The sequence below is a fragment of the Podarcis muralis genome, chromosome 5, assembly GCF_964188315.1.
Source record: "Podarcis muralis chromosome 5, rPodMur119.hap1.1, whole genome shotgun sequence".
Lineage (NCBI taxonomy): Eukaryota > Metazoa > Chordata > Lepidosauria > Squamata > Lacertidae > Podarcis > Podarcis muralis.
This window is the reverse complement of record NC_135659.1, coordinates 45,123,033-45,263,463: the sequence shown is the minus strand read 5'-3', so window position 1 is coordinate 45,263,463 and position 140,431 is coordinate 45,123,033. Positions and strand designations below refer to the sequence as shown.

Genomic DNA, 140,431 nt, shown 5'->3' with positions numbered 1-140,431 from the left:
CTGTGTCATGTGATTAAACAGGGCGGGGCTTATCTGGGCCCCCACAATATTTCATTCAAGTTGGCAGCCTGGTCTGTGAGGAGGATTGAGAGCAGGAAGGCCTCTCCCAAAGATCTAAGAGCCTGGGCAGGTTCATACAGTCCTTCAAATAGCCTGGGCCTAAGCTGTGTAGACTCAGCTTCATAGGTCATAACCAGAACTTCAAATTGTGCCCAGAAAAAAGACTGGCAACCAGTGGAGTTGTTGTAACAAGGAAGTAATATGCTCCCTATAACCATCCCCGGTCAACAGACTGGTTGTAGCTCTTTGGTCAACTAAAATTCCCAAGCACTTTTAAAAGGCAGCCCTACATGCAGTAATTCAAATGGGATATAACTAAGGTATGTGTTCCTGTGGCCAGATCAGACATCTCTTGGAACTGATGAAGCTAGCACACTAGCTTTAACTGTGCAAATGCACTCCTGACCACCACAGAAACCTGGACATCCCTTGCTCAGGCACACACCCTAACTGCAAACATGCATCTTCAGGGGAAGTATATCCCCATCCAGTACAGACTGAATCCCTATTCTTGTTCTACTTTCTGCCTATTCAAGAGCACCTCTGTCTTGTCTGGATTAGGTTTGTTCACCCTCTGTTCACCCTCATCCAGTCCATCACTGATGGTAGACACTGCTTTAGAACCAGTTATTTACAGAGGGATTTATAACAGCCACTGAAATTGGGAGGCATAAACTAGGTCCCCTCCTGTCTCCTTGGCCACCACTCAGTGACTTGTAGCATATTGTGCAGCACCATTGAGAAATCACTGTTTTCCAAGTCTTTGTCTAGATATATAGACTGCAAAATCCAATGGATGTGGATGGAACAGTAGACCTTCCATAAGAGGTAGAGATGGATGGACAAAAGGAACAAGCACTGTTATATCAGCACTGTTATATCAGTGAGGCCATGAAGACTGACAGCTAGAACAAGGTGTTTACAGTATGTTGGATGCTAAAGGGGACAGGGACCTTCTGGAAGGCTCTGAGGACTACCACAATGCAGCCCAACCTATTCTTCTTTCCACTTAAAAACCTTGCTTACTGACCTATACCCAAGTTAAGCAAAATGAAGTGGACCTTTAAAAAAAAAAAGAAATACAAAAGGAAAGGAAATGCCACAATTCTTCATCTTTAAGTATTCTTGAGACACTCTCCTTGGCACAAATGATACAAGCCGGCTCTGCAGCAAGGAGAATTGCTTGTTTAGAGTCTAATCAGAATTTGTTTTTCTGACTAAACAGATTATGACATGGGAATAAACAAAATACAGTTAATTTTGGGCTCTGCTCCTTTGACTAGACAGGTCTCCCAGGGCTTGGATCCCTCAGTGATGCTCTTTGACCTCAACGCTTTGTTTTGCCTCAGACCGCACATCTGTTCCCTTTCTTTTCCTCCCAACAGGACCATTCAAGAACAGGACGTGCTGCCTGCCTCTGTGTCTCACGCATCTCTTTCCAAATTCACAGATTAGAGGGTGAAGGAGGCAGAGAAAGGAAGAACTTACAAGGCTGGTGCCTGGTTCAGCCTTCCCAATTCATTCCGACTTTTAGTGATACCTCATGCCTTTTCTTAGCATATCTCTTTGCATCAGTGTAGAAATTTTAATGTGTTTCTCTTACCTGACTGCTCCAGATCACGTTGGGAAGCATCCTAAATTCCAGTTTAAGTCATAAACTCTTCAACAGCTACCTGGCATGATGGCTGACTACTGCTTCCATGATTGGAGGCAGCATGCCTCTCCATATGTTGTTGGGGAACAACAGTGTGCGGCAATTATTGCACCAAGGTCCTGCTTCTAAGCTTCCCTTAGGCATCTGATTGGTCACTGTGGTAAGCAGGATGCAGGTCTAGATAGGTTTTTAGCCTGGTACATTAGGTCTCAAAAAGAGACCTAGAATCATAGAATCATAGAGTTGGAAGAGACCACAAGGGCCATCGAGTCCAACCCCCTGCCAAGCAGGAAACACCATCAGAGCACTCCTGACATATGGTTGTCAAGCCTCTGCTTAAAGACCTCCAAAGACAGAGACTCCACCACACTCCTTGGCAGCAAATTCCACTGTCGAACAGCTCTTACTGTCAGGAAGTTCTTCCTAATGTTTAGGTGGAATCTTCTTTCTTGTAGTTTGGGTCCATTGCTCCGTGTCCGCTTCTCTGGAGCAGCAGAAAACAACCTTTCTCCCTCCTCTATGTGACATCCTTTTATATATTTGAACATGGCTATCATATCACCCCTTAACCTCCTCTTCTCCAGGCTAAACATGCCCAGCTCCCTTAGCCGTTCCTCATAAGGCATCGTTTCCAGGCCTTTGACCATTTTGGTTGCCCTTCTCTGGACACGTTCCAGTTTGTCAGTGTCCTTCTTGAACTGTGGTGCCCAGAACTGGACACAGTACTCCAGGTGAGGTCTGACCAGAGCAGAATACAGTGGCACTATTACTTCCCTTGATACCTGTTGTATTACTCTATTGGTATATATTGGTGATTTTCTAGTGGGTTTCTAATTGTTTTTATTTTTACATATGCAAACAGACCTTTTTCTTATGATCTATCTTGCTGGCTGTGGCTGTTAGGAATCTGAATCCAACAACAACTGGACCATACAAGGTTGGCCACCCCATTGTGATTTTAAACTTCACTCATATCCCAGTCTAAATTGCCCCCCTGGAAGTGGCTATTAGATTGCAGCAGGCCAGGGGAGTATCACATCCGTCTTTTTTCTGTAATAGGAAGCAGCTTCAGGTCTATTTTGATGAATACCCTCCCTCAACTAGTTCTGCTCCAAGTTTTTTTTTTTAAGCAGCTGTTGTACTATTTAATGGTACTATTACACTGATGTGGTGGTGGTGGTGGAAGAATAGTTGGGAGATTCAACTGCAGATCCTCCCTGTTGTGTCTCTTTGTGCCCTCAGTTGGGACTCACTGGGCAATGACAGCACTATACAGGGACAACATACAAAGTTTGTTCACTTATTATAGACACAGTAAGGGCAATCACAAAACTTTTGTAAAACACTGACATGAGACTTTACTGTGATCACTAGCATGTAACTCTTAGAGTAGCTTCCAGCCTCAGAGATCTTTTGATCAGAAAAAAAATGTGTATTTCTAAAATCTTTGACTCAAACTCCCCTGTAAATCTAATTCACAAATAGATTTATAATTTATAATTGAATTTTATCATCAAGGTCCTTTACCAAGAGTTCAATTGACAAGCCTCTGCATGCCTATGGATCTCAGTCTTCCAAGATTAATCCATCACACCCTGAAGAAAAAAATGTAGAAAGGAAGAAACCAGTAACAAAGTGGCTTCATGGAGAGAAAAGGAAGACTTACCACCACACAGCAAAGGCAACAGATATCCTTTGTGAGGTGCAGTCATACACCAAGATAAGATCCGCTTTAGTGATAAAAGACAGTAAAGCCTAGAAGACTCCATTAGGGAGTCATTCTTCCAAACAACAGGGGAAGCAATAATTTTCTACATCATGCTTTCTCAAAACCTGCAGACACAACACTGAAAGCCAGTACAGGTCAGCAATAAATCAACTTCACATCATAAGAACTATTTTTAAAAAATTCAAGATGTTCAAAAGTGCTTTCCCACCATTCAGCAGAAATTGAATCAAGATGCATCCAGCACTGAATAAAGATCTTGGAGGAAAAAACCCAATAACATATTTCTAATTGATCCCTATTGGTAGATAGTTTGTGGAGCATTATTTTCACAACAAAAACAGTCTATGACAACCTAACTCAGCCTTCTCCAGGTTAGTGCTCTCCAGATGTTTTGGATTTTAATTCCCATCTGCCCCATCCAGCATGGTCAAGATGGCTGAAGCTGACGGCAGTCATAGTCCAAAACATGGGGAGGGTACCAGGTTGGGGGAAGCTGACCTAAGCAGATAGCCTTGGGTTGTGTGTGGAAATCTCATTGTGCAATTAAAATAAAACCCTCACAATATCTTTAAAGGATCATCCAAAGCTATGTAAGAAGGGTATTTGTTGATTTCACTGTTTGTTTACCAAGAAAATCTGGCAGACTTGAGATGAAAGTGATAGAGAAGCCAGAGGTTAGAATAAATCTGTGAACCAAACACAGAATTAAAAAAACAAAGGCCATTTGCTGCTCATATTTTTAATACCTCCCCTTCATACCTTCCCCAGACTTTTCTTATTTCCCATCATATCATGGTATTCCCAGATGAAATAATAAATCCTTTCAAAATTGTCTCATTCTCTCCTAAAGCCTGTGCTATGGATACCAGTTTTCATTTGCTAAACATTTCATATTCTAAGGCCAGAAATAGACTTGGATTTCTTAAGACATTCTGCAACCGAGACACAGGCCCCTGCCCACTCCATCCTCCTCTAGTGAAAAGCACAGCTGACATGGTATCACTGGCACAGGGATAACCATCCAAACCAGGTGCTACCCTAAACACTACAAGAAATGAAAATGCTGGTCACAACTGATACCTGCTAATTAGATAAAGAGGTTTGTTGCCAGGGAAGGATCAGGAGACAAGTTGTACCAGGTCGCCAACTTTTTTTGGTCTGCGCACACCTTTCCAAACCAGTTAAATTACCATGAGCACTCAATATCCCCCTCCCACCAGAAAAGCATTTTCACTTCCCACCTCCCCAAGCCAAGCCTAACTTTTTGGGAGAGGGAGCTTCCTAAAGAGTACAACTGGAGAAGCAAGAGTCAACCTTCCTTTCCCAGTTGCAAACTCCAAGAAAATAATCATACAGAGAGATCACATCCACACCATACATTCACAACATATTTAAAGTGCATGGCTTCCCCCAAAGAATCCTGGGAAATGTTGTTTGTTAAGGGTGCTGGGAATTATATCTCTGTGAATGGTAAACTATAGTTCCTATGAATCTTTGGGAGCAAACAAACAATGTGCTTTCAATGTACAGTGCAAATGTCACCAAACACAACAATTAAGCTTGCAAAAAAATCTATTGGTTACAGCCAACAACTTCTTTCAAGACTAATTTCAGCAAGGACAGGTGGATGGGACAAGATCTTATGGGCACCATGGAAAACCACCTTGGGCACCTGTGGGCCTGTAGGTGTCTGTCAGCGTCTAACTGCCATATAAGAAAGAAAGAAAGAAAGAAAGAAAGAAAGAAAGAAAGAAAGAAGAAAGAAAGACTTCTCCCTGGCCAAATTAGTCAGTAACTCTGACTGTGACAGTATTTAAACTAGACATAAAGCCACTGATGCAGTTGGCAATAACATGTACAGTGGTGCCCCGCAAGACGAATGCCTCGCAAGACGAAAGTCTTGCGAGTCTCGCCATTTTTTCTTCCCCACTTCCCCCCCCCTTTTTCAAAGCCGCTAAGCTGTTAATAGCCTTTTAACAGCTTAGTCGCTAAGCCCGCTAAGCCGCTAATACAGTGGTGCCTCGCAAGACGAAAAGAATCCGTTCCGCGATTCTTTTCTTCTAGCGGTTTTTTTGTCTTGCGAAGCAACCCCATTGGCGGCTAAGCGGATTAGCGCTATTAGCGATTTAGCGCTATTAGCGGCTTAGCGGGCTTAGCGGCTAAGTTGTTAAAAGGCTATTAACAGCTTAGCGGCTTTGAAAAGGGGGGGAGCGGGGGGGAAATGGCGAGACTCGCAAGACGTTTTCGTCTTGCGAAGCAAGCCCATAGGGAACTTCGTCTTGCGAAGCGCCTCTGCGACGGAAAACCCTTTCGTCTTGCGGGTTTTTCGTCTTGCGGGGCACCACTGTAGCGCTAAATCGCTAATAGCGCTAATCCGCTTAGCCGCCAATGGGGTTGCTTCGCAAGACGAAAAAACCGCTAGAAGAAAAGAATCGCGGAACAGATTCTTTTCGTCTTGCGAGGCACCACTGTATATTTATTTGACAATCAACATAAGGTGTGTAATCCCTAATCCAAACTGGGAACATGTAGGGAATTTTAATTTAGCTTTCTTCCAATGAAACTAGCATGGGCAGGGGGTACAATCCGAATCATAATTGTAACAAGAGATATAAGTCTTACCGTCTGAAGGTCCTTACCACCCACCAAGATCCCTATCTGTATTAGCCCTGTCCCATGTCTCTACTACTTATTTTTATAAATAATTCATGCAATTGTTAATTGGGCAAATGGTATCATGTCTAGTTTGCCCATACTAAGTTAATGAATGTTTGGCTCTGGAACAAAGATGCGCATAAGCTTTAAATATGAACTTGAACCAAAGTCAGTCAGATCTCAAACCCACAAGCATTTAGGTCTGATTCACCAACTCTTTACATTGGATGTTACACAAATACCAAATCCTGGAAGACTACCATGGAGTCATTTCCAGGACACATTTCTAAACCTTATATGTAAGACGGGGGGATGCTTCTACATTGGCTTCAACTTTCATGTGTGCATTACTGTGGATACTTCACAAAACTCTAATTTCACAATACACATAAATTTTACAATTCAGTTTTATACCAATTTAATCTGAAAGAGATCAGTTTAAATTCATTCTTCCATCAATTGCTAATAGCTAAAAAATATTATTATGTAAACAGCTATGCGCTTCAATGAAAAGCCAAATGTGCAGGTGAGAAAAATACACACAAATGGAAGATTTATAGGTTGTCGCCTTGGATTACCTATTAGCCAATAACATCGTAAATTCATCACTAAAATTAGAGATGTTGACAAACTGCCTTGTATGCTGTCAACATACTGCCTCAACAGATCACAATTTTTCACAGTGACAACTTTCCTAGTGAGCAAATGCTACTCATTCCAAATGAGACAAACAACAAGTGGAACTGTCCTGACTTCTGCCCCAAAACACACAAGCAGAGAGAGGCTCTTGTAAGAAAGAGATCTTTATTCAACACAGACTCAGCAGCAGACACAGAGCTGAGGCGTCTCAGTTCAGGAGTTCAAGAGCATAGCAAGAAGTTCAGAACAAAGGAAGTGACAAAGATGTCCCAACAGGTTTCCATACCACATCCACTAAGCTTTTAAAGGCAATACAGGGAAGTTTTTAATGTGTGACATTTTGATGTATTTTTAATCTTTGTTAGAAGCCACCCAGAGTGGCTGGGGAAACCCAGCCAGATAGGCGGGGTACAAATAATTAACTATTATTATATTATTATTACATGGTGTGCTTACTGACAATATTTGCTCATCTTAGGGAATGACAGGATTGCTAGTGCATGATCCATTGAGAAGCTGGGTCTCCTGTTTAGGCTCCTGTTTAGTCACTGACATCTTGGCTACTCAAAGCCCTTGCCAGCCTCCACTAAGTCTTTCCACTCTGCAGGAAGATTCAAGGGCATCCATGCTCCCCATTCTGTAACAACTGAAATTGGGGTGGAAAGGGGATATCCTGTCAATCCAAACCCATTTCAACAGCGCTTTGGGGCTCATGGCTGAGACCTCCAACAAAGTAACGCAGAGCAGAGTGCTTCTGTTCAGGATTCTAGACACCCCAACCCCAAATATGCTGATACCTCGTTCTTGTGCACAGTTGTTGCCATTTTGGCTTCATAAGCAGTGGCACTTGGACAACTAAACTGGAATTAAAGTGCAAGATGATGATGTAATGTGAGGTCTAACTGAATGTTTGCAAACTTACCAGGCATATGTGTAAAATTATTAATACTACATAAAATGAAACATGTTTTAATTAAATATTTGTTTAAAATTCACAAATAAAACTCTATTACACAAGATGTGGTGGCAAATGCACATTTGCCACAGTAGTTAACTGCACCAATGAGCTAGGCAGTGTTTCCTGGTGTATGCAGCTGTGTAACATCCATAGCTGAAAATGAACATTTGTTGTGAATCCATCGAATTTTTATAAGTACATGTAAAAAAAAGAAGAAGCCTGTAACAATATAATCATCTCATTGCCATTTAAGATTTATTTTAGGAATGCATGTTTAGCAAAACACATTGATTTCCCTGTTTGGGTATTCAGAAACTCAGCAAGAGGAACAACAAACAGCTAAACCTACGTTCAGGTTCACCACCTCCTTCTTATGTGTCTCTTGAAATTACATAATGTCTGCTTTTTTCCCCTTTTTGAAAAGAAACATTGTATTTCATAGTTGCTGCGTTATATCACAATATAACAATTGTAAACGATATGTAGGGTAGGACCCGAAGAGATGCTTTAGGCATGCCCAACATGGTTTGGGTACATCCAGTGAGCTGTTTGGAATTTGCATTCAAGAGTATGCCCCTACATCCTGCATCACAAATGACCTTCCTGAGATACAAAAATAGCTGACTATGCAGCATAGGCAGCTGTTGATTGAATAACACAAGCCCCTGTAGGCACATGAAACTAGTCATGCATTTTCTTCAAACTGACCAGTGGTGCCTTCCTCATGCTGGATTACAAATTCCTCTCCATTGGCCATGCTGGCTGAAGATGATGGGAGTTGGAGTCCAATGACATCTTGAGACATTGGCTACACCTGCCATAGTTAGTGGAACCTAATCTAATCCTTTATGAATGATATCCCTGGGGTGGGGGGGACCTTCTATCTTACTACTACACAAGTTTCCCAGTGATCTCACATCCACATTTCTGACCTGTTCCACAGCTACTTAGGTGCAGTAATGCTGCAACATCTGGTACTCTCAAGCCTCCTCCATTAATTATTTGTTGCATGCTAAATCCACTCTACCCTTTCCACTTTACCTACAATGCAGCTAAAACAAACTCACATTCTGGTTTATTTTCACTTATATGTCTTATTCCCAACTTCTCACAAAATTATAGTTAAGTCAGTGGGTAGTATAAAAGGAACAATTTCATTGTGGTGCCTCAACTTGATCTGCCTACCCTTGAAGGGGCTCCCCCAAATGCTCTTCTCGGTTTGTTATAAGATGGAAAAGACCCAAATTGAGGGGCAAAAGAGAGTACAGGTTTCCAATATTAAGATGATCAACACAAGAGTCTGGATGCTATTTCCAGCATGGGATCTGATGCTGTTTAAATCAACTGGAACTCTCATAAGAAATTCATTCACTTTCCATTACATTCATACAGACAGATAAGTTTAGAAGAGTTGATAATGGTATGATAGAACCATCACTGCTTGTGGTGTATACATTCCTTTTGTCTTGCTATCATCTCTGGTCAAACATGTTTTGCAGCTTTTTGAAAGAGTGACAACTGCCCAAATGAGCTGTCTTTGCTGCAGATGTTTCTCAGTTAGGCAAGCAAGGTTACCAGGAGCTGGCTGGGCATACACATCTATAAACAAGTTGTATAATAATCAATTGTTATAATTGTGTGCTGTCATAATTAACAACAGCCTTTCTCTTTTCTATGAACATATTTTAATAATATGTCCAAGCACATGATTTAACAAAATAATGATTTAGAAGCAGTGGTTGTTACACAAATGCTGTTTCAGTTTTGTACATGTCAGATTCTTCTACACAACAGTGTTGAGTTAAAGGTACCACACTGGGCATAGCGCTAAGATTTGCCAGTTTAGATTTTGACTTTTTCTGCCCCAATACTATTTTGACTTGAACAGGACTTTCCTGTTCTGATGTGTATGCTATGTTTATATCCACCCATGTGCATGATTGTCAGGAATTCAGGTCTTTACCCACTAACCCATATAGTACTAAGATCTGCAAAAAAAAATTCTCTTATGTGGAGCCTAAACACCAACTGGCACATGTACAATGAGCTGATCAGTAACATTTTCATGCAATATGACAAGCTGTCACTGCGTAGGGAGCAACATAAAGCAATTGGCTCTTCTAATTTACTGCCGCTTCTCTCAAAACTGAATACACAGCAAGACTTTCATTACACCATGTTTTCTATTCAAACACCTCCACAGGTTTTGCAGAGCCATTCTGCATCCAAAAAAATGTACCAGTGGGGATGCATAAAATACAAAATATGTCTGGGTCTGTATTTTGACTATTTCTAAGAAACATGCTTTAACCGATTAAAATGATAAATAGAAGATGAGGGGTGGGGAATAAACCACTATGCTATTTAAATCCAACATTTCATGCCCTAGTGGTTTTACAGGCTTTATTCTTCAAGCTATCCTTCAATTTTCCTGGATTTTCTCATTTTTCCAAAGGAAATAAACTTTAAGTATAACAAGACAGATGTGTTGTAAATAACAGTGACTATTATTATGGAATAGACACCTCCTGCCAGCTGTAATTTCTTTCTCCAGGCATAGTATATACTTTGATCAGAAACAGGGCAGTGCTGACACGTGAGTATCCCTAGAAAATATTCCAGAGGCAAAATGCTTTGAATGCGGAATACATACCACATGACCACAATGGTAGTTTGAAGCCAATTTGCCCATATATACACTTCTGTCAACATGAAGGAACCTAGCTTAGCCTCCTACCACTACATTTGCCAAACACCTATTGCTTTACTGGCACAACCATGCTGTTGAATTCCACATCATGACAGATACCATGTGAGGATCAACTATCAACCAGATCACTGGTGGTTGCTTCCCACAGCCCAACCAAAGTGTGCTCCTCTCATAGGAAGTAACCACATGATTGTGCAACCTAAGTGACTAGCCCTTGAATATTATGCTATTTAGCTTGACCACAAGAAAGTGTATTTGAGATGCTACAATAGAAGAGCCAAAGAGTGTCCTATTATTTTATTTGTCCCTACTAGCCCCTGTATCAGAAATACAGAAGGCTCTGTCTCAACCAGAGTCATGGAAGTATGAGCCAGAGTCGCATCATCAACATCCACATTCATTTAAGACAACTAGTGTTCTGCTATGACGTTCAACCTATCAGAAAGAAAATGGAAAGACTATAGAATGAAGTGGAGAGCAGGAACAGGAAGATGCCACAGAAGAACTGAGAGCAATATTGTGGCATCCTAGATTACTAATAGCCATTGCATGTCTTAGCTAAGTCAACACTGCCAAATATTTATTAATGGCGTCCTCATATGCAGCTTGTTATTCTCACAAATTAATGCCCACATGATGCTGAGAAATCTAAACAATCGGCGGCAGCATCCTTACTCACTTGTAGTTGATTAAGTGGCATGACAATATACTGATAAAGATTGTTAGTAAATGCTGCACTAACATAGTGGAAACAATGGTGTGTGTCAATGGCAAAAGTTACAAAAAGACCTTAAGCCAACATCACTACTGCAGAAGGGAGTTCCCACCACTTACAACCATTGTGTTTGTTAAGTTACATCACTGTACCTGCTCAGGACAAGTGTTTCTTTTAGCTGGTGCCTAAGTCTCCCCGCAGACACGGGTGGCGCTGTAATCTAAACCACTGAGCCTAGCGCTTGCCGATCGGAAGGTCGGCGGTTTGAATCCCCGCGACGGGGTGAGCTTCCATTGTTCAGTCCCAGCTCCTGCCATCCTAGCAGTTTGAAAGCACGTCAAAGTGCAAGTAGATAAATAGGTACTGCTCCAGCAGGAAGGTAAATGGCATTTCCGTGCGCTGCTCTGGTTTCGCCAGAAGTGGCTTAGTCATGTTAGCCACATGACCCGAAAAAACTGTCTGCGGACAAACGTTGGCTCCCTCAGCCAGTAAAGCAAGATGAGTGCCGCAGCCCCAGAGTCGTTCGTGACTGGACTTAACTGTCAGGGGTCCTTTACCTTTACCTTTTTAAGTCTCCCCACACATCCATCCCAACGCTGTCTTTGTTGATTCAAGGACCAAGTACAAAGTCTGGCTAGCCAGATGGACTACAAAGGGGTAAACGCTGCAGGAATCAAGTCTAAACTATATTTAGCTCACCTTAAAGCAATATTTAGAGCACAGTTCCTGTCTATGGTACAGAACATATGGGGTCCCATGCCCATCAATGCACAAGAAATCATTGCTTCATCTTTAAGAGTTGTTTTGGCAGCAGGATGCGTCTTTTGGAAAGCCTGTGCCAAAATAATCGTCCTTTGTGGAGGAGCGGTGAACACATTTGAGGACTTGTTACATTACAAATTAAAAGAGAAGCTTGATTTTTTAAAAATCACATTCAGCACAGTACAGCTGGCTGGCATGGATATTGGATGGCATGGATGGTAGAGACAAAAATGAAAGCATCAAAGGATAGGAAGCAAGGCCAAACTTACACTCCACAGCTCAAGCAAACAATAAAAGTATTCATAGGAAATAGTTTGCTTTAATTTGAAAATACACAGAAAAGCAGGGTTGTCCCTGTTGTGGGCACGTTAAGGATCGTTTTTAAAAATTGCATTAATTTACAAAGTTGCTAGGCATACTATTACTTCAGTAATGCAGTAGATCCATCATGAACAACCACTTCCTTTCTAAAACAGATTTAATGTTAGCTCACCTCCAGTCAAGCAGCTCAAGATTGGGGGAAATGGCCTGTGCCGAAGCATCTAGGCTACATTTTCAAAAAGAACTCTTGGATATATGTTTTAAAAGCAGATCAAAGCACGCTGTGATTACCATCTGTCACAGAAAGATAGATGTATGTTAGTAATGTGATGTATTTGTTGTTATATTCTGTACTGGGACATTATAGTTCAACCACCAAAAGTCATGGCCAAAACTAGCTATGAAACCTGCTGCCAATAAGTCAGGACCAAGGGATATGGAAGTTTGATATTTAGTAGGTTGGGGGGGGGGGGAGAATCCTTCATCTGTCTCTGTAGTCCATAGACAGATGTTATGGTATTTCTACCCTTTACAATTATTGTTAACTGACTGTTCTTCATCAGTGTTATACTTTGGTATATTCTTCCATCTGAGATATAGCAATTGCTATACACGGTTTTCAAACCAATGAAATGCAGGTTTACAATGTCTCATATAACAGAGGATCATAGGGAAGGATTGCATCTATCACCAGCATATCTATCACAAGCCACACCCTCCACACAAGCAAGGTGAGACAATGGTGCTGTATTAGTTCATACCAAAAGGATTGCCCTATGACCATGATAGAATTTCAGTTGTGAAACAGTAACACCACCTGGTGTAGTGATATTAGCAGTAGACCATGACATCATAACTAACTGGACGTTCTTTCTCATATGAAAAACTAAATTAAACACACACAAGGTAAGGAAGCATTAAAGGTAAAGGTAAAGGTACCCCTGCCCGTACGGGCCAGTCTTGCCAGACTCTAGGGTTGTGCGCTCATCTCATTCTAGAGGCCGGGAGCCAGCGCTGTCCGCAGACACTTCCGGGTCACGTGGCCAGCGTGACAAGCTGCATCTGGCGAGCCAGCACAGCACACGGAACGCCGTTTACCTTCCCGCTGGTAAGCGGTCCCTATTTATCTACATGCACCCGAAGGTGCTTTCGAACTGCTAGGTTGGCAGGCGCTGGGACCGAATGACGGGAGCGCACCCCGCCGCGGGGATTCGAACCGCCGACCTTTCGATCGGCAAGTCCTAGGCGCTGAGGCTTTAACCCACAGCGCCACCCGCGTCCCTAAGGAAGCATTAGGTCTTGTTAATTACTCACTCTATCTATCTGTGTGTGTGTGTGTGTATAATTATCAAACAAACTTTAAATAATGGTTGTGACAGCACATCAGAGCAGCATAGACTCCACTCAGTTTTCAGTGAGGTAAACGAAGGGACCGTGGGAACCATCTAACTTCTACATCCTCAAAGGTCCAGGGCATGGAGAGTATTGGACTTAATTCAAATCCCAGCTCAGAGTGACTGGGTAGCCTTGGGCTTGTCATAATCTCTCCAGGATTTCAAGTGTGGATAAAATGGGTTATAAAAGCTCTTTGAACAGAAAATGGAATTAATAAAATGATAAATAAGGCTGTAGAGATTTGATGGGATACCCACACGTAGGGTACTTGTGTCTAGTCACAGAAAGCCAGGTAAGAAAGCAACAGGCAAAATATGTTGCTAAACTTGGGAATGAAGAACTGATGGCTAGTTCTAGTGGGGCAAATGTGATAATCTATACTATGTGAAGAGCAAATAGCTACTCTAAGCACCACAGTTAGGCAGAAGAGGTGGAGTATAAATATCAATTAAATTAAAAGATGAACACTGAATTAATGTTGCCCTTTGTATATACAGTGTCTAGTGATATATATAAGATTCACCTGACTCACAAAAATATTTTTTGGCAGTTAAATGTGAGAGTTATGGCAATATCTACACTACAAACTTAAACTCTTTGCCAGTCCATTCCTCTTTCCTGGGAATTATAGTGCATTAAGCACCTGCTAGAAATATTTTTTGTTTGTACAAGCATATTCAGACATGTTGAATGTTGACATGCATTTTAATCTGGTTTTTAACTTATCAATGATTTTAATTAATTTGTTTATGTTTTAAATGCTGTCTTTCACCGAAATCTTGTTTTATTCTTTTTGTAAGCCACTTTGAGGTTTTATTACAATCAAGAAGTATATAAATCTTATGAAACAAAATTAATATATAGGTAAATAACCAGGAAAACTAATGAAAAATTTCCCATGTCTGCATATACCCTTATTGTCCAACGCATTTTTGGACCACTATGGTCCTTCATCAGGGAAATTCAGATATATAGAAGTTCAATATACATGGTACAGTATATAATAGTACAAGGAAGTACATGGCACTTCTGTGTATCTGAATTTCCTTGATGAAAGTGGAGTGGTCCAAAATGTTTTCCCCACGCTGTGCTTTTTGTTTCATTTTCTAAGCAGATCGGATGCAAAATCACATTTCATTATAAATTTAATAGCAGGTGGGGGGAGGATTGAACTAGACACAATGCTAAAAGTATCATTGGATTCCAACCTGAGTATCAGGTATGTGGGGGAGGGGTAAGAGATGAGCTTTAACCCTTCCTTCTCCAGCTGTTCCACCCTATAACTTACTGAAATTAATGAGTAAGTTAATTGTAACAAGTCATGTTGATTGTGAGGGAAATGAAACGGAACTAACTCATTTTGGATTGAGGCCACTGCTTTTAAGACTGCGGCCATAAAAAGAAAAAAGCTTTCAAAGAAAAATTATGGGCAAAAAGACAGATTCGGCCTCAAACCTGTGCCCTCAAAGGCTAGCCACTTTTTTAAAAAAAACTATTTTTCAATAGAAGTGGTTGGCACTTATGCCCTTCCTTGCTTCCAGCTGATTTTCCTCTGCAATCAGTGTTTAATTTTTAGAAAAAGGTATGCCAGGGCTCCGAGACCTGTCTTAAAACATCATCCTCTGACGCAAAGACCTGGTTGTGTGGTGGTGGTTCTGTATTCAGTGGTGAGGGAAATAATCCCTGTGAAGGTACAGAGGGTGTTTTCACTCATTCATATTTCATAATCAGAAAAACACTGTGAAACTCAAATGGCTACTTCACACCTTTGCACACACTGCTTTTAGTAGCAGTTCCAAGAAACATAACTTCATCCCATTCTTGCTACAAAAGTCATTGCCATGACTACAAAAGGGTTTGAGATAAATTTCAGCATGAATCCAACATATTATTTAGTGTTTGCTACATTAATGGAAAAATGCTTGTTCTCAGACCTTTACTAATTGGACATTCACAGGATGAGCTGCAGAGCTAAGAGCCAAAGTTGCAATCCCTGCTTACATGTAAATATTAGCATCAGGAGCAATTAGGCACATGGTTGTTCAAATTCTCTACCACTAACCAAAGAGGAAGCAGGGGAGTGGTGGCCTGCTATGGTATCAAATGTACAGAGTACACAATGATAAACTGTGCATCACTGCCACACCACTTGCAACATGGATGGGGCACCTTTTGCCCTCCAGTTGCCGCCCATCTACACTCCATTGTGGACGCGGGTGGCGCTGTGGGTAAAACCTCAGTGCCTAGGACTTGTATGGTCGGCGGTTCGAATCCCCATGGCGGGGTGAGCTTTCGGTCCCTGCTCCTGCCCACCTAGCAGTTTGAAAGCACCTCTAAGTGCAAGTAGATAAATAGCTACCGCTTTATAGCGGGAAGGTAAACGGCGTTTCCGTGTGCTGCGCTGGTGCTGGCTCACCAGAGCAGCTTCGTCACGCTGGCCACGTGACCTGGAAGTGTCTGCGGACAGCACTGGCTCCCGGCCTCTTAAGTGAGATGAGCGCACAACCCTAGAGTCGGACACGACTGGCCCGTACGGGCAGGGGTACCTTTACCTTTACACTCCATTGTCCTGGGGAGTTGTAGTTCAGCAACATTTGGAGTGTCAAAAGTTCCCCACCCCTGGCCTACAATATAGACCATCCCACTCAGCCACACCATCCTAGTCCATATACCCATTCTGCTAATACGCCATGGTTCTTAAACATTTAGCCATTATGAAATAGTATAAAAGTGGGGTGTGTGTCCTAAAATAAAATAACTAATATCTGAATGGGTTATGCTGTAGAAGGGGGTTGTATGAGCTTATTAACACTGGAAGTAGCTAATGGATAACAAGAAATAATGGAATTCTTTCTCCAAGCAATTATACTGTAATATAAGGCTTTCTAACTTCTTCCTGTCTGGTCCTTTGGGCCCATGAACAAGTCAACATAAGAAATAAAATTAAGTGTTTCACTTATACAGCTTTGAAGCAGACCTTCGTTACTACCGATGAAATACTGCTCAACTCATTAAATGCTAAAATCACTTTTATAGTTTCAAATATCATGTTACCACTCTGCTAATGCTCTATTTTTGGGCTAAGCTTCTTGCATTACTGTTACAATTTAGCACAATTTCAAATGGACAGTTGGCTTTGATAAGTTTGCAGGATGTTATGAAAAGGGTTCCCCTGATCTGCGGCAGTACCTGCAGAAGGGGGGAAATTGTGGGGTGAAGGGAGATAGCTTTTGCACTGCTCAAAAACCTGGTTCATTAGTTTCAAGAAAAGTTTTACCTAATTAATAATTAGTAGGATTGTCCTAAAGTATTTCTTTTCTTCCCAAAGTGAACAAAGAAAAAGAAAGACTTGTTACCTTAAAACAGTGTGTTCCTTGGCACAGGACGTCCCTTCCATGCCCATGAGGGGGGGAAACAGTTCCTTGATGTCAATTTTTCTTCTTACCCTGTCATACTCCTACCCCTCCAATGTGAAACCACAGAGGAAACAGAGTTTAGTATACAGACCCTAAGGCAACAAGTTAATGAAAAATGAAGATTTTATAAAAGTGTTGGCAGCCTTATAAAGTATGTGCCTGAAGTCCTTGTGTATGCAAGAGTGCGTACACAAACTTGGTTAACTTTAAAAAGAACATTTGACATAGTATGACCTTTACATTATTGTGATGGGATGATGAGCTGCTTGTGCGTAAAATCGTAGTCCCTCAGAGTTTGTTCAAGCCCACAAACTTCTGTCTGTGACAGAGCCCCTCAGACATGACTGCTCTAGTCACTTGCAGATTCCGACAGTGGTTGCTTTCGGAATCGTTTCCAGCATAAAAGCTCCTTAACGGAAACACGTCTTCTGGACTCACGGCGTGACAGTTTCCGGCGAGGAGTGGGTCTCCCTATGGGAGCTTCAGATACCTCCCCACTATTCTCGCTGGACGTGTCCCTGAGCCCTCCCTCCTGCTCGCTTTCCCTCAGAGATCCACCTCTCCCTCTGCTGGTTCCTGCTTCAGCTGCTGAGTCTCTCCCAGCCTGCGTGAGCCCCTCCACCAGAGATCCACCTCTCCCTCTGCTGGTTCCTGCTTCAGCTGCTGAGTCTCTCCCAGCCTGCGTGAGCCCTTCCACCACCGGTTCCTCCGATGGCAGTTCCCTGACAATTATTAACAATCACATCTCTTAAAGTGCAGAAAGGTGAAAAAATAGATAGACGAAAAGACATTTTGGGGGAATTATTATTTTTTTATAAACAAAACTCTGAATCTGCGCCATTGGACTCCCAACTCTTCATAAAATTATTTGAATAAAATAAAATGCAAAAATTTAACCAGACTCACCAGGAATCATTTTATAAAAAGTTTTCTGAAATTGTTTCTTGACATACAGAATAGAGGCCAAATTCCTGAAACCTGGAGTAGCTCTGTTATCACAGCTATACCCAAACCACAGAAAGATCTTGAGCAAGTTGAATCATATAGCCCTAATTCACTGATTAATGTGGTTGCTAAATTATTTACAGGCATAGTGATCAGCAGACTTTCAAAAATTTTACCCAACTTTGTCCACCATGACCAAGTCAGATTCATAAGACAAAGATTCACAGCCTTCCCTATTAGAAGGGTTCTCAATGCAATTTTATTTTTAGTCAATCATATCCAGAACCTACTGTTCTCCTGATGCTGAACACAGTCAAGGCAACTGATCATTTAAACTAGCAATATCTACAAGTCTACATTCCTTTGGTGTTAGCACACCCTGGGTTGAGATGCTTTATAATTTAGATTATGTGGCACTGGCCCAAGTTTTGGTGACTGAGGAATGCTGTTCAATATATCCCATTGGCCAGGGCATGAAGCAGGGCTGCCCATTGTCTTTCCTGCTTTTTGGCCTGGCCATGGAACCCCTAGCTTTGGCATTGAAAGCAGAGGGAGGCTGGCAGATGCTGACTCTCCTGCCCACTCCTTCCCCAGAAGCCCCCCAGCCCCCACAATTCATCTCCAGATGAACATGTAAAGCTATGGAAGATGTCTCTACTCAATTTTCATTGATTCCCCACTTCCTCTCAGTCCCCTGTACCACAATCCTTCCCCAATCCTTGGGGAAGGCTTTCAGAAGAGGGCTGTCACAGGGCAGCAAAATCCGCTTTTGCCAAACCTCATCCACACACTTTACTCTCAAGTCCAACCCTGTGACTTTTCCCTTGCATTCAGAGGAAATCCCATAATGTAAAAATTACTATTACAATTTAATGAATATTGAATGCTCTCAAAAACATAACTTACACATATATTTTGACAGGTTCAAGATTAATTTCTTTTGCTTTTTTTAAAACTACCGCCTCTTTCACACAGATTTTTCTTTCCACATTTTCCTATGCATCATGAAAAAGTACAGCTGAATGGGAATGAAACTACTTACTAAAAGGAAATAGCCTACGTTATTCTACAGCAACAAGTTCTCAGTTATGCAGGATTAATTTTGGTTTTTTCTTTTCAGTTCACAAACCTCATCACACAGAACACAGTGACCTATTTACAGGAAACATTTGTCAGGCTGGAGAATGCCTTGAAAAAATATATAAATCCTACTGCCTGGTTTTGTTTTATGAGTTCTGGTCACAGTTCCATCCTCAAAACAGTATTCCTGATGACCTTTAATCTTTCTCCTCACTTGGAACTTGAGTCAGCGTCACTCCAAAAGTCGGAATGAAATCTGTGAAATGTTCTATAAACTGTGAATTACAACTTCATGCCTTAATCTGCAAGAACTCAATAAGTTTAATGACAAATTGTAGTAGAGAAGGGATTTGTCTTGGGACTACAAAGCAGATAGTTTTGGTTACTTTTTCCCAGCAGGCTTCAGACAGCTATGAAGCTAGTCAAACTGTACCAACTTATTAAACAAACCCTCTTTGGATTCATAAAAATGCTTATTTAGCACACTGCATGCTTGGAAAGAACCACAGGAATAAAATTAATTAGCATTGGCCTGAAACAGTTTGCATTTCCAACTGTAATGCAAGCGTGGGTAGAACAGTCATCTCAAAACCTTTATTTACTGCAGTCACCAAGTTTTTTCTTTGATGAAGCAACAGCAAGCTGAAGGTTATTGAAAATTTATTCACCCACGCTAACTGCAGACTCACAAAAATAAAGTGGCCATCTGCTAAAAACACCACCTTGCCCAAGGGCACACATAAAATACAAATGTAAACACAATTTTCAGTCAGCCATGTATACATGTGTGAACCTATCTATAGGGTAAGAAACACTCCAAATTTCACTTAGGAAGCGCCAACTATTTTTCTTGACTATGGGTGGGTGATTATTACTATTTTGGAATATAAGGCTTCAGTAGAAGAGGCACAATTATTACAAACCCAGCAGTACTGTACACACATTCAAAAGTCGTGTGGAAATACAGCAAATTACAGAAAACACAGCTCTGCTCAAACTAGACACTACAAATCAAATCTCTTGTGCCTGGGGAATTCATTTTACTAATGAGGCACTGGATAATATAAAATATTATTGATTACTGATATTGACTTCTCTTTAATATATTTTATGAACTTTTTCATAACCTGCTGAGTATTTTAAGAAAAGTGGAGTATGAATTTCTAAATGAATAGTGCTATTAAAAAGGGGGTTATTATTTGTAGTATAAGGCACATCTATAAGTTGTAAAATATTTCAAAAACGGGTTACTGAAAGATGCTGTCTTAATATGGCAAATAAAAGGCCACAACATTGAATAATGTATATTGAACACCAAAGATACTCTATCTCAAAGTGATCCCATATTCCAGAGATATAGGTGTAGGAATTACAACATAACAGCACTCATTTTGCAACAAGTATATTAAGATTGCACTGTATGATAAAGATACAGAAGAAACAACTTTTTTAAAGAAGATTTTATCTTTAGAGGTTTATCATTTTTGAATGAATATTTCATGAAGCTGCTTAAAATATTGCAAGATACAAATTCATTCAATATAACCTTTTAACATATAGTTACTCATGATAAACAGTATTAGAATCACCAGCACAAAGTAGTAGTAACTCAACCATGCTTTAGTTAAGTTCCTAGTTATGTTGTTTTTCAGTCATCTTAAACAAAACAACAGTTGGGGCCTGCCTGATCTTTACAGGTATAAGGCTATATATCATAATTGTGCAGTTGCTGTTGAGAAGGCCCTGCTAAATTTCCTTGCCAATCTAATCACTTTTACTGGTCTGAGCTAGATGAGGATGATTACGATGGTTTTAATTTATTATCTTCCCTTCACCCTAAGGTCCCAGGATGGGTTACAAGAATTTGAAATACTACATGATAAACAATTTAAAAGATGGAGAAGCTCCTAAAAGTATACACCTCAGGTGTCAAAGGCCACATTGAACACATACAATTTCAGGGTTTACCAAAAACTGTACAGTGAAGTGGCCAGGTACACCTCTGTGGGAATCCTATCATTATTGATTTATGTATTACCTGCCCTGCATCCAAAGATCCTGGGTCAGGTTACAGTATTAAAAACACAAGATTTACACAAGAAAAGTAAAGAAAATTAAATGCAAATAAAGCACAGTAAGAAGAGAGTCCACAGAGATAATAGAAGAGAGAAGAGAGGAAAGATAATCATTTTAAAACTGATTATCTAAGAGTATTTAACTTTTTATCTATGTATCTATCATAAACTAGTAAAATGAGGTCAGTAGTCTAGACTCTCGATAGAGGGATAAACTTTATATATTGGAGGAAGCCCTTGATGAGAACAATGCATATTTTCTGTGCTGTCAAGTTCTGTCCCAGATTTATTTCATGCTCCTGCTGCTTCATTAGAAAATTATTATTTTTAATTTTAAATGTTTTTATACCATCTTTAGAAAAATAACATCACAGTGTAAAGCCGTCAACAATCAAACAAACCTTGGTGTGTAACAATCAAATATTTCAGTTCAAACTTAGGTTAGTGAGTTTGTGAATAAAACCAAGGAATTCTGTTTTACAGGAAGCAATCTGGACTAAAAGAAAAATTTAAGACCATTCTCTTCTGTATTTTTTTAAGTGTTAAATTAAGTGCTACATTACGTGTTACATTAAATGCTACATATTGCCTATTTTTGCCTATTTTTATTTTGTATTTGACTTCTTCTTAAGCTTACAATAAGCACTAATACAAAACAGATAACTTTACCAGAGTTAAACAAACAAACATTCTCTGGATACAAAACAGCCTCCTTGTTCCAGTAAGCTTATAAATCTCTTAAGACTGAGATCTAAAGATTCAATCTCAGCAAATTCAGTTCCATAGGGATAAAGAACTGTGGCTGGCGCTAAAAGTGCAATCTTATACATACCTTCTTGGAAGTAAATTCCATCGAGTTACTGCCAGGTAAGTGGATGCAGCCTAAATTCACTAGGTTATTTGTCTTGAGACCTCTGAATGCACCAAACGTGTGTATCATATAGGATAGTGTAGACAGTGTGGTACCCTCTAGATCAGGGAAGTCCAGCCTTTCATACCAAGTGGGCTGCAAGAGTACTTTGACACAAAACCTCCATCAGCCCCTTTCAGCATGGTCAAGGATGATGGGAGCTATAGTCCACAACACTGGGAAGTGGCACTATTTCTGATACATTCATTCTGGATTGGATTGGTTCTTGACCAATTGGCAGACTCAGGTTTGCTGCTGCCTAATTTTGCTCCACTCGGGAATTGGCTGGATTCTTATGTTTTTTGCCTTGTAACGTATTTTCCTTAAAACTCCATGTTTTTCCCCACCTTAGAAAACTTTCTTGTACAGAGCAATCACAACTTACATGACAACTGTGTTCCTGGGGGCTGCGCATAAAGGCAGAATCATGTAATAATAATAATAATAATAATAATAATAATAAATTTTATTTATATCCCGCCCTCCCCAGCCGAAGCCGGGCTCAGGGCGGCTAACAACAATAAAACAGTACAAAAGTAAAGTCAGAATGACCCCTGGAATCACCCCTGCTGCCTGAAATCTCATGAGATTGGGACCATCCACGGGAACGTCCCAGAGGCCTTGTGCAACTGTCCCAACCTTCCAACCACCAACCTTCTAGTTAACAGCCAGATGCACTGACCCATTGCTCCACCTGGAGAGCCCTTCCACAAAAGGAAAACAACATATTAAGCAAGAGAGCCTCATTAAATCACCGGACAACATTGTTGTACTCATGGTCCAATTTAGATCATCTGCTTCAATTAAAACTTGACTATCAAAAAGGCAATCAATTGATTGTCTAACATTTCATACAAATGCATATTCACCTTCTTGGCTAGAAACAATTCTAATTTTACAAGCAGGTATAGTCCATCAAAAGGCAGTGCCTTTTTCTGTGTAAACTTTCCAATTAAGGCAGTGCAAGTCCTTTTCCATTTACCTGGCCTTTAAAATGTGTTCTTTTATCAGGTTTTAATGTCCAATGCAATTTAATCAGAAACACATGCCTCATAAATATCATCTGTCATGTTCCATTAGTTTCATGCAGAAAAAGTACAAGTCAATAAACAAAGGTTGTGCCATAAATCTGCCTTGAACACATTATACCACAAATAAGAAAATAAAAACACGTGTGTCCTTTGACCTGAAACGTTTTAAAGATGGGAACTCTAGGTATTGTTTTATACCTTCAGAAATGTTTTAAGTGTTCACAATTAAATTGCATACCTAAGCAACCTCGATTTACATAATGTTGATATGTAGATGGTGATTACCCAAGAACCATGCCTGCAAGGTACCTGCTAAATCACATCAATGCTTCTGGGGTTGATACCGATAGCAGGAACTGCACAATGAAAACCAGTTCCCTCCACTAGGCAACTCTGGTATAAAATACCCTTGGAACTCTGAAAACCCCTTACACGTAGCAATTAAGAGAGATGGTGGTTGGGTGGGAGGCAAGTTAATCTTACTGACTTGAAATCTGGTTGAAACTTTTCGCAGCAGTGAATGCATGGCCTGACATACTATACTGCATAAGAAAGAAAGATCTCATAGAGCTGCTTCGGTCTACCCTATCTCCGTTAAACATAACTGAAAGTGCTCCTCCTTTCCTAGTACAAGCAATCAAACCAGGAAGCCTCTAATTACCCATAGTTTCACGTTTCATCCGAACGATGGTTACCAGCTTCAGAACATGCCAGGACCCTAAACCAAATTCAAACAACTTCAAAGAACCACCACCCCAATCAAGAAATGCTTCCATGGGAGCCACAAGAAAATATATCCCTGCCATAGGATTAAATAATATATTTGTTTCCTTCCCAGGCTTGGCACTTCTTGGGTGTAAGCTCACACCCACATCTATATACCATAACTGCAATTTGCTATTGCTAAATGACCTATACAGAATCATAGACTGGACGTGGTCACTGCATTCCACATACATTGGTGGTCATGCATATATTTTCTGCGCACCTGACACTGCTTTATCACATACTGTCATATACTATTTCTGGTATTACGTCTTTCTCTCTTCCCTACCACAATGCATCATGGATCCCTTTCCCTCCTTCACCCTATTGCAGCCAGTTTTCCCTTCAGAGTGAGTCTATTCATATAGTTTTCCCGCACATCCTTTCTGCTCTGCTTTGGTAGAAGAATTGAGATTTTTTTAACTTCTCAGGAAATAAGAAGTACCTCATATCTGTAAAACTGATTTATTTTTCTTTAATGAAACCAACTCTGCATTTTGCCAGGAAAACCAATGTTTCTCTGGTGACCAAAATGTAAAATCAAACCTAAAATAAAAAGTTTCAAACATCTGATTCACTTAGCAGTCAACAGAGCAAGCTCAAATGGAGCTTAGCAGGATTTTTGGAATGTCTTAAAAATGTGTGACTAACTCAACTTCTAAAGAGGTTATTTGTGCGTTAGATTTTTGGTCTCCCCACAGGAAAAAAAAAACCATTGGAGTAAATTGCAGGCTGTGATGTTAGTGGCAAGGTAAAAAGTTGTTGTGACAGGAACATCTTTAGAATTCAAAGAGACAATGGAGGGGGAATCAGCTTTTGTTGACTTTTAAAACATTAGGAAAAGGAATGGAAAGATGATCAGCAACTTCTCACCTAAGAAGCCCAAGCTTTGCTTGTAGTAAAAAGTTCAATATGTCCCTGTCCATGCCCAAGTAGATAGAAGGCTCTTTCTCTTTCTCTTTCTCTCTCCCTGAGGTACATAAGGCCTTGCATAAGTAGCATTGCTGTGACTAATAGAAAAGCCAGGCTTGAGGGAAAAACATCTGATGAGGCCTAACTGAGCATAGAAATGGGAAAACTGCCTGATATGGGACAACCACCACCTGCAGTGCAGCTTCTTAGAAACTGAGTTTTATACGCCATGCCATGGTGATGCCACTAAAAACAAGCATCCCAGTGAAGTTCCACACATCTGTCCCACAGTAAAGTCATGTGTATCATCATACTATTGGTTGTCCTTAGGAAACTCACACTGCCAGCATCAGAAAATGGCTTACTGTGACCACACAAACATGCTGGCTCCTAGGCAGGAACTCATATCCCTTTGCTTCTCCCTGGCCTTTACGTCAACACAGCACAGCACAGCTGCTAAGTCAAAGTTTGTATTAGTGTGCCATCCAACCCAGAGGTCATGGTCTCTCTTCCTTGGCTTCAGATCTTGGTTAAGGAGGAGCAACTTTAATGATTATCCCAGGTTCAACCAAACCTTGACTTAGCTGCCATGGTTACCTAAAAAAACCAGGAAGAGCAAAGCAACTACAATTTCCTCCTTGGGAGCCAGAATATTCACACTAAGCCATGGCCAATGATGTTTTTGTGGGGGGACAAGGAAATCATATCATTTGATGAATTGCTTTCGTGTTAAGGTATTTCCGTCAGATAAAGGGAGGACCGCTACAGAGGTGGCACCCATATAGCAGGTAACTTGGTTGTACAGAGGCTTCAAAGATGCATGGGACTAACTTACCCAACCAATAAATAATAATAGTTATTACCTAAGAAGAATAGGGTGGATCCTAAAAACACACCTCTCGGGTGTCAAAGACCAGGGTAAAAAGGAGTTACCAAAAGTTGTAGATTGAAGAGTCTATGCACACTTCTGTGGGAATTCCACACCAGGGGCAGCCACAGAGAATGCTCTCTCCTAGGCCTGCACCACCCCAAACTTCTGAGGGAGATGGGACTATCAAAACAGCACCCTATGCTGGTCTTAACACCCATTAGGGTCTATAGGGAAGAAGGTAGTCTCTGATATATCCTCTTTGTTAGTAAAAAAAGGGCAAGGATAATGTGGTATCATAGAAGCTACGCAGACTCTTCTCATTGCTCCCTCAATTTTAGCTTTAGTTTGAAACACCAAGAGAAAAAGTGGGTGTGTGGAAATTCTCCAGCTAGAAATCCTTCCTATGAATATCACCCAGTATAATCCACTAACTGGGAGTATATTTCTGAGTTGTCCAAGTAATTTTTTTATTTTTATTTTTTTTTGCTTAACAAGTCCAATCTAAACTAGAGTGGCATATAAAACAGCTTTTGCACTAGCAAAATTTCAAGGACGTTATTAAGCAATATGAAAACAAAGCTGAATGTGAAGAAACCAGTGATGTCCATATTGTTGTCTCACTGACGTCAATGGCAAAGTCACTCTTTATTTCTGTTGTTGTTGTTGTTTAGTCATGTCTGACTCTTCGTGAACCCATGGACAGTAGGAACAAAATAAAGTCATATTTGCTGCCAATGTTCCCCAGTCCATCAGGGGTGAGGATTTCACAAAGTGCTCAGAGCTCAATTCTCCTCTTTGAAGACAACAATAATTCCCTTTGATTTAAAATGGAAGCAGTTGCAGCAACCCTGAGCATGTGTAGAAATACTACTGTAAGAAACTCTCTTGGGGAACCAGTAGGAAATCCATCCATCTCATTCTTCTTTGTAATCCACACAAACCACAAAGTCATCTGCCTGGCACACACAGGACAAACCAAGGTTTCCATAAAAAAGGGTTAAGGAGGTTGGGTGGTCTATTTTAGCAGAAGCTAAGGAACAACTTGCCTTGTTCAAATGCTATTCCAATACCATTTTCTGTTTCCCTTTGGGGTTACTCACCATACATGGGACAATTCCAGGAAAGAGCAAATTCTATCAGGGGTTCACCGATGCCTTGCCCTCAGTGCAGGAGTCAGATTAAATTAAACCCAGCTGCTGCAGCAATAGGATAGAGGAAGAGCCGAAAATCCAAGAACTTTAAAATGTGTACAGAATTGGTCCTATTCTCATGTAAATCACTTTCAAAAGCATTATGTTTTTTGATGTAAGTCAATGTGAGATGTTTATTATTATAATTTTTTTAAAGAAAACTGCACCACCCTGCTCTGCTTCCTTTGGTCCGATAGCTCTGAAGTGTGCCACTCATCCCTCCCAGCAAAATATCCCATTTCATAAACCTGCTCCTAGATATCTGAAACGACACATCATTAAGCGCTTAGCTTTAGGCATCCAACATTCCAAAGAATTTAAACGTATTATAAAGAAACCTGGACCACGTTAAGCATGAAGAACTTAAGTGCACATCCATCTAGAGAAGCGTTTCATTTCTTATTTGGCAGTTATGCCACTGTCAATCTTAAACAAGGAAAAATATATTTGCAACAAAACCAATTGGGATCTTTTACTTGAAGCAACCAAAAGCAACCTAGGCTTTGATAGTGGGTATGATTAAATTTCATTTCACTCTAATTGTTGTTGGGTTGTTGTTGTTTTCCCCCAAGGATTGGCGGCTTTAGTTTTTAAGCTACTTCACTTCCATAAAACATGAAATAGCAGTGAATCACTGGAACACATTGGCAGTAAAGTTTAGGCCTTACGGTATGCGCTGGGAAGTTTCACTGCTTCACTGTTGCACCATATATTAATCCTCTTGTACGTACCATAACTTGTAAAACTGTATGATTACATAAAGATTACTATTTTATGAAAGGTTAGTCATTGATTTACGCATTGGATTCTCTTTGTCTTATCCAGTATGCCTAACTTCTTCAGACCTGGAAGGCAGGCAAAATACATCATCTACTATTATACATATTTCTACTAAGTATTAAAATACCAGATCCCAAGAGTCACATTTCATATAGTTCAGCAATGTTCCAGAATAAACCAAGTCTTCAACCCCTTAAGAGCTTAAAATAACAGCAATTGAAATATGCATTAAAAAGTTAGTTTTATGGTATTTGCTGATGTCTTCTTAGGGCCACTCTCCCTCCCCAAAGTAAAACATGCAAATGCACACAAGAATTACATTATTTTTCTTCTTACATGAGGATTCTTGCTATTATCTGTAAATCCTTCATAATCAGGTATCCCTTTGAATTTTTTTTAAAAAATCATTTGCCTAATCCTTGAAACAAATTTACAAATCAGATTTATTCCACTGCTGTGCTTTTTATTAGGAAATCACGTAAAACTATCAAAGACCTATTCAAGCATAGCAATATAAAAGGTCAGTCGACATCAACCAGCAACATCAAACTTTACAATATTTATTTTAATGTACTGATTGGCCAGATAGAGCTTGGCTCATTACTTTGCAATGGTTTGAATAAGTTCTTGCAATTCGTAAATACACAAAACCACATGAAAATTGAAACAGCATAAGTTGGAGCTGTTTCGTACAGCAGTATTTTTCCCAGTAACTGTCAGTGATGAATCATCATTTAATAAAACACAAATTAAACCACAGAAAAGGGGGGGGGGGAATCCTTTTGCCAGCTTACCAGTGAAGCATGTGTCGTACAAATAAGAAAGCATTCACACATACTGGATGCCTTAAGAGTGTAAGAGAGTGGGCAGAAAACTTGGCAGCTAGTCTTCAAAGGTATTTAAGTCCAAACCTAAAGGCAAAACTGGAATTGAATTTAGATTAAATGGTCTTTGGCTTTTCACATGCCAAAAAGGGTAGTGGGAGAACTCTTGCTATTTCATTACATTAAGGGGGGAAATTGGACGCCTTTAAACCCAATCAATTTTAATGCAATAAATGCATATTTTAAAATAATTTGTGGCACACAATTTTTATACACCATCTTTGGGATTGTGGGAAAGGAATGCATTTTCCCAAATGCAAACTCCATCACAGCATCCATTGCAATTATTAAGTGGTCCATTGGGACCCATAGTAATTTTCAAGAGCTCTGCGGACATAAACATTTGGGAACTGCTGCATTAGTACAAGCAACATTCTCCATGATCCCCAGCTCTCCATCATTTTATGAATGTCTATTATTTAGAAATATGGTAATACCTTTCTGCACAGTCTGTATAGACACACAGGCTAGTAAAACATTTTCACGTGCTAACTTCTGTGAGTTTGTTCATTAGATCGTCTTACAATCAGCAGCTATGATAAGACTAATGATTTTACATCTCTGAGGCTCCCCTCCATGGGTTATACTATGGATTGCTGGCAGGATCCACAAAGCTCAATTACTTGAAATTCAATAAAACAGTATTATTTGCTTAGACTGACAGTCCCAGCAAGCTTTGGATAATGAGAAATTCTGGAAAATCAAATTCAGGTTTGAAGAAAGAGGAAGATTATGATGTGGTTGGCTGCAGCCCACGACCTAGAGTTTATTGTCAGTTAGACGGTTGGTAGATTATGCCCATTTCTGAGCAAGTCGTCCAGTAACTGCAAGTGTAGAGGGAATTTGATCCAAGAGGAACACTTGAATCAACCCCCTACCTAGCTGGTCCTGTTTTTGAAATAGCACCTGGTGTGGCACAGCTGGTTAAAAAACAGACTGCCAACTGGCCAGCAACATTATTGAAATGGAGCTTCAGAAACTAACACTGAGAAATCAAATGTAACAAGTTGCAGAAAGGATGGAGCAATCTATGAAGGAACACTCTCAGTTTACACCACCTTTCTGAGTACAGTGGTACCTCAGGTTACATATGCTTCAGGTTACAGACTTCGCTATACCCAGAAATAGTACTTCGGGTTAAGAACTTTGCTTCAGGATGAGAACAGAAATCGTGCTCTGGCGGCGTGGCGGCAGCAGGAGGCCCCATTAGCTAAAGTGGTGCTTCAGGTTAAGAACAGTTTCAGGTTAAGAATGGACCTCTAGAACGAATTAAGTACTTAACCCAAGGTACCACTGTACTGGAGAAATCACACACATACACACCCCTACCTTAAAATGGTATCAGTCTCCCTCCACCAAGGCTGTGTGAGATTAGTCGAAGGATGAGTGGACTATCTGCAAATGACACCAGTCTGCTCCAGGAGTCCCATTTCTATTTGTAAAATATCTCTCTCCATCCATGTCATTGTACTCAGTGTCTTCACTAAGTTTAGACAATGAAAGGACAGTGGACAGGTGTGATGGAGGTCTATGTACTGTATGAGCACAGAGGGCATATACTTCTGATTATCTATTCTAATCAGAAAACACCATAATAGGATAAATTTCAACAACAGCCCGTACGAAAGGTAGATTATCTCCTACAAATGACAGGAGTTGCTTCTTCTAATTAATGTGTCTATATCTTTATTTTCGTAAACACTATTATGAAGAAATTGTATAAGACAATTGAAAGAAGGCATATTCTCTGATGCTACAAGGTGGCACACCTACACAGGTGAAGAGAAAAGGTAGGCAGCCTATATGCTGAGTAAGTCTGACATCAAGAACAGCCAGGCTGTTTTTTTGTTTTCGTTTTAGAAAGTTCAGAATCTTCTTTTCCACAGTGAATAGCATTTCTGAGCAAGTCCTCATAAATACCCAAATACTCAGAAATGAGAAAGCTTAGCAGACCAAATGCTTTTATTATTAACATATAACTTCAAATATTTACAGGCACGCCAAGCAAAATATTGTGACTCCCAGGATTTGCCCAAAATGTTTTAGCTCCAACAAGCTTGAGGTATCAGCAAACCTTTGCTGTGAATTTTCCAGGACAATCTGTACCTCGGCAGTAAATGTCCGTGTGAGCCACAACTGGATTTCAGCAGTCATAGCTGAACTTCAGCTTGCTGAAACGAGCTTGTTAATTTAATGTGTAGATATTTATTTTATTTTTAATTTTAGAAGGTGAGAAGCTGCTTGCATATCACCCTAATCACCTTGATTTCATAGCACAAAGCTCATACTGTATAGTGTAGTAGCTGAGAGTGAGAGAGTCAGAATATCACAGGGCAGTGACCGGAAAACAATAATTTTTTGCTACTATCCCTGCACTGTGTAATGCCCTTCCCTCTGCCATATGTGAGCAGGAGCCAACAACTGCTTCACATATCTTTTCCTGACCCATAAGATTGGACCCTGCCTTACACATCTGAATCCTCTGGACTGCTGTTTTATTCACTTTAATATGTTTTATGTGGGTTAGTATTATATTATTATTATTTGATTTATTACCCACCCTTTACCCTAAGGTGCCAAGACAGCTTACAATATTAAAACAGAACATTACAACACAATATTAAGAACAGTTTATAATTTTAATGTTTTAATCATATTTTGTTTTTACACTGTACACTGCTTAGAATTTTTGAAATATTCAGTTCATCAATGCTTTTAAATGAATAAATAATATTTAGCTTTACAAGCTACTGTAATGGTTATTGAGCTAGAATATGCAAAATGGTGTGAATACCCACCTGAAATAATTCTATCCATAAACATTCACTGGCTCACACATTATTTTAGGACCATTAATAGCCATATTCACACAAGCACTAAGTCAAACCACATTCACATAAGCACTAAGCAATTACACTAAGGTTTGGGCTTAGTGTTATCGCCAAACACAGGATCATGCTTAAGCTCTCTCCCCTCCTTAACTATGATCTGTAGCCAAGGCTTGTTCTTGATTGTTCAGCTGCAGATTAAAGGTAAAGGTACCCCTGCCCGTACGGGCCAGTCTTGACAGACTCTAGGGTTGTGCGCCCATCTCACTCAAGAGGCCGAGGGCCAGCGCTGTCCGGAGACACTTCCAGGTCACGTGGCCAGCGTGACAAAGCTGCATCTGGTGAGCCAGCGCAGCACACGGAAACGCTGTTTACCTTCCCGCCAGCAAGCGGTCCCTATTTATCTACTTGCACCCGGAGGTGCTTTCGAACTGCTAGGTTGGCAGGCGCTGGGACCGAGCAACGGGAGCGCACCCCGCCGTGGGGATTCGAACCGCCGACCTTTCGATCGGCAAGCCCTAGGCGCTGAGGCTTTTACCCACAGCGCCACCCGCGTTAGGTGTGAATTTACTTAATTTCATGGCAAGTCATTTAGGTACCTACTTCTCTTCCTCTGGGACCTAGATGCTATACTCTGAGCAAAACATTCAAAGGGAAGTTGATGGATTTAGATTTATATAGTGTACCAGAAAGAAAGAAAATGTATACAATGACAGCATCCTTTAGAATTTTTCTGGCTAGTGCACCGATTCTTGAAACACCTGTCGTAAACCCACTGCAGAAGTTAAGCCTTCTGCCCAGAAAGACAGCTGAAAACCTCCTGAGCCAAGCAATTGTAAATCACCAGTTCAAAGCCACCACATGAATACTTTGAGGCTCCTACTCCAGATCCTTTACACCTCTGTCCCAACTCTCCTCTCACTCAAGCAGTCCTTTATGAAGAACATTGCCATTGCGCTTTTTGAAGAAGAAAAAACAGGATACCCGTGTGAAGACGTTAGATGCTATCATCTCTGCTACGTTTTGCTGCATCACTTCAATAACATCACTTCTTAGAGGACAGATATTATCTCCCACCAAACAGTTTCATTTTTGATAAGTCTGTGTGCGCCAGCAGATAAACCTGAGACCTGACATATAATTAAATTTTTAGAAATTTTTATTTCAGCAGGCACTTGAAGGGGACAAAACTGACGTCTTGTTTTTCTTGCTGCTTTTTAAGGATCATTCTGGAAGGTTTTTAATTGTGTTTCATTTTTCTAATACTTTATCCTGAATTGTATACTATTGGCCATCTCTTTTGAGATGAAACAAAGAGTTCTCACACTTCAGTTTCAGCCGTTTTAGTACGAAAAAGGAAGGAAGCACTGACAAATGCTACCACTCTGGGTACTACTGTTTTCCATTGCAAATTATGTACAGTACTCCCCATTCTTGCTATGAAGATTTCCATGGGATAAATCAGACTGCTTTCTTTCATCCTAGATTTCAGAGTTGGTACACACTGAATTAGCATATTAGAGTCAGCCCATGTACACATTTGAAAAGCCCCAAAGCATTTACATGTTATCAGACCTCCTACTGGAAAATCTTTCTTTCAAATCCCATTGTACTATAGTCCTCATCACTCAGATTCACTTCCACATTTGTAGAATGAAAAAATTGCTCATCTACTCACAAGATTTAAACAATAACTTATAATAATAAGTATGTTCAGCACCTTGCAACGAAGGATGACACAAAATTATTATTAATGAAGCTTAAGTGAGGCATTTTGAAAGCAGAAACTTTACAAGCCAAATAGGAAATAAGTTTGCATGGCCATATTTGTCTCTCAAGTAAACAATACTGCCTATAACATGCTTAGTTTTCAAACACCAAAAACCCTACCAGACACTTAAGATGGCGACGGTTTCATTTTCTCTTGAAATCAAGAGAGAGGGCAATAACGAACTAAACTAACCTTACTACACCCACAAATATGGAACAAAAAAGAAATAAGAGTGTTTTCTCTCTTTTCTGACACGGTGCCTATACAGCACTGTCTGCACATATTTTTCAGAACTTGGTCTTGCTATTTCTTTCAAGTATCGATGACTAACTAGGCCATCTACAAGGGAAGTCTGGTTTAAATTGTCTTGTGGTGAGAAGGTGAAGGAAAGCTGCCAAGCTAACAAATAAATTAAGTGAATAAAAAAAGCAAATAGCATCCTGAGAAACAAGGAAGGAAAAGGAGACCACAGATAAAATGTTTTACAGTTCATGCACTTTATTACTCACCCTTTTGCTGGAAATACTCTCTGCCAGTTTTAGGGCATCGTGTCTCTTGTGTCCTTTGCAGAATAGGAAGTCTCTCAAATATGCTAGGTCTTTTGGGAAAGAGATCTAGCAGAGGCACTGGCAGTTCAGGTGGGATCTGCTGAGCTTCAGGGCTGTCACCACCATTGCTGACAGTTATTTTAAAGGACATCTGGGAATTCAAAAAAGCTCGACTGCTATTTGAACAGCTACCTTGGGGCAGCTCCTTCATAGGCATGACTTGGCGTTTGTCAAGGACTTCAAAGAATGCTGCACTGCTGCTGCTGCTGGACTTCGGATAATCTGCCACTTCATAGTGCATATTGATGTCCCTCTACTGGAGGGGCTCCCTTCCACGTCTCCTACATCAAGTGGAGCAAGAAATGTTGAAGTCTGTCAACAAATTAAATGTTGATTAGCATTCTTTATTTACTTCAGATATGGAAACAGACACAATTGCCTATAGCAAGCAACAAATCACCTCTAGATGATCAGGAAGTACAAGTTTTCTAATCTAGAAGACAGCTGACTGGTTGATTTCAATTTTGGACCATCAGTCTAGCATAAATGACTAGCAGACTAGAATGCAAGTAAGCAAACTGACAGTAGCACTTCTGTGGGCAGTAAAATGTGTGGGCTTCCAGAGGAGTATGCATATGAGGCTGCAATCCTGCACCTACTCTGAGGAACACACCGTACTCAATAGGATTTAATTATGAGTAGACATCTATGGGATTACAGTGTCAGCCATTCTGTAGTCAAAATATTCTCCACAATAGATGTGTAATGTATTGTGGCATCAGCTTTTATAGGGTAGAGCCCACTACAAGATACAGATTTATAAACAAGAGCAAACCCTATTTTCTAACTAATTTAAATAAAGAAATAAGATGTCTGTTTCCAAAATATTTCATTTATTCATTTTTAACCTTTTACCATAATTCTGTCACTCAGTACCAGAAAAAATATTGATCATGCATGGCATAAGTTTATCAAGAGGTGTCACTGAAAGACTGACCATTTAGACCATAGGATGATCCTTATCCTCAACTAGGCAAACTCAGATTTGCATAGATTGTGGCTAGCAAAGTCTCACCAATAGCCATTCTTTGGAGATGGGAATTCCAAAATCAAATTAATCCTTTGAACCCCAATAGAACGTGGCAATTAAATATTTACAGCCATGGAAAGCATCATTTAGCAGCATGTGCCCTTCTTGATCTCACACCCCAGTACACATTCCAGTCAAACATTCCAAAAGAAGAATTCCTTTATAAATCTTAAAATCCATGGGGATCCATAAATAACATCTATGCAACGTATTGACTTGTGCATTGGCTAGTGCATTCAGCCTATTGTCCAATGAAGTGTAAATCAGATGCTTATTTTTTTTAAAGAGAACAATAAATACCAGGCAGGAAAGTATTTTGTTGTGGCTAGAAGCTTGGAAGCAATGGGAAGTTTGAGGATTTGTTAGGTTTTGCTAATAGATGAATGTAAGTTTCCCTACAACGCTACCCTTGGTCTTCTCATGGGGGGAAGGGGAGAGGGACTCTTAATGTTTTGCTCCTGCTGATTCTTTCACTTCTGCCTGACAAAGCGCAATGGCCAAGACTGCAGCAGAACTTCGTTTGTTTAAAAAAAAAAAAAAGCAAGTTGCATTTCTGAATTTGTTGAAACAGCACGATTAGCGAACAACGCATCACTCTCTCAGAATGCAGAACTGCCTTCCCGCTGCCTTTGGGCGCTTTTAACTTTTGCGGGGAATCCTAAGCGCCTGAACTGCTGAACGAGGAGTTCTGCTGCAGCCGAAAACTTGCTACCTGCATTTTAGAGCGATATAACAAAATTTAGCCTCGCTAAAGTGGGGGCGGGGGGGGGGGATGCCGGCAGGCAATAATCACTGCACGGGTCCGCATGTTTCCAGGGCAGCCTCGCCGTAGGTACTTCAGGGAGCTCTTAACGCCCAACTCCTCCAAGCAGCCAAGGGCAGAAAGAGAGGCTCCCCGCCGGGAATTAGCTAAAGAGACCAGAACTCTGCCTTTGCAACCCACGCCAGGTGGAACGCATCTCAGTTAGGCAGGCATACACACTCCCCTGCAGGTGAAAAGCCGGACCCTCCCCATGCCCCCTACCTGCCGGAGTCTGTCGCGGGAGACGATGCTGCCGTCTCAACAACTGCATCGCTGGAAGAGCTCCGACGGCGATCGCTCCTCTCCGCTTTGCGCGGTCGTAGCTTCTCCAGCCGCTCGGCGTTGCCTCTAACGCCGGGCGCCTGATTGAAGGCAGCCGCGGTCATTGCCCTTCCAAGGCGCCGGTGGCTGAGGAAGCCCAGCCCCTGAGTCAGATCGGGCGGAGAGGAACCGCCCCTTCGGGGCTGGGATGGGCGGCGAGCGTGCAAGGGCCAGCGAAGGGACACGCGTGTGCAAAGGAGCGCGCGCCGGCACGTGGCGGCGCAAAACTATCCTCGCTCGCTCCTTCTTGCCCGGGTTTGTGAGTGCATCAGTGGACATCTTAAGTGCCGGTCCAACTGAGCTATCCTGACATGCCCATCAAGGTGATCTGCAGGATATCGGAATTACGCCCCTAAAATGCAGCTGTAATTCTTTCTCTTTCTTTCGTTTCTGCTCTCTTTTTACGGAAGAAATTGAGCATCTGTATCACACTTGTTTTTATTCACGTTGCAGCGGTATCGCCTTTTCCAACTACAGTACCTGCATTTTGTTCCACTGGAAAATGCGACTCGTCATTTCCCAAATAGCCTTTGTAATTATAGTAGCACAGATCGCAGCTACACACACAATGGGATTGGTATTTTGTGGGCAGAGTTGGCATAAATATACATAAACTTTAAAATAGCAGAGGACTGAATTTTGCTGAAACAGAGTAACAAGCTACTTCTCTGGAATTTCTCACTACACTGAACAAAACACTCACGCGCTGTTCCTGAACACCAGCAGAGTTTGCCACAATGTTTATGGAAAACAGCGTATATTGCAAAAGAAGCTTATGTAGATCACAGACTACTTTGATGCATGAAGCAGAACAAAATCATCATATATGGATTTTGTAGCCCCACGGGGAGTATATCCTGGACCTAGGCAAAATGAGGTGGTATTCAGTGCCAGTCCTACTCCAAGTAGACCCATTGAAGTTACTAAACATGACTAGTTTAGGCTCATTAATTTCAGTGGGACTACTCTGGGGAGCACTTGGGTTGTTTACAACCCATTGTTCCATTCATTGTCTTTCAAGAAAGACTGGAAAGCTCACATTTTGTACTCTTAGTAAAGCACCATGCTGATTTCTTCGTTAAGGGTTGCATTATGTAGTTTGCATTATGGAGACAAGTATTAAGACCTTTTCAATAAATAACTGATTACAATATTCTTAAGGATCCTTTTAAAACTTGCTTTACTTGGGAAAGGTAGAGAACATGCTTTGCATGGCAGGGAAGGGGCACCAGCGAGATCTCAGCTGAAATTGGTAGTGGGGTGGGGAGCCCAGGTTGGAAACACCTTGTGAGCTTCCCCCACCTGAGATGACTGCTTCACCTTGCTCATGGGTAGGCTGGCACTGACCCCTTTGTCAATTCACTGTAAAGAACAGGTCTTCACAAAAGCAGGCTGTATGCATTTTCATCAAGCTTCACTTAAATCTCTGTACAGCTAAGGGAAGCTAACCAAAGCCAATACATAAAGATAACGGCTGGATATAAAAAGGGTTGTGGAGAGAGAGAGAGAGAAATGAGCATATCTAGCATCTATAAATACATTATTTCAAAATCAAAGACACCCAGTCAATAGATAGATGAACCAATGGTTTGACTTAGCAAAAGATAGCTGTTCCTATCTCAGTATTTTATTTACTGATCACAGTGACTATCTAGGGTTTCAGATGTTACATTCCCAGCCCTATCTGGTGATGGCAGGGCTTGAACCTGGGACCTTCTGCACGCAAAGTAGTTGCCCTGCAATGAGCTAGAGCAGGCATAGGCAAACTCGGCCCTCCAGATGTTTTGAGACTGCAATTCCCATCATCCCTGACCACTGGTCCTGTTAGCTAGGGATCATGGGAGTTGTAATCCCAAAACATCTGGAGGGCCGAGTTTGCCTATGCCTGAGCTAGAGCCCTTTCTCAAGGGAGCAGCTATCTCTAAACAGAGGAAGGCAACAATGCAATTGGGAGTGTAGCTTGGGGCTAGATACCATAATGCTATCGATACTGCTTAATAATTAATTTTGGCAGAGTGATCGTGTGAGCATGTTAATCAAATTTAGGTCCAATTTAGTCCAACAAGGAAATGTTGTGGTACATTTTGTGACATATACCACCACTGAGCTTGAGGCAAAACAGTATATGGCTTGGGCCCAGGCTACCCAAATGATTGTATCTCCCTATATTAACCCACCTGGGGGCTAAGAACCTCAAGTGAGCATATTGTCTTGGTCCCATCAACATCATAAGTACAGTTGACATTGACATGAGAGAGAGAGAGAGAGAGCCTTTTCTGTGGCTGCTTCCATATTGTAGAATTCCCTCCCAAGAGAGACTAGATTGGCTATGTTTTCTTTCAGCTAACAGGCTAAGACCTTCCTATTAAAGGCAGGCCTCTGAAAACTAAGGTACAAATGATGCTGATGACTGGGCTGCTGTCAGGGCAAACTGTATTTTAATTGCTGGTTCTAAATGAGTTCTGATGTATTTTAATTATTGCTTTTAACCTGTTTACTTTGTATTTTATAAAGTGGCTTGGGAGAAAGTCAGGATATAAGTACATTAAATAATAACAATAGCCAGGTTATATTAAAGTAATTAAATTAGCTATGGATATCACCTACCCATTCAGCACCCATTATACCAACTTGCCCAATTTTTGCCATTCCCCCCCCCCAATGTTACATACTTTGCCTCCAAGGTCCCCACTGGTTCCCTGGTATAAGAAGTGGCTTTAAGCACCATTCTACATAAAAATTGGGCTAGGAAACAGAAAGAAAAGAGGGTTTTTTAAATTGCTTTAAATAATCTCATCCTCCCAAAAAGAGATGGCTTGTCCAGCAAGGAATCAAAAGAATGCTACCATTTTCTTTTTAGAGACTTACTTTCTGGGCTTGTTCTAGTTGCTTAATAACTATTAACTTAATAAGCTTGGGAGCAATTGTCCTGGAGGAACCACCATAGAGGTTCAAAACACATTAGAACTGGTGAAATCCATTATGCAGCAATTTGACTTTACCTCTAAGTTTCCCCCTATTTGATTAGTATGGTCCTGTTTTACAGCTGGGGACCAAATTGCTCTTCCCCATATCAACAGAACATCTTTCGAAAAGTGTGGACAACCTGTAGCCACTCTTAGTTACACATGCCAACTTATCTTTCCTAGTCATCAGCTATCACACATGTTGCATGATCACTAACAGAAGGAAAGGAGAATATCTACAAAAATAATCTTAATGAGGTAGACTGTCTTTTAAAATTACAATGAAATGCTTAGATGATTAGATGATCGCTTTTCAGAAAGCCTAATTATACATTACAAAAACTCCAGTGCATCTTAAAAAACAAAAAAAAACCCTGAAGCAGTTTAGGGAGCAATGAACTGGGATGAGAAAAGTGGAAAAGGGAAGGATGAGCAACCCTTTACCTGCTGTTATAATATAGCTGTTATAATACTCCAATTCACTCACCGCACTCCATAGGGTTCCAAACAAGTTCAAGTGCTCCACAGACATTAACCCAATAAGCTTTCTTGCCTGATGCATGTTTGCAAGGTCCCGTATAATCAGTGGGATTTGCTCATGAGTAGCATGCCTAACACCATAAACACTACTTACAGTCCCTATAAGATGGGTTGGTATTATTATCACTATGGTACAAACAAAATGAGATTGAGGGAATCATGTTTTACATCAGGCCATGTAGTGAGTGCATGACTTAAGTAGAGGTTTGAGCAGGAGTTTCCTGGCAGCCAGCTAACACTCTTAGGGCTAATGGATTACTGGAAGATGCCACATCCATTAACAATTGTATTATTTTTGTTAAAGTAAATTGCAGGTGCACAAATCCATGCTGGGGACTCTGGTTGAGAGGGGCTTTAATCATTTGCCTCTCAATGCAATGTTTATCTCTTACTTATAACAAAATGGTCTTTAGTTTCTCAGTGATGGCCACTTCACATATTAAATTTTGGGGCATAAAAATTAACCTCTGTGCTAAAATAGCATGTACATGAAAGGTCTAACTATGGAGTTTCTGTCCAGTTGAGTGTACCTGGTTCAGAAAATTGATACATGCGTCTGGCACCTTCACAACTCAGGTTGCTGAAAAATAAGAGACACATAGCCCTTCATTCAAATGTAAATATACACTTTTCTCTCAACACTAGGATTAATTTTCATGTCAAATAGTAATTTGGGAAGTAGCTCTGAAAACGGTACAAATTGCTAAGAGGAGACCACATAATAGGGTCACAGTATTAGCCATGCTCTTAGGGCAGCCAGGGCCAGCCCAAGACATTTTGCTGTCTGAGGTTCAACAGCAAATGGTAATCGCCACCACCATCATCCCCGACTGCATAGCACTCAAAGCCAGCCAAGTAATTCTGGAGCAGACAATTCCAAAAACCATCTCTCCCATTCCTGGCAGTAAAAATACAAGAATAATAAATAACAATTTGCAGCCCTTTAATGACACCCATAGTCACTTGCCTGTGGCAGCCAACTGACTGCCTAACAGTACGCCCTGTCCTGCCTGGCCTTGACAACTTGTGGTTGCCAAATGTAGCTCATCAGCCAAGTATGGTCCAGTGTGTGTGTGTGTGTGTGTGTGTGAGAGAGAGAGAGAGAGAGAGAGAGAGAGAGAGAGAGAGAGAACACACACCTTGGTGCCCGCCTGAGACTGTAAAAATAGATTGTCAAATATCTGGCCAACAACAATCCATGGCTACTGGGCTGCATTTTGTTTTGATGGGGTCACAAGTAGTGCAGGCCTGGTCTGGTGTCACTGTCAAAAATATCTGCACCAGATGGGTTAATAAAACGTTCAAGATAGGAGCACGCGATCTTCCAGATCTTTAGATGTTTCTGGGGCAACCCTTTATAATAAACAAATTGGCCACTTCTTTTAGAGAAGTTCTAGACGGTGATCTTAACATCCCTCTGCTTTTGGCAAAAAACAGTCTAAAGAATGTCTGAAGATTTTTGCTGAGAGGAAGATTCTATGATAAGAGGTATTATATTATGAATAACTGAAAGTAACTGGAGAACTTTCAAACTGAATTCACCCAATGCCATACAAAGGCCAGGCATTCATCAACATCTTTTTTCAAGAGAGAGAGAAACCCACTGGAGATATAGATTAAAGGTTATTCTGACCAGTTCCTTTTAAGCTAAAACCCCTCAATGTGTGTTTTATCCCTAGACAGAATGTAGGTCAAACTGACCATGATAGCTGATGGTGCCATTTTGTGGTTTTCCTATCTCAACCTGCAGTCTACACTGTACTACACTTGTGGCAGGGGAACCTTATGACATACAGTGTATCTGTGACACTGGCAAAGGGGTGGAGATGTTTTGTACATGCTAGAAGAGTTAAGCACAAAAGTTGTCCTTGCTGCCAGTTCTAGGTGGATGTGCTTCGCTTCAGATGTGGAAGAACTGAGGTAGCTTGACTGTCCTAGGCTGTCATTATATGTACACACCCATCAGCAGGAGTACACAATGAGGCAGCAAGTGCACATGGTGTGTGTCGGTGTTTGTACATATAAGAGAATCAGCACTTTTCACCTTCTTTTCTGTGCCAGAAGCTGCAGCAACAATTTGCAGCCAAGTCATAGTTGTCTCTCCCCCCGCCCCGATGGTATTCAACAAAGTTTTACTCAGAGTAGACCCAATTAAATTAACAAACATGCCTAAATTAGGTTCATGCATTTCAACAGGTCTACTTTGAGTAAAACTTAGTTGACTACCACTCACTGTGTTAAATGGGTAAAATAAAGTTCTCCTCTACCAGTGTTAATAGGAAAAATGGATGATGAATGCTCCTTTTTTTTTAGTGGGGGGTTGTTACAAGAAAGTAAATGACAAGTGAAGAGAGGAGCTCTATACCCTCTTAAACTTAAGCACAAGGGATAACCTAAATGCACGTGGTCACTGCTGTGTGAGGGAGAGAACACTGGGGTATATGACAGCCATGTTTCTTCCTCCCAGGCCTTTTCCTGAGGTAAAGTTTTGTTATTGTTAGACATTTTTTATGATGACTTTCAGCTAAATAGCTGCCTGAGACAGCTTACAAAGGTTCACATTAAAATTCATGTCAAATTTTTAGAACAAAAAAAATTAAAAATCCAAACGCTTTAAAATACTGTAGACTAAAAGTCAAACACATCCATGTTTCTGCCAAAAGGCAAATGGCAGTCCCCACAAAAATGGCACTTAGGATGCTAAGAAAATCTCAAACCAACACCATCACCCTCAAACAAGGATCAACATTTAAAAAGTCTTGCTGCATTTTAAGGTACCAGTTCCTCACTTCCATCTATTCAAACCCATCCATTCCCAGTGTTACCTGAGGTAGCCCTTCAACTAAGACTGAAATTTGCCTTCCTCACTTATAAGGGAGTTCTAAACAAAGTTTCATTCAACATGAAGTGAGCCAAAATTTTCTGAAGATAATTTTCAGAGAAATACTGTTTGAGGACTTCACCTCCCCAGTTCACCTGCAAAAAAATATTCAGCAAAATGCCTCCCCTCAGTTTCACCACTCACAAAGAGTGTGCAGAATTTTGGGAGGCCATTTCCCCTCAGCCTTAGACCAATTGGCAGACTGCATCTGGAGGAGCTGAATCTTACATATTTATTGGAATTTGCCAGCCAAGTGTTTGGCTGCTAGCCTTGAGCCTGTTCATAATCATGAATCTAAAGAGACAACACCATACTTGTGAACAATGTAGTCTCTCAGCAAGTAGAAAGCTTTTTTCAGCAGAAAACAACCTAATTAGATGCATTAACCTTTTAGCTTCTGGGGAGGGGATATTAATTTAGCCAGTTTTTCAAAACTATAGTCCATCATTATGGCTAGCTGAATTTTCTCTAAGCTTGGCTGCTTATCCAGAGTATAACTAGGTTAAATTACTGGAGAACTCTTCCTTAGTTCTAGACAGTAAAAATAATGAAATAATATAAAAGTTACAGGAGCCGTTTGTCCTTTTCTCTCCAGTTACCCATGTCAGAGGCACTGTTGAAATAGCAGCCTGAGCTTAGCTTTTATTAGCTAAAACAGAAGTAATACATATGTGGTCCCTCTTGGCCCCTTCTAGACTACACTCTCTAGGTATATGGAGCAGGGCTAATTTCTCATAACAGGCAGAGACACCCAATAATTAAACAATAGAATTATGATTTATTTTTTATTTAATATATTTACATTCCACCTTTCTCCCAAGTTGGGATTCAAGGTAGCTTACGACATTAAAAACATTAATTATTAAAATACATACCGTATTTTTCCGTGTAGGTTTTTAAACAAAAAAATAGGTTTAAAATTGGGGCTCGTCTTACACACGGGTAGTGCTGAGGGGTGTTTTCTTAATTTGGAGTCCCCCAAAATAGGGGGCATCTTATACATGGGGCGTCTTATACACGGAAAAATACAGTAATAATAAAATCAAATTAGTTAAACCAATAATTAAAATATAATGCAACTTATTTTAAACCAGCAATTAAATTATAATTTGCCCTGGTAGCAGCCCAGTGCAATATAACAGCAAATCTCAACATGGACAGAGCTCTCCAGACTGGATGTAGAGAGATTCCAGTCGTCTTCAAGACTGATAAGGGCAACTGTGTATTTGCTTAAGGACAAGCTTTGTTATTTCAAATGCACTGGAATCAGGGAGCTCTCAGAGGAAGTTGTCCTCTGCAATGCTAACCATAGCATATAAAGGAAAATAGGCAGGTGGGTCAAAAAATGTGCATGTGACCATAATTACAGGATCTGATGTGACAGAAATGGCTATGCATACCAAAGGCTACACAAGGAGCCACAAAACCCTCCCTCCCAAACAGTTGTTTTGGGAAAGAATGGCTTTGGATTGAGATAACAGACGAGAGTTGTTTTCCAAATACAGCTTCTCTTTCTTACAGGAAACAGAAAGCTCAAACCCGAAAGTTGTTGAGCTTTTTTATTCCAACCCTAACCCCGGATGTTAATTCCGCCTTTGAAAGCCCTATCACATGCCAAGAGTCATAGGATATTTCCGCAGCAAATCCAGGTACTGCTGTGAAGATCTAGTCCAGTAGTCTAAAAATCTATAGAGTTGTTGCCAGTCAGCAGACAATACTGCGCTAGATAGACCCATGAGATGACTTGGTTTAAGGCAACCTGGGTACAATCTACCCTGAATTGCCCTTGCTTTGCAAAGTGTTACTTTATTTTTCGCAAATGCAATTGTTCCTCAGGGGTCAGACTGTATGGAATACAACCCTTTATCTCCCATGTTTATAAAGCGATTTCATGCTAAAAGCCACAAGAAACTATAATAAAAACTGGCAGATTCTTAAGTCCTGTGTTGTTGTTATCACACAACCCAGCACCACACATTCTTGTTGTTTTAATTGAAGAGGAAATGGATGGTGTTTGAAAGGACACACACACATTCACAGTTGCACAGACAGTAATTTGTGCATAGATTTTAGTGTGCCTTTCCCCCTTTTTCCTCAAAAGCGCACGTCAACCAAAACAATCACAATTAAACTGGCTCTTTCCTTCACAGCTAGTCCCTGTGCACTGGCCTTGTTGCTAGGATTAGGGCTTTTCAGAAACTTCCATGTGTTAACCCTAGTTAGAGAAGGCACTTGGGGATTGAGGCGCAATTCATTTGCCTTCCATCTCTTGTGTTGGTCCCTCAGTGTATCTCAGACTCACATTGAAAATAATGGAATCATGATCTTGCTTTGATCATCTTTTCTTTATGGTTGTTGTTATTGCTTGCTGTGTACAGTGGTACCTCGGGTTAAGAACTTAATTCGTTCCAGAGGTCCGTTCTTAACCTGAAACGGTTCTTAACCTGAGGCGAACTTTCACTAATGGGGCCTCCTGCTGCCGCTGGCGCACGATTTCCGTTCTTATCCTGGGGCAAAGTTCTTAATCTGGAGCAACCACTTCCTGGTTAACGGAGTTTGTAACCCGAAGCGTCTGTAACCCGAGGTACCACTGTATTAGAAATGAAAATTAAAACAATTTCAAAAACGATAAAAGAACAGAGCCATTGTATTTCTGGCCCTTCCTGAAACTACACCCACCATGGAGACATAATTGAAATAAAGTAGCTGGTCCTCCTGAGCTACTAAATCTGGTGAGCCACTTGAGAACAGTCACTCACAGAACCCTAAAGTGGATGAACAAGAATTGATGGGGTGTTCCGACCGATCCGACTGCTAGCCTCAGGATCCCTTTCCTGTCACATCATGCTAAGCCCTCAACAAAGTTTGAGAAACTAGGTTGTATTGCAGATCAGCTTGTCATTAAGAGCAAAGCAAGACTCTGGATGAAAGGAGGCAATACATACTATTTACATGTAGAACAGTGACCTCTGGTGGTGAACCAAAGATATAGCCAGACCTTATTTATTTATTTATTTATAAAAGTTTATATATTTACCACCATTTAGAAACTGCAACTGCAGGATGGTGTGCAGCACAAAAACAATCACTCAAATGTATGTAAATTTCTACTTATTCTCCAATCTGTACAGCAAAGAATAGCATGTTTGTCTGACGTCTTCATTTTCTTCATTGAACATGCCAGCCACAATATAACGTTTTATACTGGATGATTCAGCATTAGAATCCTCTGCATCCGCACAGTGGCTCTTCAAATGATTTATGGGCCCCTCAGCTTAAATACTGAATTCAACCTGCTTTCCCTGGCAGTTCCCTCGCTGCAAGAAGTGAGGTTACAGGGAACCAGGCAGAGGGCCTTCTCGGTAGTGGCGCCTGCCCTGTGGAACGCCCTCCCAGCAGATGTCAAGGCAATAAACAACTATTTTACTTTTAAAAGACAACTGAAGGCGGCCCTGTTTATAAAAGTTTTTAATATCTGATGCTGTATTGTTTTTAAATATTCGGTTGGAAGCCGCCCAGAGTGGCTGGGGAAAGCCACTTATTATGAGAAGAAAAGTGCCATATCAGTAAAGATCATGTAGAAAAACCCATACCCTCCTTCAAATCAGAGCAATCTCATATATCAGGGGTGTGGAACTAATGGCCCTTCAGATGTCGTTGGACTCCAAGTCCCATCAGCCCCAGCCAGCATATCAACAGTCCGGGATGTGTGGAGGTGCTGCCCAAAATGTCTGGAAGGACACAGGTTCCCATTATCTGCCATACATAAATCATAATAGCATTTGTCAGGGGCTCAGGAACTGAGCCACAGGGGAGAGAGGAAATGGAGAGCGAGGGGGAGGAATCTGAAGGTAGCGGAGAACAGAATGACAGTGAATCGAGAGATTCCATAAGGCTCTCCAGTGAATCAGAAGACTCCCAGAAGGGGGCACTGACGGCCAGGGAGAAGGGGGTCCCAGAGGGGACACACCAGAAGCAAGGGGCCAGCGGAGACTCCCAAAGTAGTAGCTGGAGATCAGGACCAGTTTCCCCACCGGAGCGCAGTGGGGGGGAAGAGGAGTCAGGTCTGGCCACGCCCCCGTCGGAGAGTGAGGGAATGGAGGGGAAGTCAGAGCCAGGCAGCACCCCTGGGGAGGAGAGTAGCGACAGGAGCTGTGTAGCAGTGAGGAGGAAGGTGTCGGGCTGCGCGCGCGCGCCAAGTTCAAATGTACAGGCGCGCGGGACTGCTGACAGCCCGGAGTGGGAACCAGGTCCTAAAGCCCGCCGGAGGCTGGGGGAGGACTCGGGAGACTCAGCTTCTGAAGAGTCTAGGAAAGGCGAGTCCTCGACGGGCAAGAGGACCCAGAGGAGGAAAGAACAAAGGAAGAGGTGGAGCAAGGCTAGGGTCTTAAACTGGTGCCTGGGGGGAGGAGACTCAGACGGAGCTTCGGCGGTCTAGGGTTCGAGACGTAGAGCTGCACGCTGGGAATGTAAGAATGAAACAGAACTTAAATAAAGACTATTTCATATAACAACGACCTGGCGTTGGTCCTTTGTGAGCTGGGACCTAGGGCAGCCTCTGACAGCATTCAACTACTGCAGACCTTCATTCATTTAAAAAAACACAATTTATTATACAAAATGTCAAGTAACGTATTCCAAGTGTTTCAAGTACTTCTGTTGACAGTTTAGTCACCCCGCGACTTGCAATTAAAGTACACCTCTGGAAAGTCAGTAGGACAGATCAAATCAGTTTCAATTTCTTTTGATCTGAGGCAGCTGAACTTGCATTATCCTCCTGTTAACAGCACAGGCAGTTTGACTTGAACTATTCCTTGAACTCCAGGAACTGCTGGAGTCTTTTCTTGACTTCTGCAGATACTTGCACGGCACTGGAGAACAGAAAAAACACAAAACATATTTTGCAGACCTGCTCCCCAAACACTTTAATATACAAAGTTTGGAAAGGGTTTGATGACTTTCTTAAAAAAATGTGAAGCCTAAACCACCTGGGCAAATAAATGTAGCTCAACATTATCATCCCTCTGCTATCACTTGGAAATTCAAGGAAATGGAAGGATGGTAATGCTGGGGTCAACTCATGGTCTAGGAGGGTAGTGACATGACAAAAGGCTTTTCAGATGCTATCATGCAGCTCCTGGTTTCTTCAAAGCACCGTTAGGCTGCGTACACATTATACTTTCAGAGCACATTCGAAGCACATTTCCCCCCTACAACACTGTAGTTTACCTCTCACAGAGTTAAAATTCCTAGTAATCCTTAACCAACTACAGTGCCTAGAATTATTTGAGGGGGCAAATGTGCTCTGAATGTGCTTTCAAGGTATAGTGTGTATGTTGCCTTAGAAGCACATTTCTGTACAAAGCTACACAGATTGCTGCGCATAACAATTTGTAAAATCCCTGGCAGAGAGTTATTTTATTTTCTCTACGTAGAGTAGAGCATGGTTCGTGCTAACCTTTTATTTTCATTCATTTGTGAAAAGAGATAGAAGCCTGTGGTACATCTCATTATATTTAAGGCAGCTTTATGAGCCCAAACCTCACTTTAAGTGCTCTCCAAAAGTGGTGATGATCCGATAGATTGCAGTTTTCAGTGACGCTCTTAAGGCAAATCGAAGGGTTTTGTAGGAAGTGTCTGCCAGACTTCCTGAAATCCGGGGGGGTTTGCTGGAAACATGAGGAAGCTTGAACTGCTTGTCTACCACCTAGGATGGAAATAAACCAACAGGAAACTTAAGCACCAATATCCTCCTTACCTTACCTCCTTCTATGGTTAAAATTTGCTTGAAAAAAGTCATGGCAAAACCAAAACCAATCTTTTTTTTTCTAAGTAAATTACCACGTTATGAGTTCATATCACTTTTTTCCCAAATAAGAAAGTAAATCTCCTAACCTCTTGAAGAGTTAGCAATGTATTCAGAACAGAAGGCAGTGTTGTTTGGACAACTCCATATCTGTCTTCGGTAAATGAAGCTGCTATGAGATGCGACAAACCTAAAGAAAAGAATAATTTGTAGTTTGGGTAACTTGCTGCTTAGTCTGGGATTATAACACAGTGGGAAGCAAAGGAGAGGGCAGAGGGTGAAGAAAAAGCTGTGGGTGGAGGAGGGCCCTTTTCCCATCCTTTGGAGCCCCTGGGAACTCTACAAACCAGCTGTACCTGGAACTGGGTGTGGAAAGTGCAGCTGCACAGCTGTAGGCAGCCTGAGGAAGTGCCATCTACCTTGGCCCTGCCCATAAAAAGCAAGTCTAGAGTAAGCGACTAGGGTAATGTCTGATGTTTCCAGAAACCCCTCTGGTTGTGAGGCTTTTGTGGGTGAGCTGAGAGTTTGTTTCAACCCTGGGTGAGAACCCAGAACTGAGAGGGAGGGTGTGCCAAAAGAAAAATGAATCGATATTGCTGAGTGAATCTCACTGCAAGGTTACCACATAAATCAAAGGGAGCAGCATAAACATTCACCTAAGAGCCATTTCCAATATGAAGAAAGTGCTTACCTTCCAAAGCCCAAATATGCATTTGGGTATCAGAAAAGAGAGCCTGAATTGAAGCCTCGGGGTTCTGGAAAAGAGAGAAAGAGAAAGAGAAAGAGAAAGAGAGAGAGAGAGAGAGAGAGAGAGAGAGAGAGAGAGAGGTGTTTTTGCAAACCCTTTAGCCAACCATATATACAGAACGTTTCAAATACAGAAATAAATTGAACTAAACAAAGTTTAGCCATCACGAGCTCTGTATGAAAAGTTAATCTGAAAATAGTTTCAGTGCTCAGTGTGTTAACCCTATGAAGATTAGTATTTTGAAGCTAAATTTTCAGTTTACACAGCATTTGTTTCAAGGATCAATGTACCAAGTCCTAATTCAGGGATGAGGGACCTGTCCCCCTGCAAATGTCCTATCAGCCCCAGCCAGCAGGACCAATAGTCAGGGATGATGAGAGTTGCTTTCAGGGCAACAGGTTCCCCTATCTTGTTTGAGTTCAATAGTTATGAGCATAGGTTTCATAGGAGTAGTTCAAAAGGTAGTAACAACAATAATTCTTTGCTGCCCAGTTAGTTTCAATCACTAAGTCATGTCCTCATCCTTACCTTGCTGAAAAAATACATTATCAGTACTCGTTTTGATAAGAAGCTTTTGATCTGGAAGAAGAAAATATCAATGAAAAGACAACGGAACATATTTAGCAGATCAAAATGATATTTACTCTCTGTTTAAAAGTAATCCAAAACTTTTAAGCTTCACTGGTTGACACCCCAATCCTAAAATGAGTTTGCTGGAACTAATTCCCAACAATTTAAAACAGTAAAAAGGTAAAGGTACCCCTGCCCGTACGGGCCAGTCTTGACAGACTCTGGGGTTGTGCGCCCATCTCACTTAAGAGGCCGGGGGCCAGCGCTGTCCGGAGACACTTCCGGGTCACGTGGCCAGCGTGACAAGCTGCATCTGGCGACCCAGCGCAGCACACGGAACGCCGTTTACCTTCCCGCTGGTAAGCGGTCCCTATTTATCTACTTGCACCCGAAGGTGCTTTCGAACTGCTAGGTTGGCAGGCGCTGGGACCGAACGACGGGAGCGCACCCCGCCGCGGGGATTCGAACCGCCGACCTTTCGATCGGCAAGTCCTAGGCGCTGAGGCTTTAACCCACAGCGCCACCCGCGTCCCATATGCAGGTCCAAATAAATGCATTTCAGGTTTTATCTTAGTCTCTCTCCACGGTCTAGGTATTCTGAACTGCAAGCACTGCATTTGACAGTGGTTTATGTTCTGCAACCCACATTCATTTTAATCAAGATCTTCAGTAGAGTAGAGGCTTTAATCTTTGGAGTTGTGTCAATGATCAGAACAAAAATGTGCTGCTTCATTGCAGGGATAGGAGTTGCTATGAAGTGGTCATTGCTGAAAGTTTACAGATTGCTTTGGGAAATGCACTAAACTACATTACAAAGCACTGGGGAAATGTACAAGAAAATCATGCTGGTGGGAGTTTTGACCCATTAATTGCTTGATTTCGTATACCTGCTCTTTCTTGCTCTGCAGCCACGTATAGATAAAACTTGGTTGTACTGCTACATTTGCACCGCCTGCAACAGCACTCATTGGGTAGGGTTCAGGAGAAGAGGCTGTCCACTGCAGATCTACAAGAGAAATCCAAACTGTTGGTTCCCCCACCCCTTTTAAAAAAAACAAACAAAAAGCCTAACTGGGTGTCCCAGTAATTAAGTAGCCAAGTGCTCAAACTAAGATTGGGAGAGAAGAAATTCTACCTGAACTTGTTGTCCATAATTTTGGTCCTCTCCTCATAATATGGGGACTTTGGACAGATCCATTCCAAGGAGAGTTTAATTCCAGCACGCCAGCCTTGCGACTCAGAGGAGTGAAAGGTGACCCTAAATTGCTTCTGGCGTCAGAAGAAGGGGATGTCTTCAAAGGCAACAGAGATGATTTGACCAGAGAAGGCATTTGGGTTCGAGGAAGCATAATGGACCTTGGAGTGTGAAATGATGTTTCTTCAGCAGCTGCTCCTGGCAAATAATAATATTTTACAAGAAGAACTCAAAATGGTTTATACCAACAAGCAGCATTCACTAAGTCATGCACTTTGCAAACCTAATGTTTTAGTTACTGACAGCGATCCAAATCCCAGCTGGGCAGCAACAGGAGGCGATATATTCCTTAGGGCTGCTTCATACTTTATTATACTTCAATTATATTGGCTGTGGTCTAAACCACTGAGCCTCTTGGGCTTGCCGATCCGAAGGTCGGCGGTTCAAATTCCCACAATGGGGCGAGCTCCCGTTGCTCTGTCTCAGCTCCTGCCAACCTAGCAGTTTGAAAGCATGCCAGTGCAAGTAGACAAATAGGTACCGCTGTGGCGGGAAGGTAAACGGTGTTTCTATGCACTCTGATTAAACAGTGTTTCTGTGTGCTCTGGCTTCGGTCACGGTCCTCCATGCGCCAGTAGCGGTTTAGTCATGCTGGCCACATGACCTGGAAAACTGTCTGTGGACAAACACCGGCTCCCTCGGCCTGAAAGCAAGATGAGCGCCACAACCCCATAGTCGCCTTTGACTGGACTTAACCGTCCGGGGGTCCTTTACCTTTACCTTATAATTGTTTACTGGGGGGTGGGGGGAGACACTGCTGTAACACAAGCAAAGCATGAAGGGCAGATGCATATCTCATGACATAAAATGGACAGAAACCACAGGGAGTTCCCTAGTACATTTTCACTGCAGGCTGAGCAATGTGTGCCTGTTACTGTAAGAAAACACCAGCACAACCATGGCAAGGCAGCATTCCTACATAAAGTCTGAAGCCGCTCTTTACAAACACCCACTGGAATGTGTGTTTTTTAAAGGGGGAAAAAATCAGCAAAAGCTGCAGATGCAACTGAAACAATAAATCAGCTGTCCTACCCCTTTTTGAAATAAGATTCTCCCCAAACACCCATTGGCAGGCCCAGCTGTGATTTGGAGACTCAAGAACTGCAGCATTACAACTGATTCGTCCAGTACCTGGAGGGGGGCTAGAGGGCTGTCTCATGTCCCCCACAGACTGCTGTTTCAGCCTCCCGTTTGCAGCTGCGGCCTCCTGGTGCATTATTAGTCTCTGTGTCAGATCACTTAAAAGTTTCAAGCACTCCTGGGAGATTGAAGTCCAGTTGTGAGGGTGTCCACCTTTTACAGACAAGCAGAATGTCTAGACTTAAAAACTTATTATTAACATTTGTTAGTCACTTTATCTTGCCCAAGGCAACTCAGAGCAACTTCCAACCAAAATAATCTAGCCAATTTACATAGCGTGAAGTAGCCCAAAACAGGGGTCAGGCTATTACGCAAGCCCTTATATCACAGTGAAGTATGTGAAGTAAAAAAAAAAAAAATCAACCCTTTAAATGCCCAAAGCTGTGGTCAAACTGTTAGGCCATGAATATAGCGACATCATATAGCCATCAGAAGCTAGTCAATAAACACTGGAACATCAGGCAGTGGAGTGAGGCATTTCCAACATATTTCACAAAATTGTATTGGGGTCCAAAAAGCCCAAATAAAATATGCATAGCTGCATTACTTTTAATGCATGCGACAAGCACCGTCTGCTTTGCCAATGCAGAGGGGAAATGCTGTTTGTACACAATCCATCTTGGACCTCCTCATACCTTGTTTTGGACACAATGGTGGTCAGCATAAGATGCTCTGTATAAAAACCTACCTTTCCTCACACTAGTATTTGCTAAATACAACATGAAAACAGAACAACTCTCCTCAAAGTCAGCTTCTTACAGAGTACTTCTCACTTTCCCCTTCTGACTTAATGGGTCGTAGATATTTTATTTCCAAATACCTGGCTGGCTAAGGCTGAAGACCTCTTGACGTCGCACAGAAGAATACTGGGAAAGGAACATCAAGTCCTGTAAAGCCAAGAACTGCAGGGGGAAATGTTTAGAAGTATTAACAGCTGTAACGTTTTTACTCGAATTTTATCACTAAAATTTCCTTCACTCTGCCCCCTCAAAATAAATTTAAAATTTAAAAATTGTCCAGTGGCACCTTAGAGACCAACTAAGTTTGTTCTGGGTATAAGCTTTCGTGTGCATGCACACTTCTTGAGATACTTCTTCAGATACAGGTATCTGAAGAACTGTGCATGCACACGAAAAGCTTATACCCAGAACAAACTTAGTTGGTCTCTAAGGTGCTACTGGACAATTTTTAAATTTTAAATTTATTTTGACTGCATCAGACCAACACGGCTATCTACCCGAACCCTCAAAATAAATTATTTTCAAATTATTGCTTTTTTTCCAGACACACCTGAGAACTGCATTTTCATTAAGTGCTAGATAAGGGACAAAGAGCTTCAGCCATTTTAGGTATGCAAGCAAACGTATAAGAAATTACTTTGATACGCAGACAAATTTTTGCACTAAAATGTTGCACTGGTGAAGCATTTGGCAGGATCTGATTGAGCTGCTAGAGTTATGAAAATGGATGGAGAATGGAAGTGGATTTATGGCTGCCATTTGCTAAGCTGATAAGGCAAGCCAGAAAGAATGGCCTAAGGAAGGAGACAATAGAAGCATTAGGGACCTAGGGAAAGAGGGGTTCGGATCCCGAAACAGAAGCACAGCGACTTCAGAAAGGGGAGGGAGAAAGAAATGATCCAGAGGAATGGGGGGTGGGGAGGAATGTGACAGGGGAAGGAAAACCAGGAACATGGGCAAAAGAAACTTATGGCTAGAAGTTACAGAGGTGAGAAAAGATTACATTCCCATAGTGATCTGAAAAACCAGTCAAATCCTTGGCTGCAAGCTTCTAGTGTGAATTTTATTGGTAGATTGAAAAATACCTTGCATGAAACCCCATGCTTTATCACTCAAATTTTACTTGAATTGCTTCTATTATGATAAAGACTAAGCAAGAGGCAATTTGACAAGTTTGTGTATTTAACCAAACTCATACCTTTATAAGAGGTGGGGGGTTGCTGCTTAAAATTTTAGGTAAACACTGGTCAGTTTCTTCTGCAAATGTCGGCTGGACAGGAAAGTGATGTGCCTGAAAATGGAACACACACCGTAGCTGAAGCTTGCCATGAGAAACACCCCTTTGTCAAAATTAATAAGAATATATACTGTGATCATTTGCAAGCCTGGTCAAACCAGCAAAACAGACAGGCTGTCAACCCAACCCAGCCCTGACAAGAAAACAGGGGAAAGGAATGTAAAATTATCCAACTGAAAACCGATTAATCTGATCTCAAGAGTTCCTGCTGTGCTATACAAAAAGTATAAGAGCATTCATGCATTGCTTTAAAAATGGAAGAGATAGTAAGATTGTATGTATCAGACATACAGCACCAACCTCAGTGGCATAGATTCTGAAGAGCAGCCATGCAATGTACCAAGTCATCAGAAGAAACACGCCACATAGCCAGCTGTGGTACAGAAGGGACAAATCCAAGAGACCAGCCATCGTGTCCAGAGGATGAAGTTTACTGGAAGGCCGGGGGGGGGGGGGAGCCAACTCCATTAGATGGTGTTTTTTGCAATGAGCAGTATATAAAAACAAGCTGGTCTATATCAAAAGGGTCGCTTTTGATATACGCTCACACAACACAACAAATGAAATATGCAAGTGGAAATGTGATTCTAATACTTCTGTTGTGAAAGTGTTTCCCATACGATTGCTCAGGGCATAGTGGAAGACAGTTGGGACGTTCTCCACTGACACAGAATCAAACAGACTCGGTGAGTCCACCAAGGATGCCTGAGAAGTCTGTTCTTTGTTACTTCCCACTGCCAGAGAGAATAAGGTCACCATCATTCCCCAATGAGCCTCAAACATCTTTAAAATCTCCCAACACTGTAAGAACTATCCCTGGTGGAAAGCTTTAGTGTTCAGTCTATTTATCCTACTCCATGGAAGAATATTATTCTCCTATGGGCACCATCAGACTGGTGGGGTGGAGCTGGAAAGTCAGTTTTGAAGCTCTGTACGACATCAAAGCTGCATGTGACCTTGAGTGGCCATCAATAGCAGGAAGGACGCCCATACCAGGGTGGTGGGAGGGGCCAGGTTTCTTTTTTACTTAGCACATCTTGTTAGAAAGAAACATCTGTGCTAGACCACCCTCAGTAAGAATCCAGAAACTCCAATTAAATGCATCACTTTTCACCGACAGGAGTAGGTTGCTAGGGGAATTATTATACCACTACTCTAATATTTGCATAAGCATTCCTATTGTATTCTGGGCTCAATTAAAAGTGTTGATTTTAATATCTAACTGGCTAAACTCCATCAGCCTACCTGAAATGTTTCTACCCCAACTGAACGCTAGGAGAACTGCAATTTTTAAAGCATGAAGTCTGAGCTTGTTTCCTCCCCCCTCTTCCTTCCCCATTCCTTCTTCCTTGTGTGTCATATTATACGCCTGAAAGTGGGGACAGTCTTGCTAGCTTGGTGTTGTTTTTTTAGCTGCTCTGGGAGTCTCATTTCCTAAAGCATGGGGTAGGAACCTGACAACCTGCAAAATGTACAAGGAGTTCCTCTATTACAAGATGAAGAGTTAGAAATTCAATTTATTTATTGATTTATTATAGGTACTAACCTATCAGTCTGAAGGTTCATTGTGGTAATTATCCATGCCCTTGGAATATAACCTAAAATCCACAAAAGGGGGGGGAATCAAGCTGTAAAAACACAGGTGTATTAACACTTCCATAGAGGAAATGTATTTCTGGCATAAAAATATATTACCAACAGAACTTTGAAAGTTTTAAGGAAAAGAAATGGTGATAAATTGGGGGGAAACTCCGCTATGCAGAGCATTTCCCCCCTCCCCTATACTGGCTTTTGTAAACCCCACAAGTTGGGCATGACTATGGCAGCCAGCCCTTATGTAAAGCCCCCTCCCACCCCAATTCAGCAACTTGTTATCAGGGAAACGCTGGCTTCCTTCCCACTCACATCATTTACAGAAAAGGGGGCAGGGGGAGAGAAGTAAAATTACCAAAAATTCTTACCAAAGAAATAGTAAGCAGCACAAAAGTTTCTGACCATATAAAGCGACTCCACACAACTATGCTTTGCAAGCAACGGAAGTGATCTCCTGAAGCGCAGATACTTGTATTGCTGAAAAAGATTGGGCAAATGTTTAACAGCAGAATATTCTTATCCACATACTATATATCAGACTTCGGAGTTAAAAATATGTCACATTTTAAAATCAGAAATGATTTCAGATACTGCAAGATCCTGATAGATATTAAGAGCACGTTTTCTTCTATTTTAGAATTACTCTCTTCCCAAATATTGTATTACTATAGGTTACTGGCTTGGATCCAAAGGTGTCCTGCATGAGTGGAAAGGCACTTCTGCGTGTGCATGGCAGCCAAACCAAATTCTTCTAATTTCACCATCCTGCTACAGCTCCACTCTGCCGGATTCTAGGAAATCCCCAAAATCCTCAGGGGCATCCTTTGCATGGAACACAAGGGCTTGTAAAGGGGGAGCAGCCTATGGGAAAAGCAGAGTTCTTTGGATCCAACCCACTGTACTGTGGTAAAATGGCTACAATAAACTGAATTACTATCACACAGCATCAAAGTCCAACTATAACAGGATGACAGACAATCTCAAGAATCATTCGTTTGGATCCTGAGAACTGCAAGTGGATAGAAGAGATCGTTGAAAGAAGGAAGCTCTGCTCATATAAGGGGTTTCTATCTGATTTGGGATAATTTTGCCTACCCACTGCAGACGCCCACATCACAAGCCACACCATCTAGGAGTCCCAACAGAATTGGGAAGTCTCCTTCTTCAAGTTCTGCTTGTATTTCTCGGGTCCCCACGCACTATGCTGCAGCTATGCCCTGCAGGAAAATCCTTCCTGGACCCAGCATGATATGACTTTTCTCCAAATATGTAATAGTCATGATCACGTAAAAGGTAAAAAAGAAAAGAAAAGAAAAGAAAAGAAAAGAAAAAGGTAAAGGACTCCTGGACAGTTAAGTCCAGTCAAAGGTGACTATGGGGTGTGGTGCTCATCTCGCTTTCAGGCCGGGGGAGACAGTGTTTATCCACAGACAGCTTTCCGGGTCATGTGGCCAGTATGACTAAAACGCTTCTGGCACAACAGAACACTGTGACGGAAGCCAGAGTGCACGGAAACGCTGTTTATCTTCCCGCCACAGTGATACCTATTTATCTACTTACACTGGTGTACTTTCGAACTGCTAGGTTGACAGAAGCTGGGACAGAGCAATGGAAGTTCACCCCGTCATGTGGATTCAAACCGCTGTCCTTCATGATCACATAAAAGCAAAAGCACTACAGGTGGCCCAGTGTTTGAATTCTATTCCTGCTGTTACTTGTGCACTTACCTGTATAACTGGAAATGGAAGGTAGTTCAAATTGTTAACAAGATACCGAAGGCTATAGCTGTAACCCATAAAGGCTCCAAGAAGCAAGAGGAAGAGGTGGTACTCATTCAGGCACATGTGCAGATCAGCATCAGCTACACTGAAGCAAAGCAGTAATTTTAGCCTTTAGTTGCACAGGAAGATAATAACTCTATACTTAATTCTACTTTTAGGGAAATGTTATCCAATTTTGCAAAATCAAGGTGGCGGTGGACTCATTCCAAAACACTGTCCAGAAACTATGAAAAAAAGTTTTACCCTTGTTTATCTATTGCATAATAAACAGACTGAAAGACATTCCCCAACTTTATATTCAATTCGGCTTGTAGATGTACATAGGTACTCATATGGTACTGCAAGGAGGTGCTCATTTTTAACTACTAAAAAGTGATAAAATTGCACAAATATTGGGGGGCAGTGGCAGCATCCTGAGCACTATCCAACAGATAACTGCAACCAACTACAGTAGTACCTTGGGTTAAATACTTAATTCGTTCCAGAGGTATGCTCTTAACCTGAAACTGTTCTTAACCTGAAGCACCACTTTAGCCTATGGGGCCTCCCGCTGCCATCGCGCCACCGCCACACAATTTCTGTTCTCATCCTGAAGCAAAGTTCTTAACCCGAGGTAATATTTCTGGGTTAACGGAGTCTGTAACCTGAAGCGTATGTAACCTGAAGCGTATGTAACCTGAGGTACCACTGTATAATCCTTGTGGGATCACTGGCTCGAGTTAGCTGGTGTGAGAATTGCATTTTCTCAGCAACCTTGACTTGCTTCCTAAAAATAGGGAAAAGGCTACAGAAAAAGGTGCAGCCTCTTTGGAGAATTTTAATCCAGGTTTGTAAATAATTACATGTATTCTTTTTAGTCTGCAAAAATGTTACTAACTTCCTATAGAAGCTACAGTATAGGGGAAGCCCTGTCCTCTATGGACTTCATGGAAATGCAAGCTTCTAGCCATTTGGCAGGCTAGTTGTCAACAAAAACCCTTATACTGAGGAGCTTAGAAGAGGAGAGATGGAGCAAACATTCCCTCCTCCACCAAGTCTCTCCTTGCCTCACCTGTCGCTACAAGGCTACTTTTATCTTCTGCACCCAAAGGGTCACAAGTACACAGCAATTTATTTCTCAGGAAACATTTGCTTGCACACATCTTCCTACCAGCTTTCTATACTTGCAGCAAAATGAGAATCACCTAATGTGAACTATCTGGCAGCATTTTATTATTAGCATTCGCAAGAAGTTACATTTTAATAAACCGCTCTTGAACCACCCCCAGGGTTACCTTCCTGTAGCTGTGCAGGGTACAGATAAAAAGAGAAACTTCCCCTTCGTCATAACTGCTGCACACCAAGCTACCAGCATTCCCATTACAGCATGAGCAACGGAGTGGATCACTTGCTGCGGGTGGATAATCTTGCTTATCAGAGCTAACCGGGAGCAAGGAATAGAAGGCACAACTGCAAAGTAAGAAGGCAAATAAGAACGTTTAACCACCTCCTGACTTAAAGGGTATCACATTACGTACATACTTTGTGTCACATTTCAAGACACTACATTCAGGCAATCACTGCTCCACATTTAAGCACTCCTGAGTTCAGTGTAGGATAGTGAGTTCTTTAAAAAAAGCCAAATCAGACCTTCAGGAGTGGAGAATGGTCTTTAAGGATTTAGCACAGCATTTAGAGTTATTCCACATTTATTAATGGAGAGTTTTAAGAGCAAAGGTAGGAAACTAAGTTTCTACTGACACACAAAGAAACAGATTCCAAAGTTTAAAACAAAGCCTAACGTTATGCACAGAGTTAAGCACAAATCAGCAAATCAAACGGCACTTTTTAAGCTGATGCAGCTTTCAACACCAACCTGCATGAAACTCAACGTTGAAGATGCTTATTACCAGTATGACCACAGACATTAGCAGTATGCAGAAAATAACGTAGGAGGTATACAGGTCATTGAATGAGCCTAAGACAGGGGAAAAAATATGAATCAGAAGTACTATACAACAGATCTACTACTAGATCTTAGTGCCTACAAGGTTGGACTGAGACCTAGGGGGTCTTTGGTGTATCTCTCACCTCAGCCATAAACTCAGCGATCACATTCACACATCACGCTAAACCATTGTTGCTGTTGTTACTGTTATTACCCTGCCTTCCTCCCAGTCCAGAAATTGTAATTCCAGAGGTAACTCTGATAATACCTCTGGCATGTCTGCATGGAGGATACAGAGGGGTGTGTGAGTGTGTGCAGCAACCAGCCTACTGTACAAAGGCACCATTTACATTTGTTGCTCTACCTACTTTTGCCTCTGCCCCCCACCCCACCATTGGCATGGGGCCCTCAGGCTGAAGAAAATGATCCCCATCCTTGCTCTACATGTAATATGAGAACACTGGCCTAAATGTTAGGGCTGTTGTAAGGATTGCTGTGATAATATGCCCAAATAATGTTGAATAAAAAACTGCACCAATACTGCTCTGTAACATTTGTCTCAGGCAGGGCACTGACATACTTGTGATCCATTGTACCGGGTGGAAGAAGTCAATGCTGCTGATGCTGATGAAGGCTGCAATACACAGAGGAAGCAGCAGCACCGACCAAGCAAGGCTTGCAGCTGCTCTCCATCCCAAGATCTGGAAAGGAAACAAAAACGTATCCAAACACAGACTCCATAAACCAGGATGTAGATGTAGACAAATTGCCCATTTAAACAGTTACTCAAGATGAACCTCTCTCAAGACTGGTGGAGAGAGAGGTGGGGGAAAGAGAAATAGAACTTTTGGAAAACTTTAAGTCAAAATGAGTTACCGTATTTTTCGCCCCATAGGGCGCACCGGCCCATAGGGCGCACCTAGTTTTTTTTTTGGGGGGTGGCAATAAAGAAAAACATTTTTATTTCCCTCCCAGGCGCAGGGCTGGGGCAAGGCCAAGCTTCCCCCGACCCCAGCCCCCAGAACAGGCTGCTATCCGCAAGCCTAGGGAGCCCGGCGGGAAGTCGCGCCGGTCTCCCCAGGCTTGCGGATATCTGCCCAAAGCCAGCCTCCAAACCAGGTCGGGGAACAGCGGGAAGGCACGCTCCGCCTCCCCGCTGTCCCCAAGCTTGTGGGGCTGGCGGTGGGGAGCAAACAATCCCAGCTCCACTCCCACCTAGAAAACGTTGGTGCCACCTTTTCCTGGCAGCATTCCTCTGCTGTTATAGCAGCATGCATGCAGAGGTTCAACGAAGACAGCCGTTCCCAGGATGGAAAGGGCCGACCGACCTCTTGGGCAGCAACTTCTGCTTCAGTCTAAGGCAGGAACCTTAGGTAGGAGAACTGGCAACCCGATACAGTACTGGAAAGTAATGGCAATTCTACTGGGCTATGTTCTCATAAAAAAACAACACCCTACTCCAGTTTAACTTGCCTGCTGTTCTCTTCAGTTCTCCCCAAAAGATAAAACGGAATGAATCTTGGCAGTTTTACAAGCCTGTGCTTAAAAACTATGGGTTTATTGGAGCCAATCCAAAGCGAGAGTCCCCCGCCCACTTGCCAAAGGGAGGAATTGGGAACCCATTGATACCTCTGAAGCATGAAGTGACGATGCGCAAACACGCATTAGCTTTATTCGGGTGTTCGTGCACACGTGCTTAATGCGCGCGCATTCATACATACATTTAGCTGTTCCCGCGTTGAATGAAACATCATCCCTCGCCCTCCCATGCCGCTCGCGGATAGGAACTGCTTCAGTTCCCGGATGCTATCCCAGGGAGCCCTGCTCCCGTTGCCAAGAGCAGGGAATAGCTTCAGTGACGTTAATTTAGCGCGTCCGTCGTCGGTGTGGCGCTTTAGTCTACCGTTTTCTAAGCGGAAGTTTAGTTTCTTACGGAGTCCCGGTAGAAAAGGGGGAGGAAGTAAGTGAGATGTGCCTGTGTATTCTTTGTGCAGATTTCCTATATATATATATATATATATATATATATATATATATATATATATATATATATATATATATATATATATACACACACAGTATATTTTTTTAAAAAATCATATATATACACACAGTATATTTTTTTTTAAAATCATTAAATATTTAATATATACAATATAGTATTTGAAAATATCCATTATATAATGTTGTTGGCATCCGTCCCTCTCGAGAGAGAATGGAAGAGCGCAAGCCTGGGCACTGCATGGAGGTGCTGGGCTGCCTAGATGACAAGACCCCCCCCCCTCGGCCTCGCTTTCCTTCGTCTCGGGAGACAATGGAGTGCTCCTCCGGTGGTGAAGACAATAGCAGCACCAAAGTGACCTTCCCAGGGCGCAAGTCTGAGGAGCGTTTATGGAAGTCCTGGGCTGCCCAGAAAACACAACCCCCCTCTCGGGCCTCGCTGCATGTGGTCCAGAGGAAAGCAAAACAGCACATTTGACACCAGGGTGGCTGCAGGAGTTGACGGAAGGAGGTCTACAAGGCACCGTCCAACTGTCTTAGGCACTCCACTCCTGATTTGTCCCGCAAGGCAGTGGACAGAGATTATTCCTCAAGGTTTACTCCCAGCAGGAGGAATGCAGTTTGGTTTCAGCACACGGAATATGATAGTAGAGCAAGGCTACTGCCAGATGGATGGAAAAACAATTAAGGTGTATTGGAACTTCTTAGTTTCCCATGTCTCTACTGATTAGCAATAAATCTTTGAGTGAACCATGCCAATGAAAAATAAGCTTTTGAAAAATATGTGATTGCTAATGGTCTTCTCTCTGAACTCTTATTTCTCATTTTAGCACCTCAGAGGATCTCAGGGGCTCAAGGAACAGGTGGAGGAGGGAGTGTGCAGCAGAGATGGTGAACGTGGGGTTGTCTCGCGTGGACGAAGCGGTGGCAGCCAAGCACCCGGGGCTACAAGAATATACTGCCTGCCAGTCTTACGCATTCATGAAGGGCATGGGGACATTTATTACAGTCTCCGGGATGGCTTTTGCTCTTCAAAAATTCATCCGGAAGATTCACTACCCGCTCCAGTGGAACATCCTGCTCTCCTTTGTTGCAGGTTCAGTTGCAAGCTATACAGTGACTCGATGGGAGACACAGAGGTGTTCTGACTTATGGATCTTTCTGGAAAACAAACAACCCAATGTCCCAGATGTAGCCAAAGAGAAAGTGCCCCATTTGGACCCCCAGAAGGAGACAGAGGCCGGTGCAAAAAGGAACAAGTATGGAGATGTCATGGACTAGCCTGAAAATCCTATTGCAGAAATTTAACGCCTTTGGCTCATGGAGTCAACCCATTAAATTGGGGGGGGGGGCAATGGATGGAGGCAGAGCAAATGACACTACACAACTTTTCAAAGACATCTGAAGCAGCCCAGTATCAGGAAGTTTTTAATGTTTGGCGTTTTTATTTGTGCTGGAAACCCAGCCAGATGGGCAGGGTATAAATAATAAAATGATGGTGATGATGATTATGATTTCTTTCACTATAACCCCCCCCCCATTAACTTCCCCACTAGTTCTGATATGGCAAAGATAAGGCTACAGTATTAGCAGTGAATGTCCAATTTCTTGTTTAATACGAGCCCAGTCTGCGACCTTCATGTGCTGGTTCTGTCACCCTTAAAGGTAAAGAGACCCCTGACCATTAGGTCCAGTCGTGGCCGACTCTAGGGTTGCGACGCTCATCTCCCTTTATTGGCCGAGGGAGCCGGCATACAGCTTACAGGTCATGTGGCCAGCATGACTAAGCTGCTTCTGGCGAACCAGAGCAGTGCACAGAAACGCCGTTTACCTTCCCGCCAGAGCGGTACCTATTTATCTACTTGCACTTTTGACGTGCTTTCGAACTGCTAGGTTGACTGTCACCCTTGCAGTCAACAAACAGTGGTTGCTTCACCTGCTCTCATGGGTGGGCTGGCCCTGGTATATATAGTTGCATGCCACCCCAATCTCTGAGCGGTGGAAGATCCCAAGGGTTCCATGCGCTTACCCGGGGTCCATGTTTCCTTTTGGAAATGAGACACAGCAGAGACTGTGGTATCTTTATGATATATGGTTTATTTACACATATATACAACCTGAGCCTACGATGGAAGGGCTCACAGCAGACCCCCCAAAAGGGTCTTCTCTCACAGTCACAGCCTTGGATTCAGACAGACATCAAACATTGCTCTCCCACCCACCTCGCTGTCTCTCCAGCTTACAGCTTTCCTAACTCTTCTTCTCTAAACTCTGGCCTTATCTGTTGAAGGAGGGAAGGCCCGCCTTTTGCCAATCTAGCACAACAAGCACTTTGATCCTTGGTCCTCTTAATGGCCCATCGCCCAGGATGCTAGCCTGGCTTAATTAGCTTTTGACACTTGCTGCATCCAGGAATCAGAAGTGTCTAGCACTCAGCTTAACACACAAGCCTTGATTAAATCTAACACCTGCTGGGTCCAAGGATTATAGAGGGCTGGGACCCACAAACTCATAAAAATATTATGGTTTGTATCCAATGCTAGTCCCACTCAGAGTAGACCTTCTGAAATGAATGAATATGACTAACTTGGGTCCACTAATTTAAATTGGTCTTTTCTGAGCAAAACCTAGTCAGTTATAATTATGTTTGTATGCATATGCTCCCATCCTCCCCACAAAATCCTGTGGATGCTGATGATGTATTATAAATACAGCAAAATATACAGGCTTTTGGGAAGAAATACTTAGAAATGTTGGTGGCATTTTGAGTCATTTTTATTTGATGACAAAACAAGAATTATGCAGAAGATAAAAAATAATAAATTATTAGGGTTTAAATCTACAGCTGAAATTTTTAGGATTCAAATCTCCAGGTGAAATTAATTCCACTGAACTGAACCCTTTTTTATCTTTTGCTTCAACAGAGCAGAATTTCAACTAAGTCCATTACTAGTTGATCATTCAAGTGTCAGGTACTATGAATTTAGATGGTTTTGCTGATGTGTCATTAAGAACTTTTGGCTTTCGCTGATGCTTCTTTTCAGATCTTTTGGGTTTTCTTTTTTTCAATATGGGAAAGCCCCAATAAAGCAATATCCCACAGATGAAGAAATATATATCTGAGGAGGGAAAGACAAGCAAGTTAGTATTATGAATCTAAAATGCAGAATGCTGAAGGCATCAAGTTCTAGAGCTTCTTTGCTACTGTCTACACAATTTGTCCAGAATAAAAAACTTAGAAAGGAGAGCAAAACCTGTAAACTTGCATTTGTCCTTGTTCTGAAGCACTTCTTAGTTTCGTTGCAGTTTTGCAAGGTTTGTTAATGTGTTTTAATTGTACCAGATACGTTGCAAAGGTCCATTTTTATTTTAATAGAACATATTCAGATTTTGGATGTGGGCCCTCATGTATTCCAGTTCTAATTCTAATCTGTAGAAATACTCATCCGGTAACAAAAAATGATCATATCCATGAAATGCACCGAGAAGGATACAGATAAACACTGAAGCAAGCCTGTTAGCTAATTAAACGTGACTGCCTCGGTATGCTATCGTGTAGAGAACTGTCAGGTGTACTTTGTCTAAATGGGAGGGTGGGGAGTGATAAGTGGGTTTACAGCATTTTCTCACACTTCACTGTGACCAAGAATCATCACAAGATACTATGCAGTTGTGAGCAAAATTGATTTTTAAGGTTCAGGGCAACTAGGGTCATTTTGCCTCTATCCTACTAGTGTCTCCAGGCTCATATATTGAGTTTTCCCCGCATAGGTGAGTTGCTGAAATTCATTCATGATGGCGAGGGGAATTAAAAGGCTGCTTAATTTGTCCAGCAGTGCCACACTTGCCTTGTGCAGGGTGTCATCACAGCTGCTGTGGCACAAGAACAGCAAGCAAGGATGTAATTAGAAGACCCACCTGAGAACCCAAGCACACTTAACATAGAATTCGACCCAACAAGCATCACTGCTTAAACTGAAGTGAGTTATAGCAAGACCACCAACATAGGGCGTAACTTTTGAAATGCTTACCTTTGTTACTGTTCCTTTATTGCTCTTATTGTTACATTTTGTGGAAGCGTAGTAGTTGGCATAACAAGATCCAGTTCAGGGGCATCAAAAAAGTATGCCTACATTATTGGGGAAGGTGAGAAGAAGGGACAATAGTATATTACGAATATCACAGGTTAACCTTTATACTGTACTTTTTACATTTGTATTGCTTACGTGGGCAGGGAAGATGTAATACAACCATTAGCTTTACCACTGGATTTTAAAAGATGACTGCAATACCGACTATATTGATTTAGTGAACAAATGAAACAAAAACAGATTATAGCATCAATTAATTATATGAAAAAAAGCCAAAAAAGTTTACACAAGCAAGTAAGTGCTCAAGGCATGGGATTTAAGCATGTTCAACCTACTGGTTTTATACCCTACTCCAATATAGGAACACTTAGCCACTTAAACAGCGTTTAAGCCAGTCACTGATAGGCATTTGTAGACATGACTTGGTACAGAAATCCTATTTTTAAAATCCTACCCATTTCTAGAGTTATTTACAGTAAGTACAACCACATTTATTTGTGAGGATTGCAGATTTTCTCCATGAATAAAGGTCTCCATAGGTGAAGCTTTTAACTGTTCATGAAAACTGACCTAAGAAAAAACTATAAAAGTTAGGAAACAACTGTCATACCAAGCAACCAACAGCAAGCAAGGCATTGAGAAGCACCACCGTCACAATTGTAGCCACTGCAATCCTTCGGTTGTCATCTCTAACAGCAGGCCAAAATGTCATCACTAAGACAGATCCTGAAAGGCACAAAGCAAATACCACCAAAACCCATCTGAGAGCTTTCTGCGGAATAATCCACAATATCTGTAAAGAAAAAGAAAGGAAATGCAGTTCTAGTTTTTGCTGGTTTGAATCAGATAAAATCTTACAGAAAAACAATTTTCTAGATTTTAATGAGAAAATTAGTAAGAGCACCCACAAACGGTTTCTATATATAACCAATGTCTTGAACTCAATACTGAGTAAAGTTATAAACTGGCTGCTCTTCAAGACATAATCTAGAACTGTGGCCCACAATACAGTGCACAATGATGCATATTGGAATACATTACATGTAAATGGCACTTATGTGGCTCTTTGCTGTGTAGTGAACAGTAAGGGTAAAGGTAAAGGGACCCCTGACCATTAGGTCCAGTCATGGCCGACTCTGGGGTTGCGGCACTCATCTCGCTTTATTGGCCGAGGGAGCTGGCGTACAGCTTCCGGGTCACGTGGCCAGCATGACTAAGCGAACCAGAGCAGCACACGGAAACGCCGTTTACCTTCCCACCGGAGTGGTACCTATTTATCTAGTTGCACTTTGAGGTGCTTTCGAACTGCTAGGTTGGTAGGAGCAGGGACCGAGCAACGGGAGCTCACCCCAGCGCGGGGAATCGAATCGGCAAGTCCTAGGCTCTGTGGTTTAATCCACAGTGCCACCCGCATCCCTGTAGTGAACAGTAGGCAATGGCCATTTCCAGGAAAATACTCTGCATTGCTACTATCCAAAATCCATCATCAATCCCTCCCTTCCTTCAACAAGTTAAGATACTGATGATACTCGATACACAATTTTTTTTGTTTCATTTGTCAACTAAAGGGGTCTCAAAAAAAAAAGGATCTGTCAAAAGATTCCAACAGCATCTCAGATGGCACCCATGTTCAAGCAGCAGCCCTACAGAAAAGTATTCCTCAGTGTAGCCACTTGAAACAGCATAGTGCATAGAATACATGCGCATAACAGCTGGAGGGAACAGCAAGAAGTATCCCTTCCTTACTTCAGATTAAATTATGTATGCACATTTCTGCAGTTTAGGGCAAATCTCAGTGAAATTTGTCCAGCATTTCCAAGGTGAATTAAGCAGGCCATGCATGGATTTCTCATCTAAACTTCCCATATAAAATGTCAACAATCTGTATTGATCTGTTTATATTATAAAAAAATCAAAACAATTTATTCAGCACTTCCTCAATACTCTTCATATACTCAGGAATTCTTTATATTGAACTTACCGCTGTTGGAATATAAATGAAAAGTGAATAGCCATAAACGCAGACAATCTCAAGAAATGAGTAGGATACAATGTTCACAACTTTACTGTTTCTCCACATAAGAAATCCCCAGAGAGCTAGAGGAACTAGCCAAGCATATGCATAGATGGCTGTAGCAGCTATGGACACTGTAAAGAGATTTATTTCAGCATTCAGAATCACAGCAAAATAATCAAGGCTATCACATCATAGAAATACTGACCTCAAAGGATGTAAATTAAAACTACATAACAGTTGGCTGCATTACTCTGTGTTTGATTGATAATCATCTGGCAGCAGTTAACCTTTTGAAATCAGGTCTCACAGGCTACACCTTAAAAAATGCCTCTGTTATCTCTGTCACTCAGTAAGAGAAATGGAACACTGAATTAGGCTGCCAAAGTTAAAGGTAAAGGTACCCCTGCCCGTACGGGCCAGTCTTGACAGACTCTGGGGTTGTGCGCCCATCTCACTCAAGAGGCCGGGGGCCAGCGCTGTCCGGAGACACTTCCGGGTCACGTGGCCAGCATGACATCGCTGCTCTTGCGAGCCAGAGCCGCACACGGAAACGCCGTTTACCTTCCCGCTAGTAAGCGGTCCCTATTTATCTACTTGCACCCGGGGGTGCTTTCGAACTGCTAGGTTGGCAGGCGCTGGGACCGAACGATGGGAGCACACCCCGCCGCGGGGATTCGAACCGCTGACCTTTCGATCGGCAAGCCCTAGGCGCTGAGGCTTTTACCCACAGCGCCAAAGTTACTGAGCCTCTATAACACAACACCCATACATAACTAAGAGCAATTACCTGATACATGCTTTCTCCTATGGCTGGCTGCTCCCTAAGCCATTCCTGTCTTCACTTGCCTAAGCTCTCAGTCTAGGTCAGGCAATATTATACACACCATATCCACAGCCTCTTCCTTGGTTCTAGTTTGGTGGGGAACTTAGCATCTTGAACTGCCATGTACTTCGGAACAAAACCTTTTATATGGTGGCTAACTATCTTAAATTTCTTCTTCTGTTATCTTAGCTAGAACAGTGAATCACCAGGAATTCAAATGTATTTGGAATACAGTTTTTAACACAAACCTTTTCGGAATTCAGGCACATAATGGAAATCAGGTTTGCCCAGATGGATGAAAAACTTTGAAAGGTTGCCACTGATAGCAATGGCAAAGACTAACGTGGCACATATCCAAAAGGGACCTTAATGGAAACAAAAGCAAAAGATCGTTTATTCTGACTGACTGACCCAGTGTTGGGGGGGAAATAAGTTCTTTCATGACAATTTTAGCATTTGCACGTACCATAAAGATCTGGATTACTTCGAATATACAGTCTTACAAAGTTTTTCCCTGGTACTGGAAAAACAGAACCTTTGATTCTGTCGAGGACCTAATAAAAGTAATACAAAACATTTGACTGAAGATAAATTATTTTTGTTAAATTATTTAATTAAATTATTGTGACATCTGAACTAGATAATTGCTTTGAGTGTTTGAAATGGCACAGTTGTCTGGATATCCCCTCTGTATTTTCTTCTTGCTTCAGTTGTAAGAATGGTTTGCTTATCCCTCCGCCCCACTTACTTCTTATATTGCTATATTGCTGCATAACACTCGTCCTATTATTTCCATAGTTAGCATCCACAGTTAAGCTGCCATTGAAATTTGATGACTCAGCACACACTAGTAAAGGGTGCAAGCATGCGGCACTTTGAATAACAGGTTGCATTTGTGGACAGAACTCCAGAGACTGAAGTGCACAGCAAACTTTGCTGATAAGTATTATAATAGTGCTACAAAAGTAGTAATCACACATGCATTGATTGGTATTGGCAATTTCAAATGGCAGGGAGAGGCAACAGGCCAGATACATTTTCAAAAAGAATGAATCATTTGTACTTTTTTTGTTTGGAGACCTATGAATATGGAAACAAGATGAACTCTGAACAGTTGCAGATAGTATCCACTACCAGCTCTGCTATGCACAAAAAAGCAAGCTGAAGATCACTTGTGCATGGTGCCTTAATAGAGACATTACTGCAGATTACAAACCTGGTATGTATCGACATCAAAAAATGTTTGGTAATACTCAAATGTCCAGAATGGGGCGCTTTTCTTCTGTCCGGCAAGCAACTGAAATTTTAGAAGAAGAGAAAAAGATTGCTAATTCAGTATTAGCGGGTCATTTTAACAGGCAGGTCTTTTTAACTCATAGGAATTGCAAATATATTTGAGCAAAGTGGGAAAAGACATTTCAACTTGGAAGAAGAATTTTGAGCAAAATGTATGCCAAATATATTATTGTTAGGTAAGGTAAAGGGACCCCTGACCATTAGGTCCAGTCATGACCAACTCTGGGGTTGCAGCGCTCATCTCGCTTTATTGGCCGAAGGAGCCGGAGTATAGCTTCCGGGTCATGTGGCCAGCATGACTAAGCCGCTTCTGGCGAACCAGAGCAGTGCATGGAAACGCCGTTTACCTTCCCGCCGGAGTGATTCCTATTTATCTACTTGCACTTTGATGTGCTTTTGAACTGCTAGGTTGGCAGGAGCAGGGACCGAGCAACGGGAGCTCACCCCATGGCGGAGATTCAAACCGCCGACCTTCCGATCGGCAAGTCCTAGGCTCTGTGGTTTAACCCGCAGCACCACCCGTGTCCCTATATATTATTGTTACCACCCTGCTAATTCTCCAAGCCCATCTTTCTGAAACAGTGTGTGTGGTATTGTCAGGCCACTGGCCACAAGTTCAGACAACCTGGTACCAACAACATGTCCTTCAGTCAACTCTAGCCACTCCACTCAGGAAGTATCTATTTCATCACTGCCTGTTATATGTGTTGTATATAATCTCTTCCAATTTGCAGTCCTGTGGGAAAGCCACACACAGAACTACAGAGGATTCACACACCTCTGGTCAAAGCGGGGAAAGTATTGCCACTGAACAAATATTCCAGTGGCTAGAAAGAAAGAAATTCAATAGAAAGCAATTCAATAAAAGGGTACCAACAAGCCACGTAGAACAGTTTACACAGGGAATATTCTGAAGTTAATTATTTTTCTTCAATATCTGCTTACATATACAAGTGCCCCAAACCATTAATGTAGTGCTTACCACCTGAGATTGTAACAAGTACAAGAGCACTTTCAAAAACCAGCTCAGGGCTAACAGAGAAAACAGCAAGTGAATAATGATAACAAAAAAGCTCTCCTATCCCCATTCCAACCTACACCCCATGAGATATCTTCCAATACTGTGCCTACCCATCGAACACCCTGTCTGGGGTATTAAACTTCTCAGCAATACAATCTTTTTGCTACAGAGCAGCCTGGCCAAGGAGTATCCTATGTTTTCTCCTTCTCACAGATGACTACCTCGAGTGGCTTCTGCTGCTATTTACACACAACATATTCAATTTATTTAAAATAGCTGTTGTACTAATTAAAAGCTTGAGGAGGAAAATCAGTTTGTCAGAAAACATCTTTACATTGTCCTCTAACCTCAGTCTTATCAGAATCATCTGTCCCCAATAGCTCATCGTCCTCCTCTCTCCCAGAATCTTGCAGATGTCCGTGCTTTGTTTTTGGTTTCTCAGCTGGTTCATCAATGCTTATTGTGACAGCATCCGGATTTGCTGCCAACAAATTGGCTGCATCATCAAATTCTGAAAAACAAATCATTCCAATCAAGTTTAGATTTTCACATTGCTAACTGTCAGGGCATGCAACTGTGTGAAATTAGTAGGGCTCTCCCATCAATATGTTGCAAAGCTTGTGTTGGTGCTCAGTTAAAAAGATTTTGTTTTTTCCAAGTAAGATGTGCTGCTGGTCTACCTCCTGCACGCTAGCTGATGGCAGACCTGAATCTACACCCTAGGGTTGAGTTCACTAGACAGAAAGGCTATTTGAACTAGTGCATACTGAAAGGGGAGCAGCACAGAAACATAAATCAATAGGTGCAGGAGACAAATTAATACTACTGGTATAAACCCACACACATTTTAAGTAATTAGAACTGCAGTAGATTGCCAGAACAGAAACAGTTCACATCTACTGCAATTTTCACCAATGGCAAGCTCCAAAAGGAGTCACTCCTCCTACTTGTCTGCTGTAACTGTCGGCTTTCTATACATTTGAACCAGTGGCATACTACCTAACTGTAGGAACTGAACTGTAACTGGGCTTTCAGTCCTAATTAGAATAAGCACCTAGCAAATTGGCAGAACTTTAAGCGATTACTTAATGCACTCTTCATGTGCAAAATGCTCCATCACTTTCCCCATAATATTCCCATTATGCAGAGACAACTGAGCTCAGTTCCATAACTGATAAACGCTGCTTTTAAAACAATCAGCAGTAATGTTGAGCTCGCAAGACTGTGCATTATGAAACATGGTTTAATTATATAAGTGGCATTAATGCAATGGCCTCATGCACATGCTGCAGAATAATTCAGAGACTTTAAGTGTAATTTTATAAGTTACCATGAAACTTTAGGTCATCCACAGTTGCCATTCATGCACCAATGTCCCAACGAAGTGCTCAGAAGTGAAAAATAGCTGGAAAACATGAAGCAGATTAAATACAGTTTCAAATTAAAAATGGAACTCTATTATTCACATATTGACAAAACTGGAATCTATGAAACATCCTGGAAATCTGAAGAAACCTTCAGATAGACTCCCAACAAGATTAGTCCACTTCATCCAGATTACTACAAGCAATAAGGAGAATGATATAAATACAGATATAACGGGCAGAATTATTATTATTTACTAAATTTCTATACCGCCCTTCATCCAAGGATCGCAAATAAACGGCTCAGGCAGAGTATAACAGGGGAAAAGGAAAGCAATCCATGCTTAGTACAGCTTTTTAAATAGAAACATACAAGCCAACTAACCTGGGTGCAACTACCTTTCTGGCAATTAATATAATAAACTAGATTACAAAAAGCAAACTCAAAAGTCTAAGGCCTGAATCACACAAACAAAAAAGCAACCTGATGTCTCCTAGAAATCCAAATGTGATTCCATTTGTTCTTTTTTAATAATATATTAGTCATCTTTGCCTTGTGCAAGGCAACAAAAAGTCACAAACACACAGGATGAAGGCTGCACTGTATCTGTAAGCATGTCAAAATCTGTACCACTGCCAATGATTCTTTTTGGTGATTTACTGTGGTATGGTGAAAAGCTGCCAGATCCATACAGCAGCGGTTGTCCTGGATGGCTGTCTTACTATGTGGTCACAGCCCCAGAGGTACCGTTACAGTAGCATTAGCCCTGGTGCTCTTGCTGCTTCTTACACCACATACACAAAATCTAGGAGCACTTCCTCAGAAGCAGTTTCGTGCGGCTTTATCTTTCAAGTCCTAAGGTTGCTGACGGAATATCCTACTGGAAATCTGTAGTGGTCAAGATATGGGAAAGCAGGCAGGCAAGTATTCTGGCCACTGCAGTCTTCCAGCAGGGAAATAAAAAACTACCCAGTGCCTAACAGCCCCCCCCCCCAAAATACCCAACCCTGAAGTGCTTTTGGGGAACCCATGAAGCTAACTTCCAAGCAAATACGCTTTTATTACATGGAGACTGAAGACGTAGCAAGAGACAAGCCTTGATGTAACCAGCAGCCTTGCGCTCGTCACCTATCTATGTGTCAGCCCAAAATCACTTCCCGGTTCCATGCAAATCACCGCCGCTTCCATATTTAACGCCATAAAGGTGGCTGCGAGGGAGAAAACCCACCCTTGGCACTGCTAAGGCGGTTAAAGGACACGAAGGAGGGACCCATCTGTATTAAGAGATGCCTCTTATGGCGGGAAGAGAGGGGCAGCAGCCATCGCTTCCCTTGCCTGCGGTCCTATTTGGGCGCAATGAATAAGCCCCCGGCTGCATCATTCGAACGTGGGGTCTGCGCACCAGGGAGCCGGCAAGGGGGGTGGTGTTCCACCCGCGCAGACACGGGTCTTTCTCTTTCCTTTCCCCCTAACGTGTGAAGCTTCCCTTTGGGCCAGGCCGCAGGATGGACCTTGTCCCTCCCTCCCACCCACCCACTCCACGAGGCGGCGGCGCGGCCACTACCTCCCGGTGCCAAAAAAGGGACGCTACGTACCGAGGGCCTGTGTTGCCGGAAACGGCAAGGGCTCGGCGGCTGCTTTAACTTCTCTCCTCCTTAAAGAGACAGGGCGCCCTTTAAGAGGCCCGAGCCGACCGGCGCGTCTCTCCGTCGCTCGCCTGTCCCCTCCTTTTAAAGAGAAAGCGAGCAGCGCCTCCAGTTGGCACCGGGCGCCTTATAAAGCCCAGCAGATTTGTCGCGGCAGGTGAGATTAGGGGTGCGGAAGCTTGTGCCGCAATAAATATAACTGTTAACCTTCCAAGCTGCAGCTCTGCCTTTTGCAGAGCTGCTTGTAAAGGACAAACTGCAATCCTATGCATGCTCCCTTGGGAGTAAGCTCCAAGGGCTGCCTGCCTGCAGGTTCTTGAACTGGTTACTCATTCAAACAGCCTCTTTCCCTCCTTCTCGCACCATGATTTCAAGAACCCCGTTCTCTGCTCCGATGGGCAGCGCAGCACCGCCTTCACACGACCCTCCTTAATGATCTCGCTAGGAAGATTTCAGCCCCTGAAGGCGGAACAAACTGTTACATCTTCCCTTAAAGTGAAGAAGAAACACTCCCTCCAAAACAGATGTGTGGGAACTGAGCAGGGCGACGCCGATAAACAGGTTTGTTTTCTTCCCGGCAGCTCCCTTGTCTTTCACAACTGTGTTGTTCAGAGACGCAATAGACCAAACTCTACCTGTTGCTTAATCTTTATGCTTGTTGGATTGCCCAGCTGTTAAAAATAAACAGAAGTCCTCCGCTGCCACACAGCCTCAAGCATTCTGCTTTCATACTGTATGTGAAATGGGAGCAGTGGCTGTTGTGAGAGCAAGTGCAGCAGCGTACATGCACAATACAAATAGCAACAGGACATTAAAGGGAGATGGGAATTATCCATACAGCTGATATGCACAAAGGCCACACTTACTTTTAAAAAGATGTCAAGTGGTGGTGGGGAGGTCAGGAGTTCTGATTTAAAAACAAACAAAAAATTTAATTCCTGTTCATATTCCTCAGTTCAAACAAATTAGATCATTCTAAAAAGTGATCCTGGTTCTGAATCCTCCAGCAGTAATAATTGGTGCACCGAAATACTATTGGAACATGTACAAACCCAACAGCACAGGAGAAGGGATACACCCTTGATTCCTGGAAACTGCAAATTATTTATTCTGATTAACATTTCAGTTACCGTAACCTTTAGAATGGCAGTTGGCAGTTGGTGAGCCAATAGCAGAAGTCTTGCATATGCATGTTCAAAAGCTAAGCTACTTCATCTACTTTCCCCCTCTTTCCTCCTTTCTCTACTTTGCACAACACAGCAGTCTCTCATTCTGGCAAGATGTTCAAAATCAGGACATTGGTGCAAAAGTTCTGGATTCTCTTTGAAGTGTGCTTCTTTACGGCTATTGGTAAAATCTGCTTGATCTTATTCCCAGCTACCGCAAAGAGATACATTTTGAAGCAAGGGGGAAAGAGCAGCATGGCAAGAAACCCCAATTTCGGCTATGAAAACTGGGGTCCAACTTTCTTCAGTTTCCAGTACTTACTCTTCGTCTTGAAAGTCAGATGGCAAAGGCTAGAAGACGAAGTGTCTCAGGGCTGTCCTGCACCCAACACCCCTCTAGTAGATTTTAGAGGGGAAATACGTCACATACTGGACTTCATGCATGGTAAGTTGAATATTTTTAAAGGTCTCCTGGTATTTGTTAACACAAGCTGCCGTTTGGCAACTCATTTCAAAACATGGTTTCTGATTCTGTACTGTTAGCTTATCGTGAACCATGGTTTGACAATTTAGACACCACATTAAACAATAATTAAGTGGGTGGGTGTGCAGCCTGAATTGAGCCAGAACATATTGAGAAAATTGGGGAAGGTTACAAAAGGCACAAAACAACTCAGGCCAGATATAACTATCTGGAATTAACTGTGAACAAATTGGGTGGTGAAATGGCAAGGTCTGTATTTCATGTGCATATTAATGGCTTGAGAAGAACTCCAGTAAGTAAGCAGCAGATCTCAGACTCTCTTCTCCCTGGTCAGATCCAGACCATACATTCAAAGCACATAACTTCCCTCAAAGAATTATGGGGACTGGTAAGGGTGTAAGGAATTGTAGTTCTGGCAAGAGGGAGGAGAGAAAATGACAGTTTCCGGTAACCATGTGCTTTGAAAATGCATTGAATTTGTTTTAAGTACATGATGTGGGTTTAGAAAAGAGACAGTGATTACTAAAGCTCCAGGTTGCCCAAATGTACTGTCAGGAGAAAGAACAAACACACTTTGCTCTCTCTTACAACATACTCTTCAATCATTAAGCTGCACTTTCTAATAAGTAACTGCACTGTCTTTAAAATGCACAGAAAAGTCAAAGCATGCATATGCGCATTCTCAAAACTTACACTGTATGGTCTGTGCATTCTTGGTTGTTGAGTATGACTGAGGCAAAATGTGTTTTGGAATAAGAACCAAAGAAAGATATTTCATAGACTGTCATGAAAGGGTGATACTGTTATGTACAGTGGTACCTCAGGTTAAGTATTTAATTCGTTCTGGAGGTCCGTTCTTAACCTGAAACTATTCTTAACCTGAAGCACCACTTTAGCCTATGGGGCCTCCCACTGCCGCCGCGCCTCCAGAGCACAATTTCTGTTCTCATCCTGAAGCAAAGTTCTTAACCTGAGGTACTATTTCTGGGTTAGCGGAGTCTGTAACCTGAAGCGTATGTAACCCGAAGTACCACTGTACTGAAGTTCTCACCCTGAGCCAGCAGGGGGATACTGTAGATAGTTTTCACTCAGGTCCACATATGCAAATAAGGAATTGAAAGTGACGTTCAGTGATTGGATAGTTACAGAAAGTTGTTACTGTTGCATTGTAGTGGAGCTCTATATAAGCAAGATGGCTGAACCCTTCAGTTCTGGCCTGGCCTGTGAATAAACAAGAGCTGTTTGAAGAATCTCTGTGTTGTCTGATACGTTCACCCAGTGGCGTAGCGTGGGTTGTCAGCACCCGGGGCAAGGCAAGTAATTTGCGCCCCCTAACCCGTGGATTTGCGCCCCCTAACCTGTGGATTTGCCCTAACCCCAGATGTTGCGCCCGGTGCGGCCGGCCCCCCCTGCACCCCCCAAGCTACGCCACTGCGTTCACCCACAACTTAACAGATACCATGAAGATCATAATGGCTAGCTCAGTCAGTAGAGCATGAGACGCTTAATCTCAGGGTCATGGGTTCAAGCCTCACATTGGTGAAAAGATTCCTGCATTTCTGGGGTTGGACTAGATGACCCTTGTGGTCCTTTCCAACTCTTCAGTTATATGATTCTATGAGGTTGTAGGTGGCCCATTTGAGTTGCAGGATAAATGGAAGCACCCTTAGCATACTGGAAAGTGTATGTGTGGAATCCGGCATAGAGCTAAGGAAATTGTTCCATCCCCTTCTCCTCCCCCTCCCCCATTAAATGCATTCTATGGGTTTCCCTAACCCAATGGAACAGATTTGAGGATGGTGCAGGGTGTGCACAGAGGAGCAGAGGAAGTCCCATTGTGCAAGCAGAAATCCTTGCTGTAATGGGATACATTAGTAGAATGCCATCCTGCTTGTCTCCCAAGGTTTGCGTTCTCATAGGATCAAATATTAGATGTCCTGTGTACAAGGAATGTGGAAGAATTCTTGACTGGTACTTTTTAAGGAAAACACTATAATTCTAGTTTCATTACACTTTGAAGACTGCTTATGTCTGTTGCAGAAACGAGGCCTTTGGTCTTGGCATTTGGAAGCTGTACCTGACCTTCATTTATGTTCAAATTTGGCAAATTCAAGAAGCTCATCGAAGACTTCAGATTTGCAGCAGATTTCCTTATAATCTACATTGAAGAAGCTCATGCCTCAGGTAAAGTAAGATTACTATGGGTAATTTTTACACACATTCACACATCCCTCTCTATCCTCTATCCAGTCAAGCAAAAACACTCAAGGAGGTTACAAATCAGGGCTGGTGAGGAGCATGGCTGAGGAGGGCGTATCACTTGGGGATAGTTTTAAGGGTAAGATAGAGAGGCCTGGAAGGCCACTTTTGCCCTCACCCCTGGGCCTCAGGTGCCCCATTACTGTCATAGCACATAGACAGTAACTAAACTACTATAGCATATTTTAAATTCAGGAACAGGGAACAAGTGATCCTCCAGATGTTGTTGGATTCCTACTCCCATCAGCCATGGTCAATGGTCAGGGATGATGGGAGTTGTAGTCCAACAATATCTGGAAGGTCACAGATTTCCCATATCTGTTTTAATTGTTAATTTCTTAAAAGGGATTAGAAGATGCAAGAAAGTGCTTGTATGCCTCTAAATATGTTAACCTTTTGGTCTCAGTATTGAAAATCAAAACAAATGCTTCAAAACTAGGGTGCTTGGTTAGCCACATCAATTTTAAAAATGAGGACTTAAATACTTTGGGTGGTATTCAACTAAGTTTCACTGAGAATGCACCCACTGAAATTAATAAACATGGCAAAGTTAGGTTCAATAATTTTAATAGATCTACTCCGAAGAAAACTTAAGTTGAATACCACCTTTTGCCAAGTTTGCCTCATTTATAAATCAGTAAAAACTGGATTAAAATATAAATTTTATTATCCAACTTAATACTCCGACATACATTTCTACAATTCTGAAGGATATTAATAAATGTTGCTATGTCTAGATGCTATATGATTTGCCTAATCATGCTGTTTGCTTTAGATGGATGGGCTTTTAAGAACAATATTGCCATTAAAAGTCATCAAACCCTCCAAGATCGTATCCAGGCTGCACAGATCCTACTGAAAGAGAATCCCTCGTGTCCAGTGGTTGTAGACACAATGGAGAACCTAAGCAGTTCCAAGTATGCAGCTCTACCAGAAAGGCTTTATGTCCTTCAAAAAGGAAATATTATCTACAAGGTAATAAAAATGTTATTAGTTTGGTAGGACCCACAGCATGTATCACAACATGATAGTTGGTCTGGGTAGCCTGAGTGCCTTAGATCATATTATTAAGAAAAAGTACGGAATAATTCCTACCCTTGTGTAAGTCAACCAAGAACCTTCTCATGAAAGTGGAGACTATGTCCACTGCATTGTCTTCTTTTAGAGTTAACTTGGAATCCACCTTGACTTAGCAGGCCTCCTGAATTTACCAATCTGTTTCTAAATGTCATTAACTTTACCAAGATTTGATCCTATGAGAACTGCAACTTGAATCGCCTTAAAGAGAAAGAGATACAGTAGTCTACTGCAGAGGTAACCAGAGTAGTGCCTTCAAGAAAAGACTCCAGAAGTTTTACTTCAGCAGTTTTAGTCCAATAAAATCTGGAGGGCACCCTGTTAGCTACCCTGGCAACTACACTGTGTTTCTCTCGTGCTTGTATAGTTGCAAAATATGCATTACGTGTAAATAGGTGCAGGAAAATGTGTGGAGGAAATCAGGTTTGGAGGGTTGCCATTCTGAGCTGAGCAGACTAGAGATAAAGGGGTGTTTAACCCTCTTCCAGCTTAAGGTTTCCAAACCTAGTTCCTTTCCCCCTTTCCCTGTGGGATTCCATGTACTTGTTTGTAAGGATGAACAAGCACCTGGGACCTTGTGGGAGAAAAAGCAGTTTGGGAGTGACTTGAACCTGAAGGAAATGCAGGTGGGGTGATGTGTCTGCTTATGTGTTCAGAGCAACAGCTGTCCAAGTCTGCTTTTCTTAACACAAAAAAAAAACACTGCATGCATTTATTTAGTTCCTTGAATTTATTTCTCACCCTTTCTCCCAGTGTAATCACTTGTGTAATTTTGCCTCTCATCTCACAGGAGATGGAAAACAATAACTTAGTTGGGAGATACAGTATTTGTATAATTGCAAACCATTTTGAATTCTATTTTTGACATCTAATTGCTAAATAATTGGCTGATGCCAAATATTGTCTCACTAAATGAAGTGAAGATGAGGAATATCTTTTCATGAAGATGAGGAATATCCGTAATTAATTGCATCACTTTTGTACAACCTGCATCCTCCTCCCTAGAAATTGCTCAGAGACATAATGGTATTTCTTCTTTTACAGGGTGGAGTGGGACCCTGGAATTATCACCCAGAAGAAGTACGTGAAGTCTTGGAAAAACTGCTTTAGAACTATAAAACAGGCCTAATAACAATCTCATATGTGAACAATACAGTAACATCATAGTCTGTTGATTAAAGGTTACATGCAACCCATGAAGTCATCCCACTAGTGCATGGACATCTGCCTTGCAGCTGCTTCCTCTGCTAGAACGGACTATTTCTTCAGGAGATCAGATTATCTTTCTCAGTCAAAACAGAGCAGTGGTATGGGTAGCATGTCTAACGTTTGTAATGTTTATTCGAGGAGGTTATAGAAAATTTCTGAGATATTGTAATGGTTTGTTAGTCTTGTTTCTATTAATATTTGTTTATGATGGTCATAGCTTAAAACAAGGGGCTGTGACTTGATTTACAAAAAAAAAATATTAACAGAAACAATATACTAAATTATTATGATCAATCTGTCTCATACCATCTTTACAGGCTTGTTGTTTTTAAGTGTCATCGTTTGAGAAACACCAACTACAGAATGCTGGATGGTGGTGGTTGCATTGGTGAAAGACGGAGGCTTATTCCATAACAGATCACTCTAAGTTCTCTGTTTTCTAATGCTGTATTGGATAGATAATATGCAGGAGAGATTTTGATGCCAGAAGATTCCTGAATATTCATCCAACTCAGACCATTGCTAGAACAAATGCCTTGGAAGGAATACTGTAATTTTAGGTGGATCTGTCCAGCTAGCAATGTTAGTGTACTAGTTAGTTGCTAGTGTGCAATTATAGCACACTATTTGTTGCTGTTGGTGGGACACGGGTGGCGCTGTGGGTTAAACCACAGAGCCTAGGACTTGCTGATCAGAGGGTCTGTGGTTCGAATCCCCACAACAGGGTGAGCTCCCGTTGCTCGGTCACAGCTCCTGCCAACCTAGCAGTTCAAAAGCATGTCAAAGTGCAAGTAGATAAATAGGTACCGCTCCAGCGGGAAGGTAAACGGCATTTCCATGCGCTGCTCTGGTTCGCCAGAAGCGGCTTAGTCATGCTGGCCACATGACCCGGAAGCTGTACGCCGGCTCCCTCAGCCAATAAAGCGAGATGAGCACCGCAACCCCAGAGTCGGTCACGACTGGACCTAATGGTCAGGGGTCCCTTTACCTTTACCTTTATTTGTTGTTGTTAACACTACCTATGAATCTGTCTTCTTAAGATATTCTAAGCATTCCCAAGTATACAAATGTACCTGTTGCAATTATTTTACATTTGGCTTTAAAAAAGCAAACTGGGAACCCCATGCCATATAGCATGCTTGGTTGAACATGCTGCCTTAGCCTGATAGGACCTGGATTCCAAGAATATGTTGAGGGCTACAGGTTCTCCACCCTTGCCATAATTACCAAAATACACTTGAAATCTCCCCAGTTTCAAAAGCAGTATGGCATGTGAAGTGAAAAGCTACTCTTTGAGAAACTGCAAGCTCAAAGGCCCTTTGTGTATCTGAGATTAGTCATATGGTACTTTTGATCCTAAATATTGCTTATCTGGGTCTTGCTTGGCCTACATGTGCATCACACCCAACCATGACAATATGTTCTGTGCATACAGTAGAACAGCCATGATGGAGTAAAATGGACATTGTACCATGTCTGGCTCTTTCCTATGAAAGCTGCTTGAATCTGAGTGCACATTTTGGCTGTTTTCAATCAAGGCTTCCAGTGACTTGGCATTCTGCAGAGTGGCAGAAAAGCAACCACATCACCTAAACAAAGTGAGAGCCTAACATGTTTTGGCAAACTGATGCTGGTAGTGTGTCAAAGGTCCCTTCATGAAGAACCACTTGTACAACAGGGTCCCGTTTGTTCATCTTTCTTCCTTCTCCCATATGGATTATGGTAATGCATAGTCCATGTTTATGGGAGTCTGTCCATACAAACAGTAAAACTGAAAGAAAAAATAATAATAGAAAGATCCAGCCCCATAGTCCCTTTGCTGATTGATATAAAAGGCATGCTCAGTTCTTCTACATCTTTTATTTGGGGAGGGGAAGGTTGCACGGTTTATGGTTTTATCCTTTCCTGCTGCTTTCCACCTTGCTTCACAGTCTGGTCTACAGGATCAGGTCTACTGCTGTTTGTTTGGGAACTATGAATTTCATTGCTCTAATATGCTAGGAACGTAGAATTATTTACAACAGATCGATTGGAGAGAGATAGCTATTATGTTATTCACTTGGATTGATTGCTTTGTCAGTGCATGCCATTTGTTAATCAATATGCAAATCATATCCAATGCCTAAATATTTAATCATATGTTGTGTTCATTACTATATATTCTATTTTCTGTATGCATTCTGTATCATTTATAATTCTATTTCACATCATCTCCAATTTTTCATCTCTATTATTGTTTATATATCAAATAAACCAAGTAATTACGTTCAGCAGTTTGTGGTTTTTCTTGGGTGTTTGTAATTTATTCCCGGTCCCTCTGGGTTGCTATCCTGAGCAAAATCAAACCTTGACTGGGATCCAATGGATGTAAGTGCATTGGCCAGGGTTTGGCATGGTGTGCTCGGATGTTGATTTGATCTTTCTGTCAAGAAGCTCGAACTTCACATACTCATAAAGGGGGATATCAAAACTGTCAGGGATACCTCTGAAACAGATAGCTAAACATTTTTACACAAGTGGTTCACTCCACTTTGAATGCTCTGACAGTACTGTAAAATTTCTTTGTGTCAGAGGACCTCTTGATGCATAACAGTGGCTAACACTCCAGCATTGAAGTGGCCAAAATGCAGGGAATATTTCAAATAGTTTCAAATTAATGGAGGTTGTCAGAAATGTCTCTCAAATGGGGTCAGGACATGAGTGAATAGGAGCTCTCCATTTATAAACTTAGATTAAGGAAGTGGTGAGTTCTAGTGGAATAGAGGTATCATATTTACTACATATTTTAACAGAATTTAACAACAGAAAAAACGTCTGTGACAAAGATATACAAAAGACACAGTTTAGAAAACATACTTTACTGCTTGGATTACATAATCTATAATACAAATGTCAGTACAATATTTATACAGTTGTGATTGTAGCACATTAAGTTTGGTTTTCACTATCTTGCGTTATTCCTTCTGCTATCACCCTATGAACTGACACAAAAGCATCATAGCCAGACAAAATAATGAATCGCAAGTATGTCGCTTGGATCTCAGGAAACTGCCAAAAAGAAATAATAATAATAATAACAACAACAATAGTTAAAGAACTATGGGCACAATTCAGTGCAAGTGAAGCATTTTTCAATGGCAATAATTTCAATGTGAGAGATTTAAGAGCTTTTTTAATTTACAAAAACTGAAATCAATATGACTTGAAATCACTTAGTTTTAGATGAAATGTATTCTGTAGTTGTTTCATACTCAGCATGGGAATACTTAATTAATTGAAAAATAAACCATTGTATGCTAGAAAGAATCTGAATCTAAATCTTGCTATACTAAAGACATAGTATAAAACTCCCCAAATTATACTCAGGTTACAGGAGTGAGCTGATGACAGGTATGGTCAAGATCAAGCTACTAAGTAAATTTCAGATTGATTTTTTAAAATTTGATCTGAATCAGAGTTCCTCTATATTACTGCTTTTTGCTTAATATTTAAGAGGCTTGGGAATTTAGCAACTATGGTGATAGAAGTTGTATCACGAGAAATTACTACACATTTAGTGTTACGATATAGCTATAGATATAATTATGACTATTCATTTTCACACATATACACATATAATACAGTTAATGTAAAAAATGATGAATATTGACAATCCTACACATTACAGGGGGTGCAATCCTAAATACATTTACTGATGTGTAAGCTCCATTGAGCTTAATGGGACTTACTTCTTAGCAAACATGCTTAGGATTGCACTGCAAATGTGCAAAAATACATAAACCAGCCAGTGTTCATAATCCCTAATGGTAACTGTCATCACTCAAAAGTATAAACTACTTTGGTTCAGATATGGGACTGTAAAAGGCCTCTATGTTTTAGCAGTTAACTGTAACATAGGCATATATATATAATAGTAGGAACATGAAAACATCACTTCAGATTTTATCAAGCTCCTACTAATGTCTACATTACCTTGCTGACTAAAGATTTTCCCACAAATTCATTATGCACTCTTTGCATACACTGCATTAATGCTAGATGGCATATACTTACCGAAAATTCTTCTGTTTGAAGTTCTCCTTCTTTATGTTGCAGCTCTGAATATAAAACAAACAAGCAGCACCTTAATATATAACATGATGCTTGGATTCTGGATCTGAAAATTCACTGGAGCATAAAAACTCACAATCCTAGTAAAGATCTAAATTAACTCCAATAAAGTTAACACACTCCATAGATGGTATGTCCCAAGCTTCATTAGGGCCACTTTAAAATAGTTTAAAATTAGCAACTTTTCCCATAATAATCCACCCAAGGTTATCAAAGACCCTTCAAAATAAACTATATTTTCACTGCGATATTATTTTTAAAAAAATACTCTTAGACCAATTGCAGACATAGACAAAGGAAACATTTAATAGCTTCCCAGAAAAATATTGTCATGGAAGGTAAGAAATTACCATCTGGGTTCCAAATAGTAACAGATATTTATAGATCACTTTTGCTAAGTGCTCCAAGCACTTCATATACAATATCTGAATAATCATAGCAACCAACAACCCTATAAGATGGGGTAATATAAAACGCACTAAATTGTTCAATGAATGGCACAAAACAAATTATAAGCAGGCAACAGCAACAAGTCAGCATCTGGAAGTTGTGGAGAACCAGCCATTGGTTCCTTAGATATCACAGAAGTGTGCTTTGATCCTAGTCCTGCTTCGTATATGCAAACTTATTCCAAATGAGTTCAATAGGACTTCCTTCTAATAAGAGATATAGGATTGCAGCCTTAACTGATTTGTACATCAAATTGCAATCATCCACCTAATTAGAACTGTTACATCAAGTAAAGAATTACCTTTTTCAATGCATTCTTCAAAATCAACTGGATCTTTAGACACGCTTTTTTCAATCCGTAATGTCTGCACTAAGGACAGTGTTAAGAAAAGAAATCCTTGGTTAAGGCTGCCTAGTTTCACACAAAATTCATCAACAAAGTAGTACTTAGCTTTTACATTACAATATTAATGTTCAATCATGCCTAAGATTTCATTAATTATGACAATTCACAGTATGAGATATAGAACTGTTAAAAGACACAGAAAATCTAGGCTGAGTTGCATTTGGGATGTATCTATAACCTTGTGATCAGTTGAATCCCCTCTGCATGTGAAAAAACCCCACAAGTGGTTGTACTTTATCCATTGTACTTTCATACACAAACTAGCACCCACATTCACACAGTTTTCTACACAGCTGCTCTAACCTATATAGAACCACAAGCGCAGAACCCTACACAAAACCTCACTGATCAGTGTTCCTCAGCTTTGCTAGTTGTGCGGGCCCCTGCTAGTTGCCAAATGTGCAGGTGGATAGGGCTGCTGTGAGAACCAATTTCCCACTCCCCATGCCCCCCAAAAATGGGTGGACAGGTGGAGAGCTGCCTTCTGGCAGTAACCTCTGGAAGGCACTGAAAAAGGGCCTTCAAATGGTGGGCTGGGGCAGGGCTAAATCAGCCATAAATCTTATGGATACCAAGCCAGAATCATTGATGTCATGCAACAGCACTGGGACCTGGAGCTGGCACAGTGATCTAGTCCAATTTGGGCCTGATCATCTGCCTCTCCCCACCATCCGCTATGGCCACAAGAAGCAGGAATACAGATCCACTGCTACACAAAAGCCCACCATCAGGAGATAGGGCTTGGATTGTGCCCTAAAGCAAAAATAACACATATTTTTGCAGGAAAAGATGCTAATTCGGAAATGAAAACCTAGCTGTATAACATCAACTTACCACAATAACACTGGATTGTGAGTTTGCTAATGGTTACACATTTATGAAAACAAATAATAAATTCCTGTGGAAACATCCCAGTTGTTGTCCAAAAGGTTTCAGATTTTCTGTTAAGAGAGAGTGAAATAACCTGTATGAATGCAAAATGTTAGAAATATATTGTAGATATATCTGTAACAGAGAAATTTTATTCAATTTACAATAATAAAGACATCCAACATTCCAATACCAATGTTGCATTTTAACATAGTAAACGTTAGCATTAACTGTATTACTGTTTTCACCATATATTTGGAATTCTTCCATGATATTCTATGGAAGGTCCCTAAACAGCGATATCAAGGACCTTAAATGATAGAGGGGGGGGGGAATCATATTATATTTTACATGGTACCAGAACAGGATTATAGATATGTTACACTTTTTGAGACAAGGTACAACTTAATATGAAATGTTTTTATATGTCATAATGACAAGCTAAATATATCTGCCATTGAAATAACATTCATTGTACCCAATCGGGCTTACTATTGAGTAGACACATGGCTTGTCAAAAGGTACACTTCTGACCTTATCTTCATTAAACCTTAGAGTTCAAATTCATCACAGTAGAAAAATAATTTAGATTTACCCGTTAATAAATTAAACAAAAAATCCAACCTTCAAATGACCTAGTCTCTCACCCCCAGCTAAGGGCTGATATTTTCTTACAAGTGAAAAATCCATGAACAATTCCTTCAGCCTATATTCTACAGTATGGCAGCCTATTACAACTATACTGTGCCTTAGGTTATTTGAATGTGTGACACAAATGCTACAAAGAGTGCTTTTTTCCAGGGGGGACACAGGAGTATGCATACCCCTAAACATTTTGTGAATCTAAGTTTGGCCTCATTGAGGGGCAGTATTTCAATATGAGTAGGAAAATGAGAGTACCCCTAAACATTTTTTTAAGGAAAAAAACCACTGGCTACAAATACTATATTCTTCCATGACGCTCAAGTTCATATTTAAAAGCATTTCGAAAACCAAATGGATGGGTTTTACTTCCAACCCAAAGGAAATAATTATGCGAGTTGAGGATGTAAAAAACCATTCATTAACCTGAAAGTAAACCTTTTTATATATATATACTAAAAAGTGAACTTTAGTCCACGAAAGCTCATGATATATAATAGCAATATTCAGGCGCTACAAGGCGAGAGCCTGCTACTTCATCAGGATCAAGATCTCACCCATCCGTGATATTTTCTGGCGGGTATTTTTCATCACTTGATGTTGCTTGAATCACATCGGTTCCTTCGGAGCTAAGGCAGTAGTCCGTGAATTTCATGTTTTCTCCACCTTTGGGAAGATTCGCTTCCTAAAAGGCCTCTTGCATCTACGGAGAAACGTTGCTCGGTTGCCTAGCAGCCCATCCCGACTCGAAGGGAAAACCCAGGAAGAGGCGTGACCAGCCATTTCTACCCCCGCTGCTTCCTGGTTGCTTTTGGCGCCATGTTTTCTCTCCTCTCCGGGGCAAAACGGATGGGTGATCCTAGGAAATAACGGAGAAATCCCTACCTAGGAGGCCGAAAACGGCGGCAGCAGCTGCTGCTGCAACGAGCACCCTGGCCCCTCAAAAGGTATATAGGCAAATAATGGTGGAGCACGTGTTTTCTCTGACTCGGGGGACAGCTCTCGTGGAAAATGCGACTCCCCCCCCCCCCGAGAGGCATCTGAAAATTGTATGCTACAAATGCAGACAACAGTTCGAAGTTGTTGGTTTGGATCCAGACGAACAACGCAGTCCTAATGGTGCCTATGCAGCAGTAAGTCCTAGGGAATCCAATGGGCCTTGCTCCCCAAGTAAGTGGGTTTAGGATTGCACCCATCCTTGCGTTGAAATCAGGGTCTAAAGTTAGCCGCGGCGACTAACTGAAGCCCCACAGATTTCAGCGAAGGCTGCACTCCTAGGCACCCCTTACCTGCTGAGAGCAAATCCTGGGTACGTCCATTGCTGCAGTAAGTCCCGCTGAGTTCTTCTAGGCTTTACTTCTAAGTCGTCGTGCATAATAAGATTGCGCTGTTAAGAGGGACTCGTGTAGTCTGAATCCTACCATTATCCCTGTATTGCAACTTGCAGACGTAGGGCTGTGACAGCGGCATATCACACACACACCTCGCAGTCACAAACCTGAGCTGACTTGAGTGTGCAGCCAAACCAGCTCAAGTTAAATTCGCCAGCCCTTTCTTAAAGCTTCCCCTCGTGCAGCTTTCGTGCAATAGCACCGAGCTTTTTACCGCTCTAACTCTGCAATCCTATTCATATGTCAACTTAGGTGTAAGCCCCCCCACCCCACCCCCGACCTCAGTAGCCTTGATGCCAGGTAAGGTAGGATTGCAGCCCGCCCATACAAAATAATAGGAGACGAGACCCAAAATCACGCAGCAAATGAGAGGGTGTGACTCTCGTCTTCCTTCCTATATTTGTGGTCTTCGGGCGCGTTGCTTCCGAGACTCCTTCGGGCTCTGCGCCTGCATTCAGGGGAAGCCGCGCAGGTGTTGCCTCGTCGCCGAAAGCCCTCGAGGCTCCCAAGGTGCATATTGCCCGCTAGCCTGGAGGACTGAGGCTCCAGTGGCGCAGATTTTCCCCCTCCCCACCTCGGTAGTTTGTCTTTATTATGTCTATGGTCGCGAAACGGTCTGCGCGTTATGCAGCACGAGTTTGCGGAGTGGAGTTGTGGGCATTCTGCATTCAGACGTGCAGGACGAGGCGGGGAAGTCTCCGGTGTCACGTATTTGAATGGCCCCCTCCCCCGCACCCCAAACAAAAACTCGTCGCGTTTAATAGAACTGGGAGAAAGGATTTAGCGCCCTCTCCCCAGTTAACTGAAGTGCAGGGAGCTTTTTAACTTGGAAGAATCTTTAAAAATATTGCCTCACCCTGGCACACACACAGTACGGCGTTTTGGTGGGTGTGTTGTTGTTAGTTTTTAAATGCTTTGATTTTGTTTTTACTTGTGCTGTTTTGTTACTTTGCCGTTTGTGGCCTTGGGCTCCTTTCATGGGGATGGTAGGATAAAAATACATTATCCAGAATGTCTGGAAGGCATTCTTAGGGCATAATGTGGGTAGTAGAGATCCTGCTAGTGATCGTGGGTGTGACTTCCTCAAGCTCAAGATTTGCTGGATTGTAGCTTTTAGAGGCTGGGGGGGGGGGGGTTTGATTTCATTCACTGCTCAGTCATAGATACAATCCTGTCTCTATTTTGGAGGATGCAACTCAAAATTCTGTGCAACCAAGGAGTGAGGAAAGAATGCCCGGCCACTTTGAAACAACGGCCTTTTCATCTCTTCCTATATATTTTTTTTTCAAAGGAAGAGAATTCTGTCTCAAAGTATCCACTATGCCTAACCATATCAGCCACTGAGAACTTGTTTTTTGTTTGTTTGCTTGTTGTTTTGTTTTAAAAAGTGTAAACTCTAGCACATTTGTGACACTGTGGAAATCATAAGGTAAAGGTAAAGGTACCCCTGCCCGTACGGGCCAGTCTTGCCAGACTCTAGGGTTGTGCGCTCATCTCACTCTATAGGCCGGGAGCCAGTGCTGTCTGCAGACACTTCCGGGTCACGTGGCCAGCGTGACATCGCTGCTCTGGCAAGCCAGCGCAGCACACGGAACACCGTTTACCTTCCCGCTAGTAAGCGGTCCCTATTTATCTACTTGCACCCGAAGGTGCTTTCGAACTGCTAGGTTGGTAGGCGCTGGGACCGAACGACAGGAGCGCACCCCGCCGCAGGGATTCGAACCGCTGACCTTTCGATCGGCAAGTCTTAGGTGCTGAGGCTTTAACCCACAGCGCCACCTGCGTCCCTGTGGAAATCATACACGTAGACATTTCCCAGATTAAATCCCTTTTTTGCTTTGTTTTATGCTTTACCTTGTTTGTTTCCTCTCTCAGAAACTTTAAAGAGGAATGTCATGCTATCTCTATGCGGAAAACCTTCCAGATAGAGGATCTGTCTACGTTCGGGAAAATGGACAGCTATATAAGGCAAATCAAGCATCAGGAGGAGTAAACAACAGTGATCCAAAGCCAAGGCCTTCAAGACTCTTTTCCAAAGGATTTTCTGTTGAGCTCTGTGTGAATAGGGAAAATGACAATGGAAGGACAGATCACTTCATCTTCACTTACACAAAGAAGGGAAGTCTTCGCTATTCTGCCAAATCTCTCTTCAGCCTCGTTCTGAGTTACATTGCTGACAACATTCATCATGTTGATTCACTGGTTGACTTTCCAGAACAGATAGCCGAAAAGCTTTTCTATGCAGCAGATGCTAGACAGAAATTTACAGAACCAAGAACAGGACTCTGTGCTTTGCAAAAATTTATTGATGCTTATGGAAGTTTAGTGCTTCAGACTCTATGCTTGAAAAATGGGTAAGCATGCATAACTTGTTTATAGTAGCACATCTGCACCCCCATTAAAGGAGTCCTCAATAAAGTAGCAAATCACACTGAGCTAAATTAAAAGGGTACAAAGTGAATAAGGTAGAATACTGTTGTGTGGCCTGTTCTGGCTGTTCCTAGTGCTTCATAGCATTTGAATTTGGAACATAAACCACTTTACTTAGGTTTGGAAAGGCATCCAACTAAAAACTTTATTTTATCTTTTTTATTGTTTTGGCAGCTTTACCTTTTTCTGTATGGAGTAATGGAGCAATAGCATTGCTTTACACCTTACAAATAAGATTCGGTATTGGCCTTTAAATGTAAATCCTTTTATCTTTCCTAAGTGCAATTAGTTGAAAATAAGCTTTATTGAACATTGCTTCCAAACAACTAAATTTAGACTCAGTGTGGTTCTTTGTACTCTTCACAGCAAATCTAGGAATGAATACTGGCTTCTTCTTCATAGTCTTATCTGCACCAAATATATTTTTCCTAGAAGAGATGCTCTTTTACAAGTTTCTGTTATATCTATGGTTTACTAGGTCTGTTACTGTTTCTCGTATCGGGCTTTCTCATAGCTGATTATTTAGCACAGGGGCAGGGAACCTTAGGCTTGGGGGCCAAATGCACTCTTCCTGTCTGGCCTCTCCCCAGATCACCTCCCTCACCAGTTCTGCTTTGCACTCCCCTCAGATATTTTTTGCTTGAGTGGAATGTGTCCCTGAATTCTGATGATGTTTCTTGCTTGCTTGGATGGGGGATAGAAAGGGATGTGTGAGCATGTGTAGGAACTAGCCTACTGGTTGTTGTTGTTTAGTCGTGTCCGACTCTTCGTGACCCCATGGACCAGAGCACGCCAGGCACTCCTGTCTTCCACTGCCTCCCGCAGTTTGATCAGACTTATGTTTGTAGTTTCGAGAACACTGTCCAACCATCTCGTCCTCTGTCGTCCCCTTCTCCTTGTGCCCTCCATCTTTCCCAACATCAGGGTCTTTTCCAGGGAGTCTTCTCTTCTCATGAGGTGGCCAAAGTATTGGAGCCTCAGCTTCAGGATCTGTCCTTCCAGTGAACATTCAGGGCTGATTTCCTTAAGAATGGATAGGTTTGATCTCCTTGCAGTCCATGGGACTCTCAGGAGTCTCTTCCAGCACCATAATTCAAAAGCATCAATTCTTCGGCGATCAGCCTTCTAGCCTACTGGTACAAAGGCAAAATCCATACTGGGGGCTCTGCCCAGTTTTCCCTCTGGCCCACCCATTCTTAGGAGGCTGCCCATGAGGAATTGTGTCTGTTAGTGCTGATAAAGGTTCCTCACTCCAGGTTTACTGTAGAATAGAGCATAATCAGAAACAGAATATTGGATCAGGGCATTGAGGAGATGCTTGGTTGCTTTGTAAAATACATATATATATCAACTGGACTAAACTAATCTCATAGGTATTTCCCCCATTGACAGAGTTGGTTGGTGGTGCTAAATCTATGGGAATGAAAGAAACTGGACAAGGGTGCAGAATCTTACAGTTGTGTTTGCTCTTTTACAGTTACCTAGTTATTTCTGAAAAACTTGAAGAAATTAAATCTTTCCGGGATCTGACATGCTTGGATTTGTCCTTCTGTAAACTTGGAGATGAGCATGAGCTGCTAGACCATATCACCAACAGGACACTATCTAGGTACCGGTTTGCTGCAGAGGAAGTGAACATTTGGTTTGTTGTTCAAAGAATTGTGGCAATATAAATCAGTCTTAAATGCAGAAGGTCTGAAACTCAGCAAATTTTATTTATTGGATATCTCACAGCTGGCTTAGTTTTAGAACTTTCCTTTTGGCTTTGCAAAACTCCCATCTACTTGCCAAGAGCTTCTGGGTTTTTTTTGTTTTTTTAAAAGAAAAATAATAATCAAACAATATGTAAATTTTATTAAATAAATAAATAAATAAATGTATAATTGTAGCTTTTACTTTTACCTTAGTTTAACTCGGCTTCTCCTGAAAGATAACTGCTTGTCAGATGCTGGTCTTCGCAGAATGACAGCGCCTGTCCGAGTGATGAAAAGGGGCCTTGAAAATCTCTCAGTATTGGATTTGTCTTGTAAGTATAGCTTCAGGTTGGAAACAGGATATATGCATTGTAATCCAGCATTCATCCTTGCCAATATTAGAAGAATTTAATAAATAAAAATTAATCACTATTGAGTACCCATTACAAGAGAGAGATAGAAACCGGAATAGCTGCTGTTCAATGTTGTTGATTAAAACCAGCTGCTGTCTAGTTAACACAAGGGATGGTCAAAATGTGTTGTGTATTCTGCAACAGAAATAGCCAATTTTCTATGGCACATTTTAATATGGAAACCATACATTTTAGTAGCTGTTGTACGCGCTGACCCTGAGGCTGTAATCCTAGATTTTACATCATAGCAAATATCTGATATATGTCATGTCATGCTACCAGAACCCAGCCCTGGACTGGATATAGCTTTGAGCTACTTTGATAAACCAATTGAAACAAAGGTAGTGATTGCATGCGAGGCTCTGTCATGTAGAGCTTAGAAAGGCTGAGCTGTATATGGTTGTGGAAGGGTTAGTTTGTATAGATTGCTTTGCACATCAAAGGGAGGCCCAAAGTAATTTAGAATAACAGAGGGCAAAATGCATAAATTCAACAAAACAATACAAAACATAAAACATTGAGTGTTCATTCAAAGAAAATGTAATTAAAACAACACAAAATAACCACTCCCTTCATACAGGATCACCACCAATTGCCACCAAAGGCTTGGGGGCATAAAACCATTTTCACTTGACACCAGAAAGATGACTTTTTTCTGCCAAGACTTTAAACACAATGAGTCTGTGGTTTGGGAGAGTTTCAGGTGCAAGTTTACTATGTACTATTAGAACTTGGTTTTCATCTAAGTGTGCATAACCCTATTACAGGTAGTGACCATTTTAGGCACATCCAATTGACATGCGACCACCGATGCGCGGGTCCTTATGGACCTGAAAGAAGGCAGAATGGGGGCGGGGTGGAAAGGGGCAAGTTTATATGTGCTCCGCCAATGCACATGGGGACCCGGAAAGGAACCCCAATGTGAAATGATTGCTGCCTGTATTACAAACTAAGGTATTGGATATCATTAACATTGACTTTCCATATTGACTTAACCATTAGTACCTATTTTATATTGTAGGCATTTATGTATTTTTTAATTTTCTTCCAGTCCCTGAGAACTAACAAACCATATCTAGATATTAAGGTAGAGCCGTGTTTACCAGAAAAAACCAATTAACTTTTTACCATCCCTACTCATGTAAAGTATATGCAGATTTATTCTGAATTACTGGGCCGTATCTATACTACAGACAGTCCTTTTGCTTAATCTACTTTATCATTTACGTGCAACTTGAAACAATTTTGCAATTTAGCTTAATTTTAGATTTAATACAATATTCTTGATTTTATATAGGTAATCCAGGAATCACCTGTTTGGGACTCAGGTATCTGCTTCCTTTCAAAAAGCTGAACTGCTTGGATCTTTCTGGAACTTGCCTCAAGGTGAACATATTTTTCTGCTCTGCTGAATATCTGGAGCATTTTTAGCACAGAAATGAAATGCAACTCATGTTATATTTACTTCAGTTTCACAGAAAAGTCAAAAATTTGTCTTTCTATAAAGTCAGACCTTGGTTGACAATTATTTCTTTAAGGGGATTTGTTTTGGTTTTTCTTTTTACCTAGGACACAAATGCTGTTGTTTGTTGGATCCAGACACAAATAGGTCTCGTTCATTCAGAGGTGCCCTTGAAAGAATTTGATCATAATAGCTGCAAAACAGAGGGATGGGCAGAGCAGGTATGTCTTAATGTACCTTCTTGAACTATTTCTAGACTTCATATAGCAAGCATCTTCCTATGTGGTAAAAAGTGATTTTCCTGTGTGGTTAAAAGGGAGGATTGCCTAAATGACTCAGAACCTAGAGAATTACCTCTCTATCTCCCTATCTGCCTTCCTCTCATTAATACTCCATTAGTAGATTAAGGCTTGTATATGCTTTTTAACAGAAGTCTAGTTTTCCTTTTAAGACTGTGTGAGTTGTTATGCAAACTCCATATGGCTCAGTCAACTGTATATCACTCAGCACTGGGATGAATACTGTTGAATCACAGGGGAACTGCCATACATTAACAAACAACACTTGAAAAACTGTAAACTCATATTCACACTGAATGTCAGGTTATAGTGGTGACCTATTAGCTTGAATAAGTGTGCTGCCTACTGAAACTTTTTTGCAATTCTACTTTTCTCAGACCATCTTGCAGTGGGAGCATGCAGTGCAAGAAGCAATTAAACCACAAGAAAGCCTGAAATCTCGAACGGCAGCTCAGCTTTTCTGTAAGCAACTTGCATGAAGATACAAATTTCTAAACTTGGATTAGAGCTAGAGTGCATTTTTGTAAACTGAGGTAAAGATGATTTAAGCACCGCTGGAAAACAGCAAATGCGAGTGGAGCTTTCCACAGAGTCACCCCTGAGCCCTCATAGTAGCTCCAAGAACTGGAGAGGCAAGCTGGTTTTGAAACGTGAGCAGTGGCTTGTGTCTTTGACCGTAGGAGCTTAGAGCTGCAGACAAAGAAAGTAGCATTATCGCCATGCTTCTCTGTGGTCAGAGCAAAGCACTTAGACCTTAGCAATTAATTAGAAATAGGTTAGGAGAGAATTAAAAAGACAGCTGAAAATATCATTCAATTTGTAACATGTAATACTAGATCATTTAAGTATAAAGGTCTAGATTTTGAGATGCAAGTAACATGCAGCTACATTCAGAATTCTGTGTAACGTTCCTCCTGCAAATGTGTTCCTTTGCATAGAAGCTGCAGGTAACCTCCGCCATCGCCACATTTATGTTCTATTTTAAAATGATAAGAGAGGTCACAATAGCAATTCTTGAGAAACTTTGAACCCTTAAAATATTTTGACTACAGTCATACCTTGGTTTTCAAAAAGCTTAGTTCTCAAACATTTTGGCTCCTGAATGCCGCAAACCCAGAAGTGACTGTTCCAGTTTACAAACTATTTTTGGAAGCAGCGCTTTGGTTTCTGAATGTTTTGGAAGTCGAATGGACTTCCAGAACGGATTCCGTTCGACTTCCAAGATACGACTGTATTTGGAAACTGCCTCTAGGTTAACTCTTCTGTTAGTGCAACTGACCCAAACTGAACAGTGCAAAATTAAGCTATATTCAAAATTATGTGAAGTTACTTCATAAAATTTGTCTTGCAGATGGAAAAAGAGCCAGGACAGAAGAACCTCTTGAAATAGAGACTTCTGAGAACCTGCAATTCTACAGGCCAAGAGCAGAAATGTTAAATTTGCCTGTACTAATAGGGAAGAGTGAAGAATTACAGAAGAAGAAAAAGAGAGCTTCAGCTGAGCACAAAGAACAGCGTTTTAAATCAAAGCAGCTGAGCTTTTCAGTGGCAGACTGGGACTTACTAAATTCTTACTGAGTATGAGCAAATAAACACTTTTAAAAGAAAAAAAATGGCACAGCTGAATTTTCTGCTTTCCATCAAAACACAGTGGCCTCAAAAAAAGCAATGACTTGTTCCGGTTCTGAATTAATCAGAGAAAACAAGTGATGACCTTTCAACTAATGCCTAATGTGGGATAGATTAAATTTTGGTGAGCACCCTCCACTGTTTCATTTTCAAAGGGCTCATTTACAAAAGGACAACACATGTTTAGCTATAAACCCTAAGGTTTGAGAAACTGCTTGAGGTGGTGTTAGATATGAGCCTCTTAGTGGTGACTGATCTTGAATGACTTTTTCTCTTTTACAAGCAAGTCATCGCTATGTGTTTGTGCTTGTATTTTGTGTGCCGTAGTCAAAGGAACAGTGTGAGACTTAACCACAGATAATAGGATTTAACAAAATAAACATAGGAGTCGAGGAATTAAACAATAAAAGCCGGTAGTATAAATACATCCACAATATGTTTTAAATATTTTATCCTTTTTGAAGTGGAATATCTGTTTGAACTGATTTTGATTGTTCAGAGCGCACCCAAACCACTGTTGACTCTTGTACATTATAAACAAACTGGGTATTAGTTGTCATGCTTAAACATGTTTCAGTGGTTTCAACTAGTGAACACCAAAGGTACACAAAACGCTACACATTTTCCGGCATAAAGAATTTCAAAATACGGTAATACCATGCGGCTTGACTAATCATAGGTTACGTCTGATTTACAAAGTGGGTGCTTTTTTCTCTCTCCAAGCTGTAGACCTCAGTTGCCATAGCCTATGTTCATCTAGGTGTGCTGTAGCCTTTTGGTTGGACCAGCAGGATCTCTGAATGTCCATTTCATAGGCACACATAGGTATAGGAGTCAGACAATGAGCTTACTGCATGCTAATTTGGAGTGGATTAAAGGGAAGAAATGAACAGAGTAGTCAGCAGTGTGTGAGGGAAAGTTGAGAAAATACAGAAACAAGGCAAAAGGGACTGAACAAGAGAAGCAATTTCCAATGAAGGGTCAGATAGCCCTGCTTGCCAACTGATTCTGCGAAACTCTGCATCAATCTGCCATCATTTTGTGGTTGGCTCTGCCCCTATATCGTGAGTAGTGGGCCTCAGCAATTTTCGGCCCTTAGGTGGGCCCTGCTAAAGAGGAAGTTTGAGAAGCCCTGACTTGGGGACCTAATCATGTTAAAGAAATTATCACAGTTATATCCAGACTTTCCCCCTGCAATCCCAGGCTGATATTTTATCAAGCCTGTGAAGTAGGTTAATCTGTAAGTAGTTAGCTCAAGATCAGCCACGGTGGGGATTTGAGCCTGACTTGTTTCAGTTGGCTTGTAGATCTGAAGGAAGTAAATTTGGAATACTGTACTATACTATATAGGGACACGGGTGGCGCTGTGGGTTAAACCACAGAGCCTAGGACTTGCTGATCAGAAGGTTGGCGGTTCGAATCCCCGTGACGGGGTGAGCTCCCGTTGCTCGGTCCCAGCTCCTGCCAACCTAACAGTTCGAAAGCACTTCAAAGTGCAAGTAGATAAATAGGTACCGCTCTGGCGGGAAGGTAAACGGCGTTTCCGTGAGCTGCTCTGGTTCGCCAGAAGTGACTTAGTCATGCTGGCCACATGACCCGGAAGCTGTACACCGGCTCCCTCAGCCAATAAAGTGAGATGAGCGCCGCAACCCCAGAGTCGGTCACGATTGGACCTAATGGTCAGGGGTCCCTTCACCTTTACTATACTATATAGATCCCTAGATGAATTAAATGAGAGCAAACACGTGGTACTTTTGTATCCTACTGTTTTGTTACATGGTACTGTTCCACTTAATTGCTGTGGATTTTTGTGTGTGTTTCCTTTCAAGCTGAGACTGAGTTTTCAAATTTTGCCAAGGAACACATGCTAGCACAGTGTAATAAAACATACTAAAATCAAGTTTTATTTACTCAAGCAGTAACATATTTAATACAATATGTAAATTAAAGTGACTGTCAAACAAAAAACAGATAAGCATGACTCCTAACCCCATTCATCTGCCATTAGTGTTTAAACACTTACCATTTAATGATGTGCTGTGAAGCGAATAAGATTTAGTTGGGCAACTAACAACTTGTAAATGTTTGTTTATTGCACCATCTATATTGCATGACTTGTCACAATAGGAAATAAGAGTCATTCGTTTTAGTCTGATGGTATATGTTGGTAGAAATCGAATTATCAGATACGAATATTGACTTAAAGGTCTGTTTGTAGTACCTGTTTCATTATATAAGATGATGTCTACTTCTACATAAGAGTATGAAAGTCACACAAACCTCTTCCTCAGAAGACTATTCTGAGGCCACTTTATCCTAGTTATGACTGACAGCTAATGCTCTCACTTTTAAGGGTTCATTCCACTCTAATAGCTGCAGGTCACACCTGGCATGTTAGAGGTATAAAAGGGTGAGGGCTTTGAGATACAATAATATTGTAGACTGAAGTGCAATGTATCAAATACAGCAGCGTGGTTTGAAATCAATGATCTTTTACTCATCCAACACCCAAATGCCCATAGCTAAGGGAAAATAACAGAGAAAAGGAGAGGGGGGAAATAGAGAGTTCACATGGCAGGTAATCACTGACTTCTTAAATGTCATCTAGGAATAAGATACCAATTAGTTTCCATCACTATAAGTGCTTGTGCAATAGCTGGCATTGATCAGTCCGCAATTGTGAGAAGGATTCTGCCTGAACTGAGTTCTACACACATATAAAAATCGTTCTGGAAACCCTTTTTTTTTTTTTTAAGCATTTTACATTGAATTTTCCATAAGGCTCACCATTGCCATCTAGTGTATATTGCACTTAAAACACACTTAAAACATTTTATTTGCAGCTGTATAGCTGAGTCCCTGGTCCTTTACCCTGTTACAAAGCAAGATTTCGCAGCTTCCAGTACGTGTGGAAGTCTGAGCCAGATTTTTTGGTAGCAGGCGTTCTTTTCCTCCTTTCGCTTTTTGTAGCAGTGGGTTTTGAGGAAGCCAAGGGTGTTATACACACACGCAGACACACTTTACTGAGCTCAAAAGGTGAAAGATCCCTGGTCTAGGAGCAGCACATCTAACACTACACAATGTATCCGTCGCAAGCCCCTCTGAGAAATACGTATGGCAATTCCCCAACAGCGGTATTTGATGGATAGCTCCCATTATTTTCTGAAGGTTACAGCCCTGGAGTGCTCATCTTGTGCAGACGTATTCATCAGACCAGTCACTGCAGTGCTGTATTCCATCTCGGCAAAGACGTCTGGGAATGCAGCTACAGTACATATGGAAGACAGCCATGGTGCATCCCCACCATTGAGGCCCACAAGGAGGGCAGCTGGCCCCTGGAATAAAAAAGAAGCATAACAGATGTACTCAGCAGAGATGGGGTCCAGATGCTGGGCTCCAGCTCCCATCAGCCCCAGCCAGCATGGCCACAGTGGTCAGGGGATGTTGGGAACTAGTGCAAAATCCCATGTCCCTAAACTTGAGAATGACACTATGCAAAAGAGGATATCCTGGTAGACTTACAATCCAGCATATTTCACACAAAGTGGTACAGCGTTGGGGAGCTGAGGAGGGTCATGGCCTTGGGCACAGAATTCTGAGGGGGTACAACCTAGCACGCCCATGACAGGCTCCCTTGCCAAGGCCTCATGGCTACTGCCTTACGGAGTTGTGGGGAAGTGAGTTGTGCCCAGGCCAGGCCTTCAGGGCTGTGGCACCACCTCCTCCTCCTCCTAATTTATTACTTATACACCTCCCATCTGGCTGGGCTTCTCCAGCCACTCTGGGCGGCTTCCAACAGGGTATTAAAAACACACAAAAAATGGCCAGTGAAGAGACATCTGCCTCAGGGCGGAAATCCCACCAGCCGGAGCCTGGACTTTTCCCGGCCAGCACCGGTCCTTCCCTCAGGCCTTCCTCCCATGTGTCCTTGGGTGAGGGGCACGGAGAGAAGTGCAGCCAACTTGGCTCTGGCGCTGCAGGGACGCCACCAAGCCCACCAAGGAGCACAAGCCACCACTCACGCAGGGAGTTTGACAAGCTGAGAGGGCAAATGCGGCAACCCGCAGGTAACCTCCATGAGGACCCGTTGCAGCAGAGGCTCAGTGAAGTGTGCCTGCTGTGCTGCCTCATGTGCAACACCCACAAGGAGGTTATGGGGTGCAATCCTTGCCTTGCCTGGGCACTGCTCCCATTTATCCATTAACTACAAGCAGAACTTTGTAAGAAAAGACTTACAAGCTCCTACTTCATCAGAACAGTCACCACAGTCATTGATTCCATTACATCTTTTGTCTGCATAGACCCAAACCTTGCGGTTGCTGCAATAAAATATCAAGTATCCTGGAAGGTTGTTGGGCAAATCATCTACAAAAAAAATAAAGAAAGACGCAGAAGCGGTGAGGGGAGAAAATGCTGTACTGTGCAAAATATATACTGGGTAAAAACAGCAGTGGCTTAAAATGTGGTAATTAGTAATAAATAACAATACAACTAAGGCAATCTTAATACTCTCACTGAACTCAATGGGGCTTACTTCTGAACAGACAAGTACAAGTTTGCATCGTAAACTGCATAGATCCTCAAAGTAAAACAGCATATTTGGGGGGTGGGGGTGGGGTTTAAGTACATTCCAGAAACATGGTATGTGAAGAGAACATCCCTCTCCTTACTTTGCAGGTAGAAAATGAAAGTCATTCAGAAGTTCAGTTACTAAGGCAATATTCACACTATTTCTGTTGAAGCAACTACATTTATTTAGTTACCATCTCTTTCTTTAAAAGGACTTTAAAAAACAATAATAAAGGATGTTGTTAAAGGCTTTGCTTAAATATACAGACTACCAAATAGCAGCTGGAGGAGGAGGAGGAGAGGACAGAGGATGAAGGAGCAGTGTGTGCAGGGGGGCCCTTTTCACATCCACTGGACCCTCTGGGAAACTCAACAAACCTGCTGTACCTGCAACTGAGTATGGAGAGTGCAGTTGAATAGGACACAGCTGTGGGCAACTTTGGGCCTGCTCCTCCAAAACAAAAACAAGTCTAGAGTAAGAGACTAGGTGATGTCTGGTGTTTCTAGAACTCTTATTGTTTTGAGACTTTTCGGCTTGAGCTGAAAGTTTGTTTGGACCCTGGGTGAGAATTCAGAGGCTGAGAGGAAGAGTGTGTCAGAAGGAAAATGAATTGATATATATATATATATATACACAATTTTGTGTTAATGTAACTTTTTATATGTAACTTGTTTAAGTTATCCATTGTTGCTTCAGGTATTTTTTACACTGCTGAGAGATATTTTGATGCCACTTCAGTGCTGCTAACACAGTGGTTTGACTTAACCCCCAGAGGCGCACTCCAGTGTCTCTCAAGACAGACGGATGCCAGCAACAACAACATAGAAATTAAATAATCAAAATCAAATCACATTTTGAGGATTTATTAAAGTAGAAACTGAAATAGTCTTCTTCCAAGTGATGACTGGGCTGCAGGTATATTTTTATTGATATGTGAGAACTCTTGGTAGAGTTCACGACTTGTCTTCAACCTACAACTTCAATTCAGGCTGCATCAGTCCACTTGAAGAGGAGTCGGTCCTGAATCCTGATGCTGCTGTTCTGTTCTCTTACCTATTCACACATGGAAATAATCACTAGATGCTGTATTGACTGATTGCAGAACATGTATGTGTGATCTCATCCTCAGTCTGCTTCTGTTTTCCTCACCACCTAACTTGCTATAGCTTGAAGCTTTATAAAATGGCTGAGGTATGGTGGGAAAAAGCATGTGGCATTAACTGGGCATGGTAAGGGGGAGATTTAAGCAAATATTCTTACCGCATAGTGATCCTTGCTCATCCTCCCCATTTGCACAATTTTGTCTTGCATCACAGACCTGGCTGGGTGGAATGCAGCTAGCTCTGTTGTCACATAAAAAGCCTGTCTGATTACCGGAGGTCACACATAAACGATTTACTGAAAAATAAAATTGAGATGAAACAATGGAGGATGGACAAAAATGGAGGATACTGACAAAGAAATGATCAGACCTAATCAGACCCCAACCCCCAATACACATTCAAATAATTCAGTTTTGACCTATAGCCATGTTGGGATGCACCACACATAAATACCGTATTTTTCGCTCTATAACACGCAGTTTTTTCCTCCTGGAAAGTAAGGGGAAATGTCTGTGCGTGTTATGGAGCGAATGCCTACAGATGGCAGGGGAATCCGCTGCAGTTGTGAGCAGTCCGTGGCTCTCTTTGAAACTGCAAAGCGGGTGTAAGCGGCTCCTGTCAGCGAGCCGAGCCAGGCAGGAGGGAGAGAAGCAGAGCGGGGTTGGTTGCTTTAAAACAACCCCGTGCTCTATGTCCCTCTCTCTTCTCCACTGAGCTGCTAAGTAGCAGCAAAGCTTTTCAGCCAGCCTAGCCGGGAGGAGGGAGAGAAGCAGATCGGGGCTGGTTGCTTTAAAACAACCCCGTGTCCCTGCCTGCAGTTTTTTGCTGTCCGATTTTGGATCAGCCACTGTAGGGGCTGTGTGTGTGTGTGTGTGTGTGTGTGTGTGTGAGTGCTTGAGCTATCGTTCTCCTCCTCCTCCTTCCTGTTCACTCTCACAGCGCCCCAGCGCTCTCCTGCGACTTTAGGAGTGATACTCTGTGTGTCTCTCTGTGTGTGAGGCATCGTTCTCCTTCTCTTGCTTCCCCTTCACTCTCCCAGCGCCCCTGCTACTTCCAGCGCCCCTGCGACTTTAGGATTGATACTCTGTGTGTGTGTGTGTGTGTGTGTGTGTGTGTCTGTGTGTGTGTGAGGCATCGTTCTCCTCTTGCTTCCCCTTCACTCTCCCAGCGCCCCTGCGCTCTCCTGCGACTTTAGGATTGATACTGTGTGTGTGAGAGAGAGAGAGGGGGGGGATCGTTCTCCTTCTCTTGCTTCCCACTCCCAGCGCCCCTGCCTCTCCTGCGACTTTAGGATTGATACTCTGTGTGTGAGGGGGGGGGGATCGTTCTCCTTCTCTTGCTTCCCACTCCCAGCGCCCCTGCGCTCTCCTGCGACTTTAGGATTGATACTCTGTGTGTGTGTGTGTGTGTGTGTGTGTGTGTGTGTGTGGCATCGTTCTCCTCTTGCTTCCCCTTCACTCTCCCAGCGCCCCTGCGCTCTCCTGCGACTTTAGGATTGATACTGTGTGTGTGTGAGAGAGGGGGGGGGGATCGTTCTCCTTCTCTTGCTTCCCACTCCCAGCGCCCCTGCGCTCTCCTGCGACTTTAGGATTGATACTCTGTGTGTGTGTGTGTCTGTGTGTGAGAGGGATTGTTCTCCTCCTCCTGCTTCCTGTTCACTCCCCCAGCGCCCCTGCGACTTTAGGGCGACTTTAGCATGGATCCACATGGATCCTCAGGATTTTTGCATTGGGCTACCCCAAACTCACCGTCAGATCACATGTCTGTGGCCACAGCATGAACCACAAAAATCATACATCCACTGTTTTGTTTAGAATATTTTTTTCTTGTTTTCCTCCTCTAAAAACTACGTGCGTGTTATGGTCTGGTGCGTGTTATAGAGCGAAAAATACGGTAATGGCCATGAATGAGTTTGCAAATACATGGAAGCTTTTGCATTGTTCATGTTGATTGCAATAGAGTTTGCATGTGAGAATTTCTGAATGGGTTGTGTCTTCTGCCTCACCACAGATTCCCAACAAAGCCATGACTGTTTAAGGTGGTATTGTGCACGTGTTGCCTTAGTCTTGCCCATTATTTCCAATGGGTCTACTCTGAGTAGAAGAAACACTGGACACAGCCCCATTGAAAGTATTACTCCAGTTGGCAGTAGTTTGGTCACCATCATAATAACGAAAGCTAGAAATGACTGACCTGGTGCATGTGGAGGGATGCCAATTGTGACCACCAATGCAATGACAGTAACGATGACACCAAGTATACCAAGACCAATGGCAGACACACAGATACATTGTTGGGTGCAAGGGATGCATGCACAGCAATCCTTGCAGCAACCTTGCAGGCCCTGTATAGTACCTGTCACAGAGAGAAGACTTAAAGACCAATTCCAAGTATTACCTCACACTGAATTTGTACGAAAATCCACACTGAGGACATGGGCTTCCTCTACTCCCTACTAATTAACCCATATTGAAATTATCCCATGGGTTTTTAATTCTACCGTAATGTTATATAGAACATAACTGTACAAGACTTTATACACAAAGGTTTCAACTCGTACCACACTTAAAGCACACACCTGTCCCATTTATGCTAAAAAATGTTGGTAACACGTAGGTCATGTCCTAATATTTGCATTTCTTCACATATCTAAAAATATGTTTCTGCACAATAATCAAGAGGCTTCCTGTTGCCTTAAGTGCTAGCAGCTGACCTTCTGCAAAGCTCATCTTGTTGCTCGTCAAGAGCCAATGTATGTTCTAGGCAGAGACGAAGAAAGGTGGGTGCCATCCCTGAGGGGGGTTGACATCGCTGCCCCACCACCAATGCTTGCCGCAGGCTGCACCCCCCCCAGGAGGCTTGTGACGCCCCCCAGGAGACTCATGCCGACTGGTACACCCTCCAGGAGGCTTGTGGTGGCCGGTGCACACACCCCACACCCCTGGGATGCTCGCCCCGCCTCTGTGGGCAGCTAGCCCTGCCCCTGTGTGCACGCCGCTCTGGGAGCTGGAGCAGCTAGCTCCACCTCTGGTTCTAGTACTTTTTTCTGGTCTGAGGGTTGCGTTGCCTTCTGGGGGTGGGGGTCGCATGCCACTGGTGGGCAGGGCCAGAGGAAAAGGCAGGTGGAGCAACAGATACAATGCTTACCTTTGTATAGGTAGTTACTTTCAAGGTAAGCAAAGTCAGAGGCTTCACACACCCACACCTGCCCATCCTCCAGGAAAGGAAGGAAGGAAGGAAGGAAGGAAGGAAGGAAGGAAGGAAGGAAAGAAATAAAGCAAAGACACCAGAGGAGAGTGCAGAGGAGGGACAGTGTAGCCTAAGGAGAGTCTTGAGGGCCAGACCATAGCTGTCAACATTTCCCTTTTTTAAAGGGAAATTCCCTTATTCCGAAAAGGATTCCTTGCAAGTAAAGGGAAAAGTTGACAGCTATGGGCCAGACAGAGTACTGGATGGTCACATTTGGTATCTGGGCCTAAGGTTTCCTATCCCTGTTCAAAGCTAAATTACGTGGTAGCACTTTATGAACATACGAAGCTGCTGTCAGACCATTTATTTATTTGGTCCAGTGTTCTCTACTCTGACTGGCAATGGCTCACCAAAGTGTCTTCTTAATTTGAGATGTCAAAAAGATTGAATCTGGGACAAAGCATGTGCTCTACCAGACCCTCCAAGTGTCCCTATTTTCCAGGGACGTTATGTTTTTATATATGTTGGAAGTTGCCCAGAGTGATTGGGGCAATCCAGCAAGATGTGCAGGGTATAAATAGTAAAAATTAGCTGACTAATGTATTGTGTAATCTCACTCCCAGTGCTCATAACCTGCCTTTAGGTGATTAACTGCCTTCCTTTTACAAGGTACTTAAGAATTAGCTGCAACTGCCTTGAATCATTGCAATGTCTTCCCTCAAAGCTTTTGTCCTAGAATCCACCTAGGGTACAAGACAGAAGTTGAATAGGCAGAAAAGCTAGAAAAGTTGAAACGGAGTGTGTGGGGGATGATCTCCCTCTTCCTGTCCCCCACTGCATATTTGTTTTTATTTTTATTTTTTTGCTTAATCCATCACTCTAGTAAGAAGAAAAGAATGCAGGAAATGCTGCAACTAAAATATTTTAATGTATTTTTTAAAATGCAATTTGTTACCCACTGTTCCAAACTGGGGTATAATGCCAATAAAATGTAATAAAACTATACCAACAATTAAGAAGACTCTTCTTATTGTTATGAAGACATACCTGATGAGTTATACTTGTATGTTTTCTAACAACACTACCTATAGATACTGCATTTGAATGAACTAAATGCATTTTTCATTTTGTAGCCAAATTATATACTACTGAAAATGAAACAAATTTCAAATACTGTAAGCTACAGAAACATCAATTGTCAAGAAGTATATGAGCCAAGAAGTATATAAGCAGAGATTTCCTCTTTTTGAAAGGACAACTTTAGTTCATAAACTAATCAGTTCCCAGCATTTTCGAACTGTCTTTTTGTTAGTAAGAGTACCAATTACCTCTGTTAGCAGTAAAGAGAGATTTTGTTGAACCAAATGAAGCTCCTTCAATATTCTGTAATTAACAGAAATAAAATAAAATTATATTGCCTTCATTGTTAGGGAGAAGATTGTTTTTAAGGAAACACAAGGCATTACATTGTCTGTAATTACGGTACATTCAGTATTCAGATAGAATCCCTATCTGCATACATTCAAAAACATGTAACTAACATACAGAGATTTAATTAAAACTATAATTTTGATTCCAGTTTCCTATTGGTAAAATAGAGACACAGAGGTTTCCAGTGTGTCTACTTTCTAATAGCAATAAGAGCTAGCTGATCAATTGTATTAAAAGTAATAATTACACCCCCCCCCCCGCCATAGAATGGATGCTATTACCTGAGGATGAATTCTGTTCATTTCCCCCCTGACTGCTGCAGGATTGTGCTAATTAATAGGCAGAGTTGTTCTGGCAATGTTTCCATCAATGTTCACTTCAAACTGTGTTGCTTAGGTATGAAAGGAGGAACTAGCCTCTTTCAAGCTGCCTTGCTTTATTAGCTCACCAAGCCACTAAATACATTCCTGGGGTAACGTTACCTGGCTACTAAGAGAAACAGAGGTAGGAAGAAGAAAGTCATTCTAATCCCATTCATACCTATGAAACAGAGTAAGCATAAACTCAAGAATCCCCATTAGCTTTTCCTCTGGCTAGTGCCACAAATAATAAAAAACGTCTCAGCCCCTACTGGGCATATTACTAAATGTCACACACAGGTAGCACTGAGTAACACTGGAAATACACTACAGGCAAGAATGATGCCCTTGCAAAGCTTTAGGGAATAAATTGCTAGTTTCATGTTCTTAATTTTAAAGTATTTTGATACAGGTGCCAACCCTTTGGTTTCTTCTCTACTAACCTGGTTTAGGAAGTGTTCCATTTTAGCTGATATCGCAAAGTAGATTATAACTGTACATCTTCTGTTTACACAAGTTGTTTCATGGTTGTAGCTTATTTCCTTCTTTAAATACACTCTCACAATAATTAAATGTGGGGGTTTTTAATTTATAAAGCAACTTTTCTTTCTTTTCTTTCAATTGACAAGTTACGATGTTTAGATGGAAGTGCGGAAAGGATCAAACCCTACTGAACGAACAAAAATATGTCTGTACTAATGACTGAACTTTGTTTTATGATCACAGCTTATAAAGCACTGATCTTTTGATGCAGTGGACTGCAGATTTTGAGGAAGAACCTTCCAATACGTTTAAGCTCAGCTATTCGAAGGAAACAAACCACTGGGGTTCAATAAGGCCCTTGCAGGAACCTGTAGAGCAGAGGTGGGGCCAAATGCAACCCCCTTCCAGCTTATGTCTGGCCCTCAGAACTTTGCCCAGGCTACAGCCCCTCTCCTCAGGCAACACCCCCCATTAGCCCTGCTTCATACCATAAATACGGTATTTTTGCCCAGTTGGAATGTGCCTGTAGACTCCGATGCCTCTTGCTTGCATGGAAAAGGGTGTAAATGTGTATAGAAACTGAATATCTGTACTGTACATTTGTTGCTCCAGCCACTTTTGCTTCTGGTACCACCCACCTCTGGCAGGCAGCCCTCTGACTTTTGCCCAGAGGGGAATGTGGCCCACAAGCCAAAAATATTGTCCTCCCCTGCTGTAGAGCTCATTCTGGAGCTAGAATTAAGTCTCATTACAACATTTGGGGTTCCAGAAAAATGCAGAGTTTAGAACTGACCTAAGTCAAGGGTGGAAGGGGCTGGGGCTGTTGCTAGAGATCAGCCTCCATTAGTCCCAGCCACCATGACCAGTGGTCAAAGCTGATGGGAAGATGCAGCCCCAAAAAATCCTGAAATGCCACATATTTCCATCTCTAATGTAAGGCATGTCAATCAATTCTGCCAAGGAAACTTGCCTTGGCCAACTCCCCTCTTTCAGTAAATACACAAAGCTCCTTAAGTTTCACCATCAAGTCTACCTAAGATAAGGAGCTAGGAGCCAAGCTTGAAAATGGTCTAGAAAATAAATGGATATTTTCGGAAAAAATTAGCAAGGCAAAACTGATCGGGTAGCCCAATATTCAGTTCAGCCACCATTAATTTTGAGGCGTGTTCATAATATAGGCTTTTGTAGACTTATTAGGCACAACAATGTTTAAGCACTATTAAGACATCAATTATCTTTGTTACTGAACACAATGGATTTTACTGATCTCCAAAGCTAGAGCAGAACAGTTCAGTTCTGTGAAATGAAGTATGAAACAAGATCAATGTTTTATATTTAATGGACAAGTATTTTTCAACTGGCTGATCTGAATCACTGGAAGAGAGCTTTCAGTGTTGCTTTTCAGACCAACCACAACTGAAGTTTGGTAGACTGACACGGTTGCTAACAGGGGACCACTAACTTCTCCTCCTAAAAATAGTAGTAAATTAAGTAGCACTAGTTCTTTTAGCCATTGATTTATTGTAGACCTTTAAACAGATTTCAGCTCAAGTTGTCACAGTGAGAGAAGAATCCAGTAACATCATAGCAATATGGAATCCTTAGTTCAACAATACTGAACCTTCAAAGTAAGGGTACTACATTTCAGTCCATTTAACCTTTACTGTATATAGTCTGGATTATTTTGCAAAGGCATCTCCTAAAACAAGAATCCAAATGAAAAACAAATGTATAAGTTAAAGCAAATGTAGTTGAAAGAATTGGTGCATAATACAACAGTATTTTAGCCCAGCAAGTGAAAAATCAAGACAACTGACATTGCAGAAGTTATCGTACAACACAAACAGCAACTAAGCTGCAAAAGTTGCTTGAAAGTAACTATTTCACAGATTGATAAAGGAGTGTCCATGATTTCTCGCTTTAAGAAATAGGGCAAGTTTTAAACTTCAGAATTTGTATTGACTAGATGAAACCACAGTGATATAACTTGCTTAATGATTGCCTTGCAAGTTATTCTATTAGGCTCCCATTGATCAACTTTTAGACAGAAAACCTCATTTTCTACCACCACTGTATTAGAGAATCATCACCTTTATAATTATGCAGAGATGCTGTCAATAGTGATATTTATAGAGAATCGCATACCAATTTTACTGTAGAGTTTACAATAGTTGCCTCTTCTGTTGTTCGTCATTTGAAGCATGGACGCTTCAGTAAACCGAATAAAGATGCTTATTATTTTTCAGAACATTTTTACCAATTAGCAAGGGTTAAATAAAATTTAAAACATTAAAGATTTTTAGAGCACTTGGAAAAAAAAATACTGAAATAAAATTCCCAATTCAACACATTTTGAATTATATTAAGAATAAATTAGAACTTGCAAACTCCCCTGGAAAGTACTGATTTATAAAACTGTATTAGACATTTGTTTGGTCACAAGCCTCAACGTAACGATTTATTCTTATTCATTAAGTAGATTTTTTAAAGCTGGCCATGTCCCAGATAGGGTTAAGTGTAAACTGTGTCTGGGTTTATGCATAGTGGGAAACCATGATTATCTATTCCAAGAATGAGTTCCAACATCCTTGGGCTTGTGAGTATCTTCCCTGCTTTGTGCCCCAGAGGAAGAAATTGAAAACTTTTTATTTCAATTTTGAACTAACAGATCCTAACAACAGCTCTGTATAGCGAACACAAGCCAGGATCAAACCATGGTTTCAGATCTTTGCTGGCAACTGCATAAGAGGGAAGTGTGGCTAGTTTAAAATTGAAAGTAGCATTCATCAATTTCAACTGGTGTGTGAAGGAGTGTGAGAGTCAAGAGACTTCTTGTGAACAAGTCAATGTCAAATATACCAATGTCCAATATACATAGAAATTTTTGTCTGCCACCAATGTTGCCTGTTTTTTAGGGAAAGGTTGTTGTTGTTTAAATTAGCCATTTCTCTGAGCCGACAAGTGTAGCAAATGAAAGCCAGGGAAGCTTATTTGTTTTAGGATACAGAAGTGACACCATAATAGATTCCTCTATACATTAAAGTTTTATTTCTGACCCACAGTACTTCAGTGCCAGAAACTGGCACAAAGGTCAACAAAAATGTACTCTTATTGTGGAAAATGAGCCATTTGAAGCAATAATGATTTCTAAGCAATTCTACATGTTAGTTTCATTTATCCACAGCTGAGAAGACAACTTAAAAGGCATCTTTGACCACAAAAAATTCCTTACACTATTAGAAACAAGATTCCAAATATGCACTCTGATACCAACAGATGTTCATAATTTGAAAATACCACAACCTTAATGTATAGACAATACTTATGATTTTTGGTAAGGAAAAAAAAAAAAAAGATGCAAATAAATGTAAATTCTCTACAAACCCCATTTGCTCAACACAATTTCCTTTACTGTTGGAAAATGAGATTGAATTCCATGACAATAGAACAGTAATCAATTATGTAACTTTATTTGAATCTGAATTTTGACTACCCCTGCAAAAGCCTCTTCATTGGAAAAAGTCACCAAAGTTAACAGAAGTCTTAGAATAAGATAATGAATTCATTTTTTAAATCTATATTGCTGACTGAGTCAAGTTAACTTTCGTAGGTAGAGGTCCAGCTTCTTCTTCATCAGCCTTGCATTTAACCACAATGAGAGCAGAAGTTGGGTATCGATTCAGTTTTTGTTCATTCATGTATTCCAAATCCCCATAGATACTCAGCTTCTAAAATAACAACAACAACAACAACAAAATGATATTAGATGGAAATCATTTCACACTAAGTTTTATTCCAGTACATCTTGGTGCATAGATATCATGACTAAAATCTTATGCACACTTACTGGAGAATAACTCCTACTGAAGTCAGTGGGACTTACATTCAAGTAAAGATGCTTAGGATTATACTGTTAAACAGGACCATGCACGTTTAGTTCACTCTCTAGAAACACAGGGTTGGGTGGGGGGTAAGGGTGAGGAGTAGAAGATATTAAACAAGTCTTTATGAGTGAAATTATCAAGGCTTTGAGACACTGGCACAGAAAAGGCACAATTAAATTGTGCATCAGTAGGAAGTAGCAATGGAAGACTTCAAATTTTTATAAAGATTTTGGACATTACATCTGAAACATAATTAGCCCTTTAGCTGAGCACCACTTTTTAAAATGGCTGCATATGGCTCCACAAAACTACTCGATGATAGATCTTGATCTAATCCTGCATAGCATTTTGTATGTTACATAATATATGAATGGCTATCAATATGACTTCTACAATGGTATTTTATTTAGATTAACATTTTCAGGCGTATTTGCTACCAGAAATGCCTCCCCCTTTTTTTGCATTCTGGCCTAACTGTACTATAACTTTTATGAACTGAAATGGCTTCAGTACTGCAACCTCACAGAAATGCCCACCAAATCTAGAGAATGTCATCTTGCTAAGCAAAAATCACGTGCATGCTTTGCTTCTGCTGGGAGATGTCAAAACTCATCCCATGAAACCACCCTTGTTATCTTTTGTTTCCCTGAAAAAGCTAGCATGAACTGTCACTACCAGTTTAAATATTCCATACTGTATTTGCCCCAGTGATCGCATCAGCTGATTAAGTTGGCAATTTCATTGGAGGTTAGCTACTAGCAGGTGAGACCTCTTACAATATATAATCAATATATATGTTCACAATCCTGTTTCATTAACAAGAGAATCATTAGATATTCTCTTCTGCACAAAAGGGCTCTAATCAAACCCAAAGCATTCTGATATCACAGAATATAATGTGGTAGGATGCTGGAAAGATTAGGACTTAAGTTACCTCAGATGGAACATATTGCTCCACAGCAGTAGTAACAGTTGCACAACATATCCAGAGCAACACCAGTACAGAAAGGACAAGTGTGGTTGTCAGTATCCAGCCAGAATTTCTGGAATATAAGAAAACAGATCAGCCATAAAGACAAGCTTGAGGTATATTGAAAATTGTATCCCCCCTAAATATTGTTTCTACACACACACAATCCAAAATAGGCAGACTTAGATGCCATCACAGTCAACTACTGTACCTTAATCTGGTCCCAGAAAATAAGCAAAAGCTACTGTCTTTGAGCTTTCAGGATCTAATATGAGGTTATTGTTCTCCATTACCATTTACCTTCAGTGAAAATGATCACATGATCATGTCTCAGCTTAATAAGCCGAGATATGTACAGACAGTATGCCTGTGAAATACAGTGATTTCCTTTCATGGTGTGCCTGAATGAAATACAGAAATCTTTTTCAATTAACCAGTTTTCAATTTCATCTGAACCAGGAACTACGGTTACTAGGTTCAGAAGAACTTAAGACCTTTCAAAGTTGGTTTAAAATCCAAAGCTGTTAACAATCACTGCCACAAGCCTAAAAGCACAACTACTTTAGCACCTTTCATACTCAAACTGACCCTCAATATTATGTGAGCCAACAGCTTTGCTCAGAACTTTGTTTTACTTATAAATAGACCTAACATAGTAATATTAAAGAATGGTCTGAGTTTGGAAACAATGTTCAATGCAAGCAGCATGACAGCAATGTTTGTAGTAAAAGTTGTGCCACTATGGGCATTTCCTGTTTTTAGAGAGCATTCAATTAGATACAGCATAAATGGTCAGAATGTTAATTTTAAGAAAATGTTTTGTGAAAATATTTCACGTGATTGTTTTGGTAGTTGAACTACGTGTGATATACAGCATTAGGGAATGAAACATGTCTCTCCCTTAAGCAATTACTTCATATGCTAAAATGTACATACATTGAAACACATTTGAAGAAGTTATCACTTTCATCTTCGTCGAAGAATCCCTTGTGTGTCTGTGGACCTCCTGGCTGCAGATCTACTGAAAATCATAGTACATTTTTGTTTAATTTTATCACAGAATCCAAGACACATATGCTCAAGTGTCCAATCTCTCTGTACGCTATGAATGTCTACCCAACCTTTTTTCCTTCCAGTAAATCCTCCTGCTAGACACAGCAAGCTCTTTAAATAAATGTTAAGACTGAGCAGTGCCCTTTTTTTTAACTGGAAGGAAGTCCTAGGAAAAAGCGAAAAGCTAAAAAATATCTTGTGGGTTTGTTTCTTACATTTGCAATACGCAGCGTCTTGCTGAACCAGAGCCAATGAAGCAACTGTTTCAGTTGCCATGTTTAAACATCAGACAAAGATTGTGTCATCAAGCAAATTCCAAACAGTAAGCATCTTAAAAAATAAGCTACTGGTTTCCACAGTTATCTAATCATGGATACAAATTACTGGTTAGACACTGACAGTACATCCTTACTGTTTGGCAAACCATATTATATTCCTTGAAGTTCCCTAGAACAACTTACAAGATGCTTTGCGAAATGATGGTTCTTTTAAATCCTGTGTTTCCTGACCAGGACTTTCAATGAACTGAACTTCTGGCTTTGACTGAAATAATAACAAAACCTTCAAATTAGTGAAACAAACCTAACATATTTACCTACATAATGACACAAACTGTAATTTAAATAGACACATTATATTTTTACCATTTTTAAGCAGAGCAAACTCAATAAAACAAAACACTCCCAGACATTCAACATGGAGTTATTTGATTTAAAACAGAATAACAAAAAACACCCTCCCTTAGTTCCCTTGAACTCTTATGTCAGAACAGGTAAGAACAGGTTAGCAAGTACCTGGAATATTACTATTTTGCCATCATCAGCTTGAAGGTAGAAAGTCCATGAGGAGGTGATGAAGCTATGGGCTGTTTCCATCATATCACTCCAGAATGATCTCACAAGTGTAAGGGGGAATAGAAGATGCATTCTTGGCATTAAGGACATGAGCTGCAAATAAATGGTGATTCACATATTAATATAAAAGCAACAATTTCAAACATGTCACAGAGCCTCTCTCCACAATTTACTTTTAAAATAGTTGAAGAATGGGAATACAAGCAGTGAAAATGTATTCACTCACTTTAATATAAATACTTACATGGTCTCGTCTCAGTTCAGCATATGGTAATTGATTCTGGCATCCAAGACGGCAGGCATATTGTTCGTCAGACTGAGAGGTATATGCCTCAGAACATGCTGTAAAAGACACATTCTTTCAGTTTAAATGGTCACACCTTCCACATAAGCAGCTAAAGCACACTTGAATATTAGGGTGCAACACCACACATATTGCTACTAATGTTGGACTTCCCTTCCTGACGCTCATCTTTCCAATCAAATTATGTCAGTGGTGAGATAAGAGAGAGGCAAAACTGAACTACACTTCAGCATTCAGGATCTGTAAAAACACCCACACACCCTCCCCAAGTGACAGAAATACCAAAGAGGGGCAGGGTAAAACCAGAATACCCACTCACTTTCAGTATGCCCCCTGAGCTATATGCTTAGCTTTCAGTTTTGCCAACTCTGTCAGGATGCAACTTCTAAAAGGCTCCAGTTCCAACATTTTAGATAGGAGACAGGCAAAATAATAGCATCGCAAAGTGAAAATAACAATTGTATACAGAGAAACTGCAGAGGGAAAACAAACTCTTCCCAGAACTGTATACTCAGCAAGCCAATTAGGGCTGCAATGCTATGTGCGCTTACTTGAAGTGAGCACTACTCAAGTCAATGGATCTACTTCCAATCAAAGCTTACAAGATTATTATTCATGCATGTTTACATTTAAAGTCCAATTCAGCACGGAAACATAACTTTCTCTTCCATGACAGGCTCAATCTATCTCATACGGTAGAAGCAAGACCCAAATAGCTTTGTGACTGAGAGATTCCCATCCCAGCTGTAAGCAACTTTGCGACTGAAAACTTCTTAATTACACTTTATTTCATCTCAGAAACGCCCCTTTGTTTCAGAAAAATTCTCTTTCAAAGGAGAAGCTACAATTACAAAAATCTTAAGGCATCAACACTATTATTATATTTTATATCACAACATTCTCTTACGTTGCAAACTTTTGTTTATTTTAGTTTCTCATGTTATTTTTAAGCTTGCAATGACATATTTTATGATAACAAAATGTGACAAGGTGCATGCTTTAAGGCTTAATATTTTGTTATAGATTTCCCTGATGACAGGGTATCTGTGGCTGACACATGTTGACGTTAAGCCAAATTTTCTTTTTTGACTTTGTAATAAATCAGATTTCATGCCCTTATGTGGACACTTATTTTGTGGCATGATTTTGGAAGCTTCCTCCTTGCTGAACTCTCTTGATGTTAATCAATTAACATCAAGGTGTTAATTCTTCTCCTAGGGAGATATCCAACTAAGTCACACTTCGGGTAGACTGACTGAAATAAAGTTACTGGTCAATATAGTTCAATAAGCCTACTCTGAGTGGGAAGAAAAGTGGTGACCACCCATATATTACAAGCTGAAAAAGTGGCTAGCTTATCTTACCAGAGTCACATTCCAACTTGGTCCGATTCAAATCAATCCCATCATCCACAAACTGACAAATGGAGAAGAGTCTGCAGCCCCTTTGACATGCATAGAGCTCTTCTTCCTGGTAATGAAAACCTAAGAGGTCAGTATCACTCTTTTATAATCGTCCTACTCTAACCCTACTCATACCACAAAGACATACACAATGTGCTGCACAATTTAACTTCAAAAATCTTTTGCTTTTATTATTTCACAGAGCTACAAGAGTGAGCCAAGATTTTTCACTGAGACTTCAGCAGATTACAGAGGTTAGTAAAAGTAGGCTTTAATAAAAGTCTTGTATCTGAGCCTTGAAACACCTTATACAAATATGAAACCAAGATGTTGAATATAATATTATTATTTAGTTTACTTTGGAACAAGCTGCACAAATATAAACTATCTTGAGTGGGTGGACCAGATCCAGGTGCCCTTGATGGAAATTTATTTTCTAGATCCATTTCAATCAGGGTTTAGGCTCTGTTTTGGCACAGAAACTGCTTTGATTGCCCTGTATGAGGACCTCTGTTGGGAGAGAGACAGAGGAAATAGGTCCTGGTTAATTCTCCTCAACCTCTCAGCAGTTTTTGATACCACTGACCATGATATCCTTCTGGAGTGGCTGTCCCGAGTTAGGGATGGGTGGCACTGCTTTTGACCAAACTGTATTTGATGTATCCTTTCTCCGCAGTCTAGGGACGCGGGTGGTGCTGTGGTCTAAACCACAGAGCCTAGGGTTTGCCGATCAGAAGGTTGGCAGTTCGAATCCCCACGATGGGGTGAGCTCCCATTGTTCGGTCCCAGCTCCTGCCCACCTAGCAGTTCAAAAGCACATCAAGTGCAAGTAGATAAATAGGTACCGCTCTGGCGGGAAGGTAAACGGTGTTTCCGTGCGCTGCTCTGGTTCGCCAGAAGTGGTTTAGTCATGCTGGCCACATGACCCGGAAGCTGTTTGCAGACAAATGCCGGCTCCCTCGGCCTATAGAGTGAGATAAGCGCGTAACTGGACCTAACGGTCAGGGGTTCCTTTACCTTTCTCCCCAGTCAACATATGGACCCCTTCTCCTATAAGCTAGATATTTATCTATTATGAATATTTCAGGCTTAATCAGGATCCTGAAAGCAGGTGTAACACACATGCTACAAAATGGTAATTCTTATGCGGTTCAACAATCAAATGACAATGTATTGTGTAACTATGTATTTCCTGTGTAGTAACAGTGCCATAGGTATCTATCAAGGAAAGTAACAGTGTCAATGTCTTAAAGCAGTATTGATTACACTGATGGGTGCAATGGTGAACAAACAATGGCATGGAAGACATAGAGTAGCTAACAATAATATGGATGTGAAAGGAGGAATTTTGGCAGAGATATGAAGGAGCATGTTTGCCGAGAAGCCCTAGTCTGATGTGTCATTATGTTAACAGCTTGACATAATCATCATGACAGGTAAAGACCTAACATTGAGGAGAAACCTATTATCTTGTACGGTAAGAAGCAGGTAGCTACAAGAAGCTACACAAATACTGGGCTGGGTGGGTGAAATTAAATAATAATTTTCTCAGCTCCATGTGTGCACTGGGAAGAAGAGAGTTAGGAAAGATATCAGGACAGATACTGAACAAACACTCTTAGTGAATTTACAGTAGTATAAAAGTCAGCAAAGTGTCACTATTTTGGTTCTAGATGTGGAACTGGGGGAGTTATATAGGCTGGAAAGTGGGCTATAATGACAACTATATTTTTGTAATAAAAATGTAGAGATGTAGATGATATAGACACAATACATTTTACTTTGCAGTTTGCTAAAAAATAAGAGTGCAATCCCATGCATGCCTATTGAAAAGCAGATTCCATTGAATTAGCTGGAGTTTAATCTCAGGTAATGCACCTAAAATTGCAGCCTTAGTATTTCATGGGGAAACATAGAAAAGTTTCCGTTTCCATATGTCAATCAATCTGAAAATCATTAGCCCAACCATTATTTGGCCTTCAGACCAGCTGACAAAAGTGCTTGCATAGAAACCAGAATCTGAAGGCAGTTCCAGATACCTTTTTTTAGCAGTTTTCCTTTTCCTTAAAGTTGACAGCCTTTTGCAGATATGCTGTAGCTGTGCAGGTGACAGCTGAGACCTATGCTAGCATTTTGTGAGTCTCTTCGGGCCACTTCTATGAGGAATGCAGCTAACAGGTAACAACAATAAATCATGCCACTTTGCATTTTGGTACACGTGAAGGATTTATTTTTGCACACTTCCTTTGTGTACTAGCCAGCCCAACAAGCTGAGGAGAGGAAAGTGGAGGAGAGCTGATCGCACAGAACTTGGCGGACAGCAACTGTAGAGAGACTCCCACTTGCACCCAGCCAAGCTGCGAGGCCCCACCTCAGGCAGTCAAAGACTACCAGGTGAGAAATCCATCCACGGGTCCGTGCTCTCATAGCCACTTGGCGGTTGCAACCCCAGGAAGGGCATCGCAGCACTGGCAAAACCAGTCAGGCCCCATCCACCGGCCAAAGGAGGAGCAGCCGCAGCCGCAGGGAGTGTGGCTTCCTTCCCATTCCCTCTCCTTGCCAGGAAGAATATGCAGCCCCGGCTGCCAGTTGCCCCGAGGGCTGCACAGCGAAAGGAGAACAAGCCACGGTCACATCCCTACACTGAGGGTGGTGGTGGGGAGATCTTAAATATAAGCAGCGATGCCACAGGGGCTGCCCCTTCTGGGGTCAGATTCTAATTTTTTTATTTAAGAAACCAGGAGCTCCCGGGGCTTAAATGCAGGTGGCAGGATGAAAAAGGGGAAATGTAGAGAAGGTCCCACTAACTGGCTGCTATCGTGACGTGGTTCTTGGGGGTGGCGGAATCTTTCAGTAGGGAAGGTGGGGCGCCCCCCACCCCACCCGCCCGCCCGCCGCTTGTTACCTTGGGGTAAGTATGGAGCGGGTAGGTGCTCTGGCACGTCCGCTGGCAAGGGGCGGTGTTCCCCAGCGCCGGCTCGAAAGACTCGGAGAGGGACTCCGGAACGGGCTCTAATTCGGGCCGGGCCGCCTCGTCGCCCACGGCGAGCAGCAGCAGGAGAAGAAGAGACCCCAGCCCCAAACGGCTCGGCCGCAGCGCCGCCATCTTGAATCGCCAACCCCCAGCCAGACGGTTGTTTATTTTTGTTAACCGCCCCTTTCGCGCTTCCGGTTTCCGGCACCCGCCCAACAGCTCTGCGGACTTAAATGGGTTAGACTGGACGGAGGAAGCGGACTTCCGGGTTTCTTTGTGCGGTTCACACCCCCTTCCTGGGCAGAAGGGAGAGCTGCCCGTATAAAAGAAGCGGGTTGCGGGGATACACTCGGTTTTTAGTACTACATTATTTGTTCCGCGGTGTATTCACTGGAGAAAGCAACCAAGAGAGGATGCCGTACTATTTGCAACTTAGTTTCATATGAAGAATTCGATAATTTGGGGTGTTAAAAATAATGATAAAAAGATTTTAAAACTTGGAAAGCATAAGGTTTCTGCGTGAACGTTCAAGGGAGCGAGGCTTCTCAATGCAGCTGAGCGCGCTGGATTTTGGCTCGGAGATCGGCTCTGAGGAGGCAACTGAACTGAGGCCGACATTGCTTCCTGCAATATGAGGGCTTGATTGATGGTGGTGGTGGGGCGTTAAACACAAATCCACACCCGTCTTGGTCCTTCCTGCCTCTGGTTTGGAGGTAATAAAATCAAATTGGAATTGATGATTGGAATTGGTGTCTTGGAATTGATGATTTTAGAGCAATTTTAGGACACTTTCCACGCGACAGAAGCTTAACGTTAGAAACAGTATGAACATGATCGCTGTCCAACCACAACTACGCTAAAAATCCTAGATTCCCCCAGTTTCCTGTGAAGGGCGCTCTCTCTTTCTCTCTCCCTTGGGGGGGGGGAGTTCTAAGGAACCATGCAGCTTCCATCTCCGTGATGGGTGTTGTGCTACTTAAACTGCAATCCCAGCTCTACTTACATGGGAGTAAGCCCCACTAAATTCAACAGGACGTACTTCTGAGTAGCCATCACCCTTAAAAAACAATAGGCTGCCTCCATGAATGACTTAGTGGCGCGTGATTGGAAGAGGAGACATCGTGAGAGCTAAGACAGAGCGCGGCGCAAGACCTGCCGGGAAATGTAGTTCGGGGAGGCTGGAGGCGGGATGGGAGCTGCAATACCGGAAGCTAATAGGCAGCCGGGAAGCATTTTGGGCGAGTGCTGCTCCTTCCCAGGTGAGTCCACCGCAAGTTCACCACCATTCCTTCGACGTAAGAGGCTTGCCCTGAGCTCAGGCGCTTCAGACCGTGGTCTCTCCCCCCATCCTTCTCGGACATAATGTTTCTCAGGGTTTCACAGCATTGCCTGCCTTTTAACTCGCTTTGATCATCAAGCCTGCATTGTGAATGTTCTTCGTCCTTTCTCTATTGTCTGGTCGGCTTGCAATATAGGAAGGAATAGTAGCTAACCGATCGCCCTCTTACCCTGGGTGCTAATAGGAGGCCCTCTCAAATCTATAGTTGAGGAACAACGTCCAAAACAGAGGGCATGACTCCAAACAGTCCCATCTTTGAAGGATATTAACCCCTGGTCTCCATCAAACCATTGCTGCTTCTGAGAGGTTTGAGTACTTGTGGTCTGATACCCAATTTTCTTCTCTGTCTTCTGTTGTTACACATTATTAACTCAGATTCTGTGGTTTTATTCCAAGCTGCCAGTTAGAGTATGAAAGTCTCTTTCCTCCCCCACTCCTTTCCTGCTATCACCATTTTCTTCATATTAATGGGCACTGTGATGTGTTCGTTATAGCTGCAAGTTCTGTATCAACCCCAGATGTTCTACTGAAGAAGATAATTGTACAGTGCGTGTGCACACATGCACACACCCAGCCTTTGAAACAGAATTGTCTTTTTGCTCCATTCAGTGACTTCTGTCTCTTTAAAGGACTGTGTTATGGATAAGTTTGTTATACGAAAACCCAGAACTGAAGGACACCCTAAGGAGAAAGATCCCGGAGAAAAGATTTACAAGCAAGCTACTATAGAATCTCTGAAGGTAAGATATTGGATATGCCCAAATTATTCTAATTTCATTAAATGTCTACTGTAATATGTTATGGCTGTCCTTTTGTTTCAGATAGATTGACAGTGTTTCTGAGCGTACAAATAGGGAAGGCGAAACTTAGTCAAGCAGAGGAGGAGGGTTATTGGTTTCTTTTTGTTTTATTTTGTATTTTGTGTTCTCCTTTCATTTCTTGATGTTGTGAACCACCTTGTGATCTTCAGATGAAGGGCAGTATATGAAATAAAAAAGTACTAGCAAAGCAGAAGTTATTTTGAGAGATAGGTAGGGACAAAATCCTATAGGGCAATATGTACTTGGGTCTGGGTGGGTGTGGTTAGTCCCTTCACAGTCGTTGGAACAAAATCATTAATTAACATGTTGCACAGTGAACTATTAAGGTTCCCTAGTAGTCAGAAACACATTTTTTTATAGTATGGGTTGGATCCAGAGAAATGTGGGCAGAAGTGGTTGGGTGCAAGATGACTTCCCTGCCCTTTCTTCCCCCTTTCCCTTTAGCCTTATACGCCTTAACCACATGCAGCAGGGTCCACCACCACCACCACCTTCAGGAGAGGCTTGAGGGTGCTGTGGGGATGGATCTGACACTGTGCATGCAGTTTACAAACCGTTCCTGCTAGAGAGGTCCTAATGCGGTAGTCAAAAGCTTCAGTGAAACTGCTTTGATGATGCACTTTACTTTGATGAGCTGGACTACAGCATCTATCATCTTTAAAGCCTTTAAAGCCCTATACGGCCTAGGACCCTCGTACCTACGGGACCGTCTCTCCTGGTATGCCCCACAGAGAAACCTACGATCTGTAAATAAAAACATCCTTAAGGTCCCAGGCCTCAGAGAGGTTAGGCTGGCCTCAACTAGAGCCAGGGCCTTCTCGGCTGCGGCTCCAATCTGGTGGAATGCTCTGTCACAAGAGACTAGGGCCCTGCGGGACCTGACATCTTTCCGCAGGGCCTGCAAGACAGAGTTGTTCCACCAGGCCTTTGGTCAGGGCGCAGCCTGACTCCCTCCTCTGGCAACCTGCACAGTATTTTGGTTGCCATCAATTTGATTTTAATTAATTTTTATAATGAAATATTTTAGAATGTGTGATTATTCAACTATTTGGTTATTTGATTGTTGTTAGCCGCCCTGAGCCCAGCTTCGGCTGGGGAGAGCGGGATATAAATAAAATTTTATTATTATTATTATTATTATTATTATTATTATTATTATTATCTTTTGATTATTGGCCATGCTGTCTGGGGCTGATGGGAGTTAAGGGTCCAGCAGGTGCTAGAGGGCCACAGGTTCCCCTCTCCTGGTAGAAGGAGTGGGTCCAAAGTGGTGAAGAAACTGCAAGAAGTCCATGTAAAGACTGACAATAAAAAGCGCTGCATCAGTGAATTAAAAAGTTCGCTTACAGTGGACCAAGTCAGGAGGGGGGCGTTATATTTGCTTGAGGGGTTTGGCCTACTGAGATTTGGAATGAAGAATTTGTATGATGGGCTGTGGCTTGAAAAAAATATTTGGTAAGTGCAGGGATGACCTTACATTGGGATGAGATGAAAAATAAGAGCTGGTAGTTGACAATACAATGAGGTGTTTTCATGTTTGGTTTTGTTTTAAAAAACCCTGCTTAAAACACTCACTTCAGAATAGTAAGTGGATTGAAGATGGCAGTCTAATGAGTTTATTTTGCTTTCTAGATTTCTCTCATTTGCTTCACATCAGGGACTTACTGTGAAACAAGTATTCGTCTGTTTGGATTACCTAGGTTTCCTGCACTTAGTCTACCTGTCATATTTAATAATTCATAAGTCAATAGCAATCATATTAGCTGACACAGAATACAGTACATTTATCTGAAATAAGTTATGTGTGCCTCTTTCTGTCTCCTAATGATGATTGTTCTTTGCAGAGAGTTGTGGTTATAGAAGATATAAAAAGATGGAAATCTATGCTAGAGCTTTCAGTTCAGTCTAAGGAGAATCTAATTGAAGCCTTAATGGAATTAAAGAAGAAAATACCCTCCAAAGAAGTTTTACTTTCAACAAAAATAGGTAACATTCTTTTTTTAAGTTTCCATTGGAAATATGTATGTGGTTCATTTGAATAAACTGAGACCTATCAGTTGTGCTCATTTTAAAAATGCTTGGCATGTTGAATATATATATATATAAATAATGTGAGCTTAAACCTGACTGGCATTTTAAATGTCCATGTTAAAGACCTTTCCCCACTCTTTGCCCTCACTGATCTTATGTTAGCTGTCTTAGTTGGTCATTATACCTCTAGCAATAACCAAAGTTACCAAGGCAGCTTTAAATATATTTAAATACAATGAATTAGTCAAGAACTCTTATAGAGAAGTGAAGATGTATACAGATGTTCCAGCTGTCATAACTGCTGTGCTAAATCTCTGGGCTTATAGCAGGCTTTGGTGGAAATAACACTGGCCTGGAAACTGCTGGCAAAGCAGCCAAATGTCATTCCATCTCATGGCAAGTCTTTTTCACCCATGTTACTGATTCCAGGTCCTTCCAAGCTTGCCCTCAGTTTATAGAAGCTTCATTCATACTAGTATGTATTAATGTGTGCTAAGACTTTGTGTTGCTTTCATCTTCTGCAAGGTCATACAGTGAACAAGATGCGCAAGCATTCAGATCAGGATGTGGCCGCTCTTGCCAAAGAAGTGTATACTGAGTGGCGAACATTCATCAAAGACCATTCAAATAGACCCTCAATAGAAGTGAGGAGTAATCCCAGGACAGAGAAGCTTAGGCAGAATGCACGGAAGCTACTGGCTGAAGCTCTAGAGCTGGAGGTACTGTGTCTTTTATTACTTATTTTCTGAAAATGGCTTTGAATGAGAAGCATTTTTATTTACAAAGTTGGGGTGGTTCTGTTACGGATTTAGGACAGATGCCAGGAATTCAAAATGGAAAAGTGCTGATCTTAGTGACGAGAGGCATAAGGTTTAAATTCTAGTTGAACTTTATAGTGGATATGAGTCTGTATTTATAATTTGCATGTTGTACACATAACAACAAACAATGATTTGCAACTTTTTAAAAAATAAGGGGAATAATAATAATAATAATAATAATAATAATAATAATAATAATAATAATTTTTTATTTATACCCCGCCCATCTGGCTGAGTTTCCCCAGCCACTCTGGGCGGCTCCCAATCAGTGTTAAAAACAGTACAGCGTTACATATTAAAAACTTCCCGGTACAGGGCTGCCTTAAGATGTCTTCTGAATATCAGGTAATTATTTATCTCTTTGACATCTGATGGGAGGGCGTTCCACAGGGCGGGCGCCACTACTGAGAAGGCCCTCTGTCTGGTTCCCTGTAGCCTCACTTCTCGCAATGAGGGAACCGCCAGAAGGCCCTCGGTGCTGGATCTCAGTGTCCGGGCTGAATGATGGGGGTGGAGACGCTCCTTCAGGTATACAGGACCGAGGCCGTTTAGGGCTTTAAAGGTCAGCACCAACACTTTGAATCGTGCTCGGAAACGTACTGGGAGCCAATGCAGGTCTCTCAGAACCGGTGTTATATGGTCCCGGCGGCCACTCCCAGTCACCAGTCTAGCTGCCGCATTCTGGATTAATTGCAGTTTCCGGGTCACCTTCAAAGGTAGCCCCACGTAGAGCGCGTTGCAGTAGTCCAAGCGTGAGATAACTAGAGCATGCACCACTCTGGCGAGACAGTTCGCGGGCAGGTAGGGTCTTAGCCTGCGTACCAGGTGGAGCTGGTAGACAGCTGCCCTGGACACAGAGTTAACCTGCGCCTCCATGGACAGCTGTGAGTCCAAAATGACTCCCAGGCTGCGCACCTGGTCCTTTAGGGGCACTTGGGCAAAAAAAATGAGAGGCACAAATACAAGATGGGTGACACCTGGCTTGAGAGCAGTACATGTGAAAAGGATCTAGGAGTCTTGGTTGACCACAAACTTGACATGAGCCAACAGTGTGACGCGGCAGCTAAAAAAGCCAATGCAATTCTGGGCCTCATCAATAGGAGTATAGCATCTAGATCAAGGGAAGTAATAGTGCCACTGTATTCTGCTCTGGTCAGACCTCACCTGGAGTACTGTGTCCAGTTCTGGGCACCACAGTTTAAGAAGGACACTGACAAACTGGAACGTGTCCAGAGGAGGGCAACCAAAATGGTCAAAGGCCTGGAAATGATGCCTTATGAGGAACGGCTAAGGGAGCTGGGCATGTTTAGCCTGGAGAAGAGGAGGTTAAGGGGTGATATGATAGCCATGTTCAAATATATAAAAGGATGTCACATAGAGGAGGGAGAAAGGCTGTTTTCTGCTGCTCCAGAGAAGCGGACACGGAGCAATGGATCCAAACTACAAGAAAGAAGATTCCACCTAAACATTAGGAAGAACTTCCTGACAGTAAGAGCTGTTCGACAGTGGAATTTGCTGCCAAGGAGTGTGGTGGAGTCTCCTTCTTTGGAGGTCTTTAAGCAGAGGCTTGACAACCATATGTCAGGAGTGCTCTGATGGTGTTTCCTGCTTGGCAGGGGGTTGGACTCGATGGCCCTTGTGGTCTCTTCCAACTCTATGATTCTATGATTCTATGATTCTATGATTCTATGATTCTATGATTCTATGATTCTATGATTCTACAGTTACCCCTTGCCTATAGTGATTTAACTATTATTTATGTAACATTATGTTATTTTATTTACACCTTGCCTCTTCCTCCCAAAGGAGCCCAAGTTGCAACAACAAAACAAAACAAAACAAAAAATGTTCTGAAACAGTTAAAACATAATCTCATCCAGTGATTTCAGGGTTGTCAGGAACAGTGTCCTTCAGTCATCAAATGGCTGGGTATTAAAGGCAGGCAGCCTGCTGAAATATGGGGAGACGTTATTATTCTCTCCATGAGTCTAGGCAGCAGATTTCTTGCTCTTCTCAGAGAATCCTGGTGATGGAAAGCACTCCAAAGGTCATCTAGTCCAACCCCTTGCAGATGCAGGAAATCTGCTGCATAGAATCATGTAGAATGTCATGTTCCAGCAAGACTATCTGATTTTTTAAAAAGGTTTTAAGCCCTATACGTAAGTGTGTTCACTTATATGTTTTCCCCCTGAATTTTTTTAAGTTTCAAAGCTGCGCCAGAGATTGTGTGTGCTGATTAGCATCATAGGCGATATCTAGTGAGCACTATCTATAGCTGGCTTTTTCTCAACGAAACTGAGACACCCTCAATTTACAGAGCAGGATCTTTCTTCCTAGAACTAAAAACTAATGTAGATTTATATTGAATGCAATGGGTGTGTTTCCAACCCATCCCCAGTGCTCTAAAAATGTTCCATCTGTCTTCACCTCTTCAATCAGCAGGGAAGGAAGAAAGCAATAGTTAAATAAATAAATAAATAATTTAAAAAAGGTTTTTGCAGCATTGTGAGAAATTACATGGAAATTCATCTTTTGGTGTTGTAGAATGAGAAAACCTTTCTGTCTCTCCCTAGTTGTTACCTGCCTAACTGCAGAAGGTATGGGGTGGAACTAGGAAATCTTAATATGATTATATAAACATAATATACTACTATAATCTTACTATGATTATAAAGTTGAGCAGAGTCATGTGTTAGAAGACCATGGACTCTACATGACCCTGGACTCTAACTGATGGGTAGGAGGAGTAGAAAAAAACATTTGCTTTTGCATAGCCAGCATGTACATATCATCCTAATAATTCAAAGAAAGGAAAGCATGGCAATGGATTGTTAATCTCAATGGACGATACCGCATGGTATTAGCACAGCAGCAGAACTGGCTTTCCCTTCTCCTCCTCCTCCCCCCCCCCTTTCAGTTCCCATGGATTGGCACTCTGGAGCAAATTTTGGGGGTCCTCAATGAGCTGCATGGTGGGGGGAAGCGAAGTCCCATAGTGTGAGCAAAAGCCTGCTTGTGCAACACTGGAGATCACACATTTTAATGCACTAAATCTGTGCTAAAGCCCTTTGGATGCTCTGTATTTCAGGCAAACTTTATATCCGTAATTAAGTGTTTGTAAATCAAAGTTTATTGTGAGAACCTACAGAGAGGGTCAATAGTGTACAAAGTGGTGGTAAATATCAGATCCCTGTGGTATTCTTAAGTAATGAACACAACAAGAATTCTCTCTAAGCCTTAATGATCAGTTTGCCTGCTATATTAAACTCCATAATAATTATCCTTTTAATGTATTCATTAATTATCCTTTAAATGGCACGTCAAGGCCCTCAGGAATTGCCGTGCAAAATTTAGAAGCAGTGTTTACAGTCCTTGTCAACTCTGGTCAGAAAATCATGCACCGTTTCTGCTAAGGAGCTAATGTTGGGTCCTGAAGCTGGAGCGCTCAGCTTCAACTCTGCCATGTATGTAACTCTTCAGATACATGCTTGATGTTGCTGATCTGGAGCAGTCAGTAGCCAGAAGCCAGTTTTAATTGGGATTGTGTCCTGGCTCATTACTATTCATATATGTGCTTCTCCGCTTTTGCCAAAAGGCTGGGTCTGTATGTTCAGGGCTCTTTTATTTCCACCTAGTGCAAACATATATATTGGGTACCAAGAGCCTTTTGCCTGCCAGATGTTGCTGAACTAAATTTCACACCAGCTCTAGCAAGCATGGCCAAGGATGATGGGAGTTGTAGTTCATCAACATCTGGAGAGCCAGAGCTTCCCCGCACCTGACTGATATGCTGCCTCTACCTTCTTTTTCCATCCGTTACTCTTGTTGCATCTGGCTGGTCACTGCTGTCACTCTCCTTCACCTTGTATTTGTGCAGATGTTAAGATAGCTGCTGAATGAGAATCCTTTTTAACCAATGCAAAGCAAGATTAGGAGGGGAAAAACAACAACCTAGCAACCCCTCGGTGCCATAGCAAGCAGACAGTTGAAATAATAACGACCTCTACTATCTCCCTACTACTCTTAGTGACTGCCTACATCTGCCTAATTGTGAAACAAATTGTCTTTATAGCATCCATCTGCTAACCAATTGTTTCAGTTTTAATCATTATTATATAATATTTTTTTATTTTTAATTGAGTGTGGGTCACTCTGAAATTCATTTGCTGCTGAAGGGCTGGTAAATTGCCTTTTGCTGCAATGTATAAATGGGAAAACTAGGTGTGCAAGATAGCATCTTGACTGTTCTTCATGGGAAATGCTTATCTAATACAGTGGTACCTCGGGTTAAGTACGTAATTCATTCCGGAGGTCCGTTCTTAACCTGAAGCTGTTCTTAACCTGAAGCACCACTTTAGCTAATGGGGCCTCCTGCTGCCGCCGGAGCCCGATTTCTGTTCTTATCCTGAAGCTAAGTTTTTAACCTGAAGCACTATTTCTGGGTTAGCAGAGTGTGTAACCTGAAGCTTATGTAACCTGAAGCGTATGTAACCCGAGGTACCACTGTATAAGATTCATATATAATGCAAACTATTTGCAGTCTTTTCCAGTTACAAATTGGGTGAATTCCAGTCTTTAATGCCATAAACATCTAATTTTGACACCACAGTGTTGGGGAATAATATACTTGCTGAACTTGCTTCTGCCTACTAGCAAGTTGGCTGTTGGGCAAAGGGAACGTGACATCCCTACTCATGCTGAGAACTTCAAAGGCCAGGGTGGTAATAGTTTAAAACACAGAGTATCTTCTTCTGTTGAACCCCTTCTGGCCATCCCCCATCAGTGTTGGATTAAATCATTATGATCCCTGGCAAAGCATAAGATCATTCTTTTAATTTATTAAATAAATAAATAATAAAACAATGGAGCCTGTCCAGTCTTTAATTGCTGGGGTGTAGGAGCGGGGCAGGATTCCAGTAAGTAGGAGCTGCCACATTAAAGGCCTGATTCCTATATAGTAAGGGGACAGGCCTTCTCCTGAAGGACATAATGATCAGTAGAATATATAAAGGGTTGAGACTATTGTATCCTGATCCCAAGCTGTATAGGACTTTGTACACTAGAACCAGCACCTCACACTTAGCCCGGAAGCTAATTGGCAGCCGATGCCATTCTTTTCTAATTGGAACCCAAGGGCTAGTAAATGTAGTTATTAGACTTTTAGACCGCTTTTCAGGCTAAAATGCTTCTCAAAGCAGTTTAGAACTGTATGCAATGCAAATCCAAAAATAAAATCATTAAGCACTTAAATATCCAGTACGATGCAATGTACACTAGCCAACATACAGTAAAACAAAAATGGCCTACAGAGGCCATGTTTTTAAAAGTAAGTTTTTAAGGCCAATTTAAAGTTAACAAGCGATGGGGCTAGCCTTATCTCACGTGGAATCTAATTGCAAGAACGGGGAAGCCACCGCTGAGAAGGTCCTGTTCTGTGTATTCACCAGTATAATCAAAACTCCCTGTCCTACTATTTGAATCTTCCCCACAAGAGCCATTGTTACTAACACAAAGAAGTGCCATATGCATTTTCATGAACCACCAGAGGTGAGCTGTGAGCAAAATATGAGAGGCAAGAGTTAGAATTAGAAGCTATTCAAAATAATTGGAGCAGTGAGCTTTGGACAGTGTGTTTTAGATCCACAACCCTGCAAAGATCAGTAATCTTATGGATGAGGAGGAGGGTCAGTGATTTCAGCAGAGTACTAAAATTTAGATATAAGATTCAGCAAAGAGTGGGGAGTGGTTATGCCACAGCAGAGGTGAAAATAAGCCTGAAGATAGTAACAATTGAACATTCTGGATTCTCCCCAAATACAGAATTCCTCGGCACTAATGGCCAAAAGAGAAATAAACCCTTTCTTGGTAGGCAATAGTTGCTTTTCATTTATTTCTATATAATTTATTTAGATGTCTCAGCTGTGCCAAATTACATAGCTTGGCACATGTTGAAGCAATAACTTCATAATTAACATTTAGCAAATCCCTTTCTGTTTTCTTAATTACACCTCCTTACACTTGCTCACAGAGTCTGCATTTCCCTTTACAGCCCTGCCAGTCGGCCCTGCCAAGTATTTAGAACATCCAGGTTTTGGTTTTGGAGTTGAGTTTGAAATGCTATCAAAAGTGTCTTGTATCACTGAATGTTATCGGAGGCAGTATTACCCTGTTAGTAATTGCACTTGAACCTGATACCCCAGGTTGGCTGCAGATTAGTTTCCTGTTGGGCTGGCAAAGAAAGCGACTGACCACACTGCCTTGTTCTTTAATTGCTGGAGTGAAATTAAATTGCTCTTCCTGTTTTACTTGTGATGTGAAGTGGATTTCCTTGAATTTGAGCTGATTAAGAAACCAGCCTCCAATTTCAAACAGTTAGTCTCCTTATTAAATGTAAGGATCTCATTTCTTACTTTCTGTTTTCAGATTGGTCACCCGCTGGCGGAAAATATTGAGCGAGAAGCTTTTCATCTCTCATCCCGTCTCATTAGCGCGCCCTACCGCAGGACTGTGCGAGCCCTCGTATTCGCTTTAAAGCACAAGCCTGAGACGCGGACACAAGTGCAAAGTGGTGTGCTGTCACCTAGCGTGCTTGTGCAAAGCTACAAAAAGTGACTCAAAGGCCTTTTGCAGAAGGGGTGCAGCAGTGGGGATAGGCATAACTGTATTATGAAATAATGGAGGGAATCACTTCTGTTTCTTTGAATATTAGTGAATACATTAACCACATAATTGTTCAGTACTATCAAAGAGTGTTTCAGGACATCCCTTCAATGTCAAGTTCTCATTTGATGCAAAGGGCGGTTTGCAGTTCAGAGAGTTAAGAGGAACGGGAAAGGAAATTACTCTACTTTACCTTTAAGCAGCCTGGAAGGTAATTTCAGCTGGTAAGAGACCAGGTCTTTGTGGTATTCTCTTCCCAAGAGTGTATGGCACAAACCTTTGTGGGCTTCATCACAGGGACTGGCTAGTATGCTTAAAAGAAACCCTGGTGACCAGATGTAGTTAGTTTGTAAGCTGAAGCTTGTGCCGCCTGCCATCCTCCAGCATCAAATCACCTCTTTTGCACATTTGCTCTACCAGTATCTGCTCAGCCTTCATATCTATGTACCTCGAAGCAGGGGTAAGGAACCTGTGGCCCTTCCATCAGCCCCAGCCAGCATTTTCAGTAATGGGGTCGTAGCCAGATAACATCTAGGTGGGGGGGGGGCACAGGATCTCTACCCTGCTCTGAAGAATTGCATTCTGCAGTGGCTTTTAAGAACTGTGAATTTACATTGAGAAGGAAATAACATTTGATGCACTTGGCCAACAAGACCAGCAAGAGCCCGTGGTGGCATAGGTTACGTTTTACATCAATAGTGCCATGGGATTATGATACCTAATTGGTCTGAAAGGGCAAGTAGACCTTTTTCTGTGCACTGTTATGGGTGGGTACGGTTCCGCTGTATAATGTACACTGAGGTTCTAGGGGTCCATATGCAAAAAATAGCATGAAATCAGAACAATCCGAGGAGCAGCCTCTGCCATCCAAGATTTCTCTGCAGCCTACCAGAGGCTTTGTGCAACATTCCCAGGACCCTGTAAGCAAGGTGCAGAGCTTGAAAAGCTGTTTCTGCAAAGGAAAAGCCTTTGGATGGCCCTGCAAAACCTTACAAGGGCTTCCAGATCCCAGTAAGTGAGAGTCCCTTTCTATTCATATATGCATAATAAACTGCCTAAAGCTGTGATTGCGTAAGGAAAATAAGTGTAAATTGCAGGTACTGCGTAAATACCAATGCTTTCAAACCATCTACCTAAATATGTCCTGAACCTTCCTACTTCCTTTTCCAGTACTTTACCTTGCCCTAAAATGTTACTACCTCATCCTCACCGGCTGGTTTTTTGTTTTTTGTTTTCTTAACCAATGACAACTCCCCTGCCTCACCTTCAGACTGATACAAACAAGAATGTTGTGAGTTACTGAACTATAATTTTCTAGGGGGAGAAATGGTGTTTTCAAAAGATGTTGGGTGAAATTCAGCATTGCACAAGATGGCATAATCTTAGTCTCCATCCACCTACAAAAAATCTGTTCTGGAGAATCTGTGGAGATGGTGCTGTAGGAGATAAGAGTCCAGTTGCAGAAGTCCTTTACACTCATGCATGAGCTGTGTTGGACTGCTTTCCCCCACAAAAATTAAAACAATAATCCAGATCGACTGCATGTATTTGAAAGGTTTTAACACAGTTCAAAAGAGCTTCATCTTGGTACAGTGGTGCCCCGCAAGACGAATGCCTCGCAAGACGAAAAACCCGCAAGACGAAAGGGTTTTTCGTTGCGGAGGCGCTTCGCAAGACGAATTTCCCTATGGGCTTGCTTCGCAAGACGAAAACGTCTTGCGAGTCTCGCCACCCCCCCGCTTTCCCCCCCTTTTTCAAAGCCGCTAAGCCGTTAATAGCCTTTTAACAGCTTAGCCGCTAAGCCCACTAAGCCGCTAATAGCGCTAAATCGCTAATAGCGCTAATCCACTTAGCCGCTAATGGAGTTGCTTCGCAAGACGAAAAAACCACTAGACGAAAAGAATCGCGGAACGGATTCTTTTCGTCTTGCGAGGCACCACTGTATTAAGTCTCCTACAATAAGAACAAATAGCAGATAAGCTCTGAACGTTGTCGTGGAGAACAGAGGAGTCAATGACACAAGACACACTGAAAGAAAGTGGGGGGCTAGAAAACCAAAGTATATCATCAGACGGTAAGTGGGAATTAAGTCTTTTAAGTGTATATTTACATTCAGAGTGTGTTTATACAAGTTACTCTGTGAACGATTTTGCTTTAAAGCAGAGCAAGATAGTATGAAAACAATTAGGACAAAGCGCAGAGGGAGTTCTGCTAGCACTTCTCATTTAGATTCCTTCTGTCAAAAGCTGTCCCAGGAAGACTTGATGTCCGTAGATGCCTGGCTAAGGGGGAGGTGGGAGTTAAATTCAGCACAAGTTGTTTTCCTAAGCACACATATGGACTAGTTGGAAGAAAGATGTGAGCACGTTGCAGTAAAACCAATATGTAAACATGAAATAAGGCATTTTAAAAATACCAGGTGTGTAGAGCCTTTGGCCCTCCAGATGTTGCTGAAGTACAACTCCCATTATCCCTGGCTATTGGCCATGCTAGGTAGAGATTATGGGAGTTGTGTAGTCCAGCAACATCAGGAGGGCCTAAGGTTCCCTACACTAGTTTTATGCATACCATTTCTATGCCTGTTCCTCGGTTGGTGATTTTCAGTCTACAAAACCGCAGTATATTTAAGATAAGACAAAACTGCCCCTGTTAAGATGAGAGTTGGAACAAATATTACAGCTAAATAAAAACCACCTGAAAATAGTTTTACAATATAACCCCAATTTGGAGTATGTTGGAAAGAACAGCCTGGTTATAATAAAAGTTAAGAAGAAGGATGTTTTCAGCATTCTTCCTGGCTAGAATATAACCAGACAATGACTCTTCAGGAAATATTGTTATATTTTGGAAGGGTAAAAATAGATACAATGTCTAAATTCAGGTTGTGATACAAAAAGCAATATAACCCAGAATGTAGGGCACCATATCTAACCCCCCCCATAAATAGTTTGTGTCCTTAACAGATAGAAGAACACAGTTTTGAAATGTACATATTGGAACAAGGTCATTTGAAATCAATGTGAACAAAGTGTTAAGTGGCTTTTCTGGTGCTTCCTTGCTCCGTTGCAAAATAAAGGCATTTTCACTATGACACTAAAAAACTGTTTGCTTTTCCCACACCTGTAATGTGGGTGTAAAGTCTGCATTGGCTGACATGCACATCTGATTTCAAAATAAGACTCTTCCACTTTCTATTCACAATAATGATACAAAGGCCCATGATGCAGTTCTGGCCCTGCATTCTGCAAAACTGATCTTATCCTAGGAACCGTATATAAGTTGCTCTTGAGTTCTCTGGCAAGAAGGACGGAGTGCAAACATAAGCAGTAAGAATAAATAAATAACATGCCCAGGTACCCACACATAACATACAAGAAGCTAAAAGATAGTGTTTGACATGGGCTGGTTCTTAAAATCACATTTTCGAAAAGCAAACATGAGAGAGAGAATTCCACTATAACACTGCTTTATAGCCATTCACGGATAAGCTGCTCTTGAAGGTGGCTACAATGGACATTTGCCCAGGCCCCCAAGACCAGCAGAAGGTTCATTGCTGTAACAGCCACCATTTCCACTTTGCACTGAGTATCCAAGCTCAGTTGGAGCCTGATAGAATTCTCAGTTTGCATATCCCATATCTTTGTTAGGGAGAGTAGCTCAGTTGGTAGAGCTTGAGGTGCTTGATCTCAAGGTTCTGAGTTAGAGTTAGATTCCTACATGGTAGACGGTTGGACTAGATGACCCTCATGGTCCCTTCCAACCCTACAGATTGAGGGTGCAGTGCCCAATGGTCTCAAAAGTCTAGGGTCAGCATTGTTAATGAACTGTTCCCTACAGTAATCTCCCCACCCCCCTGCAAAAAATGAAGAAGCAGCGCAGCTAAATTGTAATGTTGGGTCAATATAACAGACAACAAGGATTCAGTCATCTTTCCTCAGCTAATGTCATTTGCCTGTTTAGTGCTGTAGATTCTCTTAGCCTTTGGGCTTCTTGAGGGCCTAACAGGAAACCCCCTTCCAATTTATTTATATTTCAAGTATTTATAATTTTTTTAATCGAAAAAGGTTGTAAATTAGTTTACAAGGAAATCAGAATTAATACAGTATACAGTGGTACCTCTGGTTAAGAACCTAATTCCTTCTGGAGGTCTGTTCTTAACCTGAAACTGTTCTTAACCAGAGGTACCACTTTAGCTAATGGGGCCTCCCTCTGCCGACCACGTTTAAGTTCTCATCCTGAAGCAAAGTTCTTAACCTGAGGTCCTATTTCTGGGTTAGCAGAGTCTGTAACCTGAAGCGTCTGTAACCCGAGGTACCACTGTATAGCTATACCTCGGGCCAACTTACACCTCCCTCTCAGCAGTTAGTGTTGCACTCCCTCTCAGCAGTTAGTGTTGTTGGCACCTGTTTGTCTCGAGAGACAGTGGCAAGTTATAATGATAGCATTGTAAAATCCTTCTCTTGAATTATAATTCTGCCTATTAGGACAATGTGCAACTCTCTAGATGGAAAGAAACTCCTGATGCTTTCAAAGATATGCAAGCTAAAAATATTTTGTCCTCATCTGTCTTTTAGTGCAGATATTCCCACACAGCTATCTGTGCATGAGTAGAACTGGATCAGGCATTTGCCTTCCATGAGTCCATTCTCCCTTTGTGCTCTCAGTATTATATTACATTTTTCTCCATATCCAAACTTTGTGCCATGCCAGCGGCTACCACAGGAGGGTGCCCTGTACAACCAAACATACCAACTCTGTTGTAGCATGAAATAAAGCTGGGTGGATGGAAACTTAACAGAGCTAAGGTACATAATATTCCGGAGCATGTAGCACACAGGCCTATAGCAGAATATAGTGGCAATCTTTTTGAATACTACAGCAATGTTTCCTGAAACATTCACTTCTTATAGCTAGGTTATTCATTCCATTTTAGGAAATATATACTGAAACCTACCTCACCAAAGTCTTAACTCTTTGTCTTTGTACTGTTTCCTCTCTTAGGAGAAGAATGCCAGTCAGTGGCTATTAGACAGGATTACCAAGGCTAAGTGTGGAAAATGCATGTTCAGGGTAGTGCTTTGAGAAATTGCTAGAGATATCTGAAGGGGGAGATGGTTGATTCTGTGTAAAACCATTCTCATGCATTGGTTGGGTGCACAATCCACATTAAATTAAGTACTTTAAAAGAAAGTTAAGCATATGCTTAAATAACTCCCAGTGAAATCAATGGGACTTTAACAAGCGCCTAACTTTGGTTGTGTCATGTCCAACCAAATTAACCATATTTTCTTTAAAAAAGTGTTAAATTCTCTTCTTAAACGTCCTCAGTACCAATTCCTTCATATATCAAGCTGTCTAAAACCATACCTCTTGTGGGTAAGTATCATGAAACTACCCAACATAGATTAAGAGTGTGTAGAGCGGCCAATTCATAGAGAAAGTGCCTTAGGTTAATTCAGCCCAAAGCAATTTTACAAGTTCCTAAGGAGTATTTGTACACACACATATACTGGACATTGAATCTCAGACTTAAGTTTTGTATATGAGATGCAAATGATGGGATCCAAAGCAAGTTACTCACATCTAAATATCTTTGAAATTAATAAACTATTCAGTTTAGTTTTTTAGCTATTACAAAAGACCAAGAAAATGATAAAAAGAAAACTAGGGGATAGGTAAATTTGAATACATTAAGACAGTTATAACACAATTAATAGCCTTTCCTTAATAAAAGTCCATTGTAACACTAATAAAAATGTAGCAACTTTGAAATGAATGTGCTTTAATTCACTGGCAAATCTCGGTTATCTCTCTGATTTTAAGCAGACTTGTGTGAAAGTACCTTTCAAGCAGAATTAAAGCAGAATTAGTAACAATGCATTTGATATATCCACCTCCAGGGTGGTTTCTTACTATGCCCTAATTACAGCATGGGCCACTAAAGAACAAGTGGGAAGGAGAGACAGAAGTCATAAAAATAAAATGCACTTATTGATGGGCAGTGGGTAAGGGATTTGAGGCTGGGGTATAAGAGGAGGATCAGGGAACAGTAAAAAAAAGTTTCTCTCATCCTCCCCTTGACCAGGCCTCACAGAATCCCCTGTAGCCTCAGAGCCTTAGCAGATGCTGCCTTCACATTTTAATGCGTTGCTCAAAAGTTGATCCATTGCCATGGCAAAGAATATACTTCAGCTTTTTTTTGCTGTGTACAAATGGAAGTGATGCAGCAAAGACTACCTAATGTACTAATAGATAATCAGATGCCCACTTACAGCTGTGATAATGGGAAGCAGATTTATAGTGAGAGAACAAGCTGCCCTCACACCTACAAAATCTTCAGAAATTCATGATGAGTGGTCTTTACCACTCAGTGGATGACAAACCAATCGTGAGTCAACAATGTGACGGTGAGGCCCAAAAGGTCAATTCTATTTCAGGCTGCATTATTAACACAATGTACCATCCACTGCCCAGTCTTGGGAAGCAACAGTCCTGCTGCTGTGGTTTTCCTTACTACTCGGCTCTGGTCTGATTCGGAGTGCTGTGTTCAGTCCTGGCCACCCACAAGTCAAGGAGGATGTTGACAGGCGCAAAAGGCTCTTAAGCAGAGCTCTGAGCCACACAGGTGAAAGCTAAGAATGTGGGAGCGCGCCGTGCTCAGTCTCTAGAAGAGCAGATGACCCAGGTTGTGTACAGGCTTTCTAAAATGTGCAGACACTGGTGGATGCACTGGCCATGTCCTGGCTGATACATGGTCACTGTTAGTCTGAAGGAGGCCTTTGCACACAGGGATACCCAAATGTAGGGCTCCATCCACACCAATGGAGATTAAAGAGCACCAATATGTATTCTGTTCCCATGGACTGATACTGATTCATGGGTACTAGGTGACTGAAGAAGGTTTATATTAGAAAGATATCCATCTTTTGTAAGGTGAGGGCTGTGTTTAAATTATGGCAGGAGGAAAGTGGGGGGTGGGAGTGGGGGTGCTGCTGCTGCTGCTGCTGAATGATATCCACAAGCCCCAAACATAAGTTTTACCATTTTAGGGCTACCTAAAGACTTCTTAAAAACACTAGCTAAAAAGTCTGCCCACCTTAATGTACTTTCTGGGGCAGCACTAGCAGAGTGATATATACCTTTTTTCATTGTCCCTGTGCTATTATTACAGTGGTACCTCGGGTTACAGAGGCTTCAGGTTACAGACGCTTCAGGTTACAGACTCCGCTAACCCAGATTAAGAACTTTGCTTCAGGATGAGAACAGAAATCGCATGGTGGCGGCACGGCGGCAGTGGGAGGCCCCATTAGCTAAAGTGGTACCTCAGGTTAAGAACAGTTTCAGGTTAAGAACGGACCTCCGGAACAAATTAAGTTCTTAACCCGAGGTACCACTGTATTCGCTAATCAGCGAATGAAGGGCTAACTGCACTTTCCATGCTAGCATGCACAACAGTGGTCTAATACGTTTTGCAGAGGAACTTTTGGGAAGAGGTACTTGGTACTTTTCCCACCTGCCCTATCCCATCTCCAAATTGCCCCCACCCCAAACTTCCCTTGTGGAGTTTTGACCACACATTCCCAAGGACAACTGTGTGTTTCCCGTCACTAACGTGGAGTTTAAAGTCATGGGGGGAGGGGTGGATGTTTTTATAGTGGGTGGGCAGTGGTGGGCAGGGAACCAGTTAAATGCATTTCCGCTCCCAAAAACTCCCAAGGGAAGTGACTTCCTCCTTTAAACATCTCACCTGGGCCTTAAATGAACAAATGTGCTCCATCAGTGGTATGCCAACTTGAACAGGAGGGGGGATATAAATTTGCTTATAACCCTTAAGAAGTATCAATTTTAAAGAATAATCGTATTGGAAATATGTCATAAAGAAATGTAAGACTGTATTTTTCAACAATAAAACACCTCCCTTTAATAGTTCGCTTGCTTTGCATATGGGTGGAGGAAATTCTCAAGAAAGCAAAGATTAACCCATCACATGTGGAGTAGGCGGTCTCTTTGGGCTGCCGGCCCCCTGAAGACCACCATGAGGCAAGAGAGCCACACCACACCTTATTTCTCCTGGTAATTACACTGATCTGTTTTCTTATATGTGTGACAATGTCAAAAGGACACAACGTGTGTGTTGTGAAACAACTATTCCCCCACCCTAGCCAAATAAATAAATTCTCTACATTGAAACAAATGTGCTGGGATGAGATCCAAATGTGGACTTTACATCTAAGTAAGCGGGTCCTGTGCACAGCCAAAACCACAATGGCAGGTCCTTTCATAAATACGGGCTCATGGTTCAGTCCCCAGTGTCTCTCATTACAAGGATCTCAAAAGGCGGAAGTGGCAAAGTGAGTGCAGGGCCAGGGCCTGTGGCAAACATAGCTCTGGCCTCCAACACCTCGTCACAATTCCCTGCAGCTCAGTACCTGCTGCCTGAGGCCAGCTCACTCCGCCTAACGCTTGGACCGGCCCTGATTCACTGCTAAATGTGCATGAAAGAGTTCACTGGAAGTCCAGAACATTTTGCTGATCCTATTATCGCTTCCAACACTGAGACTGACGCAGAAATTCCAGCAGTGGGAAGCAGCCACTAGGCACAGGAGATGGACCTGTCGGGATCTAGCTGGGCTTGCCACAAGGCCTCTGCTGCAGGTGTGTGGCACAGGCAAGGCCTTTAAAATCTACCTTATTCAACCTGGTGCCCTCCAGATGTTGTTGTACTCCCACTCCCATCAGCCCTAGCCAGCATGGTCTGGGATGATGAGAGAGTTGTGGTCCAAGATTTCTGGAAGGAGCACCCAGCTGAATAAGGCTGATTTAGACGAAGATGTTTCTGCAGGTGCCACAGCTCTTAAGACAGGCCAAAGCACCTGTGGTTATGCTTTCCTTTCCTTTTCAAAAATCCTATTATTATTTCTCCTCCTCCTCACAGCACGTTACCTGGCTGCTATGGGGGCCCATGAGTGGCAGCCCTTTGAATATAATGGTCTTGTTTTGAAGGCAGTGGCAGTTAAATGTCCTGGCATGGGCCCTGGCTTCCTTCCTTCCCCGCTCACACATCCCTCCCCCTCCCCCCCCCCGCCTGTTTTGTCCTCGTTTTTTGTTGTTGTTCAGCCCACAGCAATGTGATCTGGTGCCACCCCTCCCCCCCTGCCGCCTCAGAGGGAAGCAGCTCAGACGTTTCCGAGGCTGGTGGTGTCACTGACTTGATTCAATGCCAGAGCAAAGGAGGGGGGCACAGGCGGCGTTCCCATAGAACCAGAGAGGCAGAGAAAGCAGCAGCGGCAGCGCGCCGCTCCTTGGGGACTGATGATGGTTACTTCTGCCTTGAGACCAGCTTCTTTGTGCATCCCAGGAGGAAGGAGTCTACGTCCTTAGCAGACAATAAACTCCTCGCTGAGTTCTAGCCCATCAACAGCATGCAGCCGCTCCTTCCTCTCCTCTCCTCGCCTTCCCTCCCCAACCCCCAACTCCACTCGACACGGCAGGCTGTGAAACAAGCTCACAAGCAGAAGTGGATGGGCAGATATACCTGGAATTGAAAGGAGACACATCCCACCAGTCTTTAAAATCCTAATCATGCAAAAATCAGCTGAAGACATAATGGTCTGTTTTTGCTTTGCTGACCTTACATTTCTAAACCTTCCCTTTTAAACTGGATTCTGGAATCATTGCAAGGATTTGTCCATTTAACCATTTCATTGGTCTCTCTGATTTTCTAAGGGGGTCCTTAGCAGGGAAACAGCTGCATGCCAGATGCCAATAGCTTAGCATAAGCCGTTGTCCTTGTCTGCATGTATGACAAACCATGGCTTAATGTGAAGGAGCAAGCATGCAGGCTCCTGAATTGGGGATCGGGGCTGCTTTGCTGGGCATCTGCTACTCCTCGTGCTGCACTGTGCTAAACCATGGTTTGGCTCACGGTTTAGCTCTCCCAGACAAAGCTTGGTGGCAGCTTGTGGTTTGCCTGGGAGAACTAAGCCATGATCTTGGGTTTGGACAACACATCATGGTTTAGCTCGGGAGCAAAACAACCAGGGAGATCGAAAGCTGCCACGATCTCATTCACACTAAGCCATGGTTTGTGATGAATCAGGCCACTGCATGTGGGCCTGACTGGACAGAACCATTTAGTGAAAACAACTGTGACCTCTTCTGATTTGTAGCGGTGTTTGGATGTGTGATGTTGGTTGCTATGGACTGTCTGTAGCAATTGTCCAGTCTCGCGGGGCATACAACAGAAAACAAGGTATAAATCTTGAGTTCAGACTTCAGGCAAGGTCAAAAGGACAAGCAATTTCAGAATGTAAGATCCAGGACTATATATAATGCTGGTATGCAGAGCCAGAACGAGAACCAATCAGAATTCAGATTGTGATTTTCAACAAAGAACAGCAACGAGCTAGGGCTTTATGCTCAGAGCAGAGGACTCTAATGTTGTGAACTTCATAGAACAGGCTCTGCAGAAAAGTTCCACAAAATGCTATTTCAAGGGATGATGTTTGCCCAAGCCACATATGCTCCCCTCAAGGTGGCAGGGATGATACATTTTTCCAGGACTTGGCCTGCAATAATTTGCACATGGGAAATGAGATGCTGCTTGGAACAAGGGCGTGAAATGTTCCTGGTTGAGGGGCTGTGGCTAAGAGGTGGAGCCCATGCTCTAGCATACAGAAGACACCTGGTTCAATCTCCGCTGCCTCCAGGTAGGGCAGGGAATGCCTGGATCCCTGGAGAGCTGCTACCAGTCAGTGTAGACCAAGGTTTCCAAAACTTGGGTCTCCAGGGGTGTGTGTGGTCTGTGAGAGATGAAGAGAGGTATGGTGGGAGAGAATCAATGAATGAATGTGTGGTCTATGTTTATGTG

The 140,431-nt window shown here is 41.9% G+C and overlaps 10 protein-coding genes across 29 annotated transcripts in view; 4 read left to right on the top strand and 6 right to left on the bottom strand.

Annotated features, from left to right (window-relative positions):
* The window catches only part of GLIS1 (GLIS family zinc finger 1), a 176,151-nt gene extending 140,264 nt beyond the window's left edge, over nt 1–35,887 (bottom strand). The window contains exons 1-2 of the mRNA XM_028733439.2: nt 35,719–35,887; nt 33,566–33,976 (exon numbers count right to left, since the gene is read on the bottom strand). Coding sequence (XP_028589272.2) covers nt 33,566–33,905 — 340 coding nt within the window. The 5' untranslated portion in view covers nt 33,906–33,976; nt 35,719–35,887. The remainder of the gene's footprint in view (nt 1–33,565; nt 33,977–35,718) is intronic.
* A 10,905-nt stretch (nt 35,888–46,792) lies between these two features.
* NDC1 (NDC1 transmembrane nucleoporin) lies at nt 46,793–60,906 on the bottom strand. Of its 5 annotated transcripts, none has more exons than XM_028733432.2 (18): nt 60,783–60,906; nt 59,642–59,762; nt 58,990–59,091; nt 58,409–58,583; nt 57,081–57,219; nt 55,722–55,830; nt 55,307–55,358; nt 54,061–54,193; nt 53,662–53,754; nt 52,544–52,625; nt 51,715–51,876; nt 50,464–50,721; nt 50,216–50,334; nt 49,287–49,337; nt 48,702–48,765; nt 48,100–48,200; nt 47,751–47,911; nt 46,793–47,075 (listed from the first exon to the last, which is right to left on the bottom strand). In XM_028733432.2, exons 1-18 carry the CDS (start codon nt 60,828–60,830, stop codon nt 47,012–47,014), a joined length of 2,034 nt encoding a protein of 677 aa, XP_028589265.2. In that variant the 5' UTR covers nt 60,831–60,906; the 3' UTR covers nt 46,793–47,011. The 5 variants fall into 5 exon arrangements, with proteins under 5 accessions (XP_028589265.2, XP_077784844.1, XP_028589263.2 ...); XM_077928718.1 differs by having other exon boundaries at nt 50,464–50,718; XM_028733430.2 differs by having other exon boundaries at nt 60,691–60,786.
* Nucleotides 60,907–60,921: 15 nt separating this feature from the next.
* TMEM141 (transmembrane protein 141) lies at nt 60,922–62,570 on the top strand. Of its 2 annotated transcripts, none has more exons than XM_028733436.2 (2): nt 60,922–61,021; nt 61,893–62,570. In XM_028733436.2, exon 2 carries the CDS (start codon nt 61,951–61,953, stop codon nt 62,341–62,343), a length of 393 nt encoding a protein of 130 aa, XP_028589269.2. In that variant the 5' UTR covers nt 60,922–61,021; nt 61,893–61,950; the 3' UTR covers nt 62,344–62,570. The 2 variants fall into 2 exon arrangements, with proteins under 2 accessions (XP_028589269.2, XP_028589268.2); XM_028733435.2 differs by lacking the exon at nt 60,922–61,021 and adding an exon at nt 61,177–61,458.
* A 571-nt stretch (nt 62,571–63,141) lies between these two features.
* Nucleotides 63,142–74,326, bottom strand: YIPF1 (Yip1 domain family member 1). Of its 6 annotated transcripts, none has more exons than XM_077928720.1 (10): nt 74,188–74,326; nt 71,641–71,715; nt 70,658–70,821; nt 69,210–69,290; nt 68,460–68,547; nt 68,242–68,358; nt 67,135–67,301; nt 65,764–65,946; nt 65,094–65,191; nt 63,142–64,181 (listed from the first exon to the last, which is right to left on the bottom strand). In XM_077928720.1, exons 2-9 carry the CDS (start codon nt 71,669–71,671, stop codon nt 65,099–65,101), a joined length of 924 nt encoding a protein of 307 aa, XP_077784846.1. In that variant the 5' UTR covers nt 71,672–71,715; nt 74,188–74,326; the 3' UTR covers nt 63,142–64,181; nt 65,094–65,098. The 6 variants fall into 6 exon arrangements, with proteins under 6 accessions (XP_077784846.1, XP_028589254.1, XP_028589253.1 ...); XM_028733421.2 differs by lacking the exon at nt 74,188–74,326 and adding an exon at nt 73,685–73,823; XM_028733420.2 differs by lacking the exon at nt 74,188–74,326 and adding an exon at nt 73,271–73,409.
* On the top strand, nt 73,743–81,787 carry DIO1 (iodothyronine deiodinase 1). 2 transcript variants are annotated; one of them, XM_028733426.2, is made up of 5 exons: nt 73,743–73,882; nt 74,699–74,932; nt 77,012–77,155; nt 78,006–78,205; nt 79,352–81,787. In XM_028733426.2, exons 2-5 carry the CDS (start codon nt 74,743–74,745, stop codon nt 79,415–79,417), a joined length of 600 nt encoding a protein of 199 aa, XP_028589259.2. In that variant the 5' UTR covers nt 73,743–73,882; nt 74,699–74,742; the 3' UTR covers nt 79,418–81,787. The 2 variants fall into 2 exon arrangements, with proteins under 2 accessions (XP_028589259.2, XP_028589258.2); XM_028733425.2 differs by lacking the exon at nt 73,743–73,882 and having other exon boundaries at nt 74,421–74,932.
* Nucleotides 81,788–82,358: 571 nt separating this feature from the next.
* Nucleotides 82,359–86,689, bottom strand: IFT25 (intraflagellar transport 25). Its single transcript, XM_028733419.2, has 5 exons — nt 86,552–86,689; nt 85,317–85,423; nt 84,378–84,446; nt 83,570–83,613; nt 82,359–82,564 (listed from the first exon to the last, which is right to left on the bottom strand). Exons 1-5 carry the CDS (start codon nt 86,647–86,649, stop codon nt 82,445–82,447), a joined length of 438 nt encoding a protein of 145 aa, XP_028589252.1. The 5' UTR covers nt 86,650–86,689; the 3' UTR covers nt 82,359–82,444.
* A 112-nt stretch (nt 86,690–86,801) lies between these two features.
* Nucleotides 86,802–95,739, top strand: LRRC42 (leucine rich repeat containing 42). 5 transcript variants are annotated; one of them, XM_028733413.2, is made up of 8 exons: nt 86,802–86,941; nt 89,261–89,739; nt 91,293–91,424; nt 91,723–91,841; nt 93,220–93,308; nt 93,492–93,605; nt 94,061–94,145; nt 95,035–95,739. In XM_028733413.2, exons 2-8 carry the CDS (start codon nt 89,276–89,278, stop codon nt 95,259–95,261), a joined length of 1,230 nt encoding a protein of 409 aa, XP_028589246.2. In that variant the 5' UTR covers nt 86,802–86,941; nt 89,261–89,275; the 3' UTR covers nt 95,262–95,739. The 5 variants fall into 5 exon arrangements, with proteins under 5 accessions (XP_028589246.2, XP_028589250.2, XP_028589249.2 ...); XM_028733416.2 differs by lacking the exon at nt 86,802–86,941 and adding an exon at nt 87,030–87,127; XM_028733415.2 differs by lacking the exon at nt 86,802–86,941 and adding an exon at nt 87,762–87,895.
* Nucleotides 95,740–98,079: 2,340 nt separating this feature from the next.
* Nucleotides 98,080–107,471, bottom strand: LDLRAD1 (low density lipoprotein receptor class A domain containing 1). The gene is made up of 6 exons (XM_077928119.1): nt 107,418–107,471; nt 105,503–105,557; nt 103,179–103,340; nt 101,143–101,280; nt 99,549–99,677; nt 98,080–98,647 (listed from the first exon to the last, which is right to left on the bottom strand). Exons 1-6 carry the CDS (start codon nt 107,469–107,471, stop codon nt 98,499–98,501), a joined length of 687 nt encoding a protein of 228 aa, XP_077784245.1. The 3' UTR covers nt 98,080–98,498.
* A 477-nt stretch (nt 107,472–107,948) lies between these two features.
* Nucleotides 107,949–118,063, bottom strand: TMEM59 (transmembrane protein 59). 2 transcript variants are annotated; one of them, XM_028733403.2, is made up of 8 exons: nt 117,821–118,063; nt 114,877–114,982; nt 113,453–113,550; nt 113,149–113,301; nt 112,816–112,897; nt 112,238–112,319; nt 111,266–111,374; nt 107,949–110,175 (listed from the first exon to the last, which is right to left on the bottom strand). In XM_028733403.2, exons 1-8 carry the CDS (start codon nt 118,019–118,021, stop codon nt 110,023–110,025), a joined length of 984 nt encoding a protein of 327 aa, XP_028589236.2. In that variant the 5' UTR covers nt 118,022–118,063; the 3' UTR covers nt 107,949–110,022. The 2 variants fall into 2 exon arrangements, with proteins under 2 accessions (XP_028589236.2, XP_028589235.2); XM_028733402.2 differs by having other exon boundaries at nt 112,238–112,322; nt 117,821–118,062.
* Nucleotides 118,064–118,826: 763 nt separating this feature from the next.
* On the top strand, nt 118,827–132,492 carry TCEANC2 (transcription elongation factor A N-terminal and central domain containing 2). 4 transcript variants are annotated; one of them, XM_028733409.2, is made up of 5 exons: nt 118,827–119,148; nt 119,838–119,968; nt 121,894–122,035; nt 122,606–122,799; nt 129,325–132,492. In XM_028733409.2, exons 1-5 carry the CDS (start codon nt 119,079–119,081, stop codon nt 129,511–129,513), a joined length of 726 nt encoding a protein of 241 aa, XP_028589242.2. In that variant the 5' UTR covers nt 118,827–119,078; the 3' UTR covers nt 129,514–132,492. The 4 variants fall into 4 exon arrangements, with proteins under 4 accessions (XP_028589242.2, XP_028589241.2, XP_028589245.2 ...); XM_028733408.2 differs by having other exon boundaries at nt 118,829–119,148; nt 119,858–119,968; XM_028733412.2 differs by lacking the exon at nt 118,827–119,148 and adding an exon at nt 119,166–119,184 and having other exon boundaries at nt 119,858–119,968.
* Nucleotides 132,493–140,431: the final 7,939 nt, after the last annotated feature.

What these genes read in the sequence shown, in the direction of transcription:
- NDC1 (XM_028733430.2), bottom strand. Translation starts at nt 60,780, where the DNA reads ATGTATGAATGCGCGCGCATTAAGCACGTGTGCACGAACACCCGAATA. An exon ending in TGCTGCTTACTATTTCTTTG is followed by an intron (nt 55,359 to 55,721) that starts GTAAGAATTTTT and finishes TGTGGATTTTAG; the next exon opens with GTTATATTCCAAGGGCATGG. An exon ending in ACTTTTGGAGAGCACTTAAA is followed by an intron (nt 47,076 to 47,750) that starts GTGAGGTTTGGG and finishes TCTGTTCTCCAG; the next exon opens with TGCCGTGCAAGTATCTGCAG.
- IFT25 (XM_028733419.2), bottom strand. Translation starts at nt 86,649, where the DNA reads ATGAAATTCACGGACTACTGCCTTAGCTCCGAAGGAACCGATGTGATT. An exon ending in CCAGAAAATATCACGGATGG is followed by an intron (nt 85,424 to 86,551) that starts GTGAGATCTTGA and finishes CTCTCTTAACAG; the next exon opens with AAAATCTGAAACCTTTTGGA. An exon ending in CACAATCCAGTGTTATTGTG is followed by an intron (nt 84,447 to 85,316) that starts GTAAGTTGATGT and finishes CACTGTCCTTAG; the next exon opens with TGCAGACATTACGGATTGAA.
- TMEM59 (XM_028733402.2), bottom strand. Translation starts at nt 118,021, where the DNA reads ATGGCGGCGCTGCGGCCGAGCCGTTTGGGGCTGGGGTCTCTTCTTCTC. An exon ending in CAAGTTGGAATGTGACTCTG is followed by an intron (nt 113,551 to 114,876) that starts GTAAGATAAGCT and finishes TGTCTTTTACAG; the next exon opens with CATGTTCTGAGGCATATACC. An exon ending in AGCAATATGTTCCATCTGAG is followed by an intron (nt 110,176 to 111,265) that starts GTAACTTAAGTC and finishes TTGTTATTTTAG; the next exon opens with AAGCTGAGTATCTATGGGGA.
- YIPF1 (XM_077928720.1), bottom strand. Translation starts at nt 71,671, where the DNA reads ATGGCAACTGTGGATGACCTAAAGTTTCATG. An exon ending in TGTGCCTGAATTCCGAAAAG is followed by an intron (nt 67,302 to 68,241) that starts GTTTGTGTTAAA and finishes ATCTCTTTACAG; the next exon opens with TGTCCATAGCTGCTACAGCC. An exon ending in TCATTTATATTCCAACAGCG is followed by an intron (nt 65,947 to 67,134) that starts GTAAGTTCAATA and finishes TTTTCTTTACAG; the next exon opens with ATATTGTGGATTATTCCGCA.
- TCEANC2 (XM_028733409.2), top strand. Translation starts at nt 119,079, where the DNA reads ATGGGAGCTGCAATACCGGAAGCTAATAGGCAGCCGGGAAGCATTTTG. An exon ending in CGAGTGCTGCTCCTTCCCAG is followed by an intron (nt 119,149 to 119,837) that starts GTGAGTCCACCG and finishes TGCTCCATTCAG; the next exon opens with TGACTTCTGTCTCTTTAAAG. An exon ending in CTGAAGCTCTAGAGCTGGAG is followed by an intron (nt 122,800 to 129,324) that starts GTACTGTGTCTT and finishes TTCTGTTTTCAG; the next exon opens with ATTGGTCACCCGCTGGCGGA.
- LDLRAD1 (XM_077928119.1), bottom strand. Translation starts at nt 107,471, where the DNA reads ATGGTGAAACTTAAGGAGCTTTGTGTATTTACTGAAAGAGGGGAGTTG. An exon ending in CATCCCTCCACATGCACCAG is followed by an intron (nt 101,281 to 103,178) that starts GTCAGTCATTTC and finishes TTTATTTTTCAG; the next exon opens with TAAATCGTTTATGTGTGACC. An exon ending in TTCTGATGAAGTAGGAGCTT is followed by an intron (nt 98,648 to 99,548) that starts GTAAGTCTTTTC and finishes TTTTTATTCCAG; the next exon opens with GGGCCAGCTGCCCTCCTTGT.
- LRRC42 (XM_028733413.2), top strand. Translation starts at nt 89,276, where the DNA reads ATGTCATGCTATCTCTATGCGGAAAACCTTCCAGATAGAGGATCTGTC. An exon ending in TTTCTGGAACTTGCCTCAAG is followed by an intron (nt 93,309 to 93,491) that starts GTGAACATATTT and finishes CTTTTTACCTAG; the next exon opens with GACACAAATGCTGTTGTTTG. An exon ending in CAGAGGGATGGGCAGAGCAG is followed by an intron (nt 93,606 to 94,060) that starts GTATGTCTTAAT and finishes TACTTTTCTCAG; the next exon opens with ACCATCTTGCAGTGGGAGCA.
- TMEM141 (XM_028733435.2), top strand. Translation starts at nt 61,277, where the DNA reads ATGGAAGAGCGCAAGCCTGGGCACTGCATGGAGGTGCTGGGCTGCCTA. An exon ending in TCTGAGGAGCGTTTATGGAA is followed by an intron (nt 61,459 to 61,892) that starts GTCCTGGGCTGC and finishes TTCTCATTTTAG; the next exon opens with CACCTCAGAGGATCTCAGGG.